We start from the raw sequence: 144179 nt of genomic DNA on the forward strand, positions 1-144179 counted from the left end.
CCGAAGCACCTACAAACCCTAAAGCACGTACAAACCCCGAAACACGTACAAACTCCAAAACACGTACAAAACACAACAGAAGTGCTCCAGAATGCCAGGCGCAGTGTTGAGCTTTTGTTACCTAGTGGCTACATAAGCCAGGAAGGACCAACGACTGGATTTGGTGTGTGGTAGTAACAGGTAAATGAACATTTTTTTTAAATTATTTGTATATATATGAGTGCTTGTGTATAAATACACAAACAATACACATATGCTTTCAATTGTGTAATTTATTCGATCTAGGTAGCTCTATTTTGGAAGTTCAGTTAACGCTAGAAATGTGTTTTGGAGTTTGTACATTTGGAGTTTGTACGTGCTATGGAATTTGTAAGTGCTTTTTGGAGTTTGTACGTACTTTATCTCTAGGGGCCACCGTATATATTTATATATAAACATATATAAATAAAACCACGTTTTGTTTTTTTACATTACTAATTCCTTTTGTGCATAATTTTATATTGTTGTTACAAATAAATAAATAAATTGGGAGCCGAAAGAGCCGGCTCTCTTTAGTGAGCCGAGCCGAAAGAGCCGGTTCTCTAAAACGAGCCGGAAATCCCATCACTAGTTGATTGCTTAAAAAAAAAATTAATCGTGATGACGCCCAGGGCTGGACTGGGACAAAAAATTGGCCCGGGCATTTTGACTAGAGACCGGCCCACCAAGTATTATAGGAAAAACCATAAATCCTTTGAATGAAAACAAACACTGTTGTCACAGTGATGTACACTGTCTTGTTGGTATATATGTATCAGTCTAATAAACTTAAAGCTACACCATCCTCCCTATTCTGGTATTCTAAACAGTACCCAAAAGTAGACTGCTTGGTTGAGTTAACCTCCTGAACTATCTACAACACATGGTGAAAACCTGAAATTAAGACAGAGAAGACTAGAGGTGAGACATGATCATTACTGAATATTAAAAATAATAAATGACAGATTTAGATATATTTTCATAAACCATTCATTTGCCACATCAATAAGCAGCATGGCAGGGCAAAATATTTTTTCTAACATGGCAACCTTTAAAAAGTGAAAGGAGACAGAAAGTCAGGTGAGAAAGAATAAAACTTCATTGACTTTTTGATGGCATTTTACACAGTACTGGTACAGTATGTAGAAAATGTGGGAAAATACTGGCATCATATACAGTACTTAGCTACTTCTGAAGAAATTATGATGGGACCCTAAAAAAATTATTATGTACAATAATTGATTTCCATACATTTTAGGTCAGATGAAAACATTTGTTGTTAGATTTAGATAATTATTTGTTAATAGCGAGACATTTTAAATGAGAATAAGAAAGAAAAGTATTTCTTTGTGCCCTTCTTTCCCTGTTAATGCCCTACATGGCCCCCTGGCAAAACTTTGCTAGATCCGCCCCTGCACAGTTACCAGCTGTCAGCTACTTAGAAAAGGATCCTGGTGTTATTTGTCTCTCAGAAACAGTTCATAACTTCCCTTCAACATATTCATGTCACCTAAAAGGTAAACCTGTTTCTCCATCACCTGTTCAGCTCTGATGATTCAGTAAGAACATCTCCTGGTTTCATCTTCATGTTTCCCTCTCACCAGATAACCAAACCAATATCATTTAGCAGCTTTTACAGCTGTGTCTCCAGCAAACATCAGCTGATAATATTAAATAAATTCTAACAACAGCTGATCAAGCTTAAACGTGCTGCTGTTGTTTAGTGCAACATCCGCTGGTTTCCTCTTTCTGGCGCAAAGTGGGCGATAAACAAACGAGAGAAAAGCCGATCAGCTGATCATTGATCAGTTTCATGATTGAAGTAGAAACAGGAGAGGGAGGGGGGAGAATGAGAGGAGAAGAGGCAGCTGTGCAGCAAAGACACAGAATAACTCCAGCTTTGTGTCTTTTTCTTTGCAGCTGAAGTCCAGGACAAATTGCTTTCCTTTTCACCTCAATACGAAACGCACAATATTTTCTCTGAATACGAGACGATTCCGTTTTTTACGGGAAGGTTGGAAACTCTAATAACTAACCTTATAAATAAAATAAGGTAAAACAAGTTCAACATCAATAACATCATAGCACCCGCCCAGCAGTATATAAACTCCGTCATGCTAGCTAGTACGCAATACGAGTTATTGTAACTGACGGTAAAAAGTCAGCATAACGAAAATAAACTACAATTAAACTTGGTTTATATCTGACCCAGATAGACTGCAGGTCATAACTTCTTACCTGAAGTTCAGTTCACCGCCTCGGGTCTCTGCTCCTCCTGCCTTTCTGTCATCCACCTGCCAGCGTGTTGCATCTGCTGGCCTCCACCACTTGCTAATGTTACTGAATCTGTGGAAGCTCTGCGATAGCCACCACCAAACAATTGAGTTATTTTTACACATCTCCCAGCATCTGGCCAATCCACCACCTTTCAGTGTTTATACCGTTATGGAAAAAAAAACGGAAAAAAAAAAAACCCATCGGCCCAAAAAAACGAAAAATCACCCGGTGGGCCGATGGCCAGTCCAGCTATGATGACGGCATTAGCCTGTTAACGTTGACAGCCCTACAACAAACAGAAAAACTGAAGACATCATGATATAGACTTGTAATTTGCACCGATGTGTTTTCTAAATTTTATCACACATGTTTATCACACAGGCAGAGGGATTGTACACCCAGGGCACCAAACAGGCTAGGACCGCCCCTGAGAGCACCGGTGTTATGCTACAGTTTCTGTCAATCTGTAACCATCATCACAGTTTTCATTCAAGTCACACCCCTTTAATCAGATCAGTCATTTTTTTTTCACGATGGGTATATTATTAGTATCTTATCATTAAAACCCAGAAAAATGAGGTTTGAATATTCTTCTTCTTCATCTTCATCATCTTCTTCTTCTTATTATTATCTGTTTATTTATTTAATTTTAGATAATGTAAGTGTTGTGATTGAGAGAAACATGTTACCAGAGGCAGGAAGTAACAAAGTACAAATACTTCTTTACTTTGGAGGATGAGAGGATGTCCTCTTGACAGTGTACTTGACATATTTGACTGCTGGTATCATCTATGAAGCAATTTGTTTATCAGCTAGGAGCTAGTTAGCACAACTGCATTTTAAATTTTGTTTAGTGAGCCAAAGGAGAAAGAAAAGATGCTCAAAAGAGGAAGGTTGTTTGTTCTTTTGTTTTGCTGAACAAAAGAGTGAGTAGTTTCGTTTTTGTTTTTTTTTGTAAAGGAGCGAAACTTTGTTACCACTTGTATGTTGAAATCTTCACTCCTAGTGTGTGTGTGTGTGTGTGTGTGTGTGTGTGTGTGAGTGAGGAATTCTCTTGTTTTATATTATCACTCTCTTTCATTCTATCTGTGAGGACCTGCGTCTAATGGGCTTCTCTCTTCTCTTTCATGCTTATCAACATTACAATTGTCTTTCTGTTATGTTTCCAAAATTAAATCAGTTTAGCTCGTGGCATCCTAGTTAAAGACGATGGTGTGAGCAAATGTGTCCATTCCCTTGACCTCTGAATGTGGTTGCTGCCCATGGTGCTTATCAAAAGCTGGAAAAATGCTACTGACAGTATTGATTATTGGTATGCATTATTTTACCAATACAGTGAGAAAGAGAGAGAGAGCAAGAGAGGGTGAGAAAGACTGTGAGAAGCTGTTTTTGCTTCAGGTGGAAAGGGCCCAAAAATAATGTCCCGGGCCGAATCACAGTTGTTACACTTGTGAGAGGAGGTCTTCTTATTCTGTTCTGTTGTTTGATCTGTTGAAGGTTTGAAGGAGCACTGCAGCAAATTACCTTTAGAGTTCTCAGCTGTTCACTCAGCTTTAGTGAACAGCAGAGGGAGAAAATATTGCAGTAAAAAAAGTGCACCATAGTCAAAACATTTTAACAGCACTCTAGTTTTCATACAGTCATACTCATTCTGTACACTCAAACTCCCCGATACACCCACCCAACATAGCACCTTCAACACTGTGTGTGTGTGTGTGTGTGTTCATACACTCCTGTTTCACACATCCTGTCTACTGAAAGAGGGTGGCATGGAAATCAAATAGGGTGGCAAAATCAAAGCCATTTCTTCTATGCTGGTGTTACTGTGGGATCCCAGAGAGGGATATTCTCTGTAAAACACATGTTATGGGACATGTTTCATTAATATATGTATTTATTTTCAGTTTCTTTAAAAGAATAGAAATCCATATGAAAGGGGGTCATTTTATGTTGGAAAGCAGTGGGGGCAGAATGTTGGTGGTTGCTCCAGGGTTTCGGGGAGCAGCTTCCTCAGACACGTACTGGAGAAAAACTGAGACGCATTGTGTCTTCATTACTCCGCTCTTCACCTGCTTTTTCAGGTAACATATTTATAACGGTTGTCTTCATCCTTGGGACCCGCAACATTAAATTCTGTAATATGTATAAGTCAATACGTATGGTTAAAATACATCAAATGCAGTAAGTATACGCATGTTTCATATAAACATAGTCTGTAACTATCTTATTGGCTTTAGCTTAAATAATTGGGCTAAATCAGAAAGTTTAACTATCTGTTGTCCTTTTTTTGTTTTGTCCCTGTTTCCAAAAGAACGAGGACAAAAACATAGTTAAACTTAAAAGTTTGACTAAACTTTTAAGTTTAACTAGGGTAAAATAAGCTAGTAATCTCCAGTGAGCTGGCAGCATGGTGGTGCGGTGATTAGCACTGTTGCCTTACAGCAAGCAGGGCAGTTCAATTTGATTCCACCACCTGGCTGGCTGTGGAGTTTGCATGTTCCCCATGTGTTTGAGTGGGTTTTCTCTGGGTACTCTGGCTTCCTCCCACAGTCCAAAGTCTGTGGGGTTATTGGGGTTAGGCTAATTGGTCATTCTAAAGTGTCCATAGGTGTGAATGTGAGGGCAAATGGTCTGTCTGTCTCCACTTGTTAGCCCTTTGACAGACTGGTGACCTGTCCAAGGTGTACCCTGCCTCTCGTCCTATGGTAGCTGGGATAGGCTCCAGCCTCCCCGTGACCCTGACAAGGATAAGTTGAAGAGAATAGATGACTAGAATCTCCAGTGATTTTAGATACAAGCTAATGTTTTTGACACAGCAACATTTCTACATTATCAGAACAGTTTGAACTTTTACTATATTTCAGTGAAAGTGTTTTTATAAATTTGCATCACTGATTTGTGTCATGAAATTACCTTTCTGCCACAGCAACCAAAGTCTTTTTAATGACAAACCAGACTGCTGAAGCAGCAATGCCTCATAACTGGATATAAAACCTGTTTTTATTCTATCCTGTACTGTTGTCAATAGAAAAGTTAGGAAAATATAACATTTGAAAATCATTCTAGAAAATGATACTAAAATTCACTGTTATTAATACTATTAATATAGTTATTTTTAGGGGTGAAATTTGGGGGTGAAATACACACATACACTCAACACTCTCTGTGTCTCTCTCACATACACGTCTCACAAGAAGATTGTTATTTATGTATCTGTGTATTTTCTAGCATACACATATTGTATTATTCATAGGACTTTGTACAAACTATAAATGTCTTCCATGTGTTATATTGTGGTTTGATGTTTGCATATGTGGATGTTTTGTTTCTCATTTGATTTGCTACCCCCAGACTTGGGCTATTCCAGATGCTCACCTGAATGGTAGAGTATAAAAAGAAACCAGTTGCTGTTACAGGGGTTGGGTTCTTTGGTGTGTTTTGGTGGGTACACTCATGCTTTCATTGATAAAGATTGCCAGATGATCAATATTTTTGCAGCCTCGTGCCATTTTGTTTGAACCTATACGTGACTGCTGGCCAAACTGATATAAATAGTTAGTAAAGTAAATAAACTGACTGTGGCTTCTCAGGAAGTCCTGCATTTGGGTCCTGTTATTCACTCAAACCTGACAATAACACATCACCCTGTTTTACCCACATCTGTAAATTTTCAGGCAGGGAAGGAGACATCCTGTTACATTTACTGAGATCAGCAGCAGACTTTCTGAATTCAAACCTCAATAAAAATGTGAAAATGACTCAGCTTTTTCTTTTTTTGTTACAGCATTATGGACTAAGAGTTAAAGCAATTAATGATGCAGTGAATGATGGTCAAAGGGTTGATCTTTACACAGAGCATGTCTGTCCCTTTTTATTAGCCCATTACAATTACTCCCCCATCACTTTAAAAAGGCAACAAAACACGCATGTAAGATTTCTTCAGAGATGCAATTCAGTTTTAATTATATAGCGCCAAATCAACACGACAGTCACCTCAAGGTGCTTTATATTGTAAGGTAAATTCACTAAGTAAGACAGAAAAAACCCCCAACAATCAAATGATGCTCTTTGAGCAAGTACCTGGCAATAGTGGGAAATAAAAACTCCCTTTTAACAGGAAGAAACCTCTGGGAGATCAAGGCTCAGGAAGGGGCAGCCATTTGCCACAACTGGTTAAGGGAGAGGGGAGGGGAGCAGGACAAAAGAAACACATTGTGGAAGAGAAACAAGTTAGTGTCACAATCTAAATGTTGAAGTTGGTCGACATTTTCAGATCAGACTTATGGTCTTTAAGCCAAGTTTAAAATTTGTTTTGAATGCAGTTATCGGTGTAGTTATTGATGTCATTTCTTTTTATGACAATACGTTCTTAAATTATGTTTTATTTCTCACAAAAATGAAAAGACAGATTATGGAAGAAAGTCTAGCCAAAGAACAGAGTTGGCTCTTAGACTTTGAGTATAGGAGGCCCTCAGCAAAACTTTTTAAGAGAATAAGAAACACAAAACATTCCTTAGATAAGGAGGTGTGCTCTGACAGTGCAGCGCAGCACCCAGAAAGCTATTTGGCATTGGCAGAGAAGACTTGGCAAGTTATTCATGAACACAACCCTGGTACTCAACTTTGCTGCTGATCAAATATATTGTTCTTACAAATGTGGCACCATTTCTGGGGAAAAAAACTCATTTTCTAACAATATACAATTTATTGCCAAGAAACATTGTTACAAAAAAAGAAATAAGAGACCAAACATAAATTTCCTAACTTTTTATGCTAAGTATTATTTGGAAAGTCATTACAAAACAGTCAGTTTTTGGAAATTCACATTCAACTTGAACAACTATCATAAGTAAGCAAACATGAATGAAGACTATGTGGTGACTTAAAATATTCAAGGACCAATCAGTGTCAATTAGCAGAATGAAAGTGTTTTATGGATAAAATTCTAACACTGTAAATAGTTATTTTAAATTTTTAGCTCTATTCACTCCAATTCACTGAGGACCGTCTTGAAATTGTCCTGAACTGAAGCCATTTTCAGAACTATAACAGGAAGGGAAAAGACTCTTCTTAGATTGGTTTTGGTGTTTCTGTGTGAAAGAAGTAAAAGTATGAACATAATCGCCATCTAGTGGCAGAGAAAGGGAATTAAAACACTTTCTGAATGAGCTGCCACAGCAGTGGTCCAATCTTTTACTGTGTTAGGAGTATTCAGATAATTGTGCACACACTTTTTTTCCACAATGGTAAAACCAAAATTAGGTACATAATTCATAACAAATAAACATGTAAAAGGGGTTGATGATATAAAACAGCTCTGTATCAAAGGCAGTGTGGAGTAAGTAGACCTGCTTCTGTTCACTCTGAAGATGAAGCTACTTGAAGAAATCCCTCAGAGTCCCAGAGCTTCTTTCTTCACGCTGCAACCCAGCAGGACATTTCCAGCATCCACACACTCTGACACACACGGTGCTAAAAACACAAAACAGATATTAAAGGAGATATTAATGTGTGTGGGGGGGAGGGGGGCTGATTGTAGCATGAAACAGTTTTTTAAAGCTGTTATTTTATCTGTCACTATCATTGCTAGTACCATTCTGAGCACGGAGCCATGAGGCAGCCTTCACAGCCAGAAGCCACTCGTCCTTGGCTTCCATCTTGAAACCATGAAGCCAGATCAGAGCCAGAATGGTGGCCCACACTTCACTGCTGGCCTAATTCACCAAATCAAAGACAATAAAATAAAACAGACAGAACACACATTTTAATTTCTACAACCAGTAATATTAGATATGTTTGTGTACTTCTTTGTCACACGGGGTCACCAAGGTGGGCAGCTCTGCATATTTGATTTGGCAGATTATTACACTGGATGCTCTTCCTGATGTAATCCCAAACTGTGATATCATAAATGCTCTAAAATAATGTGCTGAAATATTTTTACAACATTTGATGAGGAAAATAATTTCTGCTGTGTGGTTTCTGGATAATATCAGACGCTGGTGCAGCTCAGTGGGAGGTTAGGAGTGTGATTACCACCAGTGTTTTAGCTTCTGATATGCAGATGTTTATTCTCAGGCTGTGAGGCAGACCTACATTTAGTTTGACTTCAGTGTCCTTGTTTTATGGTGTGTTTTTAATTACATCATGTGGTTTAGTTCAAATTATAGAATCAAATCTGTTTTATCTCACATTATCATTTTGTGTTAATATTTAAATTGACAGCATGGCACCTTTTCAGGCTTTGACTTTTCCACCTCCTCGTTGGTCTTTCCCAGTGCAGCAGTCAGAGCTGGATCAAGCAGCCAGCAGCCAGACGCCTTCTGGAGGGAGACTAACTGCAGCAAAGGGTCTCTGGGTGGCTGCTCAGGCACAGCAGCTGGAAAATCAAAGATGAAACAAAAACAAAACCCGATTATGGTGCTAGATGACAAAACAGAACTCTACATGATAACCCAGAGCATAAAACACCGCACTGTAAACTATGCAACAGATAAATATTATTTTATTCATTTGAAAATTACATCTTAAAACTGTAATAATTACATAAGAGCTCCACATCAAAAATCAAATGTTTACAACAGTCTGAACTTATTAAAGAAAACTAAAACTGGCAGCACCACACCATCAGTTAAAGTGGTTGAACTTGAATGAAGAGCGAGCCATTTGGCTGGTAGCAAGAGATACACATGAAACTATAAAGACTATGAAAAACAAAGAAACTATGACTTTCTACTATGACATATGCTATGATTTAAACTATGACTAGACGTGGAAACACAGACGTTCTGACAAAGACAGAATAGAACACAGACTAAATACACAGAAGGAGAGATCGGGGGAAGTGGAAACACATGAGGAAACAGCTGACACAAATGCACATCATGACACACTGGGGAGGTGTAAAACTAAGCACGCCGACCAAGGGAAACACAGGACCTTTACTAAATAAAACAGGAAACGTAGACAAGACAATACCAGCTTAACAGACTTGGCACACATGAAAAACTAGACAAGAACCCAAACACAGAAACTATGGAGACAATGACTAAATAATGGCTGACTTTATCCTCAACTAAAACCTAATTGAAAACCACACAAACAATAATTGTCATGGTTCCGGGACTTCTACCTGATATTTTGTTTCTTGTATTGTTGTCATTTGATGTTATTATGTTTTAGGTCCACTGTTTATTCTAAGGGTTGCTAGGTTGTTCTGTTAAGGTGTTTCCTTATTAGATTTCCCCTCGTGACCTTACCCCATGTGTCCCCCTCCACGTATCCGAGTCCCCATGCCTCGTTTCTCCTTCTTGTGTTTTATTCCATGTTTTCCCCAGCCCGTTATGTCTGTGCTCTCCCCGTGTTCTCTCCTCCCCTCCTGTCTGCGCCTCTGTGTACTTCCTGTTTTACTTTGACAGTCTCCCGTCAGTATGCGTCATGTTGTGTTTGCTCCTGCCCTGTCTCGTTATGATTATCTGTGTCAGCTGTGTTCCCCGTGTGTTCCCATGTCCCTCGTTATCCTTCTGTGTATTTATGTCCGCGTCTCCCTCCATTCGGTGTCGCCTCCTCCCTCATGACTGTGTGCCCCTCCATGTGTTTCCTCGTGAGTCAGTTCCTCTAGAATCTCCCAATTTGGTTTTGTATTACTTTGTATCGTCTTTCCCTTCTGTCAGCAATAAAGCTATATTTTAAGTTCAGTCCTGTTTCCCGTGAGTTTGCGTTTGGGTCTGTGACAAAGTGGAGGAGCAGTTGCAATGCTCTCCATTTGTCCCATATGTGTTTACTTTATTTTGCACATTGTACACATTATTCTGTTTCTATGTATTTGCTATGATTTGCTATTTGTCAAGTAACATTGCTTCACTCACTATCCCGGGTTTGTTTGTGTAAGCGTTCTGTTGCCGGCAAATCAAACATTCTGCAAATTAAGACAAATACTAAGTTATGTTTCTTTATATTTTATTATGTTACAGATTAAGTCATTTGTTCATACTTACTTTGTTTGTCTTTTCAGTTTTCATGAGGGTCAGGTGTGGGGAAACGCCCGCCTGGCATTTCCTCATTTTAAAATCCTGATGATGTCACACATGACCAGATGCAAGGGGGAGGAGAGGTGAGCTGTGTTACCAGAGCCATGTTATGTTGAGTCTTGTTAGTTGAATTGATTTGGGGGGAAGTTTTGTTAAGTTACATTATATTAAGTTCACTGTAAATAAATTGCTCAACTTGGAAATCTGAAATGCCTGCCTAGTCTGCTTCCCTACCACCTTCCTTGACGTTCGTGTCTGACTACCTCACAGGGTCCAATTCCTGCCTGCATACAGCCTGATCATGACAATAATCACAAATCTAACATAAGACAAATACAAACTACACTCAGAGCGCTGTGTCAGAGACCCAGCCTGTGACAAATAGAATATGTGTTCAGAATTATTTGTTACACCAACATTAATGTTAGCCTGATGTTATTAGAGAATGGTAAGATTAACATTAAAGTGTTGTTCCACATTTTTTATTTTTATTATTCCTTTTTTTTTTAAAGAAAATTAAATGTCCATTTTATTTGAGAAAAACACAAACAAAACAAACAAAAATAAAACTGCAGGTTTACAGTAAAAATGATCAGATTAGTGAGCTGAATCGTTTATGCACAATTAGTAAATTGTGCATAAACGATCAGTATTTATTCAGGTTTGTTTTGTATGCATTTGTAAAATAATTTTAGGTGTGGTCAGATTGCTTTGTGTGTAGATTGAAGCACACAAATCATTTTACACATTTGTAAAGATTCATTTACGCTTTGGGATCATATCGTACAAATTTGCAACCCTTTTGAGACATATTTCTCTACATACATATGTTACTTATACACATACATGTATGGAGGACCACACTATGTGATTACTACCATATGAATAAAAATGCATTTAATGTAATTACTTTAACTTTGACTAAGTGTTTTACCTTTGTTTTGTACAAGTCCTCCTCCAAAGCAGAGTCCTGCATCACGATGTTAAAATCATAAAAGAAAAGAGTATGGCATGAGATGAAGACATTTGAATTATTTAAGAAGAAATATTAACTTTCTCGCATCTGAGGTTATAAGTGACTTGCAAATTATTACAAACTGTAATATATATATATATATATATATATATATATATATATATATATATATATATATATATATATATATATATATATATAAAAAAAAACCTCAAGCTTCTTCCCTTTCTGTTTAAAGATACAGCCCATTACAATGACTATCAAAGCAAATATTGCTTGTTCTTACAGTATTGCTTATTTAACATCTGAAATAAGTTTTAAAAAAGAACATAACGGTTTGTTTCCACATCTACAGATACACACATCTACACATTTACGTAGATGTGCAGATGTGTCATTTAGGGCTTACTTACCTGATTCAACTGGCTCAACCAAGAAGTCCCACACTATAATGTAAAAGATAAAGAAAGAATTAAAAAAACAGAGTCAGTACATTTCACAAGAATTTGCTAAGGAACACTAAATTACTGACTTTTTGATATACAAATAGAAAACAAATGGTATGAAAGTATTTAAATGTATATCAATAATAATGACAATATTACAGTCATGCTACAGTTAAAATTTCATCTTAACATGTAATGTCTTTACATCGTACTAAGTTTCTGGCTTCTGAGAGTCTTACAGCAGGTTAGAATATTACTACAATATTTAAACTGTATTTAAATCTACATGTTGATAAACACCACCTATATTTAATGGTTCAAGTTTGGACACACTGACTCATTAAATGGTCTTTTTCATTGTTTTTGTGCAGTGGAGAAGAAAACTGCACAATATGGAAGGAGCTACATGATCACATATATAATATATTACATTTCTAATTATTTACTAATTCAAAAAAGTTGGTTTCACAGGGAGGAATTGCAGCTGGATTATGATGCTGATATGGAAATGTTAGGAAAATTAGACATTTCATTTGCTGTTTAGATCAGTACGTTTATGGCTTCTGAGGTCATTATGGTGACTTGAAACTTATCATAATTGGTAGTATAAATAAAAACTTGCACGTCTTTAGTTGCTGACTAAGGATACAGCCAATTATAACAACTGGGAAAACAAATACTGCAGCAACTGTCCAGTGAATGTTTGACATTTCACATTTCAACTTCAAAGTTCAAATACAAATATGTTGGTTTCTTTGTTTTTATTTTCAGAAATGCACATGTGTGTAGATGTGTGTTGTCACTCAGCTTCTGCTTATTTGAAGCACCAATACAACCTATGTAAAAAAAAAAAAAATCAGGTTGAATGTTTGCAACAGAGTGAACATATTAGAGAAAAATAAAAACTGGCATTACCACAACCCCCATCAAAATTGATTAATGAACCTTAAACAGGCTGAGGTTATCAGGTAAAATTTTCCACTTCGGGACACAGCCCATTACAAAGACTATCAAAGCAAATACAGCAGCTATTTGCATGAAGTATTGCACATTTAACATTTCAAATTAGTTCAAGTACAAATGTGTTGGTTTCTTTATTTTTATTCTTCATAAATGCACATGTGTGTAGATGTGTGTTGTTGCTCAGCTTTTACGTACCATCAAGTAGAACCAAACTAGGCACTACGCAAAAAAAGAAAAAAATAATCAGGCTGAACATATTAGAGAAAAATCAAAACACCACACCGTCCAGCTATAAAATTTATTAATCAACCTTAAACAAGCTGAGATTATCAGGTAAAAGTCTTCACTTTGGGACACAGCCCATTACAAAGGCTATCAAAGCTATAATTAGTATTGAGCTCCTAAACGATAAAAAACAAACAAAACAAGTTCCAGACATTTAATGTCTTACTTTTTAACATTCACAGGCTGATATGCAAATATAACACAAATAGTACAAACACTGTTTAAAATATATACAATGTTTATCTGTTCAGTCTGGTTGTTCCATTTTCATGTCATAACCTTCCTGACATGTCTGCCAGTAAAGTTTCCTCACCTGCATCCTGTTCTCTGATTGGTCCCTGCTGTATTTATACATCATGCTTAAAACTCTAGTTTATATAATTATCAATTTCTAATGTGTTCTCTAGTGTTTTTTCTTTCCTGTTTTTTTTTTCTTATTATGTGGCCATTATGCATTAAGCGCTGTCTGCCACAAAACCACTCAGCCTCGGTTCAAGTTATAATAAAAAAATCTTCCCAGAGGATTAGCTAACAAAAATAAATAAACTAGTAAAATAACAGAATCCTAATATTAATGCAGTGCCTCACAGGTATTATAATAAGTAGTATTTAAAGTGTAAAAGATGTTCACCAATATTCTGAAATATAAACTCCCATGAAGTCCAGATGAAACATATTAGGTCAACAATTGCATAAAAAGTTGATTACTGACTTAATACAATAATAATAATACAAATACTACAAACAGTATTTAAAATGTGTAAATCTTTGTGTGTTTAATCTGGTTGTTCTGTTTTCATGTAAGATAGGATAAACTACTACTGGATTGTGATATTACTGCAATGCCTCACAGGTTAGCAGTATTTAAAGTATAAAATATGTTCAATAATATTCCAAATATAATAACAGAAACATTTTGGCTTGCTGACTCAGGATACAACCCCTTGTAATGACTACCAAAGCAAGAACGACCGCAACTGTACACACAGTATTTATTATTAAACATTTTGAATAAGTTAAAACAGAAATGTGTTTCTGTTTATTGTTAGAAATGCATTGATGTGCAGATGTGCGTTATACTGATATTCAGCTTCTACTTACTAGTACATGGTCCTAAACTCTTTAAAATGGGGAGGGCACCTAGGATGTAAAAAAAAAAATGGGTCAAAATATTTAATAAGAATTTGTTAAAAAGAACTTGATGTTATTTTAGGGATGTAGACATATAACACAAACAATACAAACAGCATTTAAAAGGTGATATGATATCTTCCTCTATTCAGTCTGGTTGTTCTGTTTTTATGCCCCAACTCCTCTGTCATTTCACAACTTACTGCTCTCACCTCCCTGACATGTCTGCCAGTAAAGTTTCTTCACCTGACCCTCTTCTCCACTCACCTGCATCCTCTTTTATTATTGGTCGCTGCTGTATTTATGCGACTTGTTCATTATCCTTTGCATGGCCTATTCTTAATTACTCACTGCTGCTTAAGCACGCATTGGCATGGATTTACACACTATTATGTAAACAAAAGAAATTTAAAAAAAACAAAAAAACAAACAAGTTAAGAAATTTAATTTCTTAAAAAGAGCAAACACAGTACATTCACTTTGAACATTATTAAAGTGATTTACAAATACTACAAACAGTATTTTTTGTTCTCTCGTGTTTACTGTTTTTTCTCCTATCGGTATCGTGATTCCTTTTTTCTATTGAATCTCACGTTTTGCTTTAACCAACTTTTCATTGTATTTGTATTATGACTGGATCCTGTGAAATGACTCTGTTAGTCTGCTATTGTACTCTTTTCATTCAAGTTCAGCTTTCTTCATCTTCAAACTGTGGCTGGCAGAATTTAGTTTTTTATTTTGAAATAAACTCCTTCCCTCCCCATCTCCAGCTGCCTCCCTCTTCCCGCTCCACCACAATCACTCACACATGCAGGGCCTTGGGGTAAAGGTGTGTCACCAGGGTGCAGGGGAGGCACCCCCCCCCCTCTGTCCCCTTCTGGCTGCCTGTGCCTCAATTTTATCCCACAACTTAGACATTCACATTACTCACACTCTCATAACACATACATATAGGACCTTGGGGGTGGGCATGCTACACGGCATCCAGAAGACCATCAGGGTGTACAACCTCACCTCTGGCGCCGTCGCCCACCTCTGAATTTTAAATACACGTATACATTGAGGGCTAGCAGGAGGGGCTATACGCTTACCTGCTGCTCTCTGGCAGGTAGCCCCATGCCCTCCTGGGTTTTAAATGCACCTTAGAACACACATGCATCAACACTACATATGAGCGGGTGGAGGGAGGTTTGGAGTCTTCACACCCCCCCGTTCTTTGTTGCCTGTTGGGGCGGGGGGGCTGGGAAGAGGAGTTGGCCATCCGATTGGGGTCTGGAATGTGGGGCATCCCTGCTGCTGCGGATTCGGGGCGGTCTGCTTCTCCCCACCCCAGGGAAGAGGGTAAGACTACCTGGGTCTGGGCGCAGTTTCCCCCTCCAGGGGCAAGGGTACCTAGACCTGGGGTTTAGAGTACGCTTGGGGAGTGTGATTGTGTGTACAGTGTCTCTTTATGTCTGTCTCCATGTTGGGTGAGTGCTGAATATTTGCATATGAGAGCATGAGGGTGGGAATGGATGTTTGTATCTGTGTGTGCCTGTATGTCTGTGTCTATATGTTAGGTTGGGTATCAGACGCCACCTCTCTGGGGACATCTCAGGCCCTCCAAGGTATGGAGGCCAATCTCCCCCCACCACTCCCCCTGCCAGTGGCAGACACCCTCAGACATCGGTGCATTGGTGGTTCTTTGTGTCCGGGGATGGGCGTCCAGGTACACACCGGCTCACTCCTGGTGGCTGCTTGTCGGGGCCTGGAGCCTGGGGCTCGCTCGGGCCCCTTCTGGGGTGGGGTGCCCTCGGCCTCTAGGCCTGGGGCTCGGTCACTCTGGCACAGCTGGCTGCCGGCGGGGGCTGCCGTCACTGCAACCCCCCCTGGCTTCTGCTCCGCGGCTGCTGAGTGACCCCTCATCTGGGGCTCTCCTCAGCTCTTTCTGGGAGAGTGGCACGGTTGCCCCTCCGTTTGTCTTCCTTGGTCTCTTGTGCTCTGAGGGTCTCTGTCTTGAGTCTTGATCTCCTCCATACCTGCTTCATGACCTGGAGGACGGGGCTATGGCCCCCCACACCGTCTAACAGATCATTACATGAAGGAACTTTTTAAATACAAGCGCGCTCATGCTCACAGGTGTACACACGGGTGCTCACACACACAAACTACACCCTTTTTGGCTCCTACCTCAAAGCACACTGTGCGCTGTCGATCCTACGGGCTGCACAATAATATTCAATATATAGTATTTACTGTTATATTCACATAGATCATCGCGATGATGTTGTTTATTATATTGCTCTCTTTTTTTTTGCTTGTTTTCTCTTTTTTCTTTCTCAACAGGTGATCCAGGTGATTGATATATGTAATTTTCTGTCTGTTTGTTTTGTTGGTTTTTGTTTTTTGCCCTTTATCACCGTTCCTCTTCCCTGCTGTTTTTCTTTCCATCTTTCCTTCTCCCTTTTATTTCCCCCAGGCATGTCTGTCCCATGTGTAGCAAGTGAAAATAGAATAAAATAAACAATAAAAGCAAAGGTGAATCAAATAGACTAATACGGCAAGGCCGGGATGGTCCATTTGGTAAAGTAAATCCGTGGGGCATCTTTCTTTGCCTTTAGACAATAATTCTGATGGCAAAAGAACCAAACGGGACAGGCGAAAAAAAAAGAAAAAAGAAATAAACTCACAGGCTGTTGGAATATTTCTGCACACAAGAGGTCCTTGAATCACTTTGCTGTTTTCTTTGTTGACAGCAATAAAGGCAGTGAAAGAACTGTTCACTTCTGATTGGACACTGAGCTGCACCACCTTCTCCTTCACTCCTCCATCTTGCTGACCTCGGCGATCTCTCGCTTCCATCTCTAGAGAGTGAATCAGAGTCCGAGCACCCAACCTGTGGACTGTTAGTCTGCAGGCAAGAAGGAAAACATTACAGAGTCATTATGTTTGTCATTTTTGTTTGTTTCATTACATTACACTCTCTTCTGGGTTTTACCTTTGACACTGGCACCCCAATCCGGTCTTTAAGTGATGACGTGACGAATCCTACTTCCGGGCCTAAAGTAGTCTGCGTTTAATATGGCTTTTGTGTTGTTAACATGTTTAATGTTTTGTGTTTTCATCTATTTAATCTCAAAAAGTTCCTAAAAACAGTCAGTGATCACTGTTGGCCTCCCTCGGCTTTTATTACCGCTAATCATTTTAAAGCTCAGTTTTTAAAACCTTACGATGTAACTACAGCACAGCCCATGCAGCAGTATATGAATGACTAACCTCGTATTGTAAATGGATTTTCAGTTGTTCTCCTGGCTGAAGTTTGGTCCGTTTACAGCATCCTACCATGCGATTACATTTGTTCCTGACCTTCGAGAATCCTCACGTTAACTTTTATCGAGTGGAATAAAAGTTAGCGTGTTTATATTATGCTCACATAGCTGTGTCGCTAGCGGTCACTTAGCACATCGTTATATACCAGCTAGCCAAACTTCAGTAACCCTACAAACGTCACTGTTGTTTAGTTCTCTGTCTTCATTTATGTTGGAAGTGATAGCAGAGCTGTACGTTGGAATTTGTTTCCAAAATTACTCAGTCAGGACATGCTATATTATATTTAGATGGACGCTAGCGAGCTAACTTCCTGCTAATTTCTAACTCTGTTAAATGTCATAAATTCCATTTTCATGGATGCCTGGATGTTAAAGTCAATTGTTACACCTGGTAGAGCAGAACGCTGATCATTTTATTACAGATGAAAGACTTTAGACAGTTTTTCAACTCTCAGTAATGCCACAGTGATCGTTTGATTTATGGACCTGCAGCGGAGTTTGAGCCCAGACATGGCTAGTGACGTCAGACTTAAAGACCGGATAGATTCTTGCATATGGTAGGAAAATGCATGAAAATATACTATATACCGAATCACCTCAACTGGTTCCTTTCGATGTGGAGAAGCAGCAGCTCTACTGTGAGCCCCTCCCGGATGGCTGAATTACCTCACTCTATCTCTAAGGGAGAGGTAGCCTCCCTTCAGAAGAAGCTCATTTCCCCCGCTTGTACCCGCAGTCTTCTTCTTTTGGTCATTACCCACAGCTCGTGACCATAGGTGAGGGTAGGGACGTAGATCGACTGGTAAATTGAGAGCTTTGCTACACTCAGCTCTCTCTTCACCACAACGGACCGGTGCAGCGTCCGCATCACTACAGCCACAGCACTAATCTCTCTGTTGATTCCTGCTCCCTTCTCCCATCATTCGTGGAAAAAGAATCAGAGACACTTAAATTCCTCCACTTGGGCAGGAACTCGTCCCTGAGCGGGAGTGGGCACTCCACCCTTTTCCAGCTGAGGACCATGGCCTCAGATTTGGAGGTGCTAATTCTCATTTCCGGTGCTTCACACTTGGCTGTGAACGGTTTCAGTGCGACCTGGAGGCCATCACCTGACAAAGCCAACAGAACCCGAAGCACCTCCCACGGGACACGTTCGAGGGCCAAGTCCGCAAAACACATGTAGACGTGTTGGGCAAACTCCCATGTACCCTCAAGTAACTTCGAGAGCGTAAAAGAGCTGGTCCAGTGGTCCACAACCAGGACGAAAACTGCATTGTTCCTCCTGTATCTGACGTTCAGCTAACGGATAGACTCTCCTTTCCAGCACCCTGGCATAGACTTTCCCAGGGAGGCTGAAGAGTGTGATGCCCCTATACAGGGAGTGCAGAATTATTAGGCAAGTTGCATTTTTGAGGAATAATCTTATTATTGAACAACAACCATGTTCTCAATGAACCCAAAAAACTCATTAATATCAAAGCTGAGTGTTTTTGGAAGTAGTTTTAGTTTGTTTTTTAGTTTTAGCTATTTTAGGGGATATCTGTGTGTGCAGGTGACTATTACTGTGCATAATTATTAGGCAACTTAACAAAAACAAATATATACCCATTTCAATTATTTATTTTACTAGTGAAACCAATATAACATCTCCACATTCACAAATATACATTTCTGACATTCAAAACAAAACAAAAACAAATCAGCGACCAATATAGCCACCTTTCTTTGCAAGGACACTCAAAAGCCTGCCAACCATGGATCCTGTCAGTGTTTTGATCTGTTCACCATCAACATTGCGTGCAGCAGCAACCACAGCCTCCCAGACACTGTTCAGAGAGGTGTACTGTTTTCCCTCCTTGTAAATCTCACATTTGATGATGGACCACAGGTTCTCAATGGGGTTCAGATCAGGTGAACAAGGAGGCCATGTCATTAGTTTTTCTTCTTTTATACCCTTTCTTGCCAGCCACGCTGTGGAGTACTTGGACGCGTGTGATGGAGCATTGTCCTGCATGAAAATCATGTTTTCTTGAAGGATGCAGACTTCTTCCTGTACCATTGCTTGAAGAAGGTGTCTTCCAGAAACTGGCAGTAGGACTGGGAGTTGAGCTTGACTCCATCCTCAACCCGAAAAGGCCCCACAAGCTCATCTTTGATGATACCAGCCCAAACCAGTACTCCACCTCCACCTTGCTGGCGTCTGAGTCGGACTGGAGCTCTCTGCCCTTTACCAATCCAGCCACGGGCCCATCCATCTGGCCCATCAAGACTCACTCTCATTTCATCAGTCCATAAAACCTTAGAAAAATCAGTCTTGAGATATTTCTTGGCCCAGTCTTGACGTTTCAGCTTGTGTGTCTTGTTCAGTGGTGGTCGTCTTTCAGCCTTTCTTACCTTGGCCATGTCTCTGAGTATTGCACACCTTGTGCTTTTGGGCACTCCAGTGATGTTGCAGCTCTGAAATATGGCCAAACTGGTGGCAAGTGGCATCTTGGCAGCTGCACGCTTGACTTTTCTCAGTTCATGGGCAGTTATTTTGTGCCTTGGTTTTTCCACACGCTTCTTGCGACCCTGTTGACTATTTTGAATGAAACGCTTGATTGTTCGATGATCACGCTTCAGAAGCTTTGCAATTTTAAGACTGCTGCATCCCTCTGCAAGATATCTCACTATTTTTGACTTTTCTGAGCCTGTCAAGTCCTTCTTTTGACCCATTTTGCCAAAGGAAAGGAAGTTGCCTAATAATTATGCACACCTGATATAGGGTGTTGATGTCATTAGACCACACCCCTTCTCATTACAGAGATGCACATCACCTAATATGCTTAATTGGTAGTAGGCTTTCGAGCCTATACAGCTTGGAGTAAGACAACATGCATGAAGAGGATGATGTGGACAAACTACTCATTTGCCTAATAATTCTGCACTCCCTGTAGTTGGAGCACACCCTCCAGTCCTCATGTACAAGCAAACTTTGTACGAACAAAGTTGGGAGCATGCCCCCTCCTGTTCAGGCATGACTGCACACCAGTAGACAAAGCAAAGGTTCATAAAGACATGGATGAAGTCGACTGGCCTGCACAGAGTCCTGAACTCAACCTGATCAATGACCGACCTCACAAGTGTCCTTTTGGAAGAATGATCAAAGCTTCCCAAACTATTTGTGTATCTGAGTCTCAGTCTCAGTCTAACTTTGTTGTTTTGTTGTGGGAAGGGAGTCTCTGCCTTTGAGTCAGACAAGTAGCTGCAGCAAAAAAGTCAACACTGTCACCTTAATTTGATCATAACAAGTGTAGAAAAGCTCAGACTGCAGCATAGAATTTGCTGAAAGGGAGGAAAGCTACAATAAGCTGGAAGCGAGTCAAATGTCGATTGCACTGGTAGTTAATTGTTAACGATATTGTTGTATGCATGTTTTCTAGACCACTGAGTCACAGGGTTAAAGTCTACTCATGTTGAGTGGACTTTAACTCTGTACAAAGAGCTTTGTACAGTTTACATACACTCATCATGGGCATGATTCTCCTGGTATTCCTGGAATTTTAATGGTTTCTTTGGATTCTTGTTTTTCCAAGGTGGAATGATTCAAATGAGCTGGCTTATTCACACAGACAGTAATGCCGGTGTTGTACAAAGAAAGTGTGTTATTCAATTATTTTGTGTACAGGGTTCTGGTCATTACACTCTCTCATTCATCAACCACTTCCTTACCCTATTCTTTGACACAAACATGAAATCAAATCCAGTGTCCATCACAAATCATTTCAGTCACACATGCATATTACATATTATAGTTACACTGTGTACACAGCAAGGCAGTTTTTTGGCATAAGGGTCATGCCAAATTTTACCTTTGTATAGCAAATACTTTTCAAGATACATATTTTTTTAGATGGTTCATCAACCCACTTTTTTCTCCACACATTGAAATCTGAGGTAATATTTGAACATGAATAAAAAAATACTGAAGAGAAAACTTTACTATTCAAAGTATGACTAGTGACAATTTCTAAATAGTATTTATTTGAATTTCACAATATTGCAAAATACAAAATAAATATTTTGCAGAATACTTTTTAACATGATATTCTTAATAAGAAAAATAAAGAAAATGGTATCTCCTTTTAAATTTCATGATGTATTGAGCAAATATGACAATTCCACAAAAACAGTCAGTAGGTTGTCTCTTCAAAATACAACACAAATACTGGAGTCTCCAGATGGTCAAGTGGAAAATATTGTAAAAACTTTTGATGATTTGAAATGGAGTCCCTCAAGTCTCAGAAATGAAAAATATGCACATATTAGTGGTGTGCGGACTGATATTGAAATATCGATTCTTCCGATACCAGTAATTTAGGTTCTAGAATCGATTCTCATATTAAAATATCAATATTTTAGTATTTGTAGTTTTTCATTAACAGGAAGACAGTGGAAAGAAACTATATCATTCTGATCGTCTAAATTGGAAGGAACTACTTCCTCTTACACCTTTCATAGTCATATGGGAAATACGGCTGTATAAATGTGTTGCAGCCCCTGACATGCGCACTCACAACAATGGCTGAGAGTAAACAGAGTCATGTGTGAACATATTTTACCTCCACAAACAGCCAAGACGCAGTTTGCGAAACATGTGGCAAGACAGTGAGGTGTTGTGGCAACACCACTAACCTCGTCAAACACCTCAGAGTAAATCATATCACAGAATATGATGAGCTTATGTTGACGCGAACTGAAGAGGAGGAGGGGAACAGGTGCTGCTGGGGTGAGACAGACGTCTCTGGCGGAGTCCTTTAGTGCTGCAGGCAGGCAACATGCTCAAATAGCGCACAACTTCAAGTTTTTTATTTCTATATGATTATTCTGCATTATTAAGCAATAAAAACAAGTAGTCTGATGTCCTGTAATCATTATGGAGCTATATTATTATATTATTATTACAAGTGAAACATTAAGTTTTTGTACAGAGTATCGGTATCGGATCAGTATCATCGATACCACCCTGAATTTTACTTGGTATCGGATCGGAAAGGAAATCAGTGGTATCGCACATCACTAGCACATATTCTATTTGGACAGGACAATTCACTGAGATTTTTGTTTTAGTAGTATAACTTGTCACATTTACTCACTCAACGTTAAAAGTAAAATTAAAGAGCATATGTTTTCCAAAATTATAGATCCTCATCCATTTTCATGTTTAGGGCACTGAACATTTCAGGGATTTTTCTTTGTTTTTGAGATGGCATCAGATTTCAGTGTCTGAAAAAAAATGCATGAAATTGGGTTAACAGAGCATTTTTCAAAGGAACTTATCTTGAGTAGTATTTATTATTTGAACCTAAAATTTCACAGCACTCATTATATGTGCCCACACTTTGTACCATAGCATTTTTATGAAAATCATATATGGTTGAGCAGAAGTCCTGTGTTGATTTATAATGGAATGACCCACGAGTTAACTTGGTTTTACTGACTGTTTGAAGTTACTGTTTTGACAAGCAGCTAGTAACTTGGGTAGTATAAACATAAACTACCCATCACCTAAGAAATTACTGTGCTGTGCTTAAGTTAACAGTGAGGCTAGTTCCACTACCTAGACTTCAATGTTGTGGTGTTTGTATTGGTATATGAACATGATCCTAAAATAGTTTTAACAGGAGTTATAGTGAAGAAAGGCTGCAGCTTAGCAGAAATCCTCCATAATCAGTTTGATAGACTGTATAAATTATCATTATCCTTTGCAATTAGCCGATTAATTCAATTCCATTAAAATTTTATTTATATTCCACTAATTCACAACTGTAATTGCTTTAAGCCACTTTGCATATTAAGTTACAGACTCTATAATATTAGAGAAAAGAAAAACAAAAACTAGATGTTCCCTATGAGCAAGTACTTGGCAACAGTGGGAAGGAACAACTCTGTTTAAACAGGAATAAACCTCCAGCAGAACCAGGTTCAGGGAGGGCAATCATCTGCTGCAAATGGTAGGGGTTGAGGGGAAAGAGAAGTTTCACTACAAGTTTCTAAGATTTTTAGGGTTGAGGATGATAACCTCGGTTTAGTCTGAATTTAGAAGCAGGAAATTCAAGGTCATCCGGGCCATGTCTTGTCCTGCTGCGAAAGGGCAGCTGTCAATCAGGGAAAGACCAGATGACAGCCTGGAAAGAATGCTGACAGGAGAGAATAGACCCTAATGGGGCTGGTGTGGGTTAGCGCCTCATATCAGCAGGACCCAGTGCTTTTAACATTCTTGGGTACATTGCTACGGAAACCTTAGAGGAGAAGCCCCCAAAAGTTGATTCTGTTCATCTGGATGTAGCGTTTTCAGTGGGAGAAACGTTTCGTCACTCATCCAAGTGACCTCTTCAGTCTTAGCTGACTGCAGGTTTCCCCAGTCTCATAAACAGTATATTTGCATAATGACTGAAACTAGCACCACTGAAGGAACAATGGGCTGGGAGGTCAGTTCCTTCATCATAATTATGTAAATTCTCATGACAATTGATCAACAACTACTGATCAAAGCCCACTGATCAATGGCCATGAGTACCATTCACAGAGAGTTGGGGAATGGCTGCAATCACAGCATTGTAAGATGGTGACAGATGTACCCTTAGGCCCCCTCCTCGATTCAGAGATAGTCTTTCCCTTTTCATGTAAATGACGATGACTCCCTGCTCATACCAGTGTTCCTCCCTGTCCAGGATGTGTACATCCTCATCATTGAAACAGTGTCCACTGACCTGTAGGTATAAATAGACTGGTACTCATGGCCATTGATCAGTGGGCTTTGATCACGAAGAGACCTTCGTGTGGTCTTTTTAGACCTTGCCAACGCCTTTGGGTCAGTTCTGCATGAGATCTTGTGGATGGCCTTGAACTATTTCAGTGTACCAAACCACATCACAGGACTGGTCAAGACTTACTTTCAGGATTTAAAGTTTTGTGTAACAGCTGAGAACACCAGCACTGCCTGGTAGCACCTGGGAATTGGCGTTATATCAGGCTGCACAATTTCCCCTCTAGCATTTATCATGGCAAAGGAGTTGGTCATGCGAGGATCTTGGTGGGTAGTGGGAGGTGAGAGACTCAAGAGTGGCCTTTGTCTTCCTCCCATTAGAGCCTACATAGACGACATGACCATCATTACAACAACAAAACCATGTACTAGGCGATTGCTATAGAAGCTCCAGGAAAACATCGAATGAGCAAGAATGAAGTTTAAGCCATATAAATCTCGCAGCATCTCCATCATAAAAGAAAACTGACAGCCGAGCATTTCTACATCAGTGGAGAACCAATCCCAACAGTCCTAGAGAATTCCATCAAGAGCCGGGGACGGTGGTATAATGCAGACCTCAATGATACCTGGCAACTTGAACAACTACGGCAGAACATGGCTAATGACCTCAGGTGGATTAACAACACTGCACTCCCAGGGAAACTGAAGCTCTGGAGCTTCCAGTTTGGGTTGTTGTCTACTGTGGCCGTTGACAATGTACAAGGTCTCACTGTTGACAATGTACAAGGTCTCACTCAATCGTGCCAATCGACTAGAGAGGCTAGTGAGCTCCTACGTTAAGAAGTGGCTCGGACTGCCCAAATGCCTCAGCAGCATTGGACTCTACAGTGACGGGATTCTGTCATTGCCTATCGGAAGCCTGGTAGAGGAGTTTAGATGTGCAAAAGTGAGGCTTGAGAGGTGACTCACAGACTCTCGGGACCCCATAGTGAGAGGCACTGCTCCCACCCTAGCAACAGGGAGGAAGTGGATGCCAGCCACAGCTGTGCTACAGGCCAAATCTGCTCTTCACCATGGTGACGTGGTGGGTCATGTCCAACAGGGCAGAGGAGGATTTGGGCTTTGAGTAGTAACAGCTCTCTGGCAACAGGCAACTGTAACCAAACATTGAAAAATGGTGGTGGAGGAGGTGTGTCAACAGGAGGAAGCAGCCAGACATGCCAGAGCCGTAGTGCTGGCCAAGCAGTGTCGCTAAATGAATTGGAAGAGTGTTGAAAAGAGGAAACTCACATGGAGTGAAATCTGGGGAATGGAGTTTAATAGGCTAAGTTTCATCATCTGAGCCACATATGATGTGTTGCCTTCCCCCATAAATCTGCAGCTGTGGTTTGGAAAGGACCCATCTTGCCCCCTGTGTACAGTCCCAGCAACACTCAAGCACATCTTGGTTGGTTGCAGGACTAGCCTTATGCTGGGCTTACACTGTGCGATTTTTGGCCCATTTTGAGCCGATTTTTCAGTCGTGCGACTGTTTTGGTGATCGGCCCGAGTTTGGCCTTCATCGTGCATCGTGTAGTATACGTGGGGTAACGAGAAGCGATTAACACCTCACGACCAGCTCCCGATCATCAATCGCTTGGTCGGGAGGATTTCAAACCTGTTTGAAATCCTCCCGACCGTCGTGAGGGTGTCACCGCAGCCGCTCACACTGCGCACGCGCAAACACATAAATGTCGGTGAAAAAGACGGAGTAGCATGGCAGTGCAGCGTGTGATCTGGACACAAGCGATGGAGGCACTTGTAGAACTTTGGAAAGCTCATCTGAGTCTTTTCGATGTGGCATCACAAAATTATCACGACCACAACAACTGTGAAAATAGTTGGATCTACACCGCTGCTCAATCACAGCTGCCTGATCAATGTTTTTCATTAGCAATTTAGCAAAGTTGATGGTGGTGGTGTGCGTCTGTGTGAGTGAAAGACAGAGAGGGAGAGCGAGCGACAGATTTTCTGTTATAACCTTCATTTTTATGGACGCACAGTGTGAGCACTCAGGTCGCATCAGAGCATCGGGCCGTATAGTGTGAGACCCTGCATCGTGACCGACGAACTTCTAAGCCCTGCAAGTCAATCATGCAGTTTGAGCTGAAGCTGAATAACGCGACTGGAAAAATCGCACAGTGTATGCCCAGCTTTACTCAAGGCAGGTACACATGGAGACACAATCATGTCCTCAGGTGTCTACCCCGAGGTATTGTCTCACAATTATAATTTACAACTGAGGAGTGCAAGGAGGTCCTACTTCTCTGACATCATCACCAAAAACAGTCATAATGCTCGGGTCTTATTTTCTACAGTTGACAGGCTAACAAACCCTCCTGTGTCAGTGGCAGCTGAACATCATTCGACCATGGCCTGCAATGACTTTGCCAAATTCTTCACAGAAAAAATCCAAAAGATTAGACAAGCAATTAGTACATCAACAGCAGATCCAGGATATGTACTGTGTCCACCAAAAAACTGTTTAAATACCACGAACCAGTTTCACCCTATTAACAGCAAAGACCTGGAGGACATCTTAGGTCAACTGAACTCCTCCTCTTGCTGTTTAGATGTCCTGCCAACAAGTTTTTTCAAAAAGGTCTCAAAGACTTTGGAGTCAGACCTGTTACAGATCGTAAACTTTTCTTTAATATCAGGTGTGTTTCCAGAACCACTAAAAACTGCTGTAATTAAACCTATACTGAAAAAGGACAATCTTGACAAGACACAAATGAATAACTACAGGCCGATCTCAAATCTCCCATTTTTAAGTAAGATCATTGAAAAAGCAGTTTCTCAACAGCTCAATTACTTCTTAACACAGAATAACTGCTATGATGCCTTCCAGTCAGGTTTTAGACAGAACCAGAGCACTGAAACCGCTCTGACCAAAGTGTTTAATGACATATGTCTGAATACAGACAGTGGAAAAATGTCAGTCTTAGTTTTACTGGATCTCAGTGCAGCATTTGACACAGTTGACCACAACATATTACTCAAACGACTGGAGAACTGGGCAGGTCTTTCAGGAACTGTACTAAACTGGTTCAAAACATACTTAGAAAACAGGAAATACTTTGTATCAATAGGTAACTTCACATCTGAGCAGACAAGTATCACATGCGGAGTTCCCCAAGGTTCCATCCTGGGACCCCTTCTGTTTAACATTTACATGCTCCCACTGGCACAGATTATAAAGAACAACAAAATAAACTATCACAGCTATGCAGAGGACACACAGATATATATCACAATGTCACCAGGAGACCGAGGCCCTGTACAGGCTCTTGGTAAATGCATTGAGGAAATTAATGACTGGCTGTGCCACAATTTTCTCCAGCTAAACAAAAACAAAACTGAAGTAATAGTCTTTGGTGCCAAAGAAAACGATTACAGGTCACCAGAGAACTTCAATCTATACACCTAAAACCACAAACCAGGCGAGAAATTTGGGTGTAGTGATGGATGCAGACCTAAACTTAGAAAAACACATTAAGACAATAACAAAATCAGCTTACTATCACCTCAAGAATATTTCAAGGATAAAAGATCTGATGTCTCAACAGGACCTGGAAAAACTAGTCCATGCATTCATCTTCAGTAGGCTTGATTACTGTAACAGCATCTTTACAGGTCTACCTAAAAATCAGTCAGACAACTACAGCTCATTCAGAACTCTGCTGCTCGAGTTCTCACTAAGACCAAAAAGTGGACCACATCAGTCCAGCTCTGAGGTCTTTACACTGGCTGCCTGTCCGTCAGAGGATAGACTTTAAAGTTCTGATGCTAGTCTATAAAGCTCTGAATGGTTTAGGACCAAAATACATCAGTGACCTCCTGACCCAGTATGAACCTTCCAGATCTCTCAGGTCATCTGGATCCGGTCTTTTATCAGTTCCCAGAGTCAGAACCAGACACGGAGAAGCTGCATTCAGCTTTTATGCTCCATATATCTGGAACAAACTCCCAGAAAGCCTCAGATCAGCTGAAACACTTAGTTTATTTAAATCCAGGTTGAAGACTCACCTGTTCTCTGCTGCTTTTGAATAAATCACCAAATCCACACTTTTAAGCTTAAATTCCAAAACTTACATTTTAACTACTGATTTTATCTACTGTTTTGTTTGTTTGTTTGTTTGTTTGTTTGTTTGCTTGTCTTAATCAATTTTAAATCATGCTTTTTATCTATTTTGTTTTTAATGTCTCTGTAAAGCACTTTGAATCACCTTGTTGTTGAATTGTGCTATATAAATAAATTTGCCTTGCCTTGCCTTGCCTTGCCTACACACTAGTCCCTGAACACTGGATTGGTGGCTCCCCACTGTTTCACATGGGTTAAATACAGAGGACTAATTTCCTATGGGATTAATATAGTATACATTATTATTATCAGGTGTTTACACACACACACACACACACACCACCTTCCTGTGATATACCAGTCAGGTGTGTGTGTCACAATCTAAATACCAAAATTTTGGTTGGTCAAAATTTCAAGATCAGAATCCTGGTTTTTTACTTTTTGCGAAGTAAAATGAAGCAGCAGTTTCTATACCCACTCAAAAATTTAACATTTGCTTAGTGGTAAGTATGATGGATCTTCAAGGAACACTGTTGATGGATTGCAAATGCCAAGTAACTAAACCTTAAGGCTAAAAACTATAACATAAGCACAAAAAAATTAAGAAAATCAAAACCATAAATAACACTAAATGAAACAATATTAATGAAACTCAAGAACACATGAACACTGTGTCACCAGACCCACGACCATGACAAAAAGTCATGATCAGAATGTAAAAAAAAATAGAAATAAAAACCCAAAATGTAAATCATTATTTTCTGTAATGAGGTAAAGAGTAAAACCAAGTGCTTGGTTAAACCAGGTTAAACAAATGTCCCTGATATATGCAGCAATCAGTTTGTGTATCTTAAACTGTCAATCAAGCTGCAGTCACTCAGTCAGCTAACCACAAACTGTCAAAACACCTGACACTTCTCTCAGTAAGCCTGACTATATCTGTGTGAATGTTTCAGTCTCAATATGTTTATTGTGAGAAATGAGCCTTTTCCTTACTGTGAGAAAAGTGTGTAGGTGAACTCAGGTTGCAATACAGAAGTTACTGAAAGGAAAGTGGAACAAGTTCAGCGAGAAGTGAGTCAAACAGTGACTGTGTTTCACTGGTTACCACAATATTTTTGTGTTAAGTGAGATTATTCTCGCCCTCTGTTGCCTCTGAGCTCTGACCCAAAGGCTGATGCTCCCACTTGTCCAGTGAGCTGGAAATAAATCAGTGACCTCTGACCCTGGGAAAGTGTTGTGATTGGTGGAGAGAGGACAGTGACGGACACTTCCTTTGGTAAATCCCATGTGACTGAGATGTCGACCACAGCTGGCTGCAGAGCAAATCGCAGCGACTGCATCACCTGAAAAATAATGAAAACTCTCCAAATATACACAAACAGCTGAAACATTTTACTCACTGCAGGTCTGATCTCAAACATGTATCTGCTGCTGCCGTAATGTTTAACTTCGCTTAAAATTGTGTTTAATGTCTTACTTTTGGTTGCATCCTGTCAGTCCCTGTGGTGAACTGAGCGTGACCACCTCCTTCCTTGGCCATCCCATTGATGAGAGCAGAGCTGGCCCCTTCCCCAATCCCAAAAGAGAAACACCTGCAATACAACAGTTTTCTTTGAGTACACAGAGGACATGTTGGACATTCTGGGAATTGTGTAGATATAGTTGTGTTTTTGTGGTTTCACCTGTGAGAACCTGAATTCTTCTTCACCAGATCGATCACTTCTTTGGTGTTCCCCACCTCTCCATCAGTAAAGACAAACAGCTAGAGAGGAGAGTTGGCATATAAGGACATAACATCAAACCCATAAACACACAGCTTGTTCTGAGAGCTGAGTTTGTTTACCATTTCTGAAATCTGACTGTCTCTTATTGTTTTTTCCTCAATTTAAACAAGTGCTTTATACAACATCTTATTCATACATACTGGTGCATACAAACACTTTTTCTTATTCACATACACACTCACTCTCCTTTGTGTGCACTGGAGCCCAAGAATACTTGAGCATGAAGACTGGGGAAACCAGAAATCAAACCACCAACCTTCTGATTAGTAGACCAAGAGTGAGACTTCAACTTGTTCTACTTCCTGAGCCTTAGCCACACCTAAAGTCCCCCAAAATTAATGTAAAGCACTGTGTGTGTTACCTGTCTCGGCCGACTGGGAATGCAGGGCTGGCTATAAAAATGTTTGCAGGACTCCAGGATCTCTGTTCTTCCAAGATCAGCCTCCATCTGCTCAACTTTCTTCAGAACCCCCTCCATGGTCTGCTGGCTGTACTCCACATTTTTACTGCCATCACATAAGCACACTATACCAAAGACAGCAAGACCTTTCTTGGGCTGATATAAGGGGGAGACTTACGGGAAGATGTGTTCATATCTTGTCCTGAAACTGTAAATGTTGAAATAGCAGCCCGTTGGTAAGCTCATCAACAGCCATTTCTTTAAACATGTGCAGGTGTTACATTCTGTAATATGTACTATATATGGTTAAAACACATCAACAAGCACAGCAAGTATATACCCAAATAATCAAACATTTCAGTGACATAAAACATGTGAATTTTGATTTTATGTACTGTATAGCCTATATAATAAATAAGCATGTAGCCCAATAAGTATAAAATCCTGAAATGTCAAGATGCAGGGAAAAACAGGACCCAAGCGCCGGACATCCTGGTGAGCGACAGTAAATTCATTTACAGTGAATAAACAGTAAATGAAGTGCAAACTGTTCCATACTGTGTGTAAACCAGAACACCGAGCCATACACACACATGCACACACCCTGACGCACACATGGAGAAAAGAGGGACAGGCATCAAACATCTAGGCCCGTCCATGAACAAAAAGACCAAAACAGAAACGAAAAGGCCGGTCGACCAGCGAGGACTGACAGACCATGACAAGAAAACTACACAAGATGGGTTAGTTAGAAATACAAGTCTAACTTACATAAAATGTCAGAAATCTTCACTGTCATGAACAAATGGATTTTTTTCACCAGAAATGTCAACTTAATTTTCTATGATTTATTGTGTTAAATCATAGATATATGATAACAATATGCAATACATTCAGTTCTATAATTTATTTTTGGTGTTAATTGTAGATACTCTTAAAGTATAAATGCTAGTTTATTTTATCAAACAGCATTGTCATATGCAAATCTGTTGCCACCAAGGGTGGCCCATCATTATTTTATGGAACTTTCTCTTGTAACTGTTGCTAAGCCCCACCCACTCAACTCTCAAGCGATCTCATTGGAGATTCTCCACAGATACAATAAGTGGAGTAGAAAAAAACTCTCTCCACAACTGGGTATAAGAACTTGTGTGGGGATATTGTTGGCACACAACCGCTTGCTTCACATAGTGCAAGAAGAACGTACTTACTGGACACATAGATCCCTTTTCAAAGGTAGGCTTTTCTTTAAATGTACGCTTAACTTAGAGCAACTTAGAGACTTAGTGCTTTTTATTGTCATTGTGCAGTTTCTTGCACAGCGAAATTGGGTAGCTGGACCACAAAGGTGCAAAAGTAAGAAGAAGAGAAACCAATATACAACGAGGGGAAAAAATAAATAAATAAGTAAAATAAAATAAAAAGCAATGTATATGTATACATATATGTGAGTGAAACTATATACATGGTGTATGTGTAAGAAACATTGAAACAAAAACATTGTGGGTCTGTATACAAGGGCAGTTATATACTGTAATATAATAAATAAGTAAGGGTGGAGGGGCTATGGTCATTTAGGGTGGAGATGGTAGTTCTACTGGGACCAAAATATTAAGAATTAAGAGCTTCAAGGTGATGCAGTTTTTGAAAAACAGATTTAATTATATTCAAGGTGTTCTCAGGTGTTGTGAGTACATATCTGCATGTGTGTGTCTGAATTTCCAGATCCTGAACAAGCCGAACAGAATTATTTATCTCAGTCCAGGGCTAAGGAAATATGTTAGTGAAATGTGACATGCTCTGATATCAGAATATTCTAAAATAAGGAATTAAACTTTTAATTTGTTAGATTGTCGTGTTAAAGTACATAGTGTGACCCAGTTCAACACAGTAATGCCAAATTTGTAACAAGAACAGCTTTGGCTGCAAAGAACAAAGTGCGGTTAGTAAGATTTCACAGCAATACATTTTAAGGTGTTTATGAGAAACAAATGTCGATGCTTCTTTCCAACCACAGGAAGTTCACAAGAAAGCCAACACCCAATTTCTTTCACACACTTTGAGCTGGAAGAGTAACTTTGTTCTTTCACAGAGTGTGGTCACAAGATGAGTGCAGGAACCCTGTACACAGTGCAACCATGAGACACATACATACAAACATATGTAGAAATGTCACTTTTTGGGCTTTGTAATGCAACCTGCTGGTTATATTAAAACAGACATCATACAAAAGACATAATTCTGTCATCTCACTTCATTTGAGACCTATAATTCTGAGTCTCAACAACACTGAAAGAGACAAGAACGCTTTACTCCCATCCTCTATATACAACACTGTACCCTTCAGATATTGATCTCAAACTTTCTTAGCTGCTATTTTATTCAGTTTGTTCAAACCTTTTGCCATTTTTGCTTGTTTATTTTTTTCTTTTTTTCTTTCTGACTCTGATCTATTGTATTATGTTCTGTAAAGCATTCTGTGACTGTGTTTTGAAAAATACTCTCTCATAATGTCCTGTTATGTGTTGCACATTACTTGCTTGAGAATTGTGGTGTAGGTTAAAAATTGATAAGAATAATTTTCATCTTGTAAAATCATTCAGCTGATAAATGTGCTTTCCCATGATCCATGTGTTGTTGTTGTTGTTTTCACTTTTACTATTAAACTCTAAGTGCATCATTAATCCAAATTATATATAAGGACATTTGGGGAAAGAACAGATCAGATTCATCCACCGTAATCTTATTTGACTTCTGGTACCAAGATCGCAGAAACATTAGTTTAATGATTTATTTTTAACAGTTATTTAAATTAAATCTCTGTGGTGGTTGTCTTTTGTATAGAATACAATGAATAGATCCTGTGGTCTGCTAAATTCCCAGAAGGAAGCAGGTAAGAGCCAGATAAACATCAAAACATCTATCCTCACATACAGGGAGTGCAGAATTATTAGGCAAGTTGTATTTTTGAGGAATAATTTTGTTATTGAACAACAACCATGTTCTCAATGAACCCAAAAAACTCATTAATATCAAAGCTGAATGTTTTTGAAGTAGTTTTTAGTTTGTTTTAGTTTTAGCTATTTTAGGGGATATCTGTGTGTGCAGGTGACTATTACTGTGCATAATTATTAGGCAACTTAACAAAAACAAATATATACCCATTTCAATTATTTATTTTTACCAGTGAAACCAATATAACATCTCCACATTCACAAATATACATTTCTGACATTCAAAAACAAAACAAAAACAAATCAGCGACCAATATAGCCACCTTTCTTTGCAAGGACACTCAAAAGCCTGCCATCCATGGATTCTGTCGGTGTTTTGATCTGTTCACCATCAACATTGCGTGCAGCAGCAACCACAGCCTCCCAGACACTGTTCAGAGAGGTGTACTGTTTTCCTCCTTGTAAATCTCACATTTGATGATGGACCACAGGTTCTCAATGGGGTTCAGATCAGGTGAACAAGGAGGCCATGTCATTAGTTTTTCTTCTTTTATACCCTTTCTTGCCAGCCACGCTGTGGAGTACTTGGACGCGTGTGATGGAGCATTGTCCTGCATGAAAATCATGTTTTTCTTGAATGATGCAGACTTCTTCCTGTACCACTGCTTGAAGAAGGTGTCTTCCAGAAACTGGCAGTAGGACTGGGAGTTGAGCTTGACTCCATCCTCAACCCGAAAAGGCCCCACAAGCTCATCTTTGATGATACCAGCCCAAACCAGTACTCCACCTCCACCTTGCTGGCGCCTGAGTCGGACTGGAGCTCTCTGCCCTTTACCAATCCAGCCACGGGCCCATCCATCTGGCCCATCAAGACTCACTCTCATTTCATCAGTCCATAAAACCTTAGAAAAATCAGTCTTGAGATATTTCTTGGCCCAGTCTTGACGTTTCAGCTTGTGTGTCTTGTTCAGTGGTGGTCGTCTTTCAGCCTTTCTTACCTTGGCCATGTCTCTGAGTATTGCACACCTTGTGCTTTTGGGCACTCCAGTGATGTTGCAGCTCTGAAATATGGCCAAACTGGTAGCAAGTGGGATCTTGGCAGCTGCACGCTTGACTTTTCTCAGTTCATGGGCAGTTATTTTGTGCCTTGGTTTTTCCACACGCTTCTTCTTGCGACCCTGTTGACTATTTTGAATGAAACGCTTGATTGTTCGATGATCACGCTTCAGAAGCTTTGCAATTTTAAGACTGCTGCATCCCTCTGCAAGATATCTCACTATTTTTGACTTGTCTGAGCCTGTCAAGTCCTTCTTTTGACCCATTTTGTCAAAGGAAAGGAAGTTGCCTAATAATTATGCACACCTGATATAGGGTGTTGATGTCATTAGACCACACCCCTTCTCATTACAGAGATGCACATCACCTAATATGCTTAATTGGTAGTAGGCTTTCGAGCCTATACAGCTTGGAGTAAGACAACATGCATGAAGAGGATGATGTGGACAAAATACTCATTTGCCTAATAATTCTGCACTCCCTGTACATCAAAAACGTTCCTTACAGATGCATGGAAACATAAAGGAACATGAGGAAGAGCAGATTTTGACTTGAATTAGCAACATTTACTAGCGTAGATGATTTTGTTTCAATGTCAGTTCCTCTGAAGAGCATTGAGGTGGAGCTGGAGGTGAGGGACCATGTGGCTACAGTGGTCTCCACTCTGAACTACGAAAACAAGGAAGACAAACCATTAGAGGCTGTTTTTGTCTTCCCTCTGCCTGGAGATGCTGCTGTCTGTCATTTCAGTGCTCAGATTGGACAGACACAGATTGTAGCTGAGGTGAAGGAGAAACAGAAGGTGAGCTGGACAGTAAATATAACCTGATTATAAGTGAGCTTCAAAATAAACACAGTGAATGTCACTGACATGTGTCACCTGTGCTTCAGGCTTGTGAGGAGTATGATGATGCTCTGAGCTCCGGTCAGCAGGCCTTCCTATTGGAGGAGAGTGATCAGAGTCCAGATATATTCTCTCTGCGTGTGGGCAGTCTGCCTCCAGGAGAGAGCGCCTCCATCAGGTTGGAGTACGTCACTGAGCTGGCTGTGCAGGCTGATGATGGTCTGAGGTTCTGTCTGCCTGCTGTGCTCAACCCTCGATACCAACCTCAGGGTGAGAAAGCAGAGGGCACAATAACAGAAAAAAGTTTCATTTCTGCATGTAAAGTGGTGGGGAAATTTCCACTCTCTTTCTGTCTGTAAAAACATAAAAATTCTAGAATAAAACAGAAATAATTTTTTTCAGAATTTGTGATGGACATATAAAAGTTACATTGATAATGAGTGCAATAAAACATAAAATTATTCAGTTGAAAATTTACTGCAAAATAACTTTATTTTCATTATCACCTTTGTTTACAAGTTCAGAAAAAAAACTATTGTGGGATGGGTTTCATTTTGCATTGATTCTGGCCTTTAAAAATGTTAAATTATTTGATTTCTCCTTAGTTTTTATTATAATGGCATTTTACTTTCACAATTCTTTTGATATCATTTGAAGTTACAACTGGAACAAAGGGTTTTTATTCAGTCTCATGTCAAGTACAGGTAGTGAAGGTGCAGGTGTCCAGGTGACTTCTGTTCCAGCCTCTCTGGTGCCCTACAGTCTGTCTTTTTCTGCCCGAGTGTCCTCTCCTCGTCCGATCTCTAAAGTAGAGTCCAACTGTTCCCTGGACCCTCTGCAGTACCTCAACACTGATCAAACCCAGGCCACGGTAGGTAGAGTGCTGATGTGTCTGCTGTGTGTGGTTGTTACTTATTACTGAGGAATGAATATGAATGTGTTTGTGGTGTGCAGGTCAAGCTGGCTGCAGGACACAAGTTTGACAGAGATGTTGAACTGCTGATTTATTACAAAGACGCCCACCAGCCCACTGCTGTGGTGGAGGCAGGACAGGCCTCTGCTGAGCCGGGTGAGTGAAAATGAGAGAAGTTGTTGGTTTGCAAATAAAAAGTTAATTATCTTTACTCGTCAACTCAGGAGTTAAATATGTTTGAATAAATACTGAAACACGGTGTTGTTTTACATTCTTTCTGTCTCTTATTTTTCAGGCTCTCTGATGGGTGAACCAGTGGTGATGGTGAGTCTGTACCCTGAGTTCCCCCAGTCTGTGATGTCTTCAAAGGCTTCACGTGGAGAGTTTGTGTTCTTAATGGATCGATCTGGAAGTATGAATTATACTCGCATCCGCAGTGCCAGGGTATTCATAATGTGGTGTTATAGTCATAAAGTCTCTCTAAGTGTTCCTCTCACACAGTGGCCTCACCATCTTTTCTCTCTTCCCTTCAGGATACTCTGCTGCTCCTGTTGAAGAGCTTACCAATGGGCTGCTATTTCAACATTTACAGTTTTGGGTCCAGATATGAACACATCTTCTCGTAAGTCTCTCCCTCGTATCAGTCAGCCCAACAAAAATCCAGCTGTCCAAGACATAGTTTAGTTTTACTTTATTAAAGACACACATTGGTCAATAGCAAACAAAATAAAACCAAAAAATAATTTAAAATAAATGTGTGTATCCGTGTTTATGTATTTGCAGCACAAGTGTGAAGTACAAGCAGGAGAATGTGAAGATCGCTCTGACGAAAATTGAGCAGATGGAGGCTGATCTTGGAGGAACAGAGATCCTGGAGCCCCTCAAACATATTTACAGCCAGCCATGCATTCCTAAACAGCCTAGACAGGTAACACACACACATATGGACATTCTTGTGTAAAAGGCAGAAAAAAGACATTTCACTGAGTTTAAGATCATAGGTAATTCTCGAATCGCAGAGAAATGTGTTGTACATAGCTTACTAAGCAGTTTCAATGCCATAACTTCAAAATTTATTTATTTTTTTCATTTATGTTTTATTGGTTTTCTTTTTTATACAAGGAATACAAGAGTACAATTTAATAACATAACAAAAACAGTGGGGAAAAACAATGAACATCAGGCCTTCCATTTTGTGTATAGGTTAACCATTTCGACCAGTATTCCTCAAATGAGTCCGCCTGCGACTTCATTCTAAAAGTTATTTTTTCCATAACCAGTGTTGGGTAAGTTACTTTAAATTAGTAACTTAGTTACATTACTAGTTACTTCCATCAAAAGTAACTCAGTTACTTTAAGTTACTCGTTACTTTCAAAGTAACTAGTTACTAGGGAAAGTAACTTTGGTTTTACTCAGACTTCTCTTGTTAATGTGTTGCTTCCGTAACTGGATACCCAGCAAGAGTACCAGTCTTCTAGCTTGCTTACTTGCCACAAGTGCACTGTGCCACCTACCAATAGAAAGGAAAAGATAATGTGCATATTTCCACGAGAAATCCCACCTGGACCGTCGTTGACCGCCGCCATGATTCTAGCCTACGTCACAGCGTCATGTGCGCTTTTTACATCCAACACAAAAACTGCAGTCGTGGTGCTTTCGATTGTACTCAGAACTCGGAAATTCTGCCTTCTGAATAGGAAGGTGTAGGTAACACCAGACTGCAGATGAGCTGCATACAGGGCTGGACTGGGACAAAAAGTCGTCCCGGGCATTTTGACTAGAGACCGACAGCCATTATAGGAAAAATCATAAAGCCTTTGAATGAAAACAAACACTGTTGTGACAGTGATGTACACTGTCTTGATGGTATATATGTATCAATCTATCAATCGTTTGTTGTAAGACTCAGATAATTATTTATTAAAAGCTAGACATTTTAAATGAGAATAAGAAAGTATTTCTTTGTCCCCCCCTTTCCCTGTTAATGCCCTACCTGGCCCCCTGGCATCACTTTGCTAGACCCGCCCCTGCACAGTTACCAGCTGTCAGCTACATAAAAAAAGGATCCTGGTGTTATTTGTCTCTCAGAAACAGTTCATAACTTCCCTTCAACTCATCCATGTCACCTGAAAGGTAAACCTGTTTCTCCATCACCTGTTCAGCTCTGATGATTCAGTAAGGACATCTCCTGGTTTCATCTTCATGTTTCCCTCTCACCAGATAACCAAACCGATATCATGACCAGCAGCTTTACAGCTGTGGCTCCAGCAAACATCAGCTGATACTAGAAATTAATATTAAATAAATTCTAACAACAGCTGATCAAACGTGCTGCTGTTGTTTAACGCGACATCCGCTGGTTTCCTCTTTCTGGCGTAAAGTGGGCGATAAACAAACGAGAGAAAAGCCGATCAGCTGATCATTGATCAGTTTCATGATTGAAGTAGAAACAGGAGAGGGAGGGGGGAGAATGAGAGAAGAAGAGGCAGCTGTGCAGCAAAGACACAGAATAAATCCAGCTTTGTGTCTTTTTCATTGCAGCTGAAGTATGGGACAAACTGCGTTCCTTTTCACCTCAATACGAAACGCATAATGTTTTCTCTGAATACGAGACAATTCCGTTTTTTAGGGGACGGTTGGCAACTCTAATAATGAACCTTATGAACAAAATAAAGTTCAACATCAGTAACATAGCAGCCACCCAGCTGTATAGAAACTCCGTCATGCTAGCTAGCACGCGGTACGAAAAAGTCAGCATAACGAAAATAAACTCGAACTAAACTTGGTTTATATCTGACCCAGATAGACTGCAGGTCATAACTTCTTACCTGAAGTTCAGTTCACCTGACACTCGGATGGGCGGCCGCTTTGGGTCTCTCCTCTTGCCTCCCCTTTCTCTCATCCACCTGTTGGCCTCCACCACTTGCTAATGTTACTGAATCTGTGGAAGCTCCGTGATAGCCACCACACGAAGTAACGAATAATGGGCCTATCTAAATCCCAGTAACGAGTAACGCGTTCCTGATTTTGGCATGATAACTAGTTACCGTGCTCGTTACCACAATAATAACGTAGTTACTGTAACGCGTTACTTAATAACACGTTAGTCCCAACACTGTCCATAACAAATATAATATATATCAAATCAAACCACTCATTTGTAGTAAGAGTGTCTTCACTAAACCAACGATGGGTTATGGCTTTTCTAGAAGCCACCAACAGCACATTGAGCAGATATTTATCTGATTTACACAAGACTCTCTAAGTTTCCTAAGTACAGTACAGGGAAATGAAATTGTATTTTCTTTTTAAAGACAGTTTCCAAGACCTTATGTATTTCCTACCAAAATGGTGCCACATCAGGACAATTCGAAAAGATATGGTGGTGTTGGTGTTTGCTCGCTTTGTGGTAGAATATCAGTGGTGTTTCTGAGTAGCTTTTCTGCTTAGCAATTGAATTTAAATCTTTTGATACATTCCTTTTTCATAGTATAATCTTAACGTGCTTCATCTGAATCACCCTTTCTGTGTGCTCACTACCTATTTTATAGCCAAAGTATTCACTCACTGTCTCTTTACTGTTTCGCTAGCTTAGCTCGTAGCTGACTCGTTAGCACCATGGCTACTTCACCTGTCCCTCCTGCACTTTCTTGCTCATTGTGTCAGATGTTTAGTTACTCCTCGGCCTCCTTTAGCAGTAATGATACCTGTAACAAATGTAGCATATTTGCAGCTCTGGAGGCCAGGATTACTGAATTGAAGACTTGGCTTCGCACCCTTCATTCACCCGTAGCTAGCCAGGCCCCTGTAGCTGGTGCAGCCGAAGATAGCGTAGGCCCTGCTAGCTGTTCCCCGGCAGACCCCAAGCAGCTGGGGAAAGAGGGCGGCTGGGTGACGGTGAGGAGGAAGCATAGTCTTAAACAGAAGCCCCAGGTACACCACCAACCTGTTCATGTGTCTAACTGCTTTCCCCCACTCGGCGACACACCGCCGGGGTCAAACTCTGGTAATTGGTGATTCTGTTCTCAGACATGTGAAGCTAGAGACGCCGGCAACCATAGTCAATTGTCTTCCAGGGGCCAGAGCAGGCGACATTGAAGGAAATTTAAAACTGCTGGCTAAGGGTAAACGTAAATACAGTAAAATCATAATTCACGTCGGCAGTAATGACACCCGTTACGCCAATCGGAGGTCACTAAAATCAATATTGAATCGGTGTGTAACTTTGCCAAAACAATGTCGGACTCTGTAGTTTTCTCTGGTCCCTCCCCAATCAGACCAGGAGTGACATGTTTAGCCGCATGTTCTCCTTAAATTGCTGGCTGTCTGAGTGGTGTCCCAGAAACGATGTGGGCTTCATAGATAATTGGCAAACCTTCTAGAGGAAACCTGGTCTTGTTAGGAGACGGCATCCATCCCACTTTGGATGGAGCAGCTCTCATTTCTAGAAATATGGACCAATTTATTAAACCCCCAAAATATGACTATCCAGAGTTGGGACCAGGAAGCAGAGTTGCAGTCTTACACGCCTCTCTGCAGCTTCTCTCCTCCTGCTACCCCCAAAAACCCATCTCCATTGAGACTGTGTCAGCTCCCAAACAGACAAAAACAAACTAAAACCAGCAACAAACAACTTAAACATAGAAAATCACAAAGAAAGAACAATACAGTATCCACATCTGAACCAAAGAGTAAAACAGTGAAATGTGGATTATTAAATATTAGGTCTCTCTCTCCAAGTCTCTGTTAGTACATGACTTAATAATTGATCAACAAATCGATTTACTCTGCCTTACAGAAACCTGGTTGCAGCCGGATGAGTATGTTAGTTTAAATGAATCAACACCCCCGAGTCATTCTAACTACCAGAAATCTCGAAGCACAGGCTGAGGGGGCGGTGTGGCAGCAATTTTTCACACCAGCCTATTAATTAACGAAAGACCAAGACAGACTTTTAATTCATTTGAAAGCCTGATGCTTAGCCTTGTCCACCCCAGCTGTAAAACTCAGAAACCAGTCTTACTTGTTATTATCTATCGTCCACCTGGGCCTTACACAGAGTTTCTCTCTGATTTCTCAGACTTTTTATCTGATTTAGTGCTCAGCTCAGATAAAATAATTATTGTGGGTGATTTTAACATCCATGTAGATGTTAAGAATGACAGCCTCAACATCGCATTTAATCTGTTATTAGACTCAATTGGCTTCTCTCAAAATGTAAAAGAACCCACCCACCACTTTAACCACACTCTAGATCTTGTTTTAACATATGGCATAGAAACTGAACATTTAACAGTGTTTCCTGAAAACCCTCTGCTGTCTGATCATTTCCTGATAACATTTACATTTACAATAATTGATTACACAGCAGTGGAGAGTAGACTTTATCAAAGTAGATGTCTTTCTGAAAGTGCTGTAACTAAGTTTAAGAATATAATCCACCCACTGTTATCTTCAATGCTCTGTACCAACATAGAGCAGAGCAGCTATCTGAACGCTACTCCAACAGAGGTCGATTATCTTGTTAATAATTTTACCTCCTCACTACGCATTTACTCTGGATACTGTAGCTCCTGTGAAAACTAAGGTCTCAAATCAGAAGTACCTGACTCCGTGGTATAATTCTCAAACACGTAGCCTAAAGCAGATGACTCGTAAGCTGGAGAGGAAATGGCGTGTCACAAATTTAGAGGATCATCATTTAGCCTGGAGAAATAGTTTGCTGCTTTATAAGAAAGCCCTCCATAAAGCCAGAACATCTTACTACTCGTCACTGATTGAAGAAAATAAGACCAACCCCAGGTTTCTCTTCAGCACTGTAGCCAGGCTGACAAAAGTCAGAGCTCTACTGAGCCAACAATCCCTTTAACGTTAACTAGTAATGACTTCATGAACTTCTTCACAAATAAAATTTTTATCATTAGAGAAAAATTACCAATAATCATCCCACAGATGTAATATTATCTACAGCTACTTTTAGTACCATCGATGTTAAGTTAGACTCTTTTTCTCCAATTGATCTTTCTGAGTTAACTTCAATAATTAATTCCTCCAAACCATCAACGTGTCTTTTAGACCCCATTCCTACAAAACTGCTCAAAGAAGTCCTGCCATTAATTAATTCTCCAATCTTAAATATGATCAACCTATCTCTAATAATCGGCTATGTACCACAGGCCTTCAAGGTGGCTGTAGTTAAACCTTTACTTAAAAAGCCATCTCTAGACCCAGCAGTCTTAGCTAATTACAGGCCAATCTCCAACCTTCCTTTCATATCAAAAATCCTTGAAAGAGTAGTTGTCAAACAGCTAACAGATCATCTGCAGAGGAATGGCTTATTTGAAGAGTTTCAGTCAGGTTTCAGAGCTCATCACAGCACAGAAACAGCTTTAGTGAAGGTTACAAATGATCTTCTTATGGCCTCTGACAGTGGACTCATCTCTGTGCTTGTCCTGCTAGACCTTAGTGCTGCGTTTGATACTGTTGATCATAATATCCTATTACAGAGATTAGAACATGCTGTAGGTATTACAGGTACTGCGCTGCAGTGGTTTGTATCATATCTATCTAATAGACTCCAATTTGTTCAAGTAAATGGAGAGTCCTCTTCACCCACTAAGGTCAATTATGGTGTTCCACAGGGTTCAGTGCTAGGACCAATTCTATTTACATTATACATGCTTCCCCTAGGCAGCATCATTAGAAGACATAGCATAAATTTTCACTGCTATGCAGATGAAACACAGCTCTATCTATCCATGAAGCCATGTAACACACACCAATTAGTTAAACTGCAGGAATGCCTTGAAGACATAAAGACCTGGATGGCCGCTAACTTTCTGCTTCTTAATTCAGATAAAACTGAGGTTATTGTACTCGGCCATGAAAATCTTAGAAATATGGTATCTAACCAGATTCTTACTCTGGATGGCATTACCTTGGCCTCCAGTAACACTGTGAGGAACCTTGGAGTCATTTTTGACCAGGACATGTCCTTCAATGCACATATTAAACAAATATGTAAGACTGCTTTCTTCCATTTGCGCAACATCTCTAAAATTAGAAATATCCTGTCTCAGAGTGACGCTGAAAAACTAGTTCATGCATTTATTACTTCCAGGCTGGACTACTGTAATTCTTTATTATCAGGATGTCCTAAAAACTCACTGAAAAGCCTTCAGCTCATCCAAAATGCTGCAGCAAGAGTACTGACAGGGACTAGAAAGAGAGAGCATATTTCTCCTGTTTTGGCTTCCCTTCATTGGCTTCCTGTTAAATCCAGAATTGAATTCAAAATCCTGCTCCTCACATACAAGGTCTTAAATAATCAGGCCCCATCTTATCTTAATGACCTTGTAGTACCATATCACCCTATTAGAGCACTTCGCTCTCGCTCTGCAGGCCTACTTGTTGTTCCTAGAGTATTTAAAAGTAAAATGGGAGGCAGAGCCTTCAGTTTTCAGGCCCCTCTTCTGTGGAACCAGCTTCCAGTTTGGATTCGGGAGACAGACACTATCTCTACTTTCAAGATTAGGCTTAAAACTTTCCTTTTGCTAAAGCATATAGGTAGGGCTGGACCAGGTGACCCTGAATCCTCCCTTAGTTATGCTGCAATAGACGTGAGGCTGCCGGGGATTCCCATGATGCATTGAGTTTTTCCTTCCAGTCACCTTTCTCACTCACTATGTGTTAATAGACCTCTCTGCATCGAATCATATCTGTTATTAATCTCTGTCTCTCTTCCACAGCATGTCTTTCATCCTGTTTTCCTTCTTTCACCCCAACCGGTCGCAGCAGATGGCCGCCCCTCCCTGAGCCTGGTTCTCCCAGAGGTTTCTTCCTGTTAAAAGGGAGTTTTTCCTTCCCACTGTCGCCAAAGTGCTTGCTCATAGGGGGTCATATGATTGTCGGGTTTTTCTCTGTATTTATTATTGTGCTATCTACTGTACAATATAAAGCGCCTTGAGGCGACTTTTGTTGTGATTTGGCGCTATATAAATAAAATTGAATTGAATTGAATATGGAAGTGATTTGCTACTGCATGCCCACACAGCCTCCAGCAGATTGTCTGCTGAGAATATTTGGATTTTTGCGCCAGGGTACAAAAGTAACGAGTTACAATCTTCCAGCTAAATTCCCTCCACGAGAGGGAGCTTGTTGCTGACTACTGCTGCATACAAATTCTATCCCATTCCTCTATTGATAAGGTTAGATTGCCCCTCTGTTTCCCCTTTTGTTTTTACATATTCTGTATCATGACCCTTTTGATTGGTCAGTGATCGATATAATTTTGAGATAAGTTTTTGATAGGGTGCATCCTTATTTGCATTCTCAAATATACAAATAATGTTTTCGTTCCCCATCAGTAACTGGGTATGTTTTAATTTTTTATTCAGAAAATTTCTCAGTTGCAAATATCTAAAAAAAATCTTGATCCTGGTCCTGGAAACTCTTTCCCCTCTTTGAACGAGGTACTGTATGTGGTGAGACCTTTATTACCCTATGTTTTAAATGTCGAGTCAATCTTACTAGGCAAAAACTCTGAGCCATATGTGAACCACCTAAGGAGTCCAGCCCCCTGTTTTAATTGATACTTTTTAAGTAATGCATTCCATGTCTTCACCAAGCTTATTATCCAAGGGTTACCTAGGTCTCCCAAACGACTTAACACTGAGGGGTCTCCTATCAGTGCCCTAACAGGAAAGTTACCTCCCAAGGAATACTCGATTTCCTTCCATCTTGATACGATACACAGGCTTACACCAGCCCACCAGTGGCTTTATTTGGGTTGCCCTATAATAGTCATGTAAGCAAGGACGGCTTACCCGCCCATATAAATCTGGAAAAGATTTTATCCCACTCTGCAAAGCATTGGTCCGGGCTTTCTATAGGAACAGACTGGAACAAGCGTAACATCTTTGGGAGCGGCATGCTTAAAGCCTTGTCTCTTAAGTTTCTCATATGTGCATCTCTTGTAGAAATGCCACATCACTATCATCTCTTTTCAGTTTATATAGAGTCTTCCAAACACTCACGGTCATTTGATCCCTCTAGGTCTCTTTTGGGGAGAGGAGAGAAAAAATCCGACATAAGTTGGGAGCTCTCCCTAGTGATGAGGTGACTGACCAGCAAGTACATCCCGCTTACACTAGATAAGTCCAACAAATACGACATCTTATATATCTGATCAACTGAATTATCAACACACCCTCTTAAACAGCAATGAAACCAAATAATGCGTATTTACCTTCCTATTCAGGCTGCTTGCTTGGGAGTACAACTCTTATCCTCCCTGTCGTTCATATTTAATAGTCTCTTCTATATTCCCTCAGTTTGCATCTGATTCGAGTTTCCATTCGTGGCCCTCTGTCCCCCTCCGTGTCCACTCTATGCCATGGAAATGCATTACGTATCCTCTCTTCAATGCTGAGGCTTGGGTTCGCACGCATAGAAGCCACCTCAATGCCCCGTGCTCTCAACTCTCTCACCGTGTCCTCTGTGTCCCTGTAGGTCCGTGGACCGGTGCTCCAGTGGATGCGAATCCGGGAGAAGGGGCATGTGAAATCGAATGTTCCTCTCTTTTAGTGCCTGTTTTATTCCCGTGTACGTTTTGTGTTTCTCCATGACTTCATAGGCATAGTTGTGATACTGTTTGCTTCCCATCAGCACTTTTTCCTTCTAGGCAAGTCTAAGGACCGTCTCTTTTACATCAAACTGAAGGAAATTAATGATTATAGATCTCGGTGTTGCATCTAGCTTGGGCTTACATGTTGAGGCTCTATGTGCTCGAGGGACATACCTTCAGGCAAAGGCAGTTCTTTCTTGAGCAGATTTTGTAAAAAGGTAATTACTGACTCGCCCTCTGAGTCCTTGGGTACCCCATAAATATGGATGTTGTTCCTCCTGGATCTGCTCTCCAAGTCAATAACCTTTTCTCGAAGCTCATGTTGTCTTTCCAAAAAAGTGAGTAAGGCCTCGTTTGTCACCACGCCACTCTCCTCCATCTCAGCTATACGTCCCTCTGCCTTGGCAATGGCCTTACCCTGTGACTGCTGTGTAGCCACACATTCAAATACCTTTTGGTTTAGTTTCTGATTGAACGTCGCCAACTCATCTGCCAGTTTTCTGCCAATGTCTTCCGTGACTTCTGAGAGTGATTCTTGAACTTTATCTTAAAACTGCCAGGCTCCTTGGACACTTTTGCGATCTCCCGGAGGATGACGCAATCTCCTCCAGACTCAGCTAGCGCTGTCTCATGGCTAGGTAGCAAGCAGTCGCCATCTTCTTTGTTGTGTGGTTCCATTCTTTTTTCGGTCTTTGCCCACTCAGTCATCGCCTGGTTAGTAATTTTCTGTCCTAATGTGGATTTCCCCTTTTTCATCCCTTTTTAAATACTCTGGTACTGTTACTTTCGAGTCTGGGGGCTGTAATTTAGTTCAGTTGGATTGGAGCTCAGTAACTATGCGTCCATTGTACAACCAATTTATTTTTATGTGACTTTTTTGTAAGCTTGTGAGTGTAATCCTTTTTCAGGCAATAGATTTTGTTTGAAGTTCACACTAACTGTACATTGTTCTTTGCGCATGATATAAAAATATTTGTGTTTCTGAAACCTAACTCAGCTCTCAGAACAAGCTGTGTGTTTCTGGGTTTGATGTTATGTCCTCATGTGCCAACTCTCCTCTCTAGCTGTTTGTCTTTACTGATGGAGAGGTGGGGAACACCAAAGAAGTGATAGATCTGGTGAAGAAGAATTCAGATTCTCACAGGTGAAACCACAAAAACACAACTATATCTACACAATTCCCAGAATGTCCAACATGTCCTCTGTGTACTCAAAGAGAACTGTTGTATTGCAGGTGTTTCTCTTTTGGGATTGGGGAAGGGGCCAGCTCTGCTCTCATCAATGGGATGGCCAAGGAAGGAGGAGGTCACCCTCAGTTCATCACAGGGACTGACAGGATGCAACCAAAAGTAAGACATTAAACACAATTGGAGGTCAAGTTAAACATTACAGCAGCAGCAGATACGTTTTTGAGATCAGACCTGCAGTGAGTAAAATGTCTGTTCCAGCTGTTTGTGTATATTTGGAGAGTCTTTCATTATTTTTCAGGTGATGCAGTCGCTGCGATTTGCTCTGCAGCCGGCTGTGGTCGACATCTCAGTCACATGGGATTTACCAAAGGAAGTGTCCGTCACTGTCCTCTCTCCACCAATCACAACACTTTTCCAGGGTCAGAGGTCACTGATTTATGCCCAGCTCACTGGACAGGTAGGAGCAGCAGCCTCTCATGTTGTTGTTTAGGTATTTGATGACAGTAATTAACGTGACTTCTAACACTGTAATTCTGTGTCAGAGCTCAGAGGCAGCAGAGGGCTGTGTGATGCTGAAGTACAGCCTGGCAGGTCATCGCTCTAAGAAGAAGCTACACTTCAGTCTCAGACCTGCAGAGGACACTGGGTAAAACTTGTTTTGATATAAACAACAATATTCTGTGGACCATGACCTTAGACACATGTTTAAAGTAGCAAATTATGAGACATATGACACAACCTATTAAAATATGTTGTGGTCATATAAGATGTTAACTGTGCAACATCATGCATGCACAGATTTCGTGCTATAAATCTACAGTTTCTTTATTACAGCATGTTTTAAGTGCATGTTTTAATACAGATTCTCTCCTGGGTGAAAGCTTTTATATGTGTAGCTTACACGTACCTCCCTAAAACCACTGAATGAAGCATTAACTGTGCGTCACATTGTCACAGGAATGTCTTGCTATGTTCATGTATTCAGTTCGTAATTTAGAAAATGTATAAAATGTTTTAATACATGATTATTCTTTGCTGCTAAGATTTTTATAAACAGGTACACATCAACAATCACTTTTAAGTCAATAAAATGATTTTGATTTTAATCTGTTGAAAGACTAAAGTGATTTCCATGTCTTCTTTATTACACACTGTAACTTCAATACGTTGAAACCAAGCACACCATTGTTTTTCTTGTGACATTACCAATAAGTTTGATGTGTCACATGGCCCTCTTCCTATTGAAAAAACAAAAGTTGTATCCAAGATGGCCGACTTCTAAATGGCCACCATGGTCACCACCCATCTTGAGGAGTTTGCCCCCTCAAATATACTAATGTGCCACAAACAGGACTTTAATATCACCAACCATTCCCATTTTATTACGGTGTATCCATATAAATGGCCCACCCTGTACAATGTTATTGTGGACAAGAAAGGACCTGGCATGACCCAGATGTTTATGCAGACTTTTATTATACGTGTGTGCACTTTGCAGTGCTGAGCTCTCTGCTGTCCACTCTCTGCTGCCAAGTCCTCCCACTGCAGCAGCTCCAATTGTATCTCCCCTCTCCGGCCCTGCCCACTACTGAAATAGGGAAGGCATGATTAAATGATGCTTGCCGGCTGTGAAGACCAGCCTCCCCTGACACCACACCCTGAACTCTCTGCACCACTCCTCCCCTGCCGTCAACTACACCACGCCACACAACCCCACTGCCCAACTTATAAAGGGGAGCCTTCCGGCCTAGCCTAGCCTACTCATGCCCGACCCCCCACGCGCAGGAGACGAAATCAGCCATGACTATCTGCGCCCCCGGCAATTTCAACTTAAAAGGCTGGAGGGCCAGATAGCACCATGTGATCCGGGCATTAGCATCCATTGCAGCAGGGTGTGACCAAACAGAGGGTGAAAGCAAGGCCAGGAGGTAATAACGGAGGGAGTCAACTGCCCACCGGATGACAAGGCACTCTTTCTCCATGGTGCTTTACCTAGCCTCCCACTCCAACAGTTTGCGGCTGATGTACACCACTGGGCAGGCAACCCCCCTTATCTGGCTGAGCTGGGACAAAACGGCCCCCCGCACCAGAACCAAAAGTGAGGGAGACGTTAGGTGGGTGGAGCAGAGGTTTCCCATAGAGAGTCCTCTTCACCAGTGCATTGCTCCGCCTACTGGACCAGATCTTGGGTGAGAGTCACGGGGCTGGTCAGGTCCGCAAAGTTAGGCACAAACCGGCAGTAGTAACCAGCCACTCACAACAACCACCTCACTTCTTTTTTTGTCTTGGGATGGGAATAGCAGCTGTTTTATCCATTTGTGGATGCACCTGCCTGCCCCTCAAGTGGTACCCCAAATACTGTACCTCCCTCCATCCAACCAACAGTTTTTTGGGTTGGCTGTGAGTCCCGCCTGCCTCAGGGACGCCAGGACTGTGGTCACCCGCCGCACAAGCACCACTCAGGTGTCTCTATGGATGATAACATTGTCCAGGTGGTCAGCAGCATATGCAGCTTGTGGATACATCACGTGGTCAATGAGGCGCTGGAAAGTGGCTGGGGTTCTGTACAAGCTGAAGTGTGACAAACAAGTACAAACCTTATGTAGTGGGGAAGGCTGTTTTTCCTTAGACTCTGCAGACAAGGGAATCTGCAAGTAGGCCTTGGTTATTCTAGTGTCGTAAAAAAAAAAAAGAGCAGTGCCCAACTGGTACAGGAGCAAGTTGACCCAGGGAATGAGATAAACATCAAACAGTGAGACCTTGTTCACCTTACAGTAGTCAACACAGAACTGTATAGACACATCTTTCTTAACTACAAGAAGTATGGGGCTACAACACGCGCTGTGTAATTCCACCCAGCTTTTACCATTTCAGCCAATTACTTTTGCATAATTTGTCTCATGTGCTCAGGCAACCTGTAGGGCTGTGAACGCAATGAAGGGAGGTGGGAATGGTAGAATTTGACACCTCCGGACCCAACTCACCAACGCACTTTCCTTAACTAGACTCACCAGAGAAGCAGTTTTATCCTCTCTCCATGCTTTCAGGAGGTTGAGGTAATATACCTGTGTGGCTCCTCCCCTGTCCAACCGTTCCACCTCATAGTCAACGTCCCCCACTCGCCGTGTAACCACAAAGGGTCCGTGCCACTTGGTGAGCAACTTTACAAGCAGTTTGTCTTTGAGTCCAGTCCCTCTGATGACCTCCCCAACATGTGCACCTTTGCTCTCAGTTCCAGGACGTAATGAATCTTGTTTTTGCAGGGCTTGGACCTTCCTCTTAAGTTTCCTGTAATCGGGTCCAACACCCCCCATGGCTTTCTGCCAAACAGTAATTCAAAGAGAGAAAATCCTGTGAAGGCCTGGGGCACCTCCTGCACTGCAAACAACAGAGGGTATAACCAGTGATCCCAGTTGCGTTCATCCTCATGAATGAACTTCAAATTGTTATTCAGCTGCTCCACCAACTCATCAGTCTGATGATGGAAGATCCTGGTCCGGAAAGATTTATTGCCCAATAATTCATACAACTCTTTTAGTGTGCGATATGAATGACGTGCCTGGGTCAATCAATATCTCTTTCAAGATGCCAACTTGGGAGATGACCTGAAACAGTGCCTGGGCCACACTGGTACTCAGCGGCACGGCTTCCTGCATAATCCACCAGAACTAACACAACATGCTCTCCGGTGAAATGGGTTCCATGCCAATGCACTCAAATGGACCCTCTATTAATGGCAATGGCCACAAAGCCAGCTGGCTGTTTTGGAATGGTCAGCTGGTTAACCAGGTGACACTCCGGGGAGGACATGCCCCAGCAGGGCACGTTCGCCCATATGCCCGGCCAGTGAAATCGAGCCATTATTCGATCCAGAGTTTTGTCATATCCCATGTGACCGGCCATTGGGTTGTAAAGACACACCTGGAAAATCTTCCATGGAGGGGAATGCTGGAGGCAGCGGTGCCTCCCAAGAAGGCCCTGCTATCTTCTCCTCCCCAGAGTCATCGTTGGACCCGGAGTCACCGCTGAGCGCAGTGCACACCATGCATGTCCATATCGGCTGCGAATGCTCCTCGAAACACACCATTAACTGACTTAACCCGGATCAGTCTGTTCCCAAGATTAAGGGGTGCGTCAGGCGCAAACTATGCATTTTCACTTTGTATCTAATTTCCGCTGAAACCAAGCAATATTTATGAATGCCGCCATGCATGCACCTAACCTCCAGCCACTCTGTCTCCAGCAATGCTGCCGGGGCAATCATGGCTTGGTGGAACAGGGTCTGCATACAGACCAAATGTATCCCCATGGCACCTTACCAGTTGGCGGTACATCTGTCCTGGACCCGGACCATTCTTCGTGGGGCCGGGATAGGTCAGTTAGCCACTACTGGTTGCAGCCGCTCCAGTGGATATTCCAGCCATGCTGCCAGGTGGTCCTCATTCAGCGTCACCACAGCCTCAAGGCTCACCACCGGTGGCAACGGACCCACTCCACTGTCCCGACTGGCAGCCGAATCTCCCGCGGTCTGAGATCAGGCTGTAGCCATTTGGCTGTGGCATTGTGCAGCCGCCTGGCATACGTGAAGGGTCGTACCTCTGGCCCCATCCGACCATCCCAGAAGTGGTGCTGATGGTCCTGGGGAGAGAGCCCTAACCGGTTCACGATGGCTCTCCACAAATCTGGGAAAGATTTCCCTCACTGTTGTTTCGGCACCACTTGTAGACAAGAAAGGACCTGGCATGACCCAGATATTTTTCCCAGACTTTTATTATTATTATGTTCACTTCCACACTTTATAGTGCCCACTGCTCAGCTCTCCAACCTCTGGTCTCTGCTATCAGCTCCTCCAGCTGCAGCAGTTCTGAACGGATCTACCCTCTCTGGCCTCGGCTGCTACTGAAATAGGTAAAGCATGATTAGATGATGCTCGCCAGCTGCGAAGGCCAGACTTTGAATCCACTGCTCCATTCCTACCCTGCAGCCAAGACACCAACCACATTCAGCCACAGTTATAAAAAAAACATTTAATTCACAGGTAAACAAATGTAGTATCTTTGTGTGTGTTACTTTTTGTCTGCAGATTAACAGTCCACAGGTTGGGTGCTCGGACTCTGATTCGCTCCCTGGAGATGGAGGATAGAGAGCTCAGAGGACAACAAGATGGAGGAGTGAAGGAGAAGGTGGTACAGCTCAGTGTCCAATCAGGAGTGAGCAGTTGTTTCACTGCTTTCATTGCTGTCAACAGAGATAACGGCAGGGTGATTCAAGGACCCATGAAGCACAAAAATATTCCAACACCCAGTGAGTTTAATTTAAAAGCAAAAGAAAACTCAGCTCTGAAGAAAAAGATAGCTGAACTTGAATGAAGTGTGTGTAATGACAGCTTTAATTGCAGAATATTAGAGTCGATTCAAGAAACTAATAAACAAACCTTAAAAAAAAAAAAAACAGTTAGGTAGTAGGTGGTTTCCAAGGTGGTTTCCACATATCAGAAATGACCAGGAAGTAAAAAGCTGAAAGAAAGTACGTTTAATAGAATAAATCAAATAAATCACATCTTTGCATTCCTTTCTGTCCTGTCCTGACATCATACCCCCCCCCCCCTTTTTATCTTAAAGTGACATCGGCTATTAGACCAGCATTGTGTGGACATGCTGGGGGAAGTAAGTACAAAGCTGAATGACTGGCACTGAAAAGCATGTGTGTGCATGGACGTTTGCGGCATACCTGAGGTTTAACGCATTTATACATGCAGCTAAGTGAATGAAAGCGCAGTGATAATGTTCAGAGCAGAATGGCACAGGAGAGTCATAATATTGTAAAAATCAGCAATCAGAAGGTTTTTCTGTTTTATTTTGAATATGAAGAGTATTAGAAAAATCATTATTACATTTAGTACTACTTGTAATCCAAAAGCAAAAAATAAAAGTGTCAGTCACAGGTCTCAAGATGTAGGTGTGGAAGAGTGGAAAAAGTATATGATATATATTATAAGAGAAGAAGAAAAAGAGTGACAATACAGCAAATAGGATAGTGAGAGACTTGATGGGGGGGGGCGGGGGTCAGGGGTTCCAGGGGTCCACGGGATGCGTCAGGGGAAACAGGATCTTCAGTCTCACACACAGCTCCACACGCTCCACTGCCAATGCACTTGCTCCTCACTGGGACATCTTCCTCCTCCCACACGCCAGACTTAAACAACCAACAATCAAGCACAGGTTCCGGGAAATGGGTTTCAGGATGGATCCAGGAAATCTATATACAAGGACGAGATATTCAGTACCAAGGAAAGCACAAAGAAAACTCAGAATTATGCAAACCCAGGATTACACTGATGTGTGTTACCCAATAGTCCAGCAATGAGAAACTCAGAGCCACTGCCTTAAGAAGTGGCTGGCAAATAGGATGATGAACCAAAGGTGAGAAATTACTTGCAGCTGCGAGGACCAAAGGCCGGAGCCCGTGGTCCAGGCAGAGCGTTGCGAGTGAGAAGGAGAAAGAGAGAGAAAAACAAAACACCTGTAGCCACACTGGGCCGACCCAGCAGACACTGAGACCATGATACACTGTGTATAAAATATTTGCACTTGTTGTGATTTATGGTGTGAAAATATACCAAATATACAATATGAATGAAAAATATTACTTCAACTGCTTGTTGTGAGTCATAGTACAAAGCTCAGCAACCAGTAATTTAGTTAATACTGATTTGTTGCTGATTTTGACATATTTTCGTTTGTCTTTATATTTTCTCTTCTTAGCTGACATGTGGGATGACTCCATAGAAGATCTAGAGCAGTAGTTCCCAAACTAGGGTACGCGTACCCCCGGGGGTACGCAACTGGCTGTAGGGGGTACGCGAGGGTCGGGGTTTGAGTGGGGATCACAAATTTTAAAAGCCAAAATTTGCGCTAATGCAGTTTTATGTGGCTCTCAAATACATGACTATATACCACCCTCTGGTGTTCAGCAAAAAATAGCTCTAACAAAATACATGGGCGTGACTTGCCCAAATGACTGACACCGAACAGTTAAAGTTGCCTCCAAGCATTCAGTGCTGCACGAAAATGGACAAGTGGTTAACAAGAAAAAAAGGCCCTACCACAGAGACGCCGGCCACAACAACCGATCAGCTCATATCTGAAGATGCATTTTCCAGTGACCGCACAGGTGATTGTTCAAAAACAATGTGTTCCTCAGATTTGGATGCTAGCACGGATGTATCTGTCGTTGCTAGCCAAGCGGCTAGCATAGCTGGAGCCAGTCATGTGGAAAGTGATGAAGTGTCTGATGCGGAGCGTCAAAGTGGGAGAAAACATGACAGCTCGGACTGTAACACAACCTCCTCAAAGAAGCGCAAATATGATGACAATTATGTTTCGCTGGGGTTCACGTGTATAGGCCACAATGTGTTATTTGTGCAAAAGTATTGTCTCAGAACTCAATGAAACCTTCACTTTTGCGCAGACATTTAGAGACAAATCATCCCCATTTGAAAAATAAACCAAGAGAATATTTTGAGCGACAGCTAAAATCACTTTCAACAAGTAAAACCTGCATTCAAGTGCCACAGTGAATTTTATGCAATACAGCTAGATGAGTCCACGGATGTGGCTGGCCTGGCGCATCTCCTGTATATGTGTGCTACATTCATGAAGGAACCATCAAGGAGGACATGCTGTTCTGTAAACCGCTGGAACAAAGGACAACTGCCGCAGATATTTTTCAAAAGCTGGACACATTCATGAACACACATGGACTCGCGTGGGACAGATGTGTTGGCATCTGTACCGATGGCGCACGGGCCATGACCGGGAGACACGGAGGTGTGGTTTCGCGTGTGCAAGCAGTCGCGCCAGATGCCTCTTGGGTACACTGCAGCATCCACCGAGAGGCTCTTGCTGCAAAGGGAATACCTGTCCGTTTGAAACATGTTTTGGACACAAGTGTAAAAATGGTTAACTTTGTGAAAGCCAGGCCGCTGAACTCCTGCTTATTTGCTGCGTTGTGCAATGAGATGGGCAGCGAGCATGAGACTTTATTACTCCACACAGAGGTTCGCTGGCTATGTAGAGGGAAAGTGCTGACCCGTTTCTTTGAGCTGAGGGATGAACTTAAAGTTTTCTTCAGTAACCATCCATTTGAGCTGTCTAAACATTTGCATGATGAAGAGTACCTTACGTGCCTGGCTCTGTGTGATATATTTTCTCGTCTGAACGAGCTCAATCTCGGATTACAAGGCATTTCTGCAACTATATTCACGATGTTCAAGATAAAGTTGAGGCCATGATAAAGAAGTTAAACCTTTGGAAGAACTGCATGGATGCAAACAACACTGAAGTCTTTCCCGTGCTGCATGATTTTCTGTGCTCAAATGATCTCACACTATCAAAAAGTGTAAAGCGCGAATGTAACGTGCACCTTGAGGAGCTGGCGGTGCAGTTACGCCGATACTTCCCAGAGACTGACGGCTCAAATGATTGGATACGTCACCCGTTCACCGCCGTGCCTACTTCGTATCACCGTCTGACCAGGAGAGCCTAATTGAAATCGCTACAGATGGATCTCTAAAAGTTGAACACGCTCAAAAGACCCTGGCGGATTTCTGGATAGGACTGCTCACTGAACAGCCCACGCTGGCTAAGCGCGCTGTCAAGACTCTGCTGTCAAGACCACATACTTATGCGAAAGGGGATTTTCTGCTTTAACAAACATGAAAACAAAATACAGAGCAAGACTTTGTGTAGAAAATGATTTAAGACTCAGCCTTTCCCAAATCACATTAAATAAAGTTATGTTTAATGAAAGTTCATATCTGGCCTTTATGCTCTCGACAAAACGGTGAATTCTAATAAATCTTTTGATACACTGCTAATATTAAGTAGTAAAGTTCGTTATTAAAATTCTGTCATTACTAAAATATATTAATAAATTCATTTGGTGGTGAGAAATAATCGTGCAGTATTTATTTGTATGCATGTGGTATTGTAATGTATTTTTAGACACTAATTAAGAGTTCGTTCGTAGCAGCGGGTATGTGGCTGAGGCTGACATGTCTCAAGGGGTACGTGGCTGGAAAAAGTTTGGGAACCACTGATCTAGAGGGTAAGTAAAGCAGTGCTTATTAATTTTTCTATTATTTTTTCCGCAATGTTATGGAAATCACTGCATGGTTTCTATCCTGCAGGGTGTACCCCACCTTATGCTCTGTGACAACTGAGATAGGCTCCAGTCCCATAAAGACCATGAATTAGATGAGAAATATATGTAATAGAAGAATCTGTAATCAAAGTAAACCAAGTTTAAGATTTTACACCAGGTTGTCTTTTTTTGTACTCAGTTGATATTACTGTCCACAGGTTCATAAGGTTGTTACCTGTTACTGTTTTAAGTTTAGTCAAGGCTGACTAATTGTGTGTAAAAATGTTTACTCATGTAACATTTTATTATTATAAGAACTATATTACTCTGTATAATTTACTCTGTATAAATTTTAAAATGCTTGTTGTAAGTCATGGTAAGAAGCTCAGCCACCAAAAATTTAGTAAATACTGATTGTTTGCTGATGTTGACATATTTTGACATATGTTTGTTTTTTCTCTTCTAAGAGGACATGTACTATAACTGTTTAGATGAGAGTAAGTAAAACAGTGCTTATTAGTTTTTTGTTTTTTTTGTACAACACTACCAAAGACCTCACAAGTAATCTGGAGAATCTGAGTTCTGCATTTGAACCTAAAGTTTAGTGAATGCTGACCAGTTGTGTGCAAAAATGTTTACTTATGTGGCATTTTATCAATATAACAACTATATTACTCTGTAGAAGTTTTAAAATGCTTGTTGTGAGTCATAGTAAGAAGCTCAGCAACCAATAATTTAGTAAATACTGATCATTTGCTGACGTTGACATATTTTGACTTATGTTTGTTTTTTCTCTTCAAAGTGGACTATGGTGCGTGCAATAACTCTTTTGGCTCTCTAGTGTGTAAGTAAAACAGTGCTTATTAGTTTTTTTCTTTTCTTTTTTTGTTTTTTTTACAACACTACCGAACTGCAAACATAATCTGGAGAATCTGAGGTCTCCCTTTGATCCTGAAGTTTAGTGAATGCTGACCAACTGTGTGCAAAAATGTTTATTCGTGTGACATTTCATCATTACAACAATGATATTACTGTGTATAATTTACTCTCTATAAGTTTTAAACTGCTTGTTGTCAGTCAAGATACTGTAAGAAGCACAGCAACCAGTAATTTAGTTAATACTGATCCTTTGCTGATTTTGACTTGTGTTTATATTTTCTCTTTTTAGCCGACATGTGGGATGACTCCATGGAAGATTTAGAGGGTAAGTAAATCAGTGCTTATTATTGGTTCTCCAGTGTCATGGAAATCACTGCACGATTTCTGTCCTGCAGGGCAGGGCCATGCAGAGATGCTTGAAGGGGCATGTGCTCAAATTTTAAAAAATGTATATATAAAAATATATATTCTGTTTTTATATATATTGTTTTTTTCTCTTCTAAGAGGACTATGCTATGTGCTATAGCTGTTTACATGATCTAGAGGATAAGTATAACTGTGCTTATTACTTTTGTTCTGTTTTGTGCAACACTACCAAAGACCTCAAAGTAATCTGGAGAGTCTGAGGTTGCCCTTTGAACCTGAACCTGGTTTTCATGGTAAATAAGATGTCACGTGTTATTAAAAATAAATTAATAAATAACATAAGCAACACATCTGAAGAAATTTGGAACAGGACAATAAAAATCTGGGATAGTAAGTTTACTGACAAGAAACAGTTGCCACTGGTTTAGCTTATTGGGTTGATCAGGTAATCCCTAAGGATCATTTCTGCAACTAACTGGATAAATTGGCAACAGGTCAACAACATGACCAGGTACAAAAAGAGCATCTTGAAAAGGCAGTTTATTGGAAGTAAAAATAGCAGGCATGTTTCTCAGCATAAACTTTTGAAGACTCACTACACACAACTCGCTCGCTGACTTAGTGGGAGCCCTGAGCTTGTATCCCTCCTACGAGCCTGTCCCATCTAGGGATGACGGAAGACAATCACACCCAAAATGTGTTACTTATGTCCAGTTTATTTGGTTTTTGGTCACTGTCACTGCAGAAAATCTCACTTCACAAAGATAGGATGTCGTAAATTGAAGCAAGGCATTCTGTGCTTTTTTTTTTGGCAGTCGCTGAATACTCTGCCTTGATCTTAATCCAGAACACTGACAGAGTTGTTGTCTGAAACATATTTTCATGTCCACCATCATTTTCAGCTCCAGCAGTTGATCTTCTTCTTGCATGGACAGGCTTGATTCACCTGGTTTGTTCACAAATGTGTGGTTGGGAAGTATCGCTTGAACTCTTTTAAAAGTGTTCTTTTAAGAACTCTGGCCAATGATCTTCCTTCAGATAGCCAGCTTACTTCTGTGTGTACGAGAAGTTGTTTGTGCTCTGCATTCATCTTATTAAAAAGATGCTCGAACAGACATGGGCATTTGCTTTGATGAAGTTAATTACTTTAATGACATCGTTATATAGTCTGTTAAGTTCAGGTAACATTTTTCAGCAAGCCACATTTCCCTGTGAATGACACGGTGTGTAGACTCACATTCAGGTGCAACCTCCTTAACCCCAGCAATTAAACCAGAAATCCATCCAGTCATGGCAGCAGCTCTGTCTGTGCATATGCTAACACAAAATGTACCATCCAATTTTCATGATATGTAACCATTCATTAATTTGAATAGCTCTGTCCCAGTGGTGTTGCTTGGCAGTGAAAGTGGTTTATTCTTATTGTTGCCCTTGCTGATTACTAATTTCCCCTTGTGGGACAATAAAGTATTGAAATTGAAATTGAAAGAGCACATAACATGTCCTCATGCACATCCTTTTGATATATATATTGCACATAAACAAGTAGTATTGCCTTGTTGTCAATATCAGTATACTCATCAACCTGAATTGCATACCACATATCTTCTGGTATATCCTCAATTCGTCTAATGACAGTGTTAGCCAAAAGAGGAACCTGTGCTATTTTTTTTAACAGCAGCCTTTCCTAGAAGTTTACTGCAAATGTCCTTAGTGGTAGGAAGGATCAGATCATGACCGATTTCTGTTTATGTTTATGTTTCTTCACCATACCAATGCCGTTAGCCACTAGGTATGATGCTCTCAGTGCACTTGCTTATTTTGAGGTGGTGGCCATTAGCAATTGCTTCTGTCCGTCTTGTTCATGCTTTGTCTTTTCCAAAAACTCCAAAGGCTTGTTGTCCAATGCAGGTTGCATGGTCTTCATGTGCCAAAGCAGTTTTGAAAGCTTCATAGCCTCATTTGGTAGCATGTCACCACATATTATGCAAGGTGGGCTTAGTGCATGAAAATCACCTGTAGCATTAAACATATATTTCATGTAGGAATCCCGATGTTGTCTATTAAATGCAGCTTTGTTTTTCTTGGAAGTTTAAGTCTCTTGTCCTGTCTCCTCATTGGGCGCTTTCCAAATAAGCTCCCCAAAGACATTTGTTTGTTACTCATTTTTGACATTTTTGATGTCATGTGGCTGAGATAAGCATTTTTTTCAAAATAAAAGACCTTTCAAACTCTGATAATCAATAAAATAGGTTTTTGGTCAGTCTTTCTGAATGCCCAGTACCAAATGACCGGTCCTTAACCCACTATCCTTCCCACATAGCAGACAGGTCTGGCCCGGATCTGGTTTCAAGCCTGCACTGCTGGCTGACATGCTGATTGTTTGCTGATGTTGACATATTTTGACTTTTGTTTGTTTTTTCTCCCTGCGAAGGCGACATGTGCTATGACTGTTTAGATGAGGGTAAGTAAAACATTGCTTATTAGTTGTTTTTCTGTTTTGTACAACAGCCTCAAACGTAATGTGGAGAATCATGTGACTGATGCAAGTCAGATTCTTTTATTTAGCAAAATTGTGATTAATAGTTAAATGTTATTGTCCAGGGGCACAGGCAGGACTCCACACAAACAGACACATTTTTTTAAAAGCCCCAAGAAATGGGCACATCAAAGTAAAGCAAGTTTAAGATTTTACATTTTATTTGTACTCAGTTGATGTTATTGTACACAGCTTCATAAGGTTGTTGCATGGAATTGTTTTTTATTTTAGTGATGACTGACCAATTGTGTATAAAAATGTGGCATTTTGTCATTATAACAACTGTATTACTTTGTATAATTTACTCTGTATAGGTTTTAAAATGCTTGTTTTTAGTCATGGTAAGAAGCTCAGCCACCAAAAATTTAGTAAATACTGATTGTTTGCTGATGTTGACATATTTTGATTTATGTTTGTTTTTTCCTCTTTTAAGAGGACATGTGCTGTGACTGTTTAGATCAGCGGTCCCCAATCTGTTTTGCGCCATGGACCGCTTTAATGTTAGACAATATTTTCACAGACCGGCCTTTAAGGTGTCGTGGATAAATGCAACAAAATAAAATGATACGACCATGACAAAAACTGTGGTATTTTGTAAATATAATAATAAACGCGAATTCACTGTGTAATTGTGAACTTTATTAGCAGCGTCCTGAAATGCGCCAACAACATTGAGAGTAATATCCTCCTCGCTGCCACTTAATGCTCTCTGGTCACTATGGTAATGCGTAAATATTTCTTTCAAAATAAGACACACAACTACAACATGGGAAAAGACCCAGGGAAACCGAGTTAATGAAAACTATAAATGTCACACCCAAGCCTCAACAGTGGCCCGGTACAAAACGATTCACGGACCGGTACCGGTCCATGGCCTGGGTGTTGGGGATCGCTGGTTTAGATGATCTAGACGGGCAAGTATAACAGTGCTTATTATTTTTTTTCTGTTTTGTACAACGCTACTGAAGACCTCAAAAGTAATCTGGGGAATCTGAGGTCTCCCTTTGAACCTGAACCTGGTAAATACAACTGACAAGAAACAGTTGCCACTGGTTTTTAGCTTACTGGGTTGAGCAGGCAATCCCTAGGGTTCATTTCTGCAACTAACTTGATAAAATGGCAACAGGTCAGCGACATGACCAGGTATAAAAAAGAGCATCTTGGAGAGGCAGAAATTCTTGAAAGTCAAAATGGGCAGAGGTTACCAATCTGTAAAAAACTCTGTATACAAGTTGTGCAACAATATCTGAATAATGTTTCTCAGAATAAAGTTGTTAAAACTTTGAATAGCTCATCAGGTGTACATAGTGTAACCCACTCCTGGTTAAGTACACCTCACTCTAGGTTCCGGGAGGAGTTTGACATGAGTGCGAATAATCATAACACACAGGAATTTCAGTTAACTGTGACTTCAGCTTTCAACAGGTAACAGTATCACAACAAAAATAACAACCAGGGCCCTTTACAAAATAAAGTAAAAATAAAATGCAATGTCCTTAATTATTGGAATTTCCCCTTTGAAGGTATTTTGGTAGGTTGCAACCTTATATTACAGTTTGTTCCTCAGAGTTTTATAGAGGGTCAGTCAAGTCAAAGCACAGATCAGGTGAGGGAATGATCTGCAATGCAGTAGCGGTTTTTGATATGGGCGGTTGCCCAGGGCGCCATCGTGGTGGGGGACGGCATCATGGGCATCGCCAAAAAAAAAAAAAAATTTGCTCGTACTCATGCTGCCCCGACGTCATCCTAGCGCATATTGGGAATAGCATAGGCACCGATCGGTTTTCTATCGCCCATTTGCTGGGAGTAAGGGCGCCATCCGTTTGCGAGGTCCGCCTGCTGCTTGCGGCACAGGGAGGAGAGGGCGGGGCGGCTCGGGATTCTCTGGCTGGCTGGAGCAGCATCTAATAACCAACCCGCAAAATAAAATAAAATAAAAATAAACCAAAAAACACGAAAAGACCAGACATTATGATACAGACTTATAATTTGTACCGATGTTTTTTCGAAATTCTATATGGGAAAAGTGAGCGTGGAGCCCTCGGTGCGCCTGCGCGCTGCTGAAGTCAAAGTAAACTTTATTGTCATCTCCACTACATACAGTCCAGTATATAGAGGGACAGACAACGAGGCTCCAGTTACAGCAGTGCAAGTAAACAAACAATAAATATAAGAAGAGTAAAAAAAAAATATACACTTTAGGACTCGGGGTAAAAGGATCAATAACAATTTAAAATTTACAGTTTGATGACTTAAAGTCTCACACACAACCCGCCAGAGGGAGTGTTCGCCCAGGGCGCCAAACAGGCTAGGACCGCCACTCCTGCAGCAACTCACAAGTCTAGAGAAGTTTCACATGTTGTGTATTTATAGTCTAGAGTGCACTCTTTTTGTCTGTTCACTGCTGCCATTCGGGATGACTGGTGGAATCCTACCTAAAATCAGATAAACCAATGGCCGTCTGACTGGTTGTGCTGGATCCTAGAGATCACACTGGGAGGCTTGCCATCATTGGAATCACTGGTCTTTCCTCATGGAGCTCATAGCTCACTGACAGACCTGACCAAGACACGTGGAACAAAGTTAATTTAGCCGCCACCTCTGCTGACCTCGACAGCTCTGCCTAACATTCACCTCACTATTGAGATATTAGGGAATAACTTCTGAACACTTTAACAACTTTTACGAAGCTTTGCTTCCGTAACAGAGGTAGTTTCTGCTGCTAAACAAGATAGTGTCATCTTTTTCTTTTTCCTTCAAATGGCTGGTAACAACACGCCATAGTAACACACAACTTCCAGTAAATCTTCAAAATAAAACCTCCTGCTAGGCACAGCAGGAGTGTGGAACTAAAACACATTTTTTCACATTATCACTTCTTGTGACAATAAAATAAAACAAATAAAAGTTCAATTCTATAACTAAACGAATCACTAAATCACTTACAAACCTTATCTTATTTTAACCCATTTCTCCAGCTGGGTTACAATAGTGTCAAAAGATTCTGAGAATGTATAGAAATCTCCCTGTGTGGGAGATAAGGTCAGAAATCAGTACTGTATGTCCCTGATCTTTGGGCCATCAGGTGACACTGCATTAAAAACAGGCGTGATTCTCTCAGGGCTCAGGAACACTTTCAGAAATCACTGTCTTTTAACACAGTTTTCCATGCCATCCTCAAATTCAGGTTAAAGTTCTATCATGCAAAAAAGAAGCCATATTGTCATGGTCCTGAGTCTGGAGGCCCTGTGTTAGTGTTTTCAGTTTTGCTCTCCTTCCCGTCTCGTCATGTCTGATTAGTCTCAGCTGTCTCAGCTCTCTCATCTCCACGCCATCTGCCTGTGTTCCTTGGCACATATTTTGTGTCCCTGGTGAATAACACAAAGGAATTGTTAGATTGCAGCTACTTTTGTACAGTATATTTGGGCTTGCTCTCCATTAAATAATTAGTGTCTGATCTTAAGAATTACCCTACTAGGAATTTTCTGAAATTTCAAACCAAATTACTATTATCACAATCACATGTGTACATATTTCTGAATTCTGTACTTTACAAACTTTCCTAGGGCTAGATATTAAGTCCCTTATTTAGACCGTCCCAAGTGGATGAGGCTTCGGGGATTTTAAACTCTTTGATGCCTCCTCAGGGGTGTAGAATTGAGCATCTCTGTCTTCATCCACTTGATGTGTAATGAAATAACACTGAATAAACCAACACATCTTTGTAGCAGAAGTTACTATATTTTTATTTGCACATTTCAAAACAGCTTTTGCAGTACATTTTTTTTTATATGCCCATTTGCAATGGTAGTCATTAACAGAAGCAGCAAATCAAGCAAGCTGAGTTGTTACATCTGTAGTGATATTTTGAAGTCTGAAAACCTATACACCTTGAACACTGCAGTGGAAGAAACACCATGAGTACCTGTCATAAGTTTGGATATACCTCCTTATACGGTACAAGGATTTTACTGGTTATTTTTTGCCATAGTGTACAACAATACTGAAGACCTCAAATGAATGAAATAAAAATAGGATTATGATACAGAAGAAAGTTTGCCTTTCTTAAATTTTCAAATGAGTTTGCCTTGATTACAGCTTTGCACACTGCAGCTCTGCATCATAGAGGGTCTCAGGAACAATGTATGATCTGAGCATTAGCGGCAGATGAGGACACTTTGTTGAAAATACATATCACAGTAATTGAATGCTCCCATCAAGTTTAGTAACATGTGGAGAAGTGGCTTTCCATACTAGGCAAAAGTAAATTGTCACAAGCTGAACAGCTGCACTGTTTTGACATATTAAACAGTTTAATAACCTTGCTAGTATAGGTTCATTGTTGATCCATGGTAAGAAGTTCAGTTGTAATGTCTTTGCCTCCAATCTTTTATTTTTTTTTTAAACCTGAAAATGTTTTCCTTACTGTTACGTCCCCACGATGAAGGTCTAGGGGTGTGTGTGTGGGGACTGGTAACAAATGGGTCCAGAACAGAACGAAAGGAGACCAGACAGAGGTGTTCAGTAAATAAAATAGTTTTTATTATAGATAAACTTAACATAAAGAGCCGGCAACGCCGTTTTACCAATAACACTAGAAAAAGAAAAAGGTTGCAACAACAAAGAACACAACAACCAAACAAAAAACTCCACACCACGAGGACGCACTTCCAGGGGCCCACAAGCTCACCCTGTCACTAGCAGCAGCTAGCTTTACTGCTGCAGAGGCCCACAAGCCCACACTACTCACATGTAGCAGCTACACTGCACACTGCTTCCACAACTCCACACCACAGGCAGGACAATCTAGAACACAAAACAGAGACACCAGAGACTGGGTGACTGACTGGGCCCAGGTGGTAAATGAGGCCAATGAGCAGCAGCTGTGTCCTGGGGAGAGAGAAGAGCAAGAGAGAGACAGAGGGGTGGAGCAAGAGAGGAAGAGGCAGAGAGAAAACACCACACCCACACAACAGTAGTTTCAGGAGGCCCTGCTAGGGCCGTAACACTTACCTGCCATAGTTTCTGAGTGTTCCACACCAGGTTCTGATGGTAAGAAAAAAGCTAAATAGAAAAGAAACACAAATGTGTGTTTTACTGTAAATATGGTAATTGCCAAACCAACACATTTCTGTGGGTTAATTGCTATTTATCATATTTGCAACTTTATTGTGAAAAGTTGGGTGTTCTTGTGGTAAAAGGTTTATCTAATCATTTTTCTTACATATTCATATGTATTTACCTGACCCCTTTTTATTTTTATTATAAGGTATTCCTTATCTCACCGATCACTGCCCCCTTACCCTATCCTTGAGTTACTTTCTGATAGTAAGTAAAAACAATAAAAATGCTAGCAGCCACCAGTGCTACCGTTTAGCCTCCTGGCAGTAAAATTTTTAGGTGGCACAAATTTCCTGGAAGTATAAATTTTAGAACACATAATTACCAGGTCTTTTTTTTGTTTTTTAACCAGGTTAAAACATGTAGTAAATACTATATATTATATTATAAGGTATCTTATATGGTATCTGCCAGACCAACACATTTCTGTGCCTTGTGCGATGTTCAACATATTTGCAACCTATCCATTCATCCTATAGGTAAAGGTAGGGACGTAGATCAACTGATAAATTGGGAACTTTGCTTTCATGCACAGCTCTCTCTTTACAACAACAGAGCAATGCAGCATCCACGTCACACCAGCCGTGTTGCCAATCCATATGTCAATGTCCCTTTCCCTTCTTCCCTCACTCATGAAAAAGACCCTTAAACTACACTCAATCTCATGCACTATCCCACGGTCCTTCCCCACCAGTGAAGATCATCCCACAGTCCTTCAATAATGTTGAGGCCTCTAAGGAAGCTAAACCATAATAAAGCCATGTTCCATTATGTGTTTTTTCTATTACAAAAGACTTTACTGCATTTCCAGTGTGTTTGAGATCTAACTTATACTGAAAAATGAAGCCATTGCCAATCAGATGCTTTCCAGATGGTATTGTATGCTAATTCAAAATCTGATAGTAGTTTAATATGTTCATAATTCCTTAAATTTTTACAAGATCTCAAACACCACTGACTGAAATACAGGGTGTTGACCAGAACATGTTAAGGCACACCATGGTGAGCAAAGCGTTCTGAACTGACAAACCTTGTGTGTTGGTAACAAGCACACAAGCCAATGATTTAGTTCATTGTTTGCTGATTTCAGCATTTTTTAACTTTAGTTGTTTTTTTTCCTGTGTTTTTTTTTTTTACAGAGTACATAAACTATGTTTCTTCCCCTACAAGTAAGTTCATTGTTATTTAATATTTTCTACTGTTTCCTATTCGTCCTTGTGTTGAGTTTGACTTGGTTTGTAAAGGGAAATTACAGATTAAATGGAATTAGAAATGCGCAAATATGTGGTTCCTATAAACTCATTAAATATCTTAAAACATTGAAAGAAAACTTTATTATTTATTTTATTTTATTTATTTATTTGCCAATTTTAAAACAGGCTTTTGTCTAAAGCTGTCATGATTTTTGCACCCAGCATTTTATGTTTTTGGACTTCTGAGTTCTGTTTATCATGTTTAGTTTGACTCCTAGGTTACTGGTCACCTTTGTGTTTTTCCTTTGTATTTATACCCGATTAGTGATGTTTGTTCATAATTTAGTTTTTAGGTGTCCTTAGTTTAGCTCTTCATCTTCCTTGTGTGTATCATGAAGTCTCAGTCTGTGATGTTTCCATTTTATTTTGGTAACCTTTGTCTTTTATGTTCTATATTCGGTTTCATTTCCCCACGCATTGTTTGAAGTTATCAGCCTTGCTTCCCACCTCTTCCCTCTTCCTTGATTATCTAGTATGTATTTAATGTCTCTGTCTCCCTATGTTCAGTGTCATGCATCTGCATGCTGTTATGGCCCGTCTAGGCGCGGCCAGACCACAACATAAAGGGTGATCCATCCCCGTCCAACCCCAAGCAGCACGTCACACACTTAATACTTTGTGACAGTGATTTATTTACAATAAGTGCATTTAAACAAAGGAAGGGAGCATATTATAACTTCAGGGTGAAACCAAGGCCAAAACAACAAACAAAAGGTAGCCTAACTCAGGAGTAAGTACAACTTACCTAGTCAAAAGAACTAAACCAAATGACAAGTACTTTCCTCCCTACCTAACAAAAACAGGAGAAAACTAATCAAACAAAAAGGCGGTCCACCCCTACATGCTCTTACATTCAACAAACATAGTGACACAGTGAACGGTCTGCCGGCTGGGTTGGGCGGAGGATGAATGACATGGCGGTCCCTGGCGGCCTCTTCTTATCCGCTGCCTCCAGGTCCTCAGCCAATCGGTGCGAGCCATCCACCCTGGATGCACCAATCACGGAGGAGCACCTGCACACTCAAATTTACATATGTTAATTGTAACAATGCCCATGCACTTTTCATTGCTAACTTTATGGACTTAGTGACGTAAAAGGCCCTTTTTGTTTTGCCACTTCATCTTCAATAAGACTTTTTTCAAACCAACGCAGTTACATTATTAAATTTTGCAGTGTCCCTAATAAAACAACTGTTAGAAATATAAATTAACTCTTTTGTTTTTTTACAACAACTAGTTTATATTGCTCTTTAGACATAGAGCATAGACTTTGATGATTATTTAAATTTAATTAGCATCCAAGTTTGTGCAACATTTTTGTACAAATCCCCAAATTAAAGCCAAATGTCTGTCTGTACACTGTGGTAGTCCATAGTGACAAAACTACAAAAATTATCTGTGTTAAACAAATTATGGATCTAATTATTTAGTTTATACTATTTATTTATATTCCTGTAATGTCTCTTTGTTTTTTGTTTTTTACTTGTATTGCTTAGGTATCCAAGAGGCATCTACTGTGCCACAACAATCTGATGGTAAATAAAAACTGTCTGTCTGTATTTTCCCAATTAAATGTCTGTGGAGACTCCAGTGAAATCACAGCTGAAATTCTGTAACAGGAGACATTTTCAACTCGTCATATGTCCTAAACCCTAACCCCTAGAGATATGAGCCTGGTGCCAATATATCTTCAGACACTCGTGACGCTCACTGTGAAAGAAGTTTTTTTGATAGCTTTTACCGTTTTCCCATGAATTACGTTTGTTTCAGGGTAAGAAATCTGTCCTACTCTCAGATTTCAAACTCTGGAAATGAAGCCGTTTTTTCTCTCATCATATCTCCTAGATGGATTTTCCTAGGGACCTGAAACCATTGCCTTGATTGTTCACCAAAGCCTGCTGATTCTTACAGTGAATGAATGATATCGTTAGCCTGAGTACTTTTCGAGTTACAGAATGTTTTGTAACAGCAAGAAACGACCGTTTTTGCCTCTCATCAGACACTACGAATTTAGAGGCCTGTTTAGGTCACTGGGAGGAGCCCAGCTTTAGCTCACTGAGTAGAGAAGGCATTCTGACACCAGAAGACACTGGTTTGAATCCTACCTGTGGCAGTATGTTTTCAGCAGACAGTACTGCTTTTTTTGGGGGGCTGTTTTCAGCAGACCATTTCAGGTACATGGCATTCGCCTGGCATTTTCGCAGGAAATGCAACTTTTTCTAGTTAGAAGTGTTCTTCCGTTCAAGATTTTTTTTTTACTTGTATTGATTAGGTACCCAAGAGGCATGTACTGTGACACAACAATCTGATAGTAAGTAAAAACTGTCTGTCTGTACTTTTATATAATATAAAATATATTATTACAAGTGTTTTTCAATTGAAGATTTTTTAAATTGTGTTGATTAGGTACCCAAGAGGCATCTACTGTGACACAACAATCTGAGAGTAAGTAAAAACTGTCTGTCTGTATTTTTATATAATATAAAATATATTATTACAAGTGTTTTTCAATTGAAGATTTTTAAATTGTGTTGATTAGGTACCCAAGAGGCATCTACTGTAACACAACAATCTGAGAGTAAGTAAAACTGTCTGTCTGTATTTTTATATAAGATAAAATATATTATTACAAGTGTTTTTCAATTGAAGATTTTTAAATTGTGTTGATTAGGTACCCAAGAGGCATCTACTGTGACACAACAATCTGAGAGTAAGTAAAACTGTCTGTCTGTATTTTTATATAAGATAAAATATATTATTACAAGTGTTTTCAATTGAAGATTTTTAAATTGTGTTGATTAGGTACCCAAGAGGCATCTACTGTAACACAACAATCTGAGAGTAAGTAAAACTGTCTGTCTGTATTTTTATATAAGATAAAATATATTATTACAAGTGTTTTTCAATTGAAGATTTTTTAAATTGTGTTGATTAGGTACCCAAGAGGCATCTACTGTAACACAACAATCTGAGAGTAAGTAAAACTGTCTGTCTGTATTTTTATATAATATAAAATATATTATTACAAGTGTTTTTCAATTGAAGATTTTTAAATTGTGTTGATTAGGTACCCAAGAGGCATCTACTGTAACACAACAATCTGAGAGTAAGTAAAACTGTCTGTCTGTATTTTTATATAATATAAAATATATTATTACAAGTGTTTTTCAATTGAAGATTTTTAAATTGTGTTGATTAGGTACCCAAGAGGCATCTACTGTAACACAACAATCTGAGAGTAAGTAAAAACTGTCTGTCTGTATTTTTATATAATATAAAATATATTATTACAAGTGTTTTTCAATTAAAGATTTTTAAATTGTGTTGATTAGGTACCCAAGAGGCATCTACTGTGACACAACAATCTGAGAGTAAGTAAAACTGTCTGTCTGTATTTTTATATAATATAAAATATATTATTACAAGTGTTTTTCAATTGAAGATTTTTTAAATTGTGTTGATTAGGTACCCAAGAGGCATCTACTGTAACACAACAATCTGAGAGTAAGTAAAAACTGTCTGTCTGTATTTTTATATAATATAAAATATATTATTACAAGTGTTTTTCAATTGAAGATTTTTTAAATTGTGTTGATTAGGTACCCAAGAGGCATCTACTGTAACACAACAATCTGAGAGTAAGTAAAAACTGTCTGTCTGTGTGTATTTTTCTATCCATCCATCCATCCATCTTCTTCCGCTTATCCAGGGTCAGGTCGCGGGGGCAGCAGCCCAAGCCGAGAAGCCCAGACCTCCCTCTCCCCAGCCACCTCCTCCACTGATGTTCCGGTGGGAACACCAATGCGTTCCCAGGCTAGCTGAGAGATATAATCTCTCCAAAGTGTCCTGGGTCTGTCCCAGGGCCTCCTCCTAGTGGGACATTCCTGGAACACCTCACCCCGGGAGGCGCCCAGAAGGCAGCCTTGTCAGATGCCCGAATCACCTCAACTGGCTCCTTTCAATGTGAAGGAGCAGCAGCTCTACTCTGAGCCCTTCCTGGATGGCCAAACTTCTCACCCTATCTCTAAGGGAGAGACCAGCCACCCTTTGGAGGAAGCTCATTTCTCCCGCTTGTATCCACAATCTCGTTCTTTCGGTCACTACCCACAGCTCATGACCATAGTTGAGGGTAGGGAATTACAGGTTACTAGGTCGACCAGTAAATAGAGAGCTTCGGTTTTACAGTCAGCTCTCTCTTCAACATAACAGAACAGTACAGCGTCAGCACCACTGCAATCGCAGCCCGTCACTCATGACTTAGGCCCCGGTAACCATATCAGGGTGAACGGTTCCCTCGATGGTCTTCGCATAGGGGTCTTCTCAATTGCTCTTTGTCTGGTCCCTCACCCAGAATTTTTTTAAAACTATTTTTATATTATATCATATATCTTATATTATATAAAATTACTGTTATGTTATTATAAGTGTTTTTTCAATTCAAGATTTTTTAACTTGTGTCGCTTAGGTACCCACGAGGCATGCTCTCGAGCACTACAATCTGTAACATTATAATGTTGTCGGAATCCAATTTTTACATGATATTTTATTTATTAATCTACTAATTATAGACCCTAGCTGTGCAATGGCTATAAAAAAGACATGAAATAGTTCTACCCATAAATTGGTTAATGAATATTCTGTTGTCATTCTCTTCCATTATACAGAGAAACCATTGCACTGGGTGATATTTTGCTTAGTGGATTTAGAGCAGGATTTCATATTTTGCTTTGCAATATACTCATGAAAATGAGTTTCTGTTAGTCATAATAAATAAATGCATTACCAGAATGTTTAATTTGGCTTTGTTTTGTATTTTAGTAATTACTTGAGCATCATCAGATTCCTGTTTCTCTGCTCTCTCAACAGATTGTAGCTACAAACCTGCCAAAAATGTTGACAACATCACAAGAGTGTTCTCTCAAATGAAGAAGAAACTAGTTAAGTTCTGGAAATCTCGTGAAATGCCTTTGGAGGCTGATGATGCAGCTCCAAAATCTGTTCCCAAGAATAATATGCATTGTAAGTATATAGAAAAGCACAGCTATATAGGGGTGGGTTTAAAAAAATTCAGATTTTCCAATTCAAATAAATTCTAGCTTGAATAACGCGATATTAATCAATTAAATCCTGAATCAATTTTTATATATAAAAATATTTTGCCAAAAATGACAGAATCTCAGTTTAAAGCTCACAAAACTATTTCAGCAACCACCAAACAGCTAAGACAACAAATGAGAGCAAGTAAACATAATCCACACAAAGCTGTAAACACAAAGCCCGGATGTACACAGATACGCCATCGGACATCTCACAGATTCTAATGCTGCAGGTTTTTCACTCTCTGACCAAAATTCACTAAACCAGCAGCAAAAGAAGATCAAAACTACGCTTCACATTTGATAAACATCACCATTAATTTCCTCTTTCTCTCTTTCAGTGTACTTAAAGAACAGTTCCCCATCTCAAATCTCTGTTTTCTGCATTTTTCGATTGCTTATTATGTACCAGAGTTCTATTGTGTACAGTGCTGTCGGCCACTGTTTTATTTTTCTATTTATTTTTTTAAATGACCTGAAAGCCTAATTTCTGCTGTTCAATAAAAAAAAGACATTTAAACTTTTTAAAATTATGCATAATTGCAAACGCTTAGATCTGTCTTTAATAAAACCTCTGTAAATTTGCTCTGCTTCACTTCAGCAGCATCATGTAATGTTCACGTGTTGATTCATGGTTTTCTTCAGTTTTTGATCTACTGCAGAATATTTTTAAGGTTATCTGCTTTAAAAAGCCATGTCAGGAAAATTTCCTTCGTGTTTTTCTGTGTTTTATCCTTACTTACTTTCATACAAAGGCATCTGCTGTGATGCTCACACCTCTGGTGAAGTCAGTCATGAAGTGTCAGCTTTGTTTTTATACATGAATATAAAAATATTGATATGTACTAAAAAATGATCAGAATTATAAAATTTCTGACTGTCCTAGTCAAAATGAATTGAATTGAATCAAATCAAATCGAATCGAATTGATGATGATCAGTGACGATACCCAGCCCTACAGCCATACACATCAATCATTTACAATGTGTAAATGTATATGACAATCACTGAGAAAAAGCCTGTGACGAGCTCGTTGGACTGATTTTTAATCTTTGTTTTAACCTTTGTGATCATGTATAATACTAAAAGAAGGTATTTGTTAGCACTCATTAGTATAGGGATTTATGTTGGTATATGGGCATTTTACTTAATTTTTATATTATTAAGTGGTCATTTTGTGACAATGAATCTCAGGCCATGTTATAGAGTAGCATGAAAGTAATGTAAAATGCAATGCAAGAGCAATAGCATCCATTACTAATATTTTACATATACTGTTTTATATAGTATTTTTTGTTCTAGACAGCCAGTGAGCTCATTAAGGTGAATTGTTTTAATTCATTTCAAATCCATGTTAGTTATACAGTCCAAATTCCCAACAATGTAAAATCAAGACCCTACAACATTAGTCAAACAACCTCAATGATCAGACCATATAAACTGATTCTCACAAAAGTAATGAAATACAGTTATTGTAAAAGGAAACAATACTCTCTTTAAATCCTATGGTCAAAATAAATAAACTAAGAATTGATAATCAGCTAGAGTGTTCGCCTTTTTTTGTCAGTTTACTGGTCTGGAGCTTTCACGTGTGTGAACACAATGCGAACGAGGAACCCAATGATCTCAGAGAAGCAGTTGTTTGCTATTCATCAATCTGGCAATGGTTATAAGGTCAAACAATCTCTCAAACAGTTATCCATTCTAAAGTGAAAAAGGTCATTCAAAAGTGAAAAAACACTGAAAAGAGCTGCCAATCTTCCCACAAGTTGATCTGAAATTCACCTTAAGGTCAAACCACACAATGCTTAGAGAAACAACAAGACACCCAAGAGCTACATCTCAGACTCCATGGGCCTCACTTATGATGTGGTGGTTTATCCATTTAATTATTTTGTAAACTATTTTATGTCTTCTCATCTGGTGTCTTAATCAGATCAGTCAAGTCAGATTATAATTTCATTTTTGCACTTTTTTTTCAGCTTCTGTGCCCGAGCAGCCACCCAGAGACCCTTTGCTGCACTTAGTCTCACTCCAGGAGGCGTCTGGCTGCTGGCTGCTTGATCCAGCTCTGGCTGCTGCACTGGGAAAGACTTGTGAGAAGTTGGAAAAATCAAAGCCTGCACTGGTGGGTTGCTGTTAAGTCAAATCATAACAAAAAACCTAGAATGTAATTTATTTATTTTTTTTAAATAATCAAATTGTTCAATTTAAAAGAAAATGCCTAATGTAGCTGAAAAATGTAACTACAATATGAAATAAAACTAATGAAAATGAAGTCAAACTAAAAATAGGTCTGCCCATCTGCATAAAAAACATGTTATACATAAAACTTCAGAGCAAAACATAACTGATACTTACACTCTTGAGTACCCACTGAACTGCACTGAAGTCTGATATTATCCAGAAATCATCCAGTAGCAGAAGTATTTTCCATGAAGATGAAGTTGTTCTGAACTACTTTTTCTACCTGTTTCACGTTAATGACTTTGATTTGATGAATTAGGTCACTAAGGAAGTTTGGGCCACCATTCTGGCTCTGATCTGGCTTCATGGTTTCAAAATGGATGCAAAGGACGAGTGGGAGCTTCTTGCTATGAAGGCTGCCTCATGGATCCGTGCTCAGAATGGTAATAACCCCAATAATAACTGCTCGTTTTTTTATGTGTTAATTTATTTATTTATTTCCATTTGATACTAAAAACAACCGTTTTTCCTGCATCCATTACTATAATATTTTCATGTTTTGTTTTGTTTTTAAGCACCTCGTGTGACAAAGTGTGTGGAAGCTGGAAATGTACTGTTGGGATGCAGTGTGAAGAAAGAAGCTGTGGGGCTGTGAAGAGTTTCTTAAAGTCATTTGCTTTTGGGATTGGCTTACAAGCAGTTCTGCTCCCCAGTGCTGTGCTATACATCTACCCTGTCATAATTGAATACTGTTAATATTTTATTTTTGTTTGTTTTGTGCTAATTTTGAAGAATTTAGTATTTTAATATATTGTCTACCAAAGCACTTTGTGAACAACTTTTAAATGTGCCATATGTGGATTTTTGAAATACTGTAAACTGCAGTGCACTGGATTTTAAGCTTGAAAGATGAAAACTAAAAAACTAACAGAACAAACACCAGCATGGTATTGTAAAGCTTTTCGTTTTGATTGATATCTTTCCACAATGCAACACAGTAACAACGTAAGAGTAACAAGGAGGATACTGCTGCTCACAAGTGGGAAGGACTGAAATATTGAAATACCACACCTGTGTTTCCAGTGTTGAAAGTTAAAAACCTTTAATATGTATTAAGATTTAAGATTTGAAATATTAATGCCAGAAAAGAGCTTGAATCAGTTGTACAGTAATGATGGAAGTCAAAATACAGTCACTTCTTCTAGACTACCCGATTTTATAACTATTCTTCACCATTTTAATATGAAATATTATTTTACATTGGAACCAGCAGCAGGCTGCACCATCAAACCAGTGATCCTGAATACAGAGACCAGCCACAACACTGACCTGCTGTTTTCTTTGAGCCAGGTCATCCTGCTCGGCTGTCCTGTTAAGTGCAGACAGGTTAGGTTCTGAATTCCTTTTGAAGTGTTGTTTCTGAAAAAAAAAAAAAGGCACTTAAAAGTCAATAGCAAATGATCAATAGAAACATGTAACAAATGACAACTATAAATACATCAAGGATTCATCATGATGACATCAGTGACAATTCAATTCATCCATCAATCCATCCATTTTCTTCCGCTTATCCGGGGCCGGGTCCTGGGGGAGCAGCCCAAGCAGAGAAGCCCAGACCTCCCTCTCCCCAGCCACCTCCTCCTCCTCCTGTCTGTCTCCCGAATCCAAACAGGAAGCTGGTTCCATAGAAGAGGGGCCTGAAAACTGAAGGCTCTCCCTCCCATTCTACTTTTAAATACTCTAGGAACAACAAGTAGGCCTGCAGTGTGAGAGCGAAGTGCTCTAATAGGGTGATATGGTACCACAAGGTCATTAAGATAAGATGGGGCCTGATTATTTAAGACCTTGTATGTGAGGAGCAGGATTTTCATTTCAATTCTGGATTTAACAGAAAGCCAATGAAGGGAAGCCAATACAGGAGAAATATGCTCTCTCTTCCTAGTCCCTGTCAGGACTCTTGCTGCAACATTTTTGATTAGCTGAAGGCTTTTCAGGGAGTTTTTAGGACTTCCTGATAATAATGAATTACAGTAGTCCAGCCTGGAAGTAATAAATGCATGAACTAGTTTTTCAGCGTCACTCTGAGACAGGATATTTGTAATTTTAGAGATGTTGCGCAAGTGGAAGAAAGCAGTCTTTCATATTTGTTTAATATGTGCATTGAAGGACATGTCCTGGTCAAAAATGACTCCAAGGTTCCTCACAGTGTTACTGGAGGCCAAGGTAATGCCATCCAGAGTAAGAATCTGGTTAGATACCATATTTCTAAGATTTTCAGGGCCGAGTACAATAACCTCAGTTTTATCTGAATTAAGAAGCAGAAAGTTAGCGGCCATCCAGGTCTTTATGTCTTTAAGACATTCCTGCAGTTTAACTAATTGGTGTGTGTTACCTGGCTTCATGGATAGATAAAGTTGTGTGTCATCTGCATAGCAGTGAAAATTTATGCTATGTCTTCTAATGATGCTGCCTGGGGGAAGCATGTATAATGTAAACAGAACTGGTCCTAGCACTGAGCCCTGTGGAACACCATAATTGACCTTAGTGGGTGAAGAGGACTCTCCATTTACATGCACAAATTGGAGTCTATTAGATAGATATGATACAAACCACTGCAGTGCAGTACCTGTAATACCTACAGCATGTTCTAATCGCTCTAATAGGATATTATGATCAACAGTATCAAACGCTGCACTGATGTCTAACAGGACAAGCACAGAGATGAGTCCACTGTCAGAGGCCATAAGAAGATCATTTGTAACCTTCACTAAAGCTGTTTCTGTGCTGTGCTGAGCTCTGAAACCTGACTGAAACTCTTCAAATAAGCCATTCCTCTGCGATGATCTGTTAACTGTTTGACAACTACTCTTTTAAGAATTTTTGATATGAAAGGAAGGTTGGAGATATGGCCTATAATAAGTTAAGAATTCATCTCAATAATTAATGCATTTCTACATTTTCATGGAAGATCTGGTTCTGATGGCCTCCAGCTTGCACTAGAATGGTTTGAGTGTATGGTTTGAGTGTAAAGCATGTAAAATGAGAATCAGCGCCTCCAAATCTGAGGCCATGGTCCTCAGCCGGAAAAGGGTGGAGTGCCCACTCCGGGTCAGGGATGAGTTCCTACCCCAAGTGGAGGAGTTTAAGTATCTCGGGGTCTTGTTCACGAGTGATCGGAGAAAGGAGCCAGAGAACAAAAGACAGATTGGTGCTGCGACTGCAATGATGCAGACGCTGTACTGGTCTGTTGTGGTGAAGAGAGAGCTGAGTGTAAAAGCGAAGCTCTCAATTTACTGGTCAGTCTACGTCCCTACCCTTACCTATGGTCACAAGCTGTGTGTAGTGACTGAAAGAGCAAAATCAGGGATACAAGTGTCACAAATTAGTTTCCTCCGAAGGGTGGCTCGCCTCTCCCTTAGAGATAGGGTGAGAAGTATGGCCATCTGGGAGGGGCTCAGAGAAGAGCGGCTGCTTCTTCACATTGAAAGGAGCCAGTTGAAGTGGTTCAGGCATCTGACAAGGATGCCTCCTGGGCACCTCCTGGGTGAGGTGTTCCGGGCATCTCCCACCGGGAGGAGGCCCTGGGGCAGACCCCGGGCTGGAGAGGTTATATCTCTCAGCTGGCTTGGGAACGCCTTGCTGTTCCCACGGACAAGCTGGAGGAGGTGGCCAGGGAAAGGGAGGTCTGGGCTTCTCTGCTTGGGCTGCTGCCCCCTCGACCCGGCCCAGTATGATGGAAGAAGATGGATGGATTGATGGATTGATGGATGGATGGATGGATGGATGGCTTTCTTCCACAGCAGGTCTTTGTCCCATTGCATCAAAACTAAGGCACGATTCAGGGTTACTTGATCTAGCCCAGTTATATGTGTTGTCAAAAGGGAAACCTCTAAGTCTAATCTTAAAAGTAGAAAGGGTGTCTGTCTCTTGAATCCAAACTGAAAATTGGTTGCACAGATGAGGAGTGTGAAACCTGAAGGCTCTGCCTCCCATTCTATTGTCAGAAAGCAAAAACTCAGACTGTAGGGGACCAGAAAGGCTGGAACAGAAGTCACATCCATCTCTGCTGCCTGTACACAAATGAGATTGTTTAGAAATACCCTATTTGTACCACTTGTAACTTTACGTGAAACAAAAAGGGAAGGGAAATGAATTATAGTAAATAGATTAAAGTAATGAATGAAGGCTAATCAGTAACACGGTGATTTTAAAAAACACCAGTGCATCCTCAAATCACTTGTATAGATCCTGAGGTTGAAAAGAAGGGAAATGAATAAGAAACAAGAAAGGCATGAAACATGCATTATAATTGCAATTTCTTATTTACATTTTAACTGTTACAAGTAATTTTACATCATTCTATTATTTTGCTTGTGGTCATTTATCAGTTCTTTTAGTTTTGTTTGTTAACAAAACTAACACAAACTTGTAACATGGACACGTGCCATCTGCAGAAGTTCTCAGACGACACCACTTTTGCGGGTCGTGTGTACGAGGGAAACAAACTGGAATATGGGGGGTCAACAATGACTTTGTCAACTGGTGTGAACAGAACCATCTTCATATCAATGCCAGCAAGACGAAGGAGCCGGTGACTGACTTCAGCAAGAAGTCACCCCCTATTACACCAGTGAACATCCAGGGTTTGGACATTGAAACAGGGGAGGAGTACAAATACCTGGGTGTTCACCTCCATTACAAAGTGGATTGGCCCAATAACACAATACTCCTTTGGGGTGAACAGGACTCTTCTAAGAACGTTCTACGACACCGTGGTGGCGTCTGCTATCTTTTATGCTATGGTCTGCTGGAGTGGTGGAATGGCAGAGAGGGACAGGAGGAAACTGGTCAAGAGGGCCAGCTCTGTCCTGGACTGTCTACTGAGGTCCATTGAGCAGGTTGGGAAGGAGAGGATGTTGTCTATCATGGACAACACCTCCCACCCCTACATGAGACTGTACGAGCACTGAGCAGCTCGTTCAGCAGTACACTTTTACACCCACAGTGTAGGAAGGAGCGCTACCGCAGGTCATTCTTACCAGCAGCTGTCAGACTCTACAACACAGTTTAACATTGTTATCTTAAGCTGGGCATACACTGTGCGATTTTTTTAGTCGCATTATTCAGCTCCTGCTTAAACTGTACGATTGAATCGCAGGGGTGAGAAGTTGGTAGGTCACGATGCAGGGTCTCACACTATACGGCCCAATGCTCTGATGCGACCTGAGTGCTCACACTGTGCGTCCATAACATGAAAATTATAACACAAAATTTGTCTCTCGCTCTCTGTCTTTAGCTGGCACAGGCACACACACCACCACCATGAACTTTGCTAAATTGCTAATGAAAAACATTGACCAGGCAGCTGCAATTGAGCAGCAATGTCCATCCAACTCTTTTTACGATTGGTGCGGTCGTGATCATTTTGTGAGGCCACAACGAAAAGGTACGGAGCCCCGCAAGGGATATGGGAGAAAAAAAATTAAGATGAACTTTTGGGAGATCCCGAGTTACTTTTGCAAGATCTCGCAAAATAAACTGCATCCTTCGCAGGTTGCATTTGAAGGCCAAGTCGGTGTATCCTTCGTGATCCACCCTATCCCAGAATTCACAGCGCCACCCAGCCAATTCATTTCTAACAATGGCGGCAGCTACTTAGTTTTAATATTACTCTTTCTGGGTCACAAAATAAATTTTTAAGATATTTTCAGGCATGAATGTAGTTGTGTAAACTTCAAATATCTGCTCGGTTTATCAAGACATCACATCAAAATGTTTATTGATACTCAGAGGGTTGGATATCTGTGTTTCATTGGTAATAATGTTTGTTCCACAAATCTAAAGTGCTGTAATTTGAATTTACTTAAGTACACTATGTGGAAATTGTTGACATATCCTGGTTTAGTAAATCAACTTTAAACTACTACAGTGTTAAAAGAAAATTGTACATAATGTGATCAGCTACATGAAATGTGACCTTTTATGCATCACTAAGCAAACCACATGTCTACGTGACTTTTCACCTAATAACTTTTGTGATGAACTTATTTACCAACTAACAGCTTCCTCTTTTTCTAAGAACACGCAGATTTAGAAAAAGGGGAACCTCAGCTCTGAGTTCTTAGAATAACTCTGTTTTATTTGTACACACTCACACAGACACACAGAAAAGTATAAATAAAGCACGCAGACAGTGATGAGACGCAGGTCTTGCGTCCATGACTGCCCTCGCGAGTGAAAGACAGCTGCAGTGTTTGTGTTTTCTAACTCAGTTGTCTTAGCTGAAGAACTGCGGGGTGATTTAAAAAAATCCCCTGTCATACAGTTATACCAATTTAAAAAAGTTAATTAAAATAAAATCCAGTGATTGGCACACTAATTTAAGTCGGTTACGTTGAAGCTGCAAGGTATTGTTTGATTGGTTTTACTAGATACAGTTAACTTACTTATGTAAACAGAACCTAAGTCAGTATTATAAAATATTTGTATGCCTGCATTAATCAACATTTTTAAGCACTTTTTGGGTCACTTTAATTAGGTGAACACAGACCTATCACTTAAAGCTGACCAGATAAGGTTGGGATTACCTGATTTCTTTATGTTAGTTACACATAAGTCACTTATTGGCATCTTAATAATCATTTAGAAATATGTAGAACAAAACTCGGCTTAGTGGAAACTGTTGACATAACTGTATTAAGTAAATTGAACAAATTATGTTTTTAAAATGTTAACCTCAAATAATGTGATTGGTTTGAACATTCAAGAACATCCTATTTTGGGGCCCCCCTTTCCCTGGCGGGTTGCAGAGTATCGGGGTGCCTACTGGGGTCAGCGGGGGAGCTGGCCCCAGGGAGGGGTCACTTGCCCCTCCCTTCCTTCCCTCCCCATCTCCAGCTGCCTCCCTCTTCCCGCTCCACCACAATCACCCACACATGCAGGGCCTTGGGGTAGGGGTGTGTCACCAGGGTGCAGAGGAGACATCCCCCCCCCCCCTCTGTCCCCTTCTGGCTGCCTCTGCCTCAATTTTATCCCACAACTTAGACATTCACATTACTCACACTCTCATTACACATACATATAGGATCTTGGGGGTGGGCACACTACACGGATTCCAAATTACCATCAGGGTGTACACTTCACCCCTGGCGTCGTTGCCCACTTCTCAATTTTAAATACACGTAGACATTGAGGGCTAGCAGGAGGGGCTATACGCTTACCTGCTGCTCTGGCAGGTAGCTCCATGCCCTCCTGGGTTTTAAATGCACCTTAGAACACACATACATCAACACTACATATGAGCGGGTGGAGGAGGTTTGGAGTCTTCCCACACACCCCGTTCTCTGCGGCCTGCTGGAGCGGGGGCTAGGAGGAGGAGTTGGCTGTCCGACTGGGGTCTGGAATGTGGGGCCTCCCTGCTGCTGCGGAGTCGGGGCAGTCTGCTTCTCCCCACCGCAGGGAAAAGGGTAACACCATCTGGGTCTGGGCACAGTTTCCCCCTCCAGGGGCAAGGGTACCTAGACCCGGGGCTTAGAGTACGCTTGGGGAGTGTGATTGTGTGTACAGTGTCTCTCTATGTCTGTCTCCACGTTGGGTGAGTGTTGAGTAATTGTATATGAGAGCATGAGGGTGGGAATAGATGTTTGTATCTGTGTGTGCCTGTTTGTCTGTGTCTATATGTCAGGTTGGGTATCAGACGCCACCTCTCTGGGACATCTCAGGCCCTCCAAGGTTTGAGGCCCATCTCCCCACCACTTCCCCTGCCGGTGGCAGACGCCCTCAGACATCGGTGCGTTGGTGGTTCTTTGTGTCCGGGGTGGGCGCCCAGGTACCCACCGGCTCACTCCTTGGCGGCTGCTTATCGGGGCATGGAGCCTGGGGCTCGCTCAGGCCACTTGGGGTGTGGTGCCCTGGCCTCTCGGCCCGGGCTCGGTCACTCAGGCACAGCTGGCTGCCGGCGGAGCTCACGGGCACGTCACTGCAGCCCCGGCTTCTGCTCCGCGGCTGCTGAGTGACCCCTCATCTGGGACTCTCCTCAGCTCTTTCTGGGATAGTGGCGCGGCTGCCCTCTGTTGGTCTTCCTTGGTCTCTTGTGTTCTGGGGGCCTCTGGATGTCTGGAGTTTTGATCTCCTCCATACCTGCTTCATGCCCTGGAGGACGGGGCAGTGGCCCCCACACCCTCTAGCAGATCATTACATGAAGGAACCTTTTTTAAAAACAAGCGCTCATGCTCACAGGTGCACACACGGGTGATCACACACACAAACTACACCCTTTTTGGCTCCTACCTCAAAGCACACTGTGCGCTGTCGATCTCACGTGCTGCACAATAATGTTTAATATTTAGTATTTACTGTCATATTCCCATATATCATTGTGATCTTGTTTATTACTCTCGTTTTCTTCTGCTTGCTTTTTTTTCTTTTCTCAACAGGTGATCCAGGTGATCGATATATGTATTTTTTGTCTGCTTATTCTGTTGGTTTTGTTTTTGCCCTTTTCCCGTCCCTCTTCTCAGGTTTTTTTTTTTTCCTCTTTCTTTCTCCCTTTCTTTCCACCAGTCAAGTCTGTCCCGTATTCAGCAAGTGAAAATAAAATAAACAATAAAAGGTGAATCAAATGGACCAAAAAAAAAAAAAAAAAAAAAAAAAAAAGAATATCCTATTTTTTTTCTTGAGATATTTTCAGTTGTTTTTCCAGTACATTTTTGGTCCTTATGGAGTTTCACTGTTAAATGCAGTCTAATCAAACAACGTCAGCCAAATCTCTGAATTTGAGAAGAGATTATAGTACTGCACTGTGCACTTCTGCTTCTATCAGCAGTCATATCATCTAAGGGGAACCAGTGATCTGATTTAACTGTAGACAATCCCACGCTATAAAATTGTTTCCATCATGTTTGACAGATAATGTGGAATTTGCTTTGGATTATGAGCTGTTTCTATCCTTCTCTATACTCTTCCCGTTATCCTGGTACAACTTGGTGTTTTTGGTTAATGTCACAGCTGTCTGATTTCATGAGGCATAACTGTATACAGATGTATGTCATGTGCTCTGTGAGAAATTGAAACTATGTGCATGCAATAAGCAGGTTCGAGGTTTCTCAAATAACTTTAGCTGTTTTATATTCAACAGATACTTAATTTAAAAAAGAAAAAGAAAAACTAATCGCTGAACATGATTTCATTTAATCACTGAAACTCTATGCAACCTTACTGACAATGTGTCCATAATTCACAGATGTTATGAATTACATTCATTTATCACAGTCACCAAGAACACACAGAGTTGTCCTTTACTATAAGCTGTAAATTTTTGATTTAGATCCAGCTAAAATGATAATTCTACAAATGTTTTCTATCAGCAGGACTTTTTTACCGTTTGCAATATTCTAACAATTTGAGTTTGGTGGTAAGGTCTTTGGTTTAAAACATGCAATTTAGTCACTTACAGTGCAAAATCATTTTTCTCACCTTCTACCAATGTTAAGGCTTTCATAAAGAATGAGTTCTGCTGTGGGCCTCCAATTGCCTGTGTGTGGAAATAGCATATGATGATATAAAGCCATGTCTTGACATTTAAATCCTTAATTTGTCTGATTACTTCATGATTGACATAGATGACCTTTTTGGTTTCTCGTAGCTGAATTGGTGAATCCAGTGAGTGTACGTCAGATGATGGTCAAAAACTTGAGGAAGCAGCAGCCATTTGGACTCCATGAACAATCTAATCCCCTCCCTATACCATTTCCTGTCCAATGAGTCCTACAGACTCACCAGCTGTTATGATGGTGCTCCCTGCAGGGTCCCGCTTACATTCTCAGATCCTGACTCCAGTACCTTCAGAGAAGCTGAATATTTATGTGCTGAAGACAGAGCGGAGGAACTGTGTGTGCACTCTGGATGTCAACGGCCTCACCATCACCAGAGTCATCTCTGCTGTTTATCGAACAGAAGACACTGAGATGACGATGGAGAGTTACAGACTACAGCTCAGAGGGAGTTATTATGTCGCTGCTCTGCCAGTTTCTAAAAACATTTGCACAGGATTCAGAGAGAAAAGCTACAGAGGAAGAGATCACAGCAAGAGCCCCAGTCCACCAAAGAAACACCTCAGACTTTGAAGCCTTTCCCAGAGAACTTTTTTTTTCTCAGAACTCTCAGAACTCTTAGTTTTAAGACTTTGGCATTGCTTCTGTGAACTACATTGGACATATGGCAGGGCTGTGGACTGGATCTTGCACCAGGGACATCTATTGTTGAGCCAACTGTAAATCTGTGCAAAATGACCTAAGGATCCATAAAAAACAGTGCCAAGTGTACATTTTCCTCACCTGTGTTTCAGACATAAGCAAGACGGAACAATGTAGTAAGTAAAAAGTAATGTTTAAGGTTGTCTCCAAAATAATGTCCCAAAATTTTAGAAAAAATCTTGAGCCTTTAACTTTTATTGTTGCTTTTCTGACTTTTGCTTTTAAAAGTCAGAAGAAAAGTAGAAAAAGGAAGAGACACCACAGAATAGAATTTCCCTCACTAAAATACCATACCTGGTATTATGATGGTGCTGCCTGTAGGCTCCTGCTTTTATCCTCAGATCCTGACTCCAGCACTTCCAGAGAAGGTGGATATTTATGTGCTGTTACTATCATCTTTCGACTTCCGATAGAAATCCTGAAGAAAACTGATGACACACATCTCTCACTCTCTTCAGTTTGGGCCTTCCTGGGTGAAGTCAGTTGACAGCAGAAACACGAGGAAATCTGAATCCACCTTTTTGTTTTCTCTGAGATGAGCAGTGTACATCATGTGGCCGTCACAACTTGAAGAACCGTCCTTTAAACAGCAGCTATTTGGACTCCATGAAAAATCTAACCCTCTGCAGAGTCCAGATATATTCTCTTTGAATGTGGGCAGTCTGCCTCCAGGAGAGAGCGCCTCCATCAGGTTGGAGTACGTCACTGAGCTGGCTGTGCAGGCTGATGATGGTCGGAGGTTCTGTCTGCCTGCTGTGCTCAACCCTCAATACCAACCTTTTTTTGACCAGTAACGTTAAAGTGGGACATGAAACACTACACATATAAAGGTGCATTTACAGCATTGAGGCCTGCTCTCAAAAACTGACATACATGTTACAGGCTCTCCTTCACACAGTCCTCATTTTTAAAGTGTTTTACAAGCCTGAACATTGTGGCTAAGAGGTGGATTTTCCCGTGTATGTGCAGCTAGCCAAACAACAAAGAACAAAGAGTGAAAGTGGATAGTATATCTGTTAGATTTGTATTGTGATTGTCATTTATGCTTAGAAATATTTACTCATATATGCTTAGAAGTATATAATCATTTGTAGATTGAAAGAATGTCTCATCCTAGGAGGTCTATAACAACTCTGTGTAGCATGAAGAGGGGAGTGCGTTCACTCCTCTTCAGAGTGTTCTGGCATAGATCACACACCTCCTAGGAGAGGTCGTATCTTCTCCTGCTGATATACAGTATAGCAAACACACGTATATCTGTTTGAGTCTAAGAGCCTTTTGTTCAGATGTACCGCTAGACTCCTGGCACCAGCTTTGGGGAGTCTTCATGGGGTCATATCTTGACCCCACCCACACACACACACACACACACACACACACACACACACACACACAGACAAGGTATTCTTTGTCCACATGTATACCTATATGAGATGTTATATGTTAATGAACCTATGCATATTCATGTAACCACAATAAAAGAGCAGTGTTACGGGGGAACGGACGAGAGTCTGACGGAGGTCAAGTGGGTGGAACGACACTTGGCTCCAGGCAGGTCTCCCTCATGCATGAGTACTACAAGGAACTTTGCCTACTTGTGTCTTGTTTTTGCTGTGTAGCAAATTGTCCTGAACGTTCCAGCGAATGGGTTTATGTTACAAACCTATCAATATCCATAGTTTTAACATTAAACTCATTGTTGCATCCAGGAGCAACACAAAGTGACCCCTTAAATTGATTTTAGTTTTAGTGTCCCTTTGTTTTCCTGAGTTATTGATTCTGTCACCAGTTCGCTAACAAACCAACTGTAAGTCTATTGACCATAACCAGCCAACCAACCTGGTGGCATAACCTTCTGTACTGACAGAAGATGGCGTTAATAATGTTTTCAAAACTTTAACTTTAAGCACTTATTTCTTAAATCCAGCTACACAGACAGTGTTACATCTGTGCCAGTTTTTGAGAAGTGGGTTCAGTGGTGTAAATTAGCCTTTATATGTGTAGCATTTCATGTCCACTTTAAGATACACTGAATGTAGCAGGTGAGACCCAAGTTCTGTGGTGCCCATGATGCTGCGCCCACTACGATGCTGCCAAAAAAACCAGCACTGAGATGCTGATGTGTCTTCTGTGTGTGGTTGTTACTTATTACTGAGAACTAAATATGAATGTGTTTGTGGCGTGCAGGTCAAGCTGGCTGCAGGACACAAGTTTGACAGAGATGTTGAACTGCTGATTTATTACAAAGACGCCCACCAGCCCACTGCTGTGGTGGAGGCAGGACAGGCCTCTGCTGAGCCAGGGGAGCACAAACGAGAGAAGTTGTTGATTTGCAAATAAAAAGTTAATTATCTTTACTCGTCAACTCAGGAGTTAAATGTTTGAATAAACACTGAAAGGCTGTGGTTTGCAAATACACATTTTATTATACTTATTCTTCAAGTCAGGAGCTGAATGGGTTGGAATAATCAGTGAAAAGAAAATGTGTCATTTTCCTGTCCCTATTATTTTTCAGGCTCTCTGATGGGTGATCCAGTGGTGATGGTGGGTTTGAGTTCCCCCAGTCTGTGATGTCTTCATGTGGAGAGTTTGTGTTCTTAATGGATCAATCTGGAAGTATGGCCTCTGCTACCAATAACAGTGAGCGGCAGGAAACTTGGATTAACAGTGCTAGGATATCTTTAATATGTTTACATAAGCTATTTTGTCTACAGGCTCCCTCTCACAAAGTGGCCTCACCTTTTTTCCCCTGTTACCTTAAGGATACTCTGCTGCTCCTGTTAAAGCTTAACAATGGGCTGCTATTTCAACATTTATACTTTTGGGTCCAGATATGTATGTATATTTATGTGATGGCAGTAAATGGACTGATTCTTATATAGCGCTTTTCTACTCTCCCGGAGTACTCAAAGCGCTGTATACAACATGCCTCATTCACACCCACTCATGCAAGCACTTCTAAATGCAAGTGCGAACTAATCTACATTCACACACAGTCACACATCGGAGGGTAATTTGGGGTTAGTATCTTTCCCAAGGATACTTGACATGCAGACTGGGGAAGCCTAGGATCGAACCACCAACCTTCCGATTAGTAGCTGATCTGCTCTACCACCTGAGCCACAGCCACCCCAGTAAGAGTGTGGACTACAGCCAGCAGACCATGGAGGAGGCTCTGAAGAAAGTTGAGCTGATCTTGGATTAACAAAGATCCTGCTGCCCCTCAAACATATTTACAGCCAGCCCTGCCTTCCCAGTCATCTTAGACAAGTAACACACAATTACTTGCATCACTTTCCTGGAGAATTCCACTCATTGTTACTGCTTGCCTAACTCCAACCTTAAATATATCTAATCATAAAATTTCATCACTTCATTTCCATTTCCATAATGGGACTATGTTAAAAGATTTAATGAACATGAGTAACATTTGGATTACATACATTTTCTGCACATATCTCTTTGCAGTACAAAATATTTGTTTATTTCAGATATTTTAACTCATGTGCAGCTGTATAGCAGGCAGGATGATGGACCCAAATGCAGGACTCAAACACAAAAGGTGAACTCAAACCAGCAGCTTTATTGCTGGGAGAATTGTCCATAAACAAACCCTCAAAAAAAAAACCTAAACCCAGAAAATGAGAACTAAAACACCAGGAATCTAGAAAAGTGGAACTAAGACTGAAACCAGAAACACAGGGCAACTTGCACACATGAGGAGGTACAACTTGACAAAGGGCAAAGGAAAGCACAGGGCTTAAATATACAAGGGAGTTATGAGGGAACAGGGAAACAGGAGGGAAACACAGCTGGGATGAATTGGACATAATGAGACAAGGGGACAAAAAACTAGATACACTGACGTAGGACATGGGACCTTAAAGGTAAAACAGGAAATGACACAAACATCAAAACAGGAACACCAGACACAACACAAGGGAAGGACAGAGATGAAACCTAAAAGCTGGTAAATCACAGAGGTGCTAAAGAATATCTAAGGGACACGAAATACAAAAGACAAAACCATCAAAACATCACAAAATCCCAGAACATTGAATAAACAAAACCTAAAGACAGAGTCATCTGACTCTGGACCATGACACATTGTGAGTATAATCATTGTCTAGGTAATAGATTTGTTCTTTTGTTTGGAGTTCATACTAACTGTACATTGTTCGTTGCACATAACCATAAAAATATTTGTTTCTGAAACCTAACTCAGCTCTCAGAATAAGCTATTTGTTTCTGGGTCTGATGTTATGTCCTTATGTGTGAACTCTCCTCTCTAGCTGTTTCTCTTTCCTGGTGGAGAGGTGGGGAACACCAAAGAAGTGATCGATCTAATGAAGAAAAAATCAGGTTCTCACAGGTGAAAGCATAAAAACACAACTTTGGACATTCTGTGAAAATCTACACTGTAGGAGCCATGTGAGTTTTTCCTTTTTTGGATTAAGAGGGTTGGTTTAAATGCACACACTGTATTGGTGCACAGTTGTGGGGCCTGACTCATGGGTGTGTTAGATCATAAATGTGGTTGTACTCACCTGTTCACTGCACGTGATGTTGATGAGTAGAAAAGTAGGGTGAGCATGAGGAGAAACTTTCTGTTGACTGCAACTTGATGTATAGTTTAATGCACTAATTGATGCCATAGTCAGATGTTGTAGTTTGGCATAGCAATATTTTGTGAGTTGCATTCATTTTTATTGTGCAGTCTGTGCATTTCTTTAACATTTTGATACCATGTATTGATTTGTATAGTGGACAGTACAATGTGGAATGAAAGGAGCAAATAGTATTAGCAGTTGTACAGAAGTGCATCTCATGTGTTTATTGTTGCATGTCATCGTTGTCCTCATGTTTAGCCTGCTGCAGTCGTTGGTTGGAGCCTCAACATACACAATTCCCAGAATGTCCAACATGTCCTCTGTGTACTCAAAGAAAACTGTTGTATTGCAGGTGTTTCTCTTTTGGGATTGGGGAAGGGGCCAGCTCTGCTCTCATCAATGGGATGGCCAAGGAAGGAGGAGGTCACGCTCAGTTCATCATAGGGACTGACAGGATGCAGCCAAAAGTAAGACATTAAACACAATTAGAGGTCAATTTAAACATTACAGCAGCAGCAGCAGCAGATACATATTTGAGATCAAACCCGCAGTGAGTAAAATGTCTGTTCCAGCTGTTTGTGTATATTTGGAGAGTTTTTCATTAATATTCACGTGATGCAGTCGCTGCGATTTGCTCTGCAGCCGACTGTTGCTGACAAATCAGTCACATGGGATTTACCAAAGGAAGTGTCTGTCACTGTCCACCAATCACTACACTTTTCCAGGGTCAGAGGTCACTGATTTATCCCCAGCTCATGTTGTTGTTTAGGTATTTGATGACAGTAATTAACGGGACTTCTAACACTGTAATTCTGTGTCAGAGCTCAGAGGCAGCAGAGGGCTGTGTGACGCTGAAGTACAGCCTGGCAGGTCATCGCTCTGAGAACCAGCTGCACTTCAGTCTCAGACCTGCAGAGGACACTGGGTAAAACTGAGTTTAAGAAACACAGCACTGTGTTAGACAAAACTATTCAGTGAAATATAGTTTGCTGATGACACACAAGACATTAATCTAAAATTTGAAACATATTTCAGTGTAGTCATTTTTTCTTACGTTCTCACTACTTGTGTTAAGGCTGTCACAGAATACCATGCTGTGCCAGTTTTGATAATACCCACAAACATTGTGGTAACCAGTGAAACATCTGGACAGTCATTGTTTGACTCACTTCTAGGTCAACTTGTTTTGCTTTCTTTCCAGTAACTTCTGTATTGCAACCTGGAAGAGTACAATAAACCTCATGAGACTGAAACATTCACACAGATGTGGTCAGGCTACTGGGTGACGTGTCAGCTGTTTTGACAGTTTGTAGTTAGTTGACTGTGTGACTGTAGATGGTTTAAGCCGGTCATCTATGTATGCTAAATATGTTGTTTGGAACAAGGGTTACATAGTGTGATGTACATATCTATTTATCAAACACCAAAAAAGTGGCAATCAGTGTTGGTCAAGTTACTTGAAAAAAGTAAATCAGTAATCAGTAACTAATTACTGATTACTTCTCCCAAAAAGTAATCCCGTTACTTTGCTGATTACTTATTTTCAAAAGTAATTAGTTACTTTTTAAAAACATGATTTACAACCTGAATAGGTAATAAAGCAATAGATCTTTCAGCCCAATTCTACTTTTTCTGCATAATCCATCATATAAAATGTAATCAAATGAAAAAGTCTTTTTAAAACTTGTTTTATTAGTTTTTATCTTTTAACTTTATGCATCAAGCAAAACAAATTATATGCAACATTCTCTGACTGGAAGAAATTTGTTTAACATTTAAACCTATTTTCTGCACATTCCTGCACATAAAATAAAATAGTTTTTGTGTTTAGACTCACTCTTTCAAATAGATGCAAGTAAAACACAACAGAAAATAAATAAAATCAAAGGCTCAGCGGTCCTGTTGCTCTATTTTCACATGTATAGCAGGAGTGGGGCAGGCGGAGGTTTGCCCTGGTGGAGGTGTGTCGCAGCGGTCATGTCAGTGGAAGAATCCGGCAGTTTCTCTGTGAATTTCACATTCCTGTGGCAGCGTACTCAGTGCTTGCTCGGAAGTTTATGGGGTTTTTTCGCTGTAAAAAGAAGTTTTCTTCCCACGCAGTGTACAGCGGACGCTAATGTTTTTGTCACTTTTTACAGAATCAAACTCAAAGAAAGGGCAGTACTTTCACGCTTTAAATGCTGCACAGTCGTACTCTCTCCCCCACTCGATATATTATCCATTGTTGATCTGCAACAGTGACTGTAGAAAATATGGATGACGCGACAGCACCTCCTCCCATTGTGGAAGAATGAAGCCAAAATATCCCGCTTGTGGAGGCTGCCATCTTGCATTTTTGGAGACAGCAGTCGTGTCCAAGTTCATGGGCTGCATCCTCCTTAGGCCCTGGCCTTCATGGTCTACGTGGGCCGGGTCCTCAGAAGGTCAGGTAGGCCGGAAGTAAATGGCTGTGAAATTGGACGGTCTAGCCTTCTTGTTGTAAAGGCGCACCTTTCAGCACATTCACTTCACCAGATGCACCTTGTTTCTTTTCCTCACCTTTGATTGGGTGTGGTGCTTGCCCTTAATAGCGCTCACCTGTCACTCGTTATATAAGGACTGCACTCACCTACAGCTCACTCTTTCTTCACTCCCACATGGGGCGGCAGCTGAGGTGAGTTTCTGTTTGCGTCTCCTGAGTTCATGTATTGTTTTGAGTTACTGAGTTACTTAAATCATACTTTATTTCGTTTCAGAGATAGCAGTCCATGTGTGTCTTTTCTTTTGCACATTATTCAATAAAACAAAAACCCTCCAAGTGATCACTGACTGTTCATTCTCATCCTGACCGGATGAGCCTATGATGGTAACAATCTCCAACCTCCTCTGAACCTTGCTCCAAAACACTTCTGATTAACGTCACCGCTGTCTCGGTGGAGTTTAATAAACTCGGCCGTCTGCTCCTTGCTATCTAAAATATAACAGGACACTGGCGTAAATTCTCAACCATCTCACACTTCTGTTTAATCAGTTTTCTGTTTGACGTTTATTCAGCTGTGTGAAAACCAAGGAGGAACCCACCCGGAGGATTAATAAAGTTTTATTTAATCTAATAACTTTGATCTCAGCCAAACTGATTTACTTACGAACAAATAAAACACTGAAAAAAGCCAAACAATAAAATTTTTAGGTTGTCTTAGTGACTTATATATTACGTTTAACCTGAGTAGTGAAAGTCCGTGGTGATCTGAAAATGATGTGCCGGGAGTTGCGCCGTTCTCGCCGGCTCTAGTGACCCTGGAGCTCTCAGCTAGCTATCGAGCTGGTGGGTAACAGACGTCTCCGAAAACATCGACACACTTTTGCAAATATGCGATATCTTGATAAACCGAGCAGATATTTGAAGTTTACACAGCTACATTCTCACCTGAAAATATGTTAAGTTTATTTTGTGACCCAGAAAGCTTAATAAGAGTAATTTTAAAACTTAGTAGCGGCTGTGTAACCCAGTTCCTAAAATCATCTCAAACAAAAGAGAAGAAAAAGTAAAACCTTTAATGTTCATTGTTCTTACTGTCCTTGTTTAATAAAAGTGAAACGAGATCAATACATTTATTTAAACATAAAAGGGACACAGATTTATATATGATATGCTCTGGTCAAACAAGGGTTAAGTTTTCTCAGAAGGTTGATGAGATCTGATGAGAGCCTATTGTTTTACTCCACTCCTCGCATGTCAGCCAATCGGTGAAGCTCTAGGCAGCTCTTGTCCCTCCTTAGTGCCAGCTCCCAAGTTTGCAGTCTCTTGCTTCTACAGCCGAACAGAGCAGGCGGACTAAAACTTTGTTATCGGTAAGCTGGAGAAATTAACATCTAACGAGTTAAAAAATACCATCTAAACTGATATTTTTCACAAAATATGGTTTTGCACTTGTTGTCGTAGAGGGCAGAGCGAAACCGGAAGGTTTACTGAGCTGTGGCTTCACGTAAACGCTGAGCATACACTCGACGGCGGTAAGCTAAATGTGGCTAATCAGACACGTGATGTGTGGAGTGTGGGTACAGTTGTTGGATGTCTCTGAAACGCACTGCTGTTATGTTAGTTAGATCGTTAACTAAGTCATTTAACATGTGAAACACTGTAAATGGTTAAAGCAGCTAAATATAGCTTTGTGAGAGATAATTGTAAGCAGACTTTATCCTGCTTCCTGTTTAATTTTGATGTCAATCTGTTGTTTTAGAATACTCAGTATTGAATACTTGGAGGTAATTTTTAGTGTATTTCCACTTGTACTAGTAGGCCTATGGTACAAGCAGGATTAAGCACGTCTATTTTAATACTCCTATTTGTGGACTGAGTCCTTGTGTTTACATGTTATTGAACCTGATTGTTTGCACTTTGTTCAATTTATGATAAGCATTTGCATATTATTCCATTTCTTAAAAGGGGTAATATACTTATTTATTTGTGATTAGATATATATGTATAGTGAGTTTATTTCTATTGAATGTAATTAATGTTTTACAATGAAAGTGAATTATATGGTGACTATAATTCTTGAATGTTTGAAACCCTGTAGATAATCTTTAATATTACTGCAGGTTACAGCTGTGAATTTTGGATATTGATACTTTGAAACTTGATATTTTAATGTTGTACAACATGACTGAACTGGTGATGATTGAATTGATGATAGCTGATCTGAATAGTGGTTACTGCACTGTGACACTAGTTTAATTTGTGAGAGTTATTCCTAAATTGTTCGTGACATATATTTGGCCATTGTTTATAGGTCAGGTTTTTTATATGGGACGAATCCAAAGACCAGGTCAGCGATTCCAGAACCCAGAGTGTTCCAGTGTTCACTGGATGGCGAACCAACCCAAGATCCTAGGAGACGATATACATACACACGCACACTCATTTGCACATTGATGGACTACAATCATCTACTGTACAAGTAGTACGGTAGGATAGACAATCACACACACTCCTCATCGGACGAACTCTATTGCAATACACCCGTTTGTCATGGGCCCCACCGGTACCATTTGGACTTAAAAAAGACTAATACTTTTACTTGTGCACAATTTTATTTTATTCTATTGTTTTGCTACTTTGGGGGAAATTTTATACTTGAAGTTCTGTTAAAACTGTTGTAATATTGTGTTGTTTACAAATTTCTTTTATAAGGCTTAAAATCACTAAAGCACTTTTAAGCCACACCACTGTGTTTATCTGGTTTTTCTGCCATTCATGTACCAGAGCTCTAAGAGTCGTTCTTTATCTTCTGATACTAGCCCAAATTACTTATTACCTTGGTAATTATCCATTGGTACTGTATATAAATCCAGGTAAGTGCTACAGCTGCCATTGCCGGAAACTGGAGTTTGGCTGGGCCACTCTATGAATTCTGGGATATGGTGGGCCACGAAGGACACACCCGACCCATACTTCAAATTCGGGGAAAAGAAGGACTCATTTGTCGGCTGCATTCAGAGGAGTCTACGAATTTGGACAGCCTTCGGCACGCCACTGTGACGTAATCGGTCTACAAATGCGTCCTCAGGATGCAGCCCATGAATTTGGACACGACCAGAGTCTGCGCAGTAGTGACTTGAGTAGGGTGGCCAACCTTCCTCTTTTCCCCGGACACGTCCACTTTTCATGTTCTGTCCGGGGGGATTTTCGATACTGATGAAAATGTCCAGGTTTTCCTACAGAGGACCCATATGTGTGACATCTGACGTTCTGCACTCACAGACAGGACAGACAGCACGCAGCAGCACGCCTGGTGATATTTCAAAGATGCCAAAGCGCACCTGCAGCTTTTCAGACGAACTGCAAAAGAAATTTCCCTCGGCGGCCGCTACTAAGTTTTAATATTACTCTCAAAATAAACTTTTAACACATTTTCAGGCGAGAAAGTAGCTGTGTAAACTTCAAGTATCTGCTTGGTTTATCAAGACATCGCATATTTGCAAAAGTGCTCCAACGTTTTCGGAGACGTCTGTTACCCAACCGCTTGATAGCTAGCCGGGGATTCAATGGTCACTCAAGCCAGCGAGAGCAGCGGACTCCCGGCACATCGTTTTCAATCCCCCCGCTGTCTTTCGCTACTCAGATTAAACATGATATATAAATCACTCGGATAACTTAAAAATGCAATTGTTTGGCTTTTTTCGGTGTGTTATTTGTTCCGGAATAAATCGGTTTGACTGAGATCAAAGTGATTAGATTAGATTAGATTAAATAAAACTTTATTAATCCATCAGGTCGGTTACTCCGGTATTTTCACACAGCTGAATAAACGTCAAACAGAAAACTGATTGAACAGAAGTGTGAGACAGTCGAGAATTTATGCCAGTGTCCTGTTGTATTTTAGATAGCAAGGAGCAGACCGCCGAGTTTATTAAACTCCACCTAGACAGCTGACGCAAATCTGAAGGCTAGACTGTCCCATTTCACAGCCTCGCACTTCCGGCCTTCCAGGTCATCGAAGGACCTGGCCCACGTAGACCACGAAGGCTGGGTCCTCCGAAGGATGCGGCCTACGTTTTGGGACACAGCTACAGCTGTTGCCACAAACGTCGCACTCGCTTCATTCTCATGAGAGACACTCGCAAAAAATCAGTTTTAGTAACGCAGCGTCCTTACGGGAAAGTAACAGTAATCTAATTTTTTTGCAATAATAATCCCTTACTGTACTCATTACTTGAAAAAAGTAATCTGATTACGGTAACTAGTTACTGCCCATCTCTGGTGGCAATACACTCATTTTAGATAAAATGTGTTTGTACAGCTGTAGAAAGTGAGATAATGAATCTTCATGTGTTCTATTTTGATTGTCTTATGGTCACATTTGAGTGTGAGCATAAGATTTTTCAACACTTCAGAGCTATTGCAAAGTAAAAATGGAACTCACAGAAGGTATTCTCAAACAAACCAAACAAACCCAAAGAAAAATTGTTTTGCAATTTGAAGCTCCACCCACCCAGTACATTCCGGTTGTTGGAGGCAAGGAAATGAGAGGTACTCGGCAGCAGTGACTTGTTGCTATAAAGTCTGCTGTGTGTGGCGTAAACATTGCTACAAGAACAGAACTGTAGTGAACCTGTCCGGATACACTTGTTTGGTAAGTTTCTATCGCGCATCATTCTTCACTGGCTATATTTTCATATCTCGCTGGTTTATTGTAGTCATTACTTTGTTTTTTTGGTTAGTTGGTCAGTTGATTCCTACTATCGCATCATTGGTTTCTCTTTCAGTTTTCATGATTTCTTTTAAAAATATGTTTTCGGGTCCCAGTGTCACAAAATGGAAATATTGCATTGGATCTGGGGCCTTGGTGTCACACATTATTGGGCAGGCGCACAGTCACGGTCTCAAAAAGAAAGGGATGCCGTTCACCGACGGCGTATGGAACTCCTCTGACTGGAAGTTAGCAGAGCGTGGAAGAAGTCCCAGATGTTGGAGCTTAACTGGTTGCTATGTTTTCTTGTAGCGTTTTCCGAAATTTCACTCAGTGATAACATAATCCACATGTTTCTGTGTCGAGTTTAAAGGGGGTATTAATTGTTATTTGTGTGCAGATTAAAGCTGAATGAATTCATAGAAACGAGTCATGCAGTGTTTTCTTCTTTAAAATGCTGAGCTCTTACAGGATGATAAACAGGCGAAAACGGCTGGCATGAAACATGCACTCTATATAACGCACTTACTGCATTGGCCAGGAGCAGGTTATGTTCAGAGTTGCAGTTTTAAATTGACTGGAATTAATTCTGTTTCACACAGCTGGATTTGCGGCTGACAGAACGCTCTTAAGAATACCAGTTCAATAAATGATCAATTCTTTCGATTTTATTGATTGAATCGATGTTTTTTTTTTTTTTTTTTTTAATTTTATTGATTTGATCTGCTGAAAACCGAAGCATCTACGGGTTAGTAACCCTTAATATTTGAAGTTTCAGAGCTCGAATGTTTAGCTGTCACGTTAGAAATGAACAGCAGCACTGAGAGGGCACTGAGCGTTAAAATAGTAAACTAAATTATTAATTTTTTATTTTATCATTCTGTGTGTAAAATGCGAAGACTTGAAAAATTTCTGCAGTTTGAAGTATATTTCCAACAGTGTTCGGGTCAGTATGATGTTCTGTTCGTTATAGACAGTTTGATAAACGTCACTTTGATGACGTCACCATGATGCCGCCCTTGACAACGGCCCATGTCGCCCATATCAAACACCACCACTAGCATCATATTTAAAAAACAAACAAAAAACCCATTAAAACTTGATTCTTGACTTGGAACGTCCATACATTTTTAGGACCTAGAACTAAGCACTGATGCTCACAGGAAGTTATGACAGTTTAATCATTTCAGTGAAGAAAATATTTTGCAGTGTTCCAGGCTGCATAGACGAGATATTTCCTGCATGTCCTATCAGGAAGAAGCCTCAACGCAAACGCAATTGTTGCTGGAGAGATTACATTTCTTGGCTTGCTGGTTGTGTGTATATTTCAATTATTTTATAATGACATCAACTTGGGTATTTGAGGGGAGATCCTGTTGTCATTGGTTATTAGCCTTGTCAGAGGAAAACTAGGTTAACATTTTAACGGTCAGGCAATATGTATTTACAGCAAGTAGTTTGTCAGATCTTCGAAATTGGTCATATTCATTGAATCAATCATTACCAGGATGCTATCAATGAGATTAATGTGACAATACTTGTTGTTTTTTTTTGCTTTTCAATTATTTATATTGCTAAGGAATCCCCAGAATGTGTTTATTTCAACACCAAGTCCTGTTTTTGTTTCCACAGGTACAATGATGAACCGCTGTGGTCTGCTAACTGTCCAGAAGATACCAGGTACTGACAGAAAAGAGGCTTCTGTTTTCTCTGCAGCCTCTTTTCATTCATCTAATATTCAAATGAAATGTAGACTTTTTTCATTTGTAGTGGCACATAATACATAATTATTTTACAATGACTGAGGCTGTAGTCAACAAACCTCTCTCAATAGCTGGATGGTAATTGCTTTTTAACCTATCAACATGAGAACTGCATCGAGGTTCATGGCTATTTTCAACATCTACTGACCAAAGCGCATATAATAAAAATGTCTGGGTCTCCCACACTGACTGGTGAAGAGATCAGGATGGCACCAAGCCATGCTGAGCCTCTACAAATTGGTGAAGTTGACCATATGCATCCTGGACAGTGGGCTACTGCTGCATATGGCTATGAGTCATGCAGAGTATATTCTTATGTTACAAAAGCACAGAAATACGAAGCCCCGTAAGGGACATGGGAGAAGGAAAAAAAATTAAGATGAACTTTTGCAAGATCTCGCAAAATAGACTGCATACTTCACAGGTCTCATTTGAAGGCCGAGTTGGTGTATCCTTCGTAACCCAACCTATCCCAGAATTCATAGTGGGGCCCAGCCAATTCGTTTCCAACAATGGTGGCAGCTACTAAGTTTTAATATTACTCTTTCTGGGTCACAAAATTAACTTTTAAGATATTTTGAGGCATGAATGTAGCTGTGTAAACGTCAAATATCTGCTGGGTTTATCATGACATCACATATTTGCAAAAGTGCTCTGACGTTTTCGGAGATGTCTGTTACCCACCATCTCGAAGCTAACAGGAGGTCGAGGCCCACTACAGCCGGGGGGAACGCCGCACTCCCGCACATCGTGCCTCGACCTCCCGGTCGGCTTCGAGCTGGCGGCCTCCGAAGAATGCGGCAAAAACATTTGCGAGATCAAGCAAAACTTCAGCTTTATTTTTTTTCTCCCATGTCCCTTACGGGGCCACGTACAGAAGAGAATTGATGGATAAAAAAACGAAACAAAAAAATCACTTATAATTAAATAAAAAACACATTGTGACACTATCGGACAGTCATGTTTAAGTACCAGCTTCTTTAATGTTTGACTTTTGTGTGGCTGAAATGTAACACAAGACACAATCTGTGAATGAACCATTTTGTAAAATATCTGTATGGTTTGTATTTATTCTAATACTATTTCTCCGTCAGTTCCTCTGAAGAGCATTGAGGTGGAGCTGGAGGTGAGGGACCATGTGGCTACAGTGGTCTCCACTCTGAACTACGAGAACAAGGAGGACAAACCATTAGAGGCTGTTTTTGTCTTCCCTCTGCCTGGAGATGCTGCTGTCTGTCATTTCAGTGCTCAGATTGGACAGACACAGATTGTAGCTGAGGTGAAGGAGAAACAGGAGGTGAGCTGGACAGTAAATATAACCTGATTATAAGTGAGATTCAAAATAAACACAGTGAATGTCACTGACATGTGTCACCTGTGCTTCAGGCTCGTGAGGAGTATGATGATGCTCTGAGCTCCGGTCAGCAGGCCTTCCTATTGGAGGAGAGTGATGAGAGTCCAGATATATTCTCTCTGAGTGTGGGCAGTCTGCCTCCAGGAGAGAGCGCCTCCATCAGGTTGGAGTACGTCACTGAGCTGGCTGTGCAGGCTGATGATGGTCTGAGGTTCTGTCTGCCTGCTGTGCTCAACCCTCGATACCAACCTCAGGGTAGGACAACTTCAGAATACTTGGACCAGAAACAGTGAAACCATATTGGGTCTTTAGCAAACCCTGAGAACACAATATATGTCAGAAAATGAAGTCAACCTTCAACTTCATTTTCTAGAAGAAAAAGTGATTTTCAGATATTAAAAAAATGTCTAAAAATTATGTTTAAAAAATAAGATTGTGTATGTCCCAGCTTGCAAAGTTTTCTGTTAAGATTGATCAAGTATGTGAGACATCTGCAGAACACACAGAGCACAGCTGAATTGTTAAGTTATAAAGCTGCTCACACAGATGTATGGTTCTCTATCATTTGTACTCTGATCTATTTATTCCTGAACAGCTCTGAACTTTAAATTAATATAAATGCTATTTCTTGTGAGCAGCCTTATTGTTTACAGCATTTCTAACCTGATGTTGTGTACAGGTAGTGAAGGTGCAGGTGTCCAGGTGACTTCTGTTCCTGCCTCTCTGGTGCCCTACAGTCTGTCTTTCTCTGCCCGAGTGTCCTCTCCTCGTCCAATCTCTAAAGTAGAGTCCAACTGTTCCCTGGACCCTCTGCAGTACCTCAACACTGATCAAACCCAGGCCACGGTAGGTAGAGTGCTGATGTGTCTGCTGTGTGTGGTTGTTACTTATTACTGAGGAATAAATATGAATGTGTTTGTGGCGTGCAGGTCAAGCTGGCTGCAGGACACAAGTTTGACAGAGATGTTGAACTGCTGATTTATTACAAAGACGCCCACCAGCCCACTGCTGTGGTGGAGGCAGGACAGGCCTCTGCTGAGCCGGGTGAGTGAAAATGAGAGAAGTCATTAATTTGCAAATAAAAAGTTAATTATCTTTACTCATCAACTCAGGAGTTAAATATGTTTGAATAAACACTGAAAGGCGATGTTGATTTAAGTTTTTTCTGTCTCTCATTTTCAGGCTCTCTGATGGGTGATCCAGTGGTGATGGTGAGTCTGTACCCTGAGTTTCCCCAGTCTGTGATGTCTTCAACGGCTTCATGTGGAGAGTTTGTGTTCGTAGTGGATCGATCTGGAAGTATGGACTGTGCTACCAATTACAGTGAGCAGCAGGAATCTCGGATGAGCAGTGCCAGGGTATTTATGATGTGGTGTTAGAGTTATAAAATATTTCTTAATGTTTCTCTCACACAGTGGCCTCACCATCTTTTCCCTCTTCTCTTAAGGATACTCTGCTGCTCCTGTTGAAGAGCTTACCAATGGGCTGCTATTTCAACATTTACAGTTTCGGGTCCAGATATGAACACATCTTCCTGTGAGTCTCTCCCTCACATCAGTCAGCCCAAGAACGGCCCTGCTCTCTTTGTTAAACTATCTTAATGGCTGTTTTGGTGCATGTGTTCATGTGATGGCAGTAAGAGTGTGGAGTACAGCCAGCAGACCATGGAGGAGGCTCTGAAGAAGGTTGGGCAGATGGAGGCTAATCTTGGTGGAACAGAGATCCTGCAGCCCCTCAAACATATTTATAGCCAGCCCTGCTTTCCCAATCAGCCCAGACAGGTAACGCATAAAGTGGGACACTTTCCTAGGGTGGTTATGGCTCAGGTTGTGCAGCAGATGTCTTATTGGCCCCCAATGCACAGTGCAGAGTGTGTAAATGTGTAGTGTAAATGACAGAAAGTGCTTAGACATAGAAAAGAAATCCTGGAGCCCTTCAAACATATTTACAGCCAGCCCTGGATTCTCAGTTAGCCTTGACAGCTAATATACACACTAGCTTACATTAATTTACTGTGGACTTTAGAAACATTAGCTAGATGAAAACCACTTTGACATAGAAAAAGATGGGGGGGGGTTTTCATGTTATGTCCTTATGTGCCAACTCTCCTCTCTAGCTTTTTGTCTTTACTGATGGAGAGGTGGGGAACACCAAAGAAGTGATCGATCTGGTGAAGAAGAATTCAGGTTCTCACAGGTGAAACCACAAACACACAACAATATCTACACTTTTCTCAGAATGAGAGTCCTCTGTGTATTTAAAGAAAACTGTTGTATTTGCAGGCTAAGGAGCTTGGAAAGAAAAGCAAGCTAAAAAGCTTCTTCAGTGATGAAACATCTTCAAGAAAACGTAAACAAACTTAAAGAAGTCCAGATTTTTTTCTTTCCAAGCTCCTTAGACTACGATGACCTGGATGACTGAGAACCTTCACAGACATGTTGTGTTGCAGGTGTTTCTCTTTTGGGATTGGGGAAGGGGCCAGCTCTCCCCTCATTAATGGGATGGCCAAGGAAGGAGGTCATGCTCAGTTCATCACAGGGACTGACAGGATGCAACCAAAAGTAAGACATTAAACACAATTATGAAGGACCAAATTTAACAAATTCATAAAAGATACTACATCATCTTATTTTGCTGGTTTAATTTTTGGTAATAAATCTGATCCAAGGTTTTTGTTTGACACCATCAGCAGATTCCTTAATGCTTCTCAATCTGCTTTCCCTGCCATGTATTGCAGTGACTGCAAACAAGTCTGCACGTCTTCAACTGGCCCAAGTCTCTTGATCAGTTCTCTTCTGAGTTTAAACCAATTTTCTCGACAGATCTCCTTGACATTATTTCACACATGCACACTTTGTCCTGCCCAATGGACATAATCTCTCCGAAATTCATTAAGAGGTTCTGCCTAGCAGCTCCTTTCTCTCTATCACCAATCAGTCCTTTTCATCTCACTTTATTCCAGATTACTTGAAAACAGCCAACATCTTTCCTCTGCTTTGTTCCCACTGTTCTAGATAATTATGGACCAATTTCCAAACTCTTGTTTATTTCACGAATCCTTGAGAAAGTTGTTATTAATCAATCCGGTTATTGACAAAACCACAGCACTGAAAAAAACATATTAAAAATATAATTACTAATGATATTCTTATGCAGTTGGATAAGGGTGAAAATTCCATTTTATACCTGCTTGACGTATCTGCAGTCTTTGATACCACTGATCATGCTACTCTTATTAATATAATACAAAACTGGGTGGCATCACTGGTACTGCCTGCAAATGGTTTTCTACATATTTATCCAACAAATATTTCATAATTCATATTAATCACTGTACAGTGGAGTGAGAAAGTGTTTCCCCCTTTTGTCTATTTGTCACACTTAAATGTTTAAGATCACCAAACAAATTTACATGTTAGGCAAAGATAACACAAGTAATTAAAGGGAAAAATATCCAAACCTAAATTGCCCTGTGTAATAAAATTGATTGTGATAACGGGCTGGGCCACTTTTAGCAGCAACTGCAGTCAAGCGTTTGTAATAATTCAATTCAATTCAATTTTATTTATATAGCGCCAAATCACAACAAAAGTCGCCTCAAGGCGCTTTATATTGTGCATAGATCGCACAATAATAAATACAGGAAAAACCCAACAATCATATGACCCCCTATGAGCAAGCACTTTGGCGACAGTGGGAAGGAAAAACTCCCTTTTAACAGGAAGAAACTTCTGGCCAAACCAGGCTCAGGGAGGGGCGGCCATCTGCTGCGACTGGTTGGGGTGAAAGAAGGAAAACAGGATGAAAGACATGCTGTGGGAGAGAGACAGAGATTAATAACAGATATGATTCGATGCAGAGAGGTCTATTAACACATAGTGAGTGGCTGGAAAGGAAAAACTCAATGCATCATGGGAATCCCCGGCAGCCTACGTCTATTGCAGCATAACTAAGGGAGGATTCAGGGTCACCTGGTCCAGCCCTACCTATATGCTTTAGCAAAAAGGAAAGTTTTAAGCCTAATCTTGAAAGTAGAGATAGTGTCTGTCTCCCGAATCCAAACTGGAAGCTGGTTCCACAGAAGAGGGGCCTGAAAACTGAAGGCTCTCCCTCCCATTTTACTTTTAAATACTCTAGGAACAACAAGTAGGCCTGCAGAGCGAGAGCGAAGTGCTCTAATAGGGTGATATGGTACCACAAGGTCATTAAGATAAGATGGGGCCTGATTATTTAAGACCTTGTATGTGAGGAGCAGGATTTTGAATTCAATTCTGGATTTAACAGGAAGCCAATGAAGGGAAGCCAAAACAGGAGAAATATGCTCTCTCTTCCTAGTCCCTGTCAGGACTCTTGCTGCAGCATTTTGGATTAATTAAAGACTTTTCAGCGAGTTTTTAGGACATCCTGATAATAATGAATTACAGTAGTCCAGCCTGGAAGTAATGAAGGCATGAACTAGTTTTTCAGCGTCACTCTGAGACAGGATATTTCTAATTTTAGAGATGTTGCGCAAATGGAAGAAAGCAGTCTTACATATTTGTTTAATATGTGCGTTGAAGGACATGTCCTGGTCAAAAAAGACTCCAAGGTTCCTCACAGTGTTACTGGAGGCCAAGGTAATGCCATCCAGAGTAAGAATCTGGTTAGATACCATATTTCTAAGATTTTCAGGGCCGAGTACAATAACCTCAGTTTTATCTGAATTAAGAAGCAGAAAGTTAGCGGCCATCCAGGTCTTTATGTCTTTAAGACATTCCTGCAGTTTAACTAATTGGTGTGTGTTACCTGGCTTCATGGATAGATAGAGCTGCGTGCCATCTGCATAGCAGTGAAAATTTATGCTATGTCTTCTAATGATGCTGCCTGGGGGAAGCATGTATAATGTAAATAGAATTGGTCCTAGCACTGAACCCTGTGGAACACCATAATTGACCTTAGTGGGTGAAGAGGATTCTCCATTTACATGCACGAACTGGAGTCTATTAGATAGATATGATACAAACCACTGCAGCGCAGTACCTGTAATACCTACAGCATGTTCTAATCGCTCTAATAGGATATTATGGTCAACAGTATCAAATGCTGCACTAAGGTCTAGCAGGACAAGCACAGAGATGAGTCCACTGTCAGAGGCCATAAGAAGATCATTTGTAACCTTCACTAAAGCTGTTTCTGTGCTGTGATGAGCTCTGAAACCTGACTGAAACTCTTCAAATAAGCCATTCCTCTGCAGATGATCTGTTAGCTGTTTGACAACTACTCTTTCAAGGATTTTTGATATGAAAGGAAGGTTGGAGATTGGCCTGTAATTAGCTAAGACAGCTGGGTCTAGAGATGCTTTTTTTTCCAACAATATCTTTATTGCTTTTCAAAAATACATACAGAAATTGGAGTACTTCCACAGCAAAGGAGACATCCAGGGCAACTAAGTTATTGTACAACAGTCACTCGCCCTCCCTTGCAAATCAGACACCTATAAGATGTTAGAGAGCAACAGTTAAGTGGAAGTACAAACTATATAACCCGTAAATAATAACTCAGTCAAACAAAGGAAAAAGAAAAAAAAAAAAAAGAAAAAACACAAACCCCCCCCAAAAAAAGAAGAAAGAAAAGAAAAAAAAAAAACATATAATAATAACAATAATAATAATAATAAGCTTCTCTATTTTCAAGGGTTGCTCAACACCAACTCGGTTACACTATTGTGCATGGTTCAAAGTTACAGACTCAAATGTATAAGTCACACAGCATTAAAGATCAAGTATAAAAGAGATTAATTTAGGAAACTGCAGAGGACCACCAACATTTACACCCCATCTGCCCCATCCACCATACTGCCAAGATCCATATTTCCCATATATTGCATAAAGGGACCCCATATGTTTTGAAAAAGTGGTAGTTTCCCCTTAATAATGTAAGTAATTTTTTCCATAGGCAAAGTTGTGGACAATTCCTTAATCCAGTTAATATATTTTGGTTTACTGGTCTTCCTCCATGAGAGTGCTATGACTCTTTTTGCCAGCAGTAGACATAGGTCCAGGGCGGTAATTACCTTTCTAGACATAAGATGTCCATCAGGATATAACCCTAAAATAAAAAGTTTAGGGTCAAGAGCTAGTTGTGTACCCAATATAATATCCAGAGCTTGTTTAATCTCTTTCCAAAACCGTTGTACTTTATTGCATTCCCAGACACAGTGAAAAAACGTCCCTTTCTCCTCACCGCACCTGAAACACAGGTCTGGGGTATCACCATTATACTTATTAAGCTTTTCTGGAGTCACATACGTCCTCATTAGCCAATTATATTGTAATACTTTGAGACGAGTACTGGTAGTTTGTGTTTGCGCTTCAGCACATGCCGTCTCCCAGTCTTCGGAGGGTAAGTCCTCCCGTAAATCTTCCCTCCAAGCATTAAGTTTTCCTAAAGAAGATTCAGGGGAACCCTCTACTAACATATTATATAATTTGGAGATTATTCCTTTTCCAAAGCAATCTCTTTTCATTTCTGTTTCCAAAATGGAAAACGGAGGGATTGACAAACACTGATTTTGAGATGATCTAATAAAGTTTCTCACTTGTAGATATTTAAATCGATGTTTGCATGGGATATCATACTTGGAAATCAACTCCTCAAATGACATCAAAATCTCACCCTCTGATCCCGCGAGATCCCCTATTGTCTTTAAGCCTTTGTCAGCCCACTTCCTAAAACCAGGGTCTGCTCTGCCTGGAGGGAAAAATTGATTACCCCATATTGGGCTAAAGCGTGCGAGGGAGGTGAGTTCACCCAGGTATTTTTTAACCTGATACCAGACCATAATCATATTTCTGACTATAGGATTTTTTGTCTTTTTTTTCAACATTTTGACTTTCGCTGAGTATAGATACTGGGGAAGGGGAAGAGGTACTGAACTGTTTTCCATATTTGTCCAAGGCGGGGGGGATTTATCTGTAAAATAATACATCATAGTCCTCAATTGGGCTGCCCAATAGTACCAAAGTGGATCGGGACATTTGAGGCCTCCTCTGTCATACGGTGGTAGTACAAGAGTGATAAACGGAGCCTTGGTCATCTATCATTCCACAAAAAACGTACAAAAATTGTCTTCAGATGTAAAAATAGGTTAGCAGGGGGTGACAATGGGATGTTCTGGAACAGGTACAAAAGTTTGGGCATTATGTTTAATTTGAGAACATTAATTCTCGCTATAAGTGACAAGGGCAAGGGCTTCCATCTATCTAGGGATGAGGTGATTGAGTCTACCATAGGGGTGTAGTTAACCCCAACAATATCTCTCAAACATGGCACTATCTTAATCCCCAGATAAGTAAAACAGTCTACCATTTTGAATTGGAAGGATTTCCAGCACCCTCTCTCTCCTGAATTAAGTATCATTAGTGAAGATTTTTCTTGTTCACTTTATATCCTGATATCCGTCCAAATATGTGTAGTAGATCCAACAAGGCTGGGATAGACTCCTTCAGCTTTTCCAAGAAAAGAATAACATCATCTGCAAACAAAGCAATTCTGTGTTCCTGTTGGTTTACCGATAGGCCAGTTATGCTCTTATGGGACCGCACCGCAATGGCAAACGGTTCAATTGCTAAAATAAACAATAAAGGAGACAAAGGGCACCCTTGCCTACAGCCCTGTTTAATTTCAAACGGCTTAGATATAATTCCATTTGTCAGTATTTCAGCATAAGGCTCATTATATAAAAGTCTAATCCACCGACAGAAATTATCCCCACAGCCAAATCTTTTTAATATTTCAAATAGATAGGGCCACTCAACTCTATCAAAGGCCTTTTCGGCATCTAATGATAGTAGAGCAGTGTCCGGTTTTCCCTCCTGACTATGAAGAATATCCAACACTCTCCTCACATTATGAAATCCCTGTCTGCCCGCAATAAACCCATTCTGATCACAGGTAATTAGGTCAGGTAAAGATCTCTCCAGTCTTCGAGCCAAAATTTTGCAAAGTATCTTTAGATCCACATTAAGAAGACTTATTGGTCTTAGGTTACCACATTTATTGCATGGTTTACCAGGTTTGGGCAATAAAGTTATCAGGGCCCCTCTTAATGAAACCGGAAGGATTCCCTTTTCAAATGAATCCGAAAACATGTCAAAAAGAGGGGACAGCAGTTTAGTTTTAAATTCCCTATAAATTTCTATCGGCAGCCCATCTGGGCCTGGGGCTTTACCTGTTTTCAAATGGTCTATTGCTATAGATATCTCCTCCTTTGTTATAGGTGTATCAAGATCTGCGCTCATTAGTCCTGAAATACTGGGCAACTGAAGGGTATCCAAGAAGAGATCTTGCTCTTGTCCCATGTGTGTTATGTCTGAGTTATATAATTTTTCAAAAAAAACCTTAAAAGTTTCATTAATTCCTAGAGGGTCGACAATAACCTGTCCATCACTGTTTTCAACTGAGGCAATGTTTTTCTCATTCTGTAATTGGCGGAGGCGCCAGGCTAATAATTTCCCGGGCTTTTCCCCTTGATCATAGAATGTCTGTTTAAGACGCAAAAGATGTGAGGCTGCCTTAGAAGCAGAAAGTTCATTATACTGTGTTCTTAGTAACAGAAGCTTTTGATGGACTCTTGGACAAAAACTTTGAAAATATTCTCCCTCAAGCACCTCAATCTCTGCCTCCAACTTTTTTGTTTTCTGGTAAGTTTACTTTGCTCTATAACTTGTGAAGCTAATAATCTGACCCCTTATGTAGGCCTTAAAAGCTTCCCATCTTGAGCAGGGTGATGTTTCATCCCTATTAGTATCAAAAAAAATATTTATTTGGTTATCTATGAAAGATGTAAATTCTGAGTCTAGGAGCCACTTTTGTTTAAATCTCCACCTAGGAGGATCTCTCTTCAGTCTCAGATCTTCATATATTAACGAGTTTGGCGAGTGGTCAGATATTAAAATATTATCGTAGTGACAGTCCTTTATTTTATAGCTCAAATTGGCAGAAACTAAAAAGTAATCAATACGCTGAGTATGATTTATGTGTATGTGAATAGCAGGAGTATTTTAAGACCTTAGGGTTCATATCCTCCAAATATCCCTCAGATCGAGTTCTTTCATAAAATGTTGAATAGTTTGCCTACTTTTAGGGTGAGAGAGATCAATACCTGAGCTCCTATCCAACTCTGGGTTCAACGTACAATTAAAGTCCCCTGCCATAATGAGGCTACCAGACAGACATGATACTGTAAGAAAAAGGTTATGAAAAAAACTGTGGGTCGTCAATGTTTGGAGCATAGATATTTATCAGGATTATTTTTTCCGTAATAAGTGTGCCCTGTAAAATAACATATCTCCCAGCCTTGTCTTTAATAACCTTTGTCACCTGAAATGGTATAGATTTGTGGATCAAGATCATAACACCTCTTGCCTGAGAAGTGAAGGGCGCAGAATATATACTGCCTTGCCACCTCCTCCTAATCTTCGCCTCTTGACTAGACAACAGGTGCGTTTCCTGCAGCAGCATGATATCAGAGTGCATAGAGTTCAGTCTAGACATTACCTGTTTTACCTTCTCCAGTTTTTGTAGCCCTCTGCAGTTCCAAGAAGAAATTTTAATTCTTATCCCACCAGACATAACATATAACACTGAATGAGCTTTAGAGATGCTTTTTAAGTAAAGGTTTAACTACAGCCACCTTGAAGGCCTGTGGTACATAGCCGATTATTAGAGATAGGTTGATCATATTTAAGATTGAAGAATTAATTAATGGCAGGACTTCTTTGAGCAGTTTTGTAGGAATGGGGTCTAAAAGACACGTTGATGGTTTGGAGGAATTAATTATTGAAGTTAACTCAGAAAGATCAATTGGAGAAAAAGAGTCTAACTTAACATCGATGGTACTAAAAGTAGCTGTAGATAATATTACATCTGTGGGATGATTATTGGTAATTTTTTCTCTAATGATAAAAATTTTATTTGTGAAGAAGTTCATGAAGTCATTACTAGTTAATGTTAAAGGGATGGTTGGCTCAGTAGAGCTCTGACTTTTTGTCAGCCTGGCTACAGTGCTGAAGAGAAACCTGGGGTTGTTCTTATTTTCTTCAATCAGTGACGAATAGTAAGATGTTCTGGCTTTGCGGAGGGCTTTCTTATAAAGCAGCAAACTATTTCTCCTGGCTAAATGATGATTCTCTAAATTTGTGACACGCCATTTCCTCTCCAGCTTACGAGTTATCTGCTTTAGGCTACGTGTTTGAGAATTATACCACGGAGTCAGGTACTTCTGATTTGAGGCCTTAGTTTTCACAGGAGCTACAGTATCCAGAGTCGTACGTAGTGAGGAGGTAAAATTATTAACAAGATAATCAACCTCTGTTGGGGTAGCGTTCAGATAGCTGTTCTGCTCTATGTTGGTACAGGGCATTGAAGATGATAACAGTGGGTGGATTATATTCTTAAACTTAGTTACAGCACTTTCAGAAAGACATCTACTGTGATAAAGTCTACTCTCCACTGCTGTGTAATCAATTATTGTAAATGTAAATGTTATCAGGAAATGATCAGACAGCAGAGGGTTTTCAGGAAACACTGTTAAATGTTCAGTTTCTATGCCATATGTTAAAATGAGATCTAGAGTGTGGTTAAAGTGGTGGGTGGGTTCTTTTACATTTTGAGAGAAGCCAATTGAGTCTAATAACAGATTAAATGCGATGTTGAGGCTGTCATTTTTAGCATCTACATGGATGTTAAAATCACCCACAATAATTATTTTATCTGAGCTGAGCACTAAATCAGATAAAAAGTCTGAGAAATCAGAGAGAAACTCTGTGTAAGGCCCAGGTGGACGATAGATAATAACAAGTAAGACTGGTTTCTGAGTTTTACAGCTGGGGTGGACAAGGCTAAGCATCAGGCTTTCAAATGAATTAAAAGTCTGTCTTGGTCTTTCGTTAATTAATAGGCTGGTGTGAAAAATTGCTGCCACACCGCCCCTCGGCCTGTGCTTCGAGGTTTCTGGTAGTTAGAATGACTCGGGGTGTTGATTCATTTAAACTAACATAATCATCCTGCTGCAACCAGGTTTCTGTAAGGCAGAGTAAATCGATTTGTTGATCAATTATTAAGTCATGTACTAACAGAGACTTGGAGGAGAGAGACCTAATATTTAATAATCCACATTTCACTGTTTTACTCTTTGGTTCAGATGTGGATATTGTATTGTTCTTTCTTTGTGATTTTTTACGTTTAAGTTGTTTGTTGCTGGTTTTTAGTTTGTTTTTGTCTGTTTGGGAGCTGACACAGTCTCAATGGAGATGGGTTTTTGGGGGTAGGAGGAGGAGAGAAGCTGCAGAGAGGCGTGTAAGACTGCAACTCTGCTTCCTGGTCCCAACTCTGGATAGTCATATTTTGGGGGTTTAATAAATTGGTCCATATTTCTAGAAATGAGAGCTGCTCCATCCAAAGTGGGATGGATGCCGTCTCTCCTAACAAGACCAGGTTTCCTCCAGAAGGTTTGCCAATTATCTATGAAGCCCACATCGTTTCTGGGACACCACTCAGACAGCCAGCAATTTAAGGAGAACATGCGGCTAAACATGTCACTCCTGGTCTGATTGGGGAGGGGACCAGAGAAAACTACAGAGTCCGACATTGTTTTGGCAAAGTTACACACCGATTCAATATTGATTTTAGTGACCTCCGATTGGCGTAACCGGTGTCATTACTGCCGACGTGAATTATGATCTTACTGTATTTACGTTTACCCTTAGCCAGCAGTTTTAAATTTCCTTCAATGTCGCCTGCTCTGGCCCCTGGAAGACAATTGACTATGGTTGCCGGTGTCTCTAGCTTCACATGTCTGAGAACAGAATCGCCAATTACCAGAGTTTGACCCCCAGCAGGTGTGTCGCCGAGTGGGGAAAAACGGTTAGACACATGAACAGGTTGGTGGTGTACCTGGGGCTTCTGTTTAAGACTATGCTTCCTCCTCACCGTCACCCATAACTGGTAATGAGTCCTTTACAGGCTGTGGAGGAATTTTGGCCCACTCATCATTGCAGAAATGTTGTAATTCAGCCACATTGGAGGGTTTTTGAGCATGAACCGTCTTTTTAAGGTCACGCCACAGCATCTCAATCAGATTCAGGTCAGGACTTTGAATACGCCATTCCAAATTTTTCATTTTGTTTTTTAAAGCTATTCAATGGTGGACTTACTGGTGTTTTTTGTCCTGCTGCAGAACCCAAGTGCAGCTTGTTGTTACGAAACAGATGGCTGTATATTCATCTTCAGGATGTTTTGGTACACAGCAGAGTTCATGGTTAAATTTACCACAAGTCTTCTAGTCCTGAGGCTTTAAAACAGTCCCAGACCATCACACTGTCACCATATTTTACTGTTGTCATGATGTTCCTTTTTTAAAATCCCGTATTACTTTTAAGCCTGATGTAATGGGACACATACCTTCTAAAAAGTGCAACTTTTGTCTCATCAGTCCAAAGAATATTTACCCAAGTCTTGGATCATCAAGATGTTTTCCGGAAAAACTGAGATGAGCTTTTATGCACCTTTTGATAAGCAATGGTTTTCATCTTGGAATTTGGACATTATGCCCCATCTCTTTCTTATGGTTGAGTCATGAACACTGACCTTAGCTGAGGAAAGTGATGCTTAGAGTTATTTGGATGTTGTTCTGGGGACCTCATGATCTCTTGGGTGCGTTGTGCTGTGTTCTTGGGGTAATTTTATTTGGCTGGTCACCACTGATCCATGTGTTCCCAATTTGTGGATAAAGGCTCTCAGTATGGTTTGCTGGAGTCCCACAGCTTTACAAATGGCTTTCCAGAGTAATATATCTCAATTGCTTTGTTTCACATATGTCCCTGAATTTCCTTGGATCACAGGGTTTGTTTTTGTGGGTTTGTTTTTTCCCCCCATTTATTTTTTTACTTGTTTTACTTGTGTTATTTGTCTAATATTTGTTTCTGAAACAAGTAAGTGTGACACAATAGGAAATCAGGAAGGGGGCAAACACTTTTTCACACCACTCCAGCTTGCATAGCAGGGCTTCTGAGACCTCATCACTACAGCCGACCTCTCCGATCCTGTAACCAGGGTCTCCTAAATGTCCCTCACTCTGATTTTAAAGTCAGAGGCGATCATGCTTTTGAGATTGTGGTGCCCAAACTCTAGAATAGCCTTTCTCACCCTATCAGGTGAGGTGATTTTTGTATTTTTTTTTTTTTTATGAGTGCTTAAAACACATTTTTATTGGTCAGCTTTCCCTTAATCTTTTCCCCTGGATTTTCAACCGCAGTTTGCATGTTGGAATAAATGTCTGACCGTATGGTTGATTATGTGTCTGTTTATGTGCACGTATGTTCAAACATGTATACTTATCTTTAATATTCAAATAGAAAAGTGCTATACAAATATAATAATCGTAATTATGATAATAATAAGTCAAGTTAAATATTACAGCAGCAGCAGATACTCACTAAGATCAAACGTGCAGTGAGTATGGATGAGTATCGAAACCCGGTTCTTGTTGAGAACCGGTTCCCACTGTTTCAATTTCTTGGAATTGTTTGCCACTTTTGCAAACGATTCCCTTATCGATTCCAGTCGCCCCGAATGACGTCACCGCGTTGCGGAGCGTCATTTACCTGGCAGGAAACAGGGCACCTAAGCGGCTCAAACGCTCAAAAGTTTGGTTATACTTTACGAGAACGGATGACAACGGGGCAACTTGCAATACTTGCAAAGTAGATATTTCATTTAAGGGAGGAAACACTACGAATATGCAAAAGCATTTGCTCACAAAACACGCGATGACCTTAAATGAAATGATGAATGTCGTGTTTTTAATTCCGCTCTGGACTCGTGAATCTCAACCCAGCAGCAGCGGTAACGTTTGCACGTCCTCTCCCGTTAATGCGGCAGGTAAATAATCAACTAACATTGCATATTATGTTAGCGCGATCTGCCTTATTACAAAACCTGCCATTAATGTGCGCTGCATTTAGGTGACCATGATGAGAGAGACAGAGTCTGGCTGGCTCAGATGCTGGCAGTTCTCACTGCAGTCTACCGTTAGCGTCTCCTTTCAGGCCAGGATAGACGAATGTCACTGAGCAGTGACTAAGTTTGTGGTCAAAGGCTTGGACCCATTTGCCAAAGCAGATGTCCCTGATTTTCAGTAAGTGAATGTGTTTAATTGTAGGCAGGAACATTACTGGATATTCTTGTGTAATTGCTACAGAATAATTTATGTTATACTTTGTTTTTGCTACAGAAGAATATTTATTTTATTATTTTACATTTACAATTTTTTTTCCTGGGGACCCCGTGACACCCCATTGAAGAGCCTTAGGCTGTGGATCTCTTAAGATCTCACTGTTGGGTTTGTAAGGCCATGTTACTCCTAAATTTCTATCTTGTTCAAAGAGAAGATGTAAAATAAAGTTCTAAGCTAATCGACCTTAGTGTTCTCTTTTTAAAAAAAATGGATAAAGAATCGAATCGTTAAACAGAATCGAAAATAGAATCGGAATCGTGAAAATCTTATCAATACCCATCACTAGCAGTGAGTAAAATGTCTGTTCCAGCTGTTTGTGTATATTTGGAGAGTTTTTCATTATTTTTCAGGTGATGCAGTCGCTGCGATTTGCTCTGCAGCCGGCTGTGGTCGACATCTCAGTCACATGGGATTTACCAAAGGAAGTGTCTGTCACTGTCCTCTCTCCACCAATCACAACACTTTTCCAGGGTCAGAGGTCACTGATTTATGCCCAGCTCACTGGACAGGTAGGAGCAGCAGCCTCTCATGTTGTTGTTTAGGTATTTAACCTCCTAGGATCTGGCGTCCACATATGTGGACATCACATTTTGGGTTATTTAGACCAAAATACTTAATTTTGCTCTACAAGGGCCTGATATCCACTTAAGAAGACATTATACTGCTACTGTTCTATCAAAATTTTAAACGAATATCCTCATATGTGGCTCTCATTTTTCTTAGAAATAAAAATCAGGTAAAAAAAAAATAAAAATCTGGTAATTCTTTGTTTTTACATTCATCAGGTCCCAATCAGCCCAAATATCAAAGAGAAATTAAAAATGCATGCCGTGGAAGAGTTCGGGTCTTAGGAGGTTAAAGACAGTAATTAACGTGACTTCTAACACTGTAATTCTGTGTCAGAGCTCAGAGGCAGCAGAGGGCTGTGTGACGCTGAAGTACAGCCTGGCAGGTCATCCCTCTGAGAACCAGCTGCACTTCAGTCTCAGACCTGCAGAGGACACTGGGTAAAACATGTTTAACACAAACAACACTTCTGTTTTGAATTGTGAGTTTCCACGTGTTGAATTTAAAACAGTATTATCAGAAACGTAACTCTACTTACTGGAAAACAGTTAATAATACCCGGACCTAATGCTGTGTGTCTAGTTTTAAATATGTTTCACTTTTTCCTAATCATTATTTCTTGGATTAGGGGTATCATAATATCTAATAGTATATCATTACTGATCACAAACATATTAGACATGACAGAGTAACCTCAGTCTGCAGTTTGTGTGAAATCAAGGAGGCATTGTTTGAATTCAAGTCCAAACACTTTTATGTAATAATCTGACACTTTTACTATAAAATACACTAAGGCTACGTTCACACTGCAGGTCTTAATGCTCAATTCCGATTTTTTGATCAAATCCGATTTTCTTGTCTGCTTGTTCACACTACACATAAAATGCGACAGCAAACGCTCTCCAGTGTGAACGCTCAAAGCGGCCCGCATGCGCGTTCACACTACACATAAAATGCGAAGTGTGAACGCTCAAAGCGGCCCGCATGCGCAAAAGACGATGTCACACACAACTCGCTCCGTTTAGACCCAGAGCAAACAATATTGTTTGACTGATGGCCCTTAATATAAAGACTTCGGACTTTATGTTTCCAGATTTTTGCTTTAAGTTATTTTGTTATTTACATAATAATGTAGATAACCTAATAATGATCCTTTTTGCTGTTTTAGAGGAGCGGTGCTTCAAAGGATAGTTGCAGATTTCTGTCAGAATCTGCAGATTATACAGTACAAATAAAATGTTCACATTTCTCCAACGTTGTCTTCCCAACAGTTTCACCGGATGGTAGGAAATCGTTCGCGATGTCCTATCGGGCGCTTCTCCGGCGCTGATAATTGGCGTCTGTCTTGTGTCAGTGACGTAAAAGACGGATTTAATGCGACTTGACCGTTCACACAGCAGTCGCTTTCTAAAACATCGGATACGTATCGGATTCAGTACCACATACGAAACTGACCCAGATCGGATTTGAAAATATCGGATTTGTGCTGTTCACACTGTCATACCATGATCGGATACGGGTCGCATAGGGGCGAAAAAATCGGATTTGATGCGCTTTCGCCTGCAGTGTGAACGTAGCCTGAGAACAAACAGATTGACACACACACAGGAACATCACCAACAACAACTACTTTGTGTCCTCAGAGCCTGCTTTTGTAAAGAATGACAGACTTGTCTGTACATTGCACACTGTCATAGTGTTTGTTTAGAGAAGAGAACAAAGTCTGTCTGACTTTTAGAGGCAAATCCATCAGCAGCAGAAAGGAATCTATGCGAGATCCTCTCAGGACTCTTTCAGCCTGATAACTGGGGTTAAGTAAAGACAGCATATCTGTCTGGACTATAGGTCACCGTCCTCTGTCACTGTGTGCGACAGAAACAAAGTATAGCACAATAAATCTTGAAAATATAGTCACTGGCAATACTGCATAATTTTTTAAAAAAATTTTTTTGGAGTGTAATAGTAAAAAACACAGAAGTTGGTTTGTTTCTTAACAAAGTCTCCATGAAGCCCTGTGACACAAATCAATTAGTTGAACTACAGTCATGTCTTAAAGACATCAAGGCCTAGATGACCTCGAATTTCCTGCTTCTAATTTCAGGCGAAAGCGAGTTTTTGCGTTTGACCCTAAAAATGTTAGAAACATAGAGTCCAGATACTTAACTCCCTCTGCATCCTTGTCTTTCCCCTCACCCCCAACCAGTTGCAGCAGATAGTTGCTCTCCCTGAACCTGGTTCTGCTGGAGGTTTCTTCTCTTTTAAACAGAGTTGTTCCTTCCCAGTGTTGCCAAGTGCGTGCTCATATGGAACATCTGGTTGTTGTGTTTTTCTTCTCTAATATTATAGGGTCTTTAGCTTAATATGCAAAGTGACTTAAAGCAATTACAGTTGTGAAGTATTGGAATATAAATAAAATTCAAATTGGCTAATTGCAAATGATAAATGATCATTTATACGGTCTATCAAAGTGATTATGGTGGATTTCTGCTAAGCTGCAGCCTCTCTTCACTATAACTCCTGTTAAAACTATTTTAGGATCATGTTCTTTTACCAAAACAAATACCACAACATTGAAGTCTATGGAGCCAGCTTCAGTGTTAACTTAAGCACAGCTCAGTAATTTCTTAAGCTGGTGGGTAGTTTGTTTGTACTGCCCAAGTTACTCGCTGCTTGTTAAACATTAACTTCAAGCTGTCAGTAAAACCAAGTCCAGCTTAGTTAACTCATGGGTCATTCCATTTGTAATCAGCACGGGTCTTCTGCTCAACCATCTATTGCGTGTTTTTTATAAAAATGTTATGATTCAAAGTGTGGGCACATATGAGTGCTGTGAAATTTTAGGTTCAAATAATAAATACTACTCAAAATAAGTTCCTTTGAAAAATGCTCTGTCAACCCACTTTCAGGCATGTTATTTTTTTCATGCACTGAAATCTGATACTACAAAAACAAAAATATCAGTAGATTTTCCTGTCCAAAAAGAATATGTGTGTATTTTTCATTTGTGAGACTTGAGGGACTCCATTTCAAATCATCAGAGCTGTGGTTGCAGAGTGGTTGGTGCCTGTTGTGGTGGTAACCCCTGAACCATACCGCCTAAAGATTATGGCCACCCGTTTGGCGACTCAGGAGGGGAAAGCGGTGATCTACCTGCACTGTGCATAGTGAGGGTGGAGTGCTGCTGACTTCGAATGAGAACACTGTCGGGTGGTGGAAGGAATACTTCAAAGACCTCCTTAATCACATTGGCATGTCTTCCATGGAGGAAGCAGCGTCTAGAGACAAGAGGCACAACTCGTCTATCTCCGCGGGTGAGGTCACTGAGGCAGTTAAACAACTCCTTGGTGGCAGGGCCCCTAGGGAAGATGAGGTTTGCCCTGAGTTCCTGAAGGCTCTGGATGTTGTAAGGCTATCTTGGTTGACACGCCTCTACAATGTTGCGTGGCGATCAGGGGCGGTACCTCTGGATTGGGAGACTGGGGTTCCCATTTTTAAGAAGGGGGACTGGAGGGTGTGTTCCAACTATAAGGGTATCACCCTCTTCAGCCTCCCTGGGAAAGTCTGTGCCAGGGTGCTGGAAAGGAGAGTCTATCCGTTGGTTGAACCTCAGATACAGGAGGAACAATGCAGTTTTAATCCTGGTTGTGGACCACTGGACCAGCTCTTTACCTTCATAAAGATACTTAAGGGTGCATGGGAGTTTGCCCAACCAGTCTACATGTGTTTTTTGGACTTGGCATTCGACCGTGTCCCTCCGAGTGTCCTGTGGGTATGAGGTGTCTGACCCATTGCTGCGGGCCATTCGCTCCTTATACAACTGTTGCAAGAGCTTGGCCCGCATAGCTGGCAATAAGTCAGACTCGTTTACCGTGGGTGATGGACTGCGCTGCCCTTTGTCACCGATTCTGTTTGTAATTTTTATGGACAGAATTTCTGGGCGGACGACTTTCACTTGGGTCGTCTCATCTGTGCTTTTTGCAGATGATGTGGTTCTGTTGGCTTCATCGGGTGATGGCTTCCAGCTCGCACCGGAGCGGTTTGCAGCTGAGAGCTTTGAGAATGAGAATCAGCGCCTCCAAATCTGAGGCCGTGGTCCCCAGCCAGAAAAGGGTGGAGTGCTCACTCTGGGTCAGGGACAGGTTCCTTCCCCAAATGGAGGAATTTAAGTATGGACTTATTCACGAGTGACAGGAGAAGGGAGCGGGAGATCGACACACAGATTGGTGCTGCAGCTGGAGTGATGCGGATGCTGTACCGAGCCGTCATGGTGAAGAGAGATCTGAGTGTAAAAGGAAAGCTCTCAATTTACCAGTCGATCTACGTCCCTGCCCTCACCTATGGTCACAAGCTGTGGGTAGTGACCAAAAGAACGAGATTGCAGATACAAGCGGCGGAAATGAGCTTTCTCCAAATGGTGGCTGGCCTCAACCTTAGAGATAGGGTGAGGTTTTTGGCCATCCGGAAGGGGCTCAGAATAGAGCTGCTGGTCCTTCACATCGAAAGGAGCCAGTTTAGGTAATTATGTAATTTTTCTGATGAATCTCTCTCTGACTTAGCTCAACAGTTTCACACTTTTTTCTAGGTCACATGTATTTAATTTAAATAAAGAACTTTCTCATTTTGGAAAAGGGGTGGGTCAAAATTGATTGATTGAAGCCTTTATCTGTCACTTGCCGTTGCCTGTAGCGAAATTGGACCTTTTCCAACCGTACATACAATACACAAACATCACATTGGGGAGACAGGTCAGAACAGGTAGCGTAAAGAAACACAGTGAAATGTATAACACAATAGGGCAGTGGAGGAGGAAAAAAGAAACTCTGCTCATACTGATCCCCTGATAGGGGGTCAGTATGAGAATAGAAGCAAAAACTCCAGCACAAAAGCACAATAATCTTCACACCAGGGCACCATGAAAAACAAGACAAGCAACAGGGAGAGTAAGACAATGTAGACAGCAGCATCAGGGTCGCTGCATCTCTGCACCTTCCAGCTGGCCCATCGTCTGCACCGGATGGGAGGCAAGCATCGGAGGCATTAGGAGTGGGGTGGGGAAGTGAGTGAATGTGAATGTGTGTCCTGTGTTCAGCCAGAGAGTGTCCTTTCACCATGTTAAGCGAAAGTCAACAGTCCGCAGCCTACGCAGGCGGCCTTGAGGGATCTGGGCAAGAGTCTCAGCAGTCTCTCGTTATCAGGGAGAATTTTGTTGTTCTTGTCAGCGTCGGCCTTCAAGCTTCCAGCTGGCACTGGCAGGGTGGGGGTAGCCGCATGAGATGAAGATGGTGGATAGATGGTTTAGGACGAATAGACTACATCTGTATTTTACAGTTGTTCTTAATGTCCATCACTGGTCAGCAGGTATAGCAATCTCCTGTTGAAGAGCCGTGAGCCTCTCCAAGATCTTTCCCATATTGCGTTCCATAAGAACAGTCTGAGTACTCACAGCTCTTCCCAGACTTTCGATCATAGCGGCTAGCCTTGTGGGGTTTTGAACAGCTATAACTGCCTTCTTCAATTTCCGATAAGCCAGGGCCAAGCCAGCTCGGATCAGCAAGAACCCCATTATCATGGTTCCAAACAGGTAGACGTCTTCAATGTCCTCAATAGACGGTCCCGCAAGGCACATTAGGCGCCACTTCTGCCACCCATCCATTGTGTATCTGGCAGGGAACGTCCCTCCAGGAAACTCGGGCTCTCTCAAACCCAGGCTCCTCATCGAGAAGAGTGTCAATTGCATTTAGGGGCCAGTTGATTAAATCCATAATTCTTCTTTAGGTTTTAGAGAACAAGACTGAGAGACTCTCCGAGGGTTAGTTACACGAGACAAGACAAGACGAAGACCTAAGAAGCCAAGCAGGAGAGATAAGGGTTAGGGAGAGGGACAGAGATGCGCCCACCTCCGTCTCTCAGAAGCAAGAGACGGAGGTGGACCTCTTAAGTTGTTTGTTTGTAAATCTTGTTGTTGTATCAAAGTGATGAAACCTAGAAAGGAAACTATTATAGATTTGTGCAAAAGCACTGAGTAGTATATTTTCATGCATTTTCCTAGCATATGGAAGAATCTATTGGGGTGCCAGTGTCAAAGGTAAAACCCAGAATGTAACAAAAATGTAATTTAATTAACAAAATGTAATGTAGCAAAATGACAAACATTATGACTCTGAAATGTTTTCCTTCTTGTCTGCAGACTAACAGTCCACAGGTTGAGTGCTCGGACTCTCATTCGCTCCCTGGAGATGGAGGAGAGAGATCGCAGAGGACAGCAAGATGGAGGCGTGAAGGAGAAGGTGGTGCAGCTCAGTGTCCAATCAGGAGTGAGCAGTTCGTTCACTGCTTTTATTGCTGTCAACAAAGGCAACAGCGAAGTGATTCAAGGACCTCTTGTGCACAGAAATATTTCAACAGCCCGTGAGTTTATTTCAATAAAAAAACTAAAACTTTGTAAGCCAAAGTTTGAAGATGAAGATAGCTGAACTTGAATGAAAAGAGTAAAATAGCAGACTAACAGAGTCAGTTCACAGGATCCAGTCGTAATAAAAATACAATGAAAAGTTGGTTAAAGCAAAACGTTAGATTCAGTAGAAAAAAAAGGAGTCAAGATACCGATAGAAGAAAAGACAGTAAACACGAGAGAACAAAAAATACTGTTTGTAGTATTTGTATATCACTCTGTTAATGTTCAAAGTGAATACTCTATTTGTTCTTTTTAAGAAAATAAATATCTTGACCTGTTTTTTGGTTTTTTTAAAAATTTTAATTTCTTTTGTTTACATAATAGTGTGTAAATCCATGCCAATGCGTGCCTGAGCAGCAGTGAGTAATTAAGAATAGGTCATGTAAAGGATAATGAACAAGCCGCAAAAATCCTGCAGCGACCAATAAGACAGGAGGATGCAGGTGAGTGGAGAAGAAGGTCAGGTGAAGAAACTTTACTGGCAGACATGTCAGGGAGGTGAGAGCAGTAAGTTGTGAAATGACGGAGGAGTTGGGGCATAAAAACAGAACAACCAGACTGAATAGAGGAAGATATCATATCACCTTTTAAATACTGTTTGTAGTGTTTGTGTTATATGTCTACATCCCTAAAATAACATCAAGTTCTTTTTAACAAATTCTTATTAAATATTTTGACCTTTTTTTTTTTTTTGCATCCTAGGTGCTTACACAATTTTAAATGGTTCAAGACAACGTACGAGTAAGTAGAAGCTGAAAATCAGTATAACGCACATCTTCACATCAATGCATTTCTAAAAATAAACAGAAACGCATTTCTGTTCTAACTTGTTCAAAATGTTAAATAATAAATACTGTGTGTACAGTTGCAGTAGTACTTGCTTTCGTAGTCATTATAATGGGCTGTATCCTAAGACGGCAAGCCAAAATGTTGCTGTTGTTATATTTGGAATATTAGTGAACATTATTTATACTTTAAATACTACTAACCTGTGAGGCATTGCAGTAATGTCACAATCCAGTAGTAGTTTATCCTATCTTACATGAAAACAGAACAACCAGATTAAACACACAAAGATCTTACATATTTAAATACTGTTTGTAGTATTTGTAGTATTTTTCTGTAAAACTAAACAATGTGAATAAGAGAATACTCAACTTCTTATGCAATTGTTAACCTCATATGTTTCATCTGGACTTCATGGGAGTTTACATTTCAGAATATTGGTTAACCTCTTTTACACTTTAAATACTACTTATTATAATACCTGTGAGTCACTGCATTAATATTAGAATTCTGTTATTTTACTAGTTTATTTATTTTTGTTAGCTAATCCTCTGGGGAGATTTTTTTATTATGACTTGAACCGAGGCTGAGTGGTTTTGTGGCAGACAGCGCTTAATGCATAATGGCCACATAATAAGAAAAAAAAAAAACAGGAAAGAAAAAACACTAGAGAACACATTAGAAATTGATAATTATATAAACTAGAGTTTTAAGCATGATGTATAAATACAGCAGGGACCAATCAGAGAACAGGATGCAGGTGAGGAAACTTTACTGGCAGACATGTCAGGAAGGTTATGACCAGTGGAAGTCAAGTTACTTGAAAAAAGTAATCAGTAACTAATTACTGATTACTTTCCCAAAAAAGTAATCCCGTTACTTTACTGTTTACTTATTTTCAAAAGCAATTAGTTACTTAGTTACTTAGTTACTTTCTTCTACTTTTTCTGCATAATCCATCATATAAACTGTAATCAAATGAAAAAGTCTCTTTTTAAAACTTGTTTTATTAGTTTTAATCTTTTAACTTTATGCATCAAGCAAAAATTAAATTATATGCAACATTCTCTGACCGGAAGAAATTTGTTTAACATTTAAACCTACTTTCTGTACATTCCAGCGTATAAAATAAAATAAAATAGTTTTTGTGTTTACACTCACTCTTTCAATAGATGCACGTAAAACACAGCAGAAAATAAATAAAATCAAAGACTCAGCGGTCCTGTTGCTCTATTTTCACCTGTATAGCAGGAGTGGGGCAGGCGGAGATTTGCCCTGGTGCAGGTGTGTCGCAGCGGTCATGTTAATGGAAGAATCCGGGACTTTTTCTGTGAATTTCACATTCCCGTGGCAGCGTACTCGGTGCTTGCTTGGAAGTTTAGGGTTTTTTAGCTGTAAAAAAAAGTTTTCTTCCCAAGCAGTGTACAGCGGACGCTAATGTTTTTGTCAGGTCAGTACTTCCACGTTTTAAATGCTGCACGCTCATACTCTCTCCGCACTCGTTATATTATCCATTGTTGATCTGCACACAGCTGTTGCCATGAATGTCGCACTCCCTTACGCCATTCTCATGAGACACTCTCGCAAAAAAAATCACGGTTTTAGTAACGCAGTAATGCAGCGTACTTACGGGAAAGTAACAGTAATCTAATTACCTTTTTTGCAATAGTAATCCCTTACTTTACTCGTTACTTGAAAAAAGTAATCGGATTACAGTAACGCATTACTGCCCATCTCTAGTTATGACATGAAAATGGAACAATCAGACTGAACAGATAAACATTGTGTATATTTTAAGCGGTGTTTGTACTATTTGTGTTGTATTTGCATATCCAGGACCTTTTTTTTTTTTTTTTTTTTTTTTTTTTTTTTTTCGTTTACATAGTAAGGAGCTCAGTACTGTATATAGCTTTGATAGCCTTTGTAACGGGCTGTATCCCAAAGTGAAGACTTTTACCTGATAACCTCAGCCTGTTTGAGGTTGATTAATAAATTTTAAAGCTGGAGGGTGTGGTGTTTTAATTTTTCTCTAATATGTTCCGCCTGATTTATTTATTTTTTTTATTTTTTTTGCGTAGTCCCAAGTTTGGCTCCACTTGGGTGTGGTAAGTAAAAGCTGAGCAACAATACACATATGCATTTCTGAAGAATAAAAATAAAGAAACCAACACATTTGTATTTGTACTAATTTGAAATATTAAATGTGCAATACTTTATGCAAATAGCTGCAGTATTTGCTTTGATAGCCTTTGTCTCCAAAGGGGAGATTTTTACCTGATAACCTCAGCCTGTTTAAGGTTGATTTATAAAGTTAAAAGATTGGAGGTTGTGGTAATGCCAGTTTTTACTTTTCTCTAATTTGTTCAGCCTGTTGTAAACTTTAAACCTGATTTTTTTTTTTTTTTTTTTTTTTACATAGCATTACGTGGTGCTCCAAGTAGTAAGTAGAAGCTGAGTGACAACACACATCAACACACGTGTGCATTTCTGATAATCAAAACAAAGAAACAAACATATGTATTTGAACTGATTTGAAATGTTAAATGTTGAACATTTACTGCACAGTTGCTGCAATATTTGTTTGCTGTTTGATAGTTGCTGTAATTGGCTGTGTCCTTAGTCAGCAACTAAAGACGTGCAAACAATTCCTTCCTGTGAATTTTTTTTTTAATTATTAAATAATTAGAAATGTAATATATTAAATATGTAATCCTATTAAAATTCAGAGAAGGTCGTATCTCTACATGTAGCTCCTTCAATAAAGAGCTGTTTTCTTAACTGCACAAAAGAGTAAAAACAATGAAAAAGACCCTTTAATGAGTCAACGTGTCCAAACTTGAATGATTAAATATAGGTGGTGTTTATCAACATGTAGATTTAAATATAGTTTAAATATTGTAGTAATATTCTAACCTGCTGTAAGACTCAGAAGCCAGAAACTTAGTATGATATGGAGACATTACATGTTAACATGAAATATTAATCTGTTTTTGTCATGGTTATTTGCTTTCCTTAAAAATAAAGAGATAAATGTGAATAAAAGGAAGTACAATGATACGTTTAAGAGCAGAGCCTGGTTCAGATGATCCAAAAGCAAAAAATGACACTGACTTTAAAGTATTTGTTACAAGATGGACAGTGGTGTACATTTAAATACTTTTATACTATTTGTTTTCTATTTGTATTTTAACACATCAGTAATTAAGTGTTCTTTAACAAATTCTGATAAATGTACTGACTCTATTTTTTTTGTTTAATTCTTTCTTTATTTTTTTACATTATAGAGTGTAAATCCAAGGGTAAGTAAAACCTAAATGACACATCTGCACGTCTATGTTAATGTGTAGATGTGTGTATCTGTACATGTGGAAACAAACTGTCATGTTCTTTTTTTAAACTTATTTCATATGTTAAATATGCAATACTGTATGTACAAATGTAAATAATTCAAATGCAGTGTCTTCATCTCATGCCATCCTCTTTCTTTTATGATTTTAACATCGTGATGTAGGATGTAGATTTGAAGGAGGACTTGTACATAAGAAGAATAAGTAAAACTTAAGCGCCTTGACGTGACTGTTGTTGGGATTTGGCACTGTATAAATAAAATTGAATTGACTTAAACTCTTAGTGAAGGTTAAACTAATATATAGGCATTTTTATTCATATGGTAGTAATCACATAGTGTGGTCCTCCATATGTGTATGTGTATAAGTAACATATGTATGTAGAGAAATATGTCTCAAAAGGGTTGTAAATGCATATGATATGATCCAAAAGCATAAATGAAACTTTACAAATAACAAATACAAATACAAGTAAATAATTAAAATGATTTGTGTGTAACTTTTGAGGACTCACATCCATGCTTCAATTCACACACAAATACAAAGCTGACCACACTTAAAATGCATACAATCTAAACCTGAATAAATACTGATCATTTATGCACAATTAATTAAATCAATAATCCGATCATTTTCGCTGTATATCTGCAGTTTTATTTTTGTTTATTTGTTTGTTTGTTTTTCTCAAATAAAGTGGACATTCCATTTTCTAAGAAAAAAACAACAACAAATAATATAAACAAAAAATGTGGAATATCACTCTTATGTTGATCTTACCATTGTCTAATAACAGCAGGCTAACATTAATGTTGGTGTAATGAATAATTCTGAACACATATTGCATTGCACTTTGGAAGGAAAACCCTTGAATAAGTCCAACATTTCAGAATGTAGCAGGCTGTATTTGGTAAATCTGTTTTTTAGTAAAGGCGTTGTAAGCTGGTCTGTGTGTTCGAAAAAGAAATACCTGTAACTTTAACAATAAACAAACAAATCAAAACAGAACAATGCTGATATACACTGGAAGCCCAGATGTTCCAGTTTTACACTGGGACTTGAACGCAGCTTACATTTGTGGATGTGTGTGAATCTAGCAGCCTTAAATTTGTCTCAGAACCCCACGTGGGCATGCAATTTATCTGTGTATCAGGTGATTCGTCCACACGTATTTAAAGTTTTGTGAACAAGCGAGAGAGACGTTATGTGTAGTGTTAGAGATTTGTACGCTCAGAAAGGTTTTTGAAAGTCCAAATTATCTGATGTGTGGGCTGAACTTAAACTCAGTATTTATTCAGGTTAGGATGTACACATTTAGAAAATAGTTTTAGGTGTGGTCAGATTGCTTTGTATTTGTGTGTGGACTGAACATGCACATGTGAATCCTCAAAAGGCATTGTGCACACTTGTAGAGCCTGGTTTATGCTTGTGGATCAACCCTTTGTTGAAAACATTTTTCTCCATACATATGCATCAGTTAGAGCAGCAAACAAGCAATAAAAAGAGTAAATACAGCCAAACCAGCTTTCATGAATGTGATATTTTGTACTTTTAATTTGGCCGTTTCTGTGAATACACAGACTGTTAAACACAGAGGAAATGATGTGAGCTATCACATGTATGAGCTGGTATGGTGGTCCATAGCAACATGTATGTCAGGGGAATGTTTGTGCCTCTGACAGCCAAAAGAATATTATCATGGAGTGTGTATGCTAAGGGCAGAGCAGCACAGCAGTGCACTGTTTTAACATTGTAAGAAATCAGGAAGTGAAAAGGTTATGATTTTTTTTTTCTTGTAATATGACTGTTTTTGAGAAAACTATGCATTCAGATACTATTGCTAAGGAATTCTCTGTAATTACCTCAAAAATGTTGTTTTGTGTTCACCAATTCAAAAGGATTCTTCATGAAGAAAGAAAAACAAAAGGTAATGGAAAGTAAGTAAAACAGAAAATGAGAACATGTATTTAGTTTAATTAGCAGGTGTGTTTTTTCAAAAGGTCAACTGATGGAAATTCTTATTTTCTTATTGTGTGTAACACCATCAGTTATAATTTGCTGGGTTAGAATAAAAGAAAAGAAAATAAGCACGCATTGTCTTGGTAGATATGAAGGAAGTTTAAGGGAAGTTTAGTGGAAGTGACTGTATAACAATATTTAGTTCAGTTGCTTTGATATTGAGATCCAGTTTTTTCTCACTGAATAATCTTTTAGTCTTATATTCCAATAAATCAGATTAAATTAATTTAATACATTGGCCATATATTTTCTCTCTAAAGCATGTGAAACACATACTTTACATTGTATCAAGCTTTCATTTCATCAGTTTGATTGCCTCCAGATGGTATTCATTAAAACCACAGTAACTGATGGTGGGGTGTTGCCAGTTTTATTTTTCTTTAATAAGTTAGACTCCATACCTATATCTGCTCCAATGGCCATGAGTACATTTTGAAATATGACTATTTTTGAGAAATTTGTGCATTCAGATACTATTCCTAAGGAATTCCCTGTAATTACCTCAAACATTTTTTGGGTTTAACAATTTCAGATGCAGACCCAAGAAGAATGATGCCAGACAAAGCACGAAGGAAATGTAAGTGGGGGAAAAAAAACCCAACAACTTAAGATCATGTATTTCGTTTTAATTAACATGTATTTTTTGTCAAAAGTCAGCTGATGGAAATTTTTATTTTTTTAATGTGCGTGAAACCATCATTTAGAATTTGCTGGGTTAGAATAAAAATACTAAGTACTTATTTGTTTTTGTTTTTCTTACGTTGGTAGACATGAAGGGAATTTAATGCTAAGTGGAAGTGACTATACAATGTTTAGTTCAGTTGCTTAGATAATGAGATCCAGGGTTCTCCTATAGAATAATCTATTATTCTTATATTCCAATATATCAAATAAAAACAAGGATTTAAACACTGTTTTAAGCCCCTGAAATTAAAATTCTGTCCATATATTTTCACAGTAAAGTGTGTGAAATGCATAGTTTACATCGTATCAAGCTTTCATCTCATCAGTTTGATTACTTTCAGATGGTATTCATTAAAACCACGGTTTTTTTAAACATAGCATTACGTGGTGCTCCAAGTAAGTAGAAGCTGAGTGACAACACACATCAACACACGTGTGCATTTCTGATAATCAAAACAAAGAAACAAACATATTAGTATTTGAACTGATTTGAAATATTAAATGTGCAATACTTTATGCAAATAGCTGCAGTATTTGCTTTGATAGCCTTTGTCTCCGAAGTGGAGGTTTTTACCTGATAACCTCAGCCTGTTTAAGGTTGATTTATAAATTTAAAAGATGGAGGTTGTGGTAATGCCAGTTTTTACTTTTCTCTAATTTGTGCAGACTGTCGTAAACATCTGATGTTTGATATGGAGCTCTTATGTAATTATTACAGTTTTAAGATGTAATTTTCAAATGAATAAAATAATATTTATCTGTTGCATAGTTTACAGTGTGGTGCCTTATGCACTGGGTTATCATGTAGAGTTCTGTTTTGTCATCTAGCACCATAATCAGGTTTTGTTTTTGTTTCATCTTTGATTTTCCAGCTGCTGTGCCTGAGCAGCCACCCAGAGACCCTTTGCTGCAGTTAGTCTCCCTGCAGGAGGCGTCTGGCTGCTGGCTGCTTGATCCAGCTCTGACTGCTGCACTGGGAAAGACCAACGAGGAGGTGGAAAAGTCAAAGCCTGAAAAGGTGGGCTGATGTCAATTTAAATATTAACACAAAATGATAATGTGAGATAAAACAGATTTGATTCTATAATTTGAACTAAACCACACAATGTAATTAAAAACACACCATAAAACAAGGACACTGAAGTCAAAGTAAATGTAGGCCTGCCTCACAGCCTGAGAATAAACATCTGCATATCAGAAGCTAAAACACTGGTGGTAATCACACTCCTAACCAACCACTGAGCTGCACCAGCGTCTGATATTATCCAGAAACCACACAGCAGCAGAAATTATTTTCCTCATCAGTTGTTGTAAAAACATGTCAGCACATTATTTTAGAGCATTTATGATATCACACTTTGGGATTACATCAGGAAGAGCATCCAGTGTAATAATCTGCCAAATCAAATATGCAGAGCTGCCCACCTTGGTGACCCCGTGTGACAAAGAAGTACACAAACATATCTAATATTACTGCTTGTAGAAAGTAAAATGTGTGTTCTGTCTGTTTTATTTTATTGTCTTTGATTTGGTGAATTAGGCCAGCAGTGAAGTGTGGGCCACCATTCTGGCTCTGATCTGGCTTCATGGTTTCAAGATGGATGCAAAGGACGAGTGGGAGCTTCTGGCTATGAAGGCTGCCTCATGGCTTCGTGCTCAGAATGGTAACAGCAATGATAGTGACAGATAAAATAACAGCTTTAAAAAACTGTTTCATGCTACAGCTTTCCTCCCACAATCATTATTTTAATATCTGTTTTGTGTTTTTAGCACCGTGTGTGTCAGAGTGTGTGGATGCTGGAAATGTCCTGCTGGGTTGCAGCGTGAAGAAAGAAGCTCTGGGACTCTGAGGGATTTCTTAAAGTAGCTTCATCTTCAGAGTGAACAGAAGCAGGTCTACTTACTCCACACTGCCTTTGATACAGAGCTGTTTTATATCATCAACCCCTTTTACATGTTTATTTGTTATGGAATAAAAATTGCTATATTTTTTGTTGTTAATTGGTATTTGAAATTACGTAATTTTTGTTTTATCATTGTGAAAAAAGTATGTGCACAATTATCTGAATACTCCTAACACAGTAAAAGATTGAACCACTGCTGTGGCAGCTCATTCAGAAAGTGTTTTAATTCCCTTTCTCTGCCACTAGATGGCGATTATGTTCATACTTTTACTTCTTTCACACAAACACCAAAACCAATCTAAGAAGAGTCTTTTCCCTTCCTGTTATAGTTCTGAAAATGGCTTCAGTTCAGGACATTTTCAAAATGGTCCTCAGTGAATTGGAGTGAATAGAGCTAAAAATTTAAAATAACTATTTACAGTGTTTACACCATCTTCTAAACAAAAACGTCTATCCTAGCTTTTCTTTTTAAAAAAGTAATATTTTTATGGCCAAATTGAAATGAAACTATACAGAACGTCATTCTGTTTCTCTCACAGGAGTTACAATTTTATCCATAAAACACTTTCATTCTGCTAATTGACACTGATTGGTCCTTGAACGTCTTAAGACAGCACATAGTCTTCATTCATGTTTGCTTACTTATGATTGTAGTTGGAGTTGAATCTGAAATTTCAAGAACTTCCTGTTTTGTAATGACTTTTGTTATGGAAAACTAGTTTATCCTCACATTTAGATTTGTGTTTAGAATCTTACTGTATGATTCTTGTATAACCTTTGCCTACTTAAGATGAAGCAAGTATGTGTCAGCATGACCTTGCTTAGCTATGCCTAACGGCGTTTCACTATGTTATCTGCCAACTTTTTTGCTCAGAGGGATGAAGCTCAGGGCCAGCGCCAGGTGCAGGCCTGGGAAAGAATTGTGGGAGTCTTCTCTGTTCAGCAACAGCCCATGTTGGACAAAAGACTATTGCAACTGAAAAGATACAGAGTTTGTGCGCTGGTATAAAAGGGGTGCTGCGACGCCCCGAGGTTAGAACGCTCATTACTATGAACCTGTTACATTTTGATGTGTATGTGTGTTCTCGTGTGCGCAGTTATAAATAGTTTGACCACAGCTCTTTCCATGTTGCAGACTTTATTTACAAAATTGAACGACTGTGTGCCTGTGTGTGTGCCTGTGTGTGTGCGTGCGTGCGTGCGTGCGTGCGTGCGTGCGTGCGTGTGTGTGTGTGTGTGTGTGTGCGTGCGTGCGTGCGTGTGTGTGTGTGTGTGTGTGTGTGTGTGTGTGTGTGCTGTGCGTGCGTGCCTGTGTGCCTGTGCGCGTGCGCGCGCGTGTGTGTGTGTGGAGAGATGGACTAAGAAGAGGAAACCTGCAACCACCAAATACCTGCAGAGAGAATTGGCAAATCCTGAGGAATTCGGATAAATAGGAACAACAAGATCACAATTGGTACTCGAGAAGCTTTCATGCCCAACTAGTTCAGCACAGTTACAGGTTACTGAGAGTTATATTTAATTTAGGCAACTTTGAGATTTATGTCGTTGCTGGTTGTCATTGAAACTGTCAGTGACATTATGTATACTCAGTGAATGACAAGATAATGATCTGTTTTTTTGTTTTAAAAAAAGAGAGAAAGGAGAAACAAAGGAAAATTGATAAAGGATTCCATGTACAGAAAATTCAAAGTAACATGGCGTTGGAGATGGAGACCAAAATAAAGAAGAATCTGACTTGAAAGCATTCTCTTCTTCTGATTCTGTTCACTGTCTAACTAGATCATCTAAATCAATCCTACATCTAGTGATGACAGAAAACTTTAGGTGAAGGATTTGTGCCTTCACTGATCAGCTTTGATCTGTAAATTGGAAAATGGTTAGTAGGTGTAATAAAGTTAGAAAATATGAGAGACCACAATGGAATTCCTCTCATTAATTTTCTTAATACATCTGAGACTGTTCACCTTTTTGTGAATCGGAACATGAATGTTTTCATGTTGTTACAGTTTTTTCTATATAGTTGTTTGACCCCCTTGAAGACCATTTATATGTGAACCACAAACTAAATGACTTTGACATTTTGACTCCCATCCATTCTGTCTGCACTCTAATTATTCTGAGCGTTTCTTTCTTTTGGAATCACAGTTGCAGGAGAAGGGAGAAAATAAAAGTGCAACTGGAATGTTGGCCTGACAGATGTGGTTGGTTTGCAAACTTTTTTTCACTAAAGATGTGCAACAGATAATTAAAGACTGAGCCAATATGTATAATAAAAAGGCTCATATTTTCATATTCCATATTCAGTTCTACTACTGTCACAACTCGGCTAGGCTCTTAAAGTACTCGAAACAATTTCTTTCTGAATATTATGCTGATAATACTCAAAGTAAAAACACAACATAATGAATATAGATAATGAACAATAATTAAGATATAGATAATACTCATAATAATATGCATACTTAAGATTTTGAATGGCAGGAGGAGGACCTGATGAATGAAGACGGTGACAAATGGAGGAAAGTTAGTGAATTAGGAAGTGTAGAGGATTAGCAAAATGCATTTAGCACATGAAGAGCAGGCAGGCATTTGGTCCAGATTACATACCTGTAGAGGTACAGGTATGTTTAGCAGAGAAGGCAGTCAACTTTTTAACGAAATTGTTTAATGCAATCCTGGAAAGAAAAAGCCTGTTTGTAGATCTGCCAAGTAGAACTGTAGCAAAAGTCTCATGTAAAAAGAATCCCAAATGAAAAGCTGTGTGAGGTGTAATGGAGACTTGTCAATAGTTTAATTGACTTTACATGTCAGGGAGGTGTGACTGGCAAAGGACTGAAGAAATGACAAAAGATATAAGTTTTAAATACTACCTGAAGTTTTGTATTTCTAAATCACAATTTCAAAGTCTGTACTTTAGTTGTTCTTTTTATAAACTTATGATTCTATTTTTTCATCCCTCTTTTATTTCCCTCCATTATATCGCTTATATCACTCTCATTTTCTTTTGATTGTTGCTGTTTTTGTTATCTTTGTAGTAACTGCTCCCATCATTTTTAATTTTAACATTAAAAATGATGGGAGTGACTGTACAATGTTAGCGTATACCTGACCCTTCTCCTCTACCGTACGTGGGGAGCTACCCACTGTGATCACTGTTTGTGAATAAAGGGGCAGTTGAAAGTAGCTTTTAGATCATTTGGTATTATTTCATTTTCATTGTTAAATCATGAAGTGGCATCAAATTTTTATGTGAAAATTATATTAATTTAGAGATACACAAATATTTAACTATAAATGCAAGAAAATTATATCCATGTAATTGTCATTATAATATAATTATCATTATAACCTCAAACAACTTCAGGATCCAAATTTTGGTTACATTTTAAAAGTTGAAGCCACAATGACATTAAGTTTACAATCATATATAAAAAGGAAAATTAATTTTTACATTTTAGAAATCAGAAATATGTATATATGAGTAAAATAATGATAAAACAAAATGTCTAATCATTCACTAACAGATGAATCTTTACAGCTCCAATGCATGTTTTGCACTTAACCTGGACAGCCACAGAATTAAACAGAATAAAACCACTAACCAGACTAAACTAGACAGATTAATGATTTAAAATATGCTGAATATAAAAAGTAGCATAATTTAAACTCACATTAACTCATGTTAGTTATAATAACAAATTCCGATTTCTATTTATATAAATATAAGTACAGTTGTAATCACTGCAAAATTATTCTCAGATATCTGTTGACCACTGAATGCTTCAGAAAAAGCCTCTTTTAGAGGTATACATAATGATCGGGGATTGAAATGAACTTGGCTTGTCCATCTATTTGATTTGAATCAACTCTGCAGTGACGCCATCTACCCAAAGCCAAAGTCCAACAGAGAGAGGCTGAGTGAATGTGGTCTGGACTCTGTGGAGGAGGGTCATGGTTTCAGAGATGCTGTAGAATGACAGAATACCTGCACTGTGATCCAGGTAGACCCCTACTCTGAAGGACCGAGGACCTGAGAGCTTAGTTTGTACATTGTTGTGCCAAAATACATAACTGTTTGTGTCACAACATAATGCCCATGATTTGTCATTGAAACCAAATAAACATTCATATGACTTTCCTGTTCTTCTGATATTCTTGTATGCAACTGCTACACCGACTCCTCCCCCTCTCCATTCCACCTCCCAGTAGCAACGTCCAGTCAGACTCTCTCTACTCAGGACCTGCTCCCATACAGTGAATCTGTCTGGATGATGAAAATAAGCCTGTTTTTGTTTCACTCTTGTTGCTTTTCTATTGCCCTCAGATAATAACACATGTGGAAATGCAGTGTTTGGATCCAGTGTGATTTCACTGGAGTATTTTAAGAATCCAGCCCTGGTCTTTGGCTCTGGTAGTGACAGCAGAGCATCCTTTTCAGTCACTTTTAGTGAGGAATTTGTCCATTTCTCTCTCAGAAATTCCTGTAGTTTATCTCTGGCCTCTGAAAGAGCTGCTGTCACATTCTCAAAGTACCTCTGAGGACAGATGCTGATACTGGATGAGGGTGTAGAATCAGTGAGTGTTGACAGTGAGGGGTAGTTGTGTAGAAACTGGTTGTGATCCTCAGTGTGTGAGAGCTGCTCCAGTTCTGCCTCTTTCCTCTTTAGCTCAGCGATCTCTTTCTCCAGTTTTTCCAGAACCTCTTTGACTCGATTCACTTCAGTTTCCTGCTTGGATCTGACCTGCTGCTTCACATCAGAGCTTCTTTTCTGAATGAGATGAATCAGTTCAGTGAACATCTTCTCACTGTCCACCACTGTTTTATCAGCAGAGCTAATGATGGCCTCTACCTGTTGCTGAAGCAGCTTGACATCTTTCTCTCTGTTCTGGATACTCTGCTGGATTTTTAGTCGTCTCACCTCGAGCTCTTTCTGTTTCTCTGTCCTTTCTGTTGCAGCTGGGACTGTTTCATGGCCTTTATGTTCATCCAGCAAGCAGAGATAGCAGACAGTCTGCTGATCAGTACGACAAAAAATCTTCATCACCTCATTATGGCGAAAACAGATGTTCTCTTGGAGCTTCTTGAATGGCCCAGCAAGTGTGTGCTTACTTAGCTGGGCAACATCGTGGTGAGGTTGTAGGTGTTTCCTGCAGTAAGAAACTAAACAGACCAGACAGGTTTTGCTGGCTTTCAGCTTAGTCCCAGTACAGACATCACATGACACGTCTTCAGGTCCAGCATAGCAGTGATCAGCCAGAACAGCCTGGGGTCCAGTTTTATTCAGGCCTTCCACCAGCTCTGCTAACAAGATGTTTTTCTCCAGGATAGGCCTTGTTATGAAAGTCTTCCTGCACTGAGGGCAGGTGTGGATTTGCTTCCTGTCCTCTTCATCAAAGTGGGTTTTAATGCAGTTCAAGCAGTAGCTGTGTCCACAGGGAATAGTCACTGGATTTTGCAGTAGCTCCAAACAGATTGAACAAGAGAATTTCTCTGAATCCAACTGATTTAGTCTCTGTGCCATTTCTCCTCTCAACAGCAGTGAATCACCAGATACTGGGCAAAAGCAGCTCAACTCAACTCACAGCATTCTTTGAGCTGAGTCTGTGGAAGGGGAGGAGCGAGCACAAAAGCAACACTGAAACCTGTTTCTAAGAAAAGCTGCCAAACTATCAAAGATTCCAGGACAGGGAGTAGTCGGAGTCGACTTCCTTCTTTCTTTAGAACCCCTTTGGCATGTTAACCTGCAATTTTAATATATAAATTTTTGGTGTTCACCTGTGCATGTTTATGTTTCTAATTTTTCTATTACCAACAGCAAAAAAATGTGATCCAGTATTAGTCTGTGAAGGTTCTCAGTCATCCGGGTCATCGTAGTCTAAGGAGCTTGGAAAGAAAAGCGTCTAGACTTTTCTTTCCAAGGCATGGCATTTCCTTGGCAAAAAAGCATCTGGACTTCTTTAAGTTGCTTGAAGATATTTCACCTCTCATCCGAGAAGCTTCTTCAGATCCAGTATTAGCCACTAATTTATTTTTTATGTTTTTTACAACAGCCGTGTTTATTAAATTCATATTGATGAATCCAGTGACTTAAAGTTTATCCTGTCTTCACATTTCAGATAGTAGAAACAGCTGTAGAATATGGGTAACGTCTTTCTTCAATCATGTAAATGACTAATAACTAAAACTCCTCCAATAATTAGTGAAATGCTACACTACAAAATAACAAATGAAACTGAATGCTTGTGGCTCAGGAGATGCACTCAAAACAGAGTATATAAGTGTTATATAAGTACCAGTCCATTTAAGGTATATTGAATATGAAGAAATAGTATAGTTTAGCTCAGAATAAGTAAGAAAGGGAAAGTGACTTTGAATTTGGCCTGGTTGTTATTGCCAGATGGGCTCGTCTGAGTATTTTAGGAACTCTTCATCTACAAAATAGTGATGAAGGCACTAATTCTAGCATTTATGAACTAACTACCTTCAACTGCTCCCTTGTAACATGGCACTACCACAGTGTGATGCTCCACGTGCGTGATTTTGGCAGTTTCATATCAGAAGCCCTTCCTGCTGACAGCTGCTCTGACATGAGACTGATGACTCCATGAGATGTCTGCAATAACTGATAAGTATTTCTGGGGATTCTTGGAATAATCCTTTATTCAGTCGTAATTCCATAACTTAATGAATCCCGGGGAGTTGTGAGTGTAGCTGAACAAAAATCGACAAAAGAAAAGGGGCAAAAACAAAAAGCTTTCCAATCACCTCCTGCTACACTACACAACCCTCTCCCCTGGACCCCGGCAGCTACTTAAATAGGGTTTGTTAGATGGATATCAGCTGTGCAGGCCAGCCTTCCCTGGCACTGTCCCTGAATGAAATGTTCACTCCTCCCCTGTAGCTGAACCACAGTCCACACCCTGCCCTGTTATCTGACAGTCATGGAAGGACTACAGGGGACCACCTAGTCAGCTACATATTCAGCCAGGGGTCTCCATATCCTTGGGCCCTGCATCTGCTCCCACTGGAGGCTCTTGTGAGCAAATCCAGCTCTCCGTGGCTCCAACTCCACAGTTCGTTTCAGCTGAGGGCTCTGGAGAACCCAGCCAGCATCATGCTAAGCCAGCTGGAGGCTCCAAGGGGCCCATCCAGCAATCTTCTGTTTTAGCTGGGGGTTCTGGAGGACCCAGCCAGCACATCCTCGTGACCACTGACGGCTCTGGGGAGTCCGTTCAGCCACCGCCAGCAGTGTCACCTCCTGCGACTTCCACACTGTCGCCTGCAGCATCTGGTCCTGCAGTTGCCCTGCCGCCACCTCGTCCACATCCGGCTCAGCCTGCTCGACCTCGCCCACGTCTGGTTCAGTGTCAGCAGGCCGCTGACTGGACTTCTTCGCCGGCGTGGTTGGCCTCCTGAACTGCTCCGTCGCCGCCGCTGCTTCTGCGGTCGGCCTCCTGAAATGCTGTGCCATAGACTTTTGTGCCGTCAACCTCTGGGTCGGGCCCCTGAAGTGCTCAGTGATGAACTATTGAGCCCAGATCAATGTGTTTGAACTCATGACACCTATTCTGTTTGGGACTGTTCTGTGCTCCTGTGCCCTCTGTGGACATTTTGTTTTGGACTTTGTTTTGGACTGGGTTGGTGACCCAGTGTTTTCAGTTTTATATCATTATTGAATTTTTGTCATCGCTTATCTTTTCTAGTCTTTTGATTTCTGTTCTGTGTTCTATGGCTGCTGTATCCCGAAGTCATGTCGTCGTCTGTTTTGTTTCCTGTTTTACTTTGAAAGTCTGTGTCTTATATCAGTGTATTTAGTTTTGCTTCCCTTGCTCTCGTCATGTCAGATTACTCCCAGCTGTGCTCCCCTTCTGTGTCTCATACCCTCGTTATCCCAGTGTGCATTTAAGCCCTGTATTTTCCCTGTTCTGTGTTGGGTCGTTGATGTTCACTTCCTCCCTGTGCTGTGTTTGGAAATTGTTCATACTCTTAGTTCTTGGTTCTGTTCCCGTGGGTTCTTTAGTTTTAGCCTCCAGTGTCCAGTCTAGTTTCGTGTTTATGATTTTGGTTGTGTTTCAGTAATGTTTATTTCTCTGATGAGTCATCCCAGTGAATAGACTGCACTTTAAGTTAACCTCTTGGTTACGAGTCCTGCGTGTTGGTCCTCCATCCTGCCTGCTCCACAGCACACTACAACTGCTCCGTGACAAAAGATCTGCATTCATGACAGAAACTACAACATACTCCTAAACAGGAACCAGGAAATAAATACATGTACCAGCAAAACTGGATTCGGTTTCTGAGAAAAGGAAGTGATTGTCAGAGGTTTGTCATTCTAATGAAGAGAGCAGTTTAAGCTGACTTTATAACTTGCTTGGGATCCTTTCCCCCCGTGGCGTTCAAATTTGAAGGTTGTGGTTGTTAAATAACACACTGGTGTCATGAAAGGATGTTTGTGATAAGCTCAGTTTGTTATAAATTTTACAGATGATAATGTCCTTTTTTTTGTAAGTTGATTGAGTTACATTTAAATAAAACATTAAATAGCTGTGCTTTGCTCCTAGGAAGAAGCAAAGTAGTGGTAATTACAGAGGATAGCTACTCAAAAACTGTTCTCTTGCATATGCATGTTTTGTTATAGTTGCATATCACCCAGCACAGTGAATGCTTGTGCATCACCCAATACACCTACACAATACCCTACACAATAATACAGAGAAAATAGAGAATTATATGACCCCCTATGAGCATGTGCTTTGGTGACAGTGGGAAGGAAAAACTTCCTTTTAACAGGAAGAAACCTCCAGCAAAACTCCGGCTCTAACATTGCAGAGAGCATTGCTCTTCTTGATAAACATGCAGTGATATTTTTTTAGTGTACACCAACTGATATTTGTGATGCGAAGTTGAATGGCTGTTAAAAAGCAAAAAGAAGGATAAGGATTAGTCAGTAGAGACAGCAGTTCTCTGAAGATGCTGGAAGAGCTGCGGATGGTCAGAAAGCAACATAGTATTTTAAGTATTACTACCATTTCATTTGTGGTTCAGTCTCACTTCAAGGACATTTAGCAAAATATCCATGACATATACCAAAAATAATGTTTGCATCAGTCAACAGGTGCTATACATAGTTTTAGAAAAAGTGCCAACAGATGACACAATGCTGCATTCGGACCAAAAGCAAAGGCTTTCCAAAAAGTGAAATGCACGCTCACTGGGTTAAGATCAGGTGACTGACTTGGTCGTTCAAGAATATTCCACTTCTTTGCTTTAATAAACTCCCGGGTTGCTTTGGCTGTGTGTTCTGGGTCATTGTTCATAAATGCCGCCCTATCAATTTGACTTCGTTTAGCTGGATTTGAGCAGACATTATGTCTCTGAACACGTCCTGTGTCACATCATCAATAAACACTAGTGTCCCAGTGCCACTGGTATACATGCGTGCCCAAGCCATCACACTGCCTCTGTTGTGCTTTACAGATGATGTGATATGGTTTGAATCATAAGCTGTTCCACGCCTTCTCTGTACTTTTTTCCTTGCCATAATTCAGGTAAAATGATTAATAATTAATAATAAATTAATTAATGGTTGCATAATAATGGTCGCATGTTGTCTATGCACAGCAAAATCTTCCAAATGCAACCACTGCACCTCAAATCAATTCCAGGGCTTTTACCAGCTTAATTGAAAATGCCATATTGAAGGAATTGCCCACATCTGCATGAGTCAATTGTCAAATTACTTATGGTCCTTTAAAAAGGGGTGACACATTTTAAGGAGTAGCAACTTCTAAAACACTTCATCCAGTTTGAATGATAATTCCCTAAAATTGAAGCTGACAGTCTACACATTTTGTCCATATGCATTATATAACTAACACTGGAATATGTTTAAGCAAACGGGTAAAAATGCAAAGTGTCCAAATATATGTGGATCTAACTGTATGTCTGCCTGCATTCTTTCCACTCAATTTGAGCAAACAAATCATTTTGTCTCATACATGCACTCATATAGTGCTTTCATTTATAATAATCATATGAGTGGAAAAAATGTTTATCTTTAATAAGTATAATTAAACAATGCCTTTATTACTTTTATGGTTTGTTTTTTCAACCTTAATACGAAATTGAAAAGGTTCTTGTCACTCTATCCCTATCACTATCCCTGTCAGTCTGTACAACACATGAAGCCGACTGATTCAAGACCCATTGGCCATTTATGTGAGCCCAAAACGTGTGTGTCTTTTTCTTGCTTCTGTACCTAGAACAGAAATGAGATCAGGAACATCTTCTTATCAGAGTGCATTTCAGGACAATGTCAAGATAGAAACCTGCCTCAGTACCACATGGAAGCTCCTGTCAGGCATCATATCAGCTAAGGTGAACAGGCACATGGCTCAATACATCAGCGGGGCACAGAAAGGAATTGGAAGGAATACCAGAGGGGCAAAACACTCTTTACTGGTAGATAGAGCAGTTGCCCCAGACTGCAACACCAGACTGAATTGACTAAAAGATTATGACTCGGTGCCCGACACATGGATTCTTGAATGCCTACAACTACACAAAACAGAACTACATAGGATTCTTAAAGACTTCATCAAGAACCAATGGGGATGTGGCGAACAACACTGGAGGCCAACTTCAAGCCTGTAGCACAAGTCACCATCAAGTGCGGGATTCACCAAGGAGATGCTCTGTCCCTGTGCTCATCTTATAGGATGAGAGTGATGAGAGTCCAGATATATTCTCTCTGAGTGTGGGCAGTCTGCCTCCAGGAGAGAGCGCCTCCCTCAGGTTGGAGTACATCACTGAGCTGGCTGTGCAGGCTGATGATGGTCTGAGGTTCTGTCCGCCTGCTGTGCTCAACCCTCGATACCAACCTCAGGGTAGGAAAGCAGATTACACTTTAACAGAAAACCTCAAACGTGCACCTCTGCGTAAAAAAAGGTTTCATTCCTGCAGGTATGTTGGTGGGTAAATTTCCACTCTCTTTCTTTCTGTATAAACATAAAAATTCAAAAATAAAACAGATGCAATTTTTGCCAAAGGTGTGATGAAAAATGTACTGAAAATAACTTTCTTTTCGTTATTACCTTTACCTATTACCTTATTTAATTTCCCCTTATAATGGCATTTTACTTTCACCACTCTTTTAGTATCATTTGAAGTTACACACTGGAGTAAGGGTTCGTATTTAGTCTCATGTTTTTGTACAGGTAGTGAAGGTGCAGGTGTCCAGGTGACTTCTGTTCCAGCCTCTCTGGTGCCCTACAGTCTGTCTTTCTCTGCCCGAGTGTCCTCTCCTCGTCCGATCTCTAAAGTAGAGTCCAACTGTTCCCTGGACCCTCTGCAGTACCTCAACACTGATCAAACCCAGGCCACGGTAGGTAGAGTGCTGATGGGTCTGCTGTGTGTGGTTGTTACTTATTACTGAGGAATAAATATGAATGTGTTTGTGGTGTGCAGGTCAAGCTGGCTGCAGGACACAAGTTTGACAGAGATGTTGAACTGCTGATTTATTACAAAGACGCCCACCAGCCCACTGCTGTGGTGGACGCAGGACAGGCCTCTGCTGAGCCGGGTGAGAGAAAGTTAGTGAACTAGTTAGTTTGCAAATTTAAAAAAAAAAAAAAGTTCTTATCTTCCTGGGTCCATTTTCTGTTTGAAATGGACCCAGTATTTAAATAACAGCTGATGTCTCAGGCTCAATGTGTTTCTTCTATCTTGGTCCTTCCCCACATTACTACACTTATATGTGACCATGAGGTGGGTAGCCAGCTGCAATCCAAACAAGACTCAGACTACAGAGCAAACTAATAGTAAACTATTGAGATGGGTACAGCATCAGTCATGGTTTACTGAGAACTGAAACTAAGAAATAAAACTTTTCTGGATGGCTGAGGGTGAAATAATAAGCCACATACATCTCTGGTTCTGTATTAACCCCTGTCCTGTACAACAGCATACTCAGGGGCAGATCAAGCAAGTTTAGAAAGGTAAAAGGATGCAGGAACCTTTATTGTGTCCTACCGGAAATGGAGCCAGTACAGTGCCTCCTCCAGATTCACTTCACAGGACAAAGTTCCAAAATGTGAAGACTAAAATAAAGCCTTACTGTCCGTACTGTGATATCCATAATCATGACCTCTGCAAACAGCATCTACATCAAGCATCCAAACTGACCTCAGAAAATTCAGACTAATAGTGGTAAAGATGCATCTACATGATGGTGAGCACTCATTACAGGTATTTTCTGTACAGGTTGTGTTGACAGAACAAGGTAGTTAAACCATTTTATATATATTGTATTTCTATGTGTATATTTTCTTCTGTGATAATTGCTTTAGTGTTAGTTATAAAAAATGTTTCTGTTAATGTTATGAAGCTAGCCCTGCAGCTCGGTGTCCCAGCATTTTGTACATAATACCACAACTCTCCTCCCACTTTTTGTTCTAAATACTTGTGCTGTTCGGTGCTTTCTGGATCTGAATCCCAGACCAGATCATGTTGAGAAAAGTGTTTGCACTTTCAAGTTTCCTCAGTAGCAATATCAGATGTTATTACAGTAGTTGTGATGTGGGATTTACTTTTTTTTTTAAAAATATATTTCTATAAGATCTGGGATATGAGTACTGCTATATTATTAGTAACAACAGTTTTATCCTTTAAGTTTTGTGTTACATGTGTCAAGCATATCACTCAGATATCAAATCAAATCAAATCACCTTTATTGTCACGTCACATGTGCAGGTACACTGGTACAGTACATGCGAGTGAAATTCTTGTGTGCAAGCTTCACAAGCAACAGAGTTGTGCAAAATACAATAACGTGCAACAAGCAAAATATAAAAATGGTTAATCTAAAAAGTAATAAATATATGTACCATATATAAAGGTATATACATTACTGAATGTGTATACTAAATATGTTTTTCTACGTGTGTGTGTGTGTGTGTGGGTGTGTATATACATGTTTTACAAATGAAATAGAGTAAACAATAAAATAAGATATATAAAATATAAAATATACAGAGGTTGGTATGTGCAAAACAGTGGCATTAATGTACAGTATGGAGTGCATAATGTTGAAGTTCCAGTAGTGAGGGTGAGGTGTCTATGACGTGTTCAGCAGTCTGATGGCCTGGTGGAAAAAGCTGTCTCTCAGTCTGCTGGTTCGGGACCGGATGCTGCAGAACCTCCTTCCTGATGGAAGTAGTCTGAAGAGTTTATGGCTGGGGTGACTGGAGTCCTTGATGATCCTCCCCGCTTTCCTCAGGCACCGCTTCCTGTAGATGTCTTGGAGGGAGGGAAGCTCACCTCCAATTATCCGTTCAGCACACCGCACTACTCTCTGGAGAGCTTTACAAATAATACTGAGCATTTTGATGATTAGGCTGGTTTTCAACAATCTTGTATAAAGCACAACACTCTTTTTCCTCAGGCGAAACGTCTTCAAGCAACTTAAAGAAGTCCAGACGCTTTTCTTTGCAAGCTCCTTTGACTTTTTCCTCAGGCATTTCCTCTGTTGCTCTCATGTTTATTTAGCAACATGCAGTGATGTCGATCACAAATCATTCAATCTGCTCAGCACTGACTCATAGTGATTTTTTGTTGCTATTACCATAAAACAACAACTTTCTATCATATTGAACCTAAATTAATTGGATTTAATTCAACCAGACGATTTTATTTGACTACTGGGCAAATAAATTATTTTTGACTATGGATAACACTGAAAAAAAGAATTTTACTTTTTTCAGACTTAGTGCTGAATAGTACTAGCAGGTAAAGTACTGAAGTCAACAGTTTACATTTCTTAAACTTGTGTTGTTACAACATCCATCTTTTTATCTTTTCAGATCAGCAATAAAAGAACAATCCACAGTGCCATCTAGTGGTTTCACGGGTTAATAGTGAGATACGCACGCGGCTGCTTATTACCTCCACAAACACGCTAACACGGTAACTTCAGTTAACCGGTAACTTTACACCACAAATGAACACCTCACTGATAAGCTGCTGTTCTGTCTTTCCAACACTTGTACTCACACATATATTCATTAAATTCTCTGTGCTCCACTCAGTGAGCAGAGCCACAATCTTTAATGAAGCTTTCAAGCCAAAACGCAACAACCAGATGAACAGAATCAACATTTTGGGTTTTTAAGTCAGCATCCCAAAGATATCCCCTCTGTCACATCCAGAATGTGCAGTATGAAAGTACTATTACAACCAATAAGTCTTTACATGTACAGTCTTCATGTCTTTACAGAAGGTTAGATGAATGAAAAGAGGCTGGTGGTTTCTATCAGTACCTGGTTCCTTCTGGAGAATTAGCAGACCACAGCAGTTCATCATGGTACCTGTGAAAACGTTAAAATGTTCCCAGTTTCTGTCTATTGTAAATAACAACTGATAACAGCAGAGTCCACCTAACACAAACTGTTACTTTCGCTTTTTGGTTTATCTCTTCCAGTGTTTTGAATCATTTTAAAACTCCACATATATCTCACTGTGAATACAATCATATGTTGTAACCAACAGAATTTCTTTTTAGTATTATAATATTGTGGCGTGTTGGGGGAGCGGCTGTTCTCTCCCATCATGCCTTGGGAAATGTGCTGCTGTTTAATGTTCTTGTTTTGTTGTTTATGTTTATGTTGCTTTTGGCTGTTACATTGAATGTTGTGTTTATGCTGTAGTGAGTTCAATGACAGTTATTGTTGATGAAAGAATGTCGTACCATGAGTGAGTTCAGGCTTGTGTTTATTGACCCTCTGAAGCAGTGTGGTACCAAGGTGTGTTTTAATAAAGAGCTCCCCTTACCAGTTTGGGGTTGAACTGCAATCTCTCTGTGAGCTTCTTTGTTGAGATTCCTCTGCATGCCACATTGGTGTCAGAAGTGGGATTCCAAGAGCATGGCCACTATTTTGAAAGAGGAAGAGGAGCTGAGGAAGATTGAGGAGCTTATCACTCGCCTGGGCGGTGAATGGAGCCCGACCAAGAAGCAGGGGAGCTCCGGGCAGCAGCAAGCCAGCCAGTGGAAGATCTGTGGGCTTACCAGATGGAACCTCACAGCCCCGCCCACTGGGAAGCTGTTGGAGCCGCCAAGGCATGCTGCAGGCTCCAGGACCACGAGCAGCCAGCCAGCCTCCGCTCATGGTGGTGCCGGGGGAGCACACCCTCACTGCTGGCAGCCGAGGGGACAAGGCCAGTGTCTCCAGGACCCAGTACAGCTGCAGCCACCATCCGGGGCTCCTGTCTGGGGAGCATGAAGCTGCCACGCTATAATGGGGAAGCACCTCCAGAGACCTACCTTATCCAGGTACA

General features: G+C 40.2%; 4 protein-coding genes and 1 long non-coding RNA gene across 7 annotated transcripts; 3 read left to right on the forward strand and 2 right to left on the reverse strand.

The window, feature by feature from the left end:
* Positions 1–7526: 7526 nt before the first annotated feature.
* LOC120443535 (von Willebrand factor A domain-containing protein 5A-like) lies at positions 7527–30986 on the reverse strand. Its single transcript, XM_039622392.1, has 16 exons — positions 30972–30986; positions 30674–30753; positions 30457–30601; positions 29994–30073; positions 29789–29903; positions 29476–29654; positions 27048–27059; positions 18692–18747; positions 18165–18177; positions 16796–17016; positions 14097–14135; positions 11715–11747; positions 11260–11295; positions 8529–8674; positions 7889–8009; positions 7527–7767 (listed from the first exon to the last, which is right to left on the reverse strand). Exons 1-16 carry the CDS (start codon positions 30984–30986, stop codon positions 7688–7690), a joined length of 1371 nt encoding a protein of 456 aa, XP_039478326.1. The 3' UTR covers positions 7527–7687.
* A 652-nt stretch (positions 30987–31638) lies between these two features.
* LOC116329731 (von Willebrand factor A domain-containing protein 5A-like) lies at positions 31639–74600 on the forward strand. Of its 3 annotated transcripts, XM_039598100.1 has the most exons (37): positions 31639–31731; positions 33340–33388; positions 35105–35307; positions 35397–35619; positions 36054–36220; positions 36304–36418; positions 36558–36706; positions 36796–36884; positions 37046–37190; positions 46953–47032; positions 47123–47237; positions 47377–47535; positions 47621–47724; positions 52162–52382; positions 52700–52744; positions 56109–56186; positions 56690–56719; positions 57025–57066; positions 57391–57426; positions 59902–59931; positions 66267–66296; positions 67877–67915; positions 68653–68691; positions 68787–68825; positions 68920–68958; positions 69052–69090; positions 69183–69221; positions 69316–69354; positions 69448–69486; positions 69580–69618; positions 69713–69751; positions 69846–69884; positions 69980–70018; positions 71247–71399; positions 73459–73604; positions 73983–74106; positions 74239–74600. In XM_039598100.1, the coding sequence occupies exons 2-37, from the start codon at positions 33346–33348 to the stop codon at positions 74316–74318; spliced, it is 3075 nt and encodes a 1024-aa protein (XP_039454034.1). In that variant the 5' UTR covers positions 31639–31731; positions 33340–33345; the 3' UTR covers positions 74319–74600. The 3 variants fall into 3 exon arrangements, with proteins under 3 accessions (XP_039454034.1, XP_039454035.1, XP_039454036.1); XM_039598101.1 differs by lacking the exon at positions 68787–68825; XM_039598102.1 differs by lacking the exons at positions 68920–68958; positions 69052–69090; positions 69183–69221; ... (4 more) ...; positions 69846–69884; positions 69980–70018.
* Positions 74601–92221: 17621 nt separating this feature from the next.
* Positions 92222–93824, forward strand: LOC120432884. The gene is made up of 3 exons (XR_005608162.1): positions 92222–92357; positions 92449–92519; positions 93299–93824. It is a non-coding gene; the product is annotated as an uncharacterized LOC120432884 (long non-coding RNA).
* Positions 93825–97330: 3506 nt separating this feature from the next.
* LOC116329729 (von Willebrand factor A domain-containing protein 5A-like) lies at positions 97331–129965 on the forward strand. Its single transcript, XM_039622427.1, has 22 exons — positions 97331–97378; positions 98556–98758; positions 98848–99070; positions 99495–99661; positions 99745–99859; positions 99998–100173; positions 100263–100351; positions 100452–100596; positions 100932–101011; positions 101265–101376; positions 113441–113599; positions 113994–114097; positions 119845–120065; positions 120814–120852; positions 122976–123002; positions 123317–123337; positions 124182–124196; positions 126140–126178; positions 126793–126837; positions 127817–127962; positions 128485–128608; positions 128715–129965. The coding sequence occupies exons 1-22, from the start codon at positions 97336–97338 to the stop codon at positions 128792–128794; spliced, it is 2373 nt and encodes a 790-aa protein (XP_039478361.1). The 5' UTR covers positions 97331–97335; the 3' UTR covers positions 128795–129965.
* Positions 129966–131438: 1473 nt separating this feature from the next.
* Positions 131439–134421, reverse strand: LOC116329732 (tripartite motif-containing protein 16-like). Its single transcript, XM_031751806.2, has one exon. It carries the CDS (start codon positions 134368–134370, stop codon positions 132697–132699), a length of 1674 nt encoding a protein of 557 aa, XP_031607666.1. The 5' UTR covers positions 134371–134421; the 3' UTR covers positions 131439–132696.
* Positions 134422–144179: the final 9758 nt, after the last annotated feature.

This window comes from Oreochromis aureus, linkage group 14 (genome assembly GCF_013358895.1).
Source record: "Oreochromis aureus strain Israel breed Guangdong linkage group 14, ZZ_aureus, whole genome shotgun sequence".
NCBI lineage: Eukaryota > Metazoa > Chordata > Actinopteri > Cichliformes > Cichlidae > Oreochromis > Oreochromis aureus.

Coding starts and splice junctions, on each gene's coding strand:
- LOC120443535 (XM_039622392.1), bottom strand. Junction 29,904..29,993: donor AAGAATTCAGGTTCTCACAG/GTGAAACCACAA, acceptor GTTGTATTGCAG/GTGTTTCTCTTTTGGGATTG. Junction 8,010..8,528: donor AAAAGTCAAAGCCTGAAAAG/GTGCCATGCTGT, acceptor TTGGTGAATTAG/GCCAGCAGTGAAGTGTGGGC.
- LOC116329729 (XM_039622427.1), top strand. CDS start 97,336: ATGATGAACCGCTGTGGTCTGCTAACTGTCCAGAAGATACCAG. Junction 120,853..122,975: donor TGGTTCAAGACAACGTACGA/GTAAGTAGAAGC, acceptor TTTTTTGCGTAG/TCCCAAGTTTGGCTCCACTT. Junction 123,003..123,316: donor TTTGGCTCCACTTGGGTGTG/GTAAGTAAAAGC, acceptor TTTTTTACATAG/CATTACGTGGTGCTCCAAGT.
- LOC116329731 (XM_039598100.1), top strand. CDS start 33,346: ATGAATAGATCCTGTGGTCTGCTAAATTCCCAGAAGGAAGCAG. Junction 35,308..35,396: donor AGGTGAAGGAGAAACAGAAG/GTGAGCTGGACA, acceptor CCTGTGCTTCAG/GCTTGTGAGGAGTATGATGA. Junction 69,222..69,315: donor TGTAACACAACAATCTGAGA/GTAAGTAAAACT, acceptor TGTGTTGATTAG/GTACCCAAGAGGCATCTACT.
- LOC116329732 (XM_031751806.2), bottom strand. CDS start 134,370: ATGGCACAGAGACTAAATCAGTTGGATTCAGAGAAATTCTCTTGTTCA.